The 142,357-nt window shown below is 49.8% G+C and overlaps 1 protein-coding gene and 2 long non-coding RNA genes across 18 annotated transcripts; 2 read left to right on the forward strand and 1 right to left on the reverse strand.

Annotated features, from left to right (window-relative positions):
* The first annotated feature begins 3,103 nt into the window (after positions 1-3,103).
* TBX5 (T-box transcription factor 5) lies at positions 3,104-105,762 on the forward strand. Of its 14 annotated transcripts, none has more exons than XM_023647107.2 (10): positions 41,467-41,930; positions 44,360-44,544; positions 46,217-46,311; positions 48,461-48,580; positions 49,371-49,518; positions 53,167-53,319; positions 60,728-60,819; positions 73,984-74,210; positions 94,068-94,142; positions 105,547-105,762. In XM_023647107.2, exons 1-9 carry the CDS (start codon positions 41,921-41,923, stop codon positions 94,094-94,096), a joined length of 1,059 nt encoding a protein of 352 aa, XP_023502875.1. In that variant the 5' UTR covers positions 41,467-41,920; the 3' UTR covers positions 94,097-94,142; positions 105,547-105,762. The 14 variants fall into 14 exon arrangements, with proteins under 14 accessions (XP_070131538.1, XP_070131543.1, XP_070131539.1 ...); XM_070275443.1 differs by lacking the exon at positions 105,547-105,762 and adding an exon at positions 94,702-95,006; XM_070275440.1 differs by lacking the exons at positions 94,068-94,142; positions 105,547-105,762 and adding exons at positions 42,515-42,654; positions 83,234-85,309 and having other exon boundaries at positions 41,743-41,930.
* LOC102148750 (uncharacterized) lies at positions 35,423-39,670 on the reverse strand. 3 transcript variants are annotated; one of them, XR_011441367.1, is made up of 6 exons: positions 39,562-39,670; positions 39,214-39,364; positions 38,846-39,115; positions 38,489-38,603; positions 37,525-37,658; positions 35,423-36,285 (listed from the first exon to the last, which is right to left on the reverse strand). It is a non-coding gene; the product is annotated as an uncharacterized lncRNA (long non-coding RNA). The 3 variants fall into 3 exon arrangements; XR_011441366.1 differs by lacking the exons at positions 38,846-39,115; positions 39,562-39,670 and having other exon boundaries at positions 39,214-39,352; XR_290715.4 differs by lacking the exons at positions 38,489-38,603; positions 38,846-39,115; positions 39,214-39,364; positions 39,562-39,670 and having other exon boundaries at positions 37,525-38,104.
* A 7,557-nt stretch (positions 105,763-113,319) lies between the features above and the next one.
* LOC138925345 (uncharacterized) lies at positions 113,320-115,531 on the forward strand. Its single transcript, XR_011441368.1, has 2 exons — positions 113,320-113,446; positions 114,223-115,531. It is a non-coding gene; the product is annotated as an uncharacterized lncRNA (long non-coding RNA).
* The last annotated feature ends 26,826 nt before the right edge of the window (positions 115,532-142,357 follow it).

Genomic DNA, 142,357 nt, shown 5'->3' on the forward strand with positions numbered 1-142,357 from the left:
CCCCAGAGACCTGGCAGGCATTTCTTGTTATAATTCTCCCTCCCTGAATAAGAGAGCTCTGAGGAGAGAGGGAAAGGGGGGGTGAGAAAGAGGGATGGCTGTAGTGGGAAGAGAAAAGACAGATAGGTGGAGGAAGGAAGGAAGAAAGGAAGGAAAGAGGAAAGGAAGGAAGGAAGGACGGAAGATAGAAGAGAGGAAGGGGGGAGGGAAGGAAGGATCATACAGGGGCAGAAGAAGAGAATGGGAGAGGCAGGTGAGAAACGAAAGAGCCCAGAGAAAAGGGGGATCTTTATTCTCTGCTTGAGAGCTAGAAACTGTGGGACAGGAGGCACAGAGAGGCCAACAAAACCATCGGCCATTACTGTGCTAAACAAGGGACAAGATATTGTGGGTCCAGCAACTCTTCACCAAGGTGCTACCCTTTGCCTTGCGTTCTGGCCGCTGCAGCCCCTCCAAACAGATCGACAGGCACTGGTCCTTCCCTCCTGTCCCTTGGGGGACAGCCTAGAAGCCTTCAGTTAGAGCTTCACGGGTTTGTCAAGAAGGTGCTCCGTATTTATAAACCACGTGAAAGAAAACACAAAGACCATTTGGGAAAATAGCTTTGCATGAGTGATTGGAGCCACAATTGACAAAAATGAAGTGATGACTGTGTTGGGGGTGGGGCTGAGGAATGGAATGAACAGGAGGATTCCTTAAACTTGACTGCACCCTGGCAGGGAAGACCACATGGGAAGCCAGGACCAAAATAGGCCAGCCTCATCCCCCAGTTCCTGTTATGCAGCGGGTCTCATGGCGCCCAGCCCTCCACGAGGAAAGTCTGCCCTTCCACACAAAACAGAGAGCGCCTATGGCTCTGCCCCGTCTCTGAGAGACCATTTAAGGCTTTGAAAATCTCCTGCTCTGAAATGCAAGTCTAGTGACACCCCCGTGCCAAGAGCGGATGAGCATGTTTTGTCCCTGGGACATTTGCTATCTCTGATTGGAATGTCAGAGGTGTCTGAGCTTCCCATATCCTCCCTGTCTGTTCTCCCCCCCCTCCTTCTCTCTCCCCCCTCCCTTTCTGTCCCTAAGCAGCTAAAATGACCCTGAGCAAAACTTGACCCTGCACCATTCCCCAGGAAACTAGCCCCACCAAGGCCCTTGCTTTGATGGGTTGAAAGAAATCTCCTTTTTTGTAACTTGATTAGTAATTGAAAGCCCATACGTTAAAAATGCATCATCCAGTTAACCAAATAATAAAAATGCAAATTGTAGAGCAGTTTATATTGTGAGCTCCATCTGCAGTTTCAAAGGAGGCAGAATATAAAAAGATACACAAAACACAAACTCAGAAACGTCAGCAGTGGGGAGAGAGGGGGAGGAGAAGCCAGAGGAATATTGGTCAGGAGTCATTGCACATTTTCTCCTCCTGCTGGATAATTTTTTATCATGTGCATTTATTATTTTTAAAAAATCTATTATCATTTAAAGCTTGGTGGATCTGGTTCAAATCTTGCTTTACCACCCACTAGCTGTGGGGGTGTGGGTATATGATGTTAGCAGTCCTTGGCTGTAAAATGCGGTAATTGTCTTGTCTGCCTCGTAAGGTTGTTGCAGAGAACGGATGAGTCAGAGCATGCAAAACTCAGCATGGGACCTGGCACGTGTGCTGGGTAAATCTTGGCCCCATCACCATCATCATCATCATCATCATCCTTAGTGTTAGTGTCTGTGGCTGTTACTCTGCCCCCAAAGAACCCGGCTGATTGTTTGTTTGTTTCCTGAAAGCCAGGAAATCCTTACAATCTGACCCACCGGCTGCTCTCTGAAGTTGGGCTGCCCGCCCCACCGGGACAGAATGAGCCATGTGTTACGTTCCTGAAGCATATACATCTTCCGCCGCAGATCATTAGGCTCACGTTTGTCACATTTATTTTGAGGAAACTGGTAGGGAGAGGGTGGGTGAGGTTAATTGCTCTGTGGATCCTGGGCTGCCCTGTTCTCCAGATGGGGGAGGTTCAGGCAAGCCTGGAATGACCTCAGAGGTGTGGCCAAGGCCCAGCGCCTAGGCTTGGCCGGACAGAGAAACAGGACTCTCGGCCTGGAGAGGGGTGGCCTAAGTTTTCCCTCCCGGGACACTGGGCTAGCAGGGAAATGGGAATGGTGTGGTTACAATTTTCACCAAAGCTTGGGAAAGACTTCATCCTATCCAGGCGGGACCCCTCTGAGCCCCAGTCCCAGGGAGTGTCAAGGGCACTCTGTTTGAAATTCTTCTCCAGCAGGAATCATTTCATAGGGCGAGGAAGAAATGGTATGGGGCCTTTGGGGGTCTGACTGACTGTCCTTTAGTTGGCAGATGGATCCCCAAGACAAACTAGTGAGGGCATCTTTTCCCTCCATTGTCAAGGTTGAGACTTCCCACAATCCTTTATCACAGACCTACTGTGTGCCTGGGTGAGGCAGACAGGGGGCCACTGGGGGCTGACCTTCCTCTAGCTGAGGGACTCTGGGACATCGCTTCACCTTTTCAGGCTTCGATTTACTTATCTGTAAAATGGGGAAAATAATAGTTCCCCCTTGTAGACTTTTTCAAAAGGTTAAAACACATAAGTGCTCAATAAATGGTAGCTACTAAATGATTATTATTGTTTTTCAGACGACACAAGAGCCAAGATTAGCTTTCTCCTGAGAATCTTTTCCTACCTCATAAGCCCTCCACTCTCCGAAGTAGAAAACAAATGAGTCCATTAAACGGTATGCCTCAGCCCTTCCAGAAAATAATCAGGAACACAACAGCAGTCTTAGCTAAACTGGTAGAAAATTAACTCCTGGTGGATAGGAGGGGGAGGCCATATGTCGACTCAATGCTGATTTTCTGACCACCAAAAATATTCCTTTTTACGGATCTGCTGGTGCTCTATAGATTAGCAACTTTGGCCCGGCACTCATCGCCCCCACCCGGGCAAAGATCCCCAGGCCCGGAGAAGGTGTGACTTCAGACATAATGGTAAGGATGGGGTGGGGGGTGGAGGATGGAGGCGGAATGCAGGCCTGTGTGTGAGGTGATTGTAACCAGAAACACCTCGGCAGGCATCTCGCTGCTGTCCTGAGCGGCGCTGGCAGGCAGCCGGGCCCGGAGCCGGGAGCCGGCCCGAGGTGCCCTGGCTCGCCGCTGAGCGCCCCTCCTGGGCCCGGCCGGCCCGATAGCTTATCGGACCCACTCCGGGGGCGCCCCGTGCTACAACCGGAAACGCGGCTGGAGGCCAGTGGATGCTTCATGGAGCGGTTTGAGCCACGGTGCGCGCGCGCCAGCGCTTAGGCTCCCTGCGCAGGCCTTCATCCAAGCACCCGCGACCAGGTAAGGCATCAGGTGGGTGGGGAGCGATCCACATGCCTCCACCTTCAGGGGAGTGTTCGCGGTGCGTCAGTAAAAGGCTGGTATTTCGTGGGCACCCGAGGGGTTGGGCGGGAATGTGGAGAAAAAGCAGGGTCGCCAGGTGTCCGTGCAACCTCGAAGCACCCCGGCTTCAGGGCGAGGATAACAGGAGGGCAGGGAAAGAAGAGGAGGTGCGGGGGACGCAGGCTGGGCACCCCAAGTTGTCGGTAAGGGTGTGCCTACGAGGTGCGCCTGACCTCCGATGCGCGTTGTCACTTTCCCACAGTTGGGCCTGAGACTCCTGGGCTCAGGCAATATCGTGAATGTGCGCTCTGTTCTGCGACGCCGGCCTGCATGCTGGGGCACCTGCCCGTTGGACTGAGACGTCCAAGAGTAAGAAGCTGGTTGTGGTACATTAGGAAATGACGGCGATTTGGAGTCTGAAGCCCTGAGTCTGAGTGTAGGCTCTCCGCTTTTTACTGTGCTCTCTTGGACGGATAGCTTAACCTCTCTGGGCCCAGCCTCCTTATCTTGGAGGGCGTAATCCTAATAGTAATTGAGTTGCTGGGGTTTAGGAAGACGATGATTTGAAAGTTCGTTTTAAAATAGAAAAAGCCTTGTTTTTGGTAGTCTATTATTGTTAGAAAATTTTGGCACTCTCCAGGGAGAGTCAGCCAGCGGCCCAGCCGACGGGGATGTGTGATGCCCCGGAAGCAGGCCGCGTGGGATCAAACAGGTTGAACCACCGAGCGCTTCTGCTCTGAGCAGGTGACTCAGACTCAGGGAAAGACTTTTGGGGGGACGAGCGGTAGGAGTCAGTGACCCGCAGACAAGGGTCGCAGATATCAGCCAAGTGCGCCTCCGAGGCCTTTAACTCCAGCACCCCAAACGAGCCGCTCGGGACTGGGCCCCTGGGAGATCGCGGCCAGATCCTGGCCCCCAGCGCGACCTCTCTAGGGCGCGCCCGGGCGCAGCGCGCGCCCTCGCCCGGGTCCAGCCGCGCGTCCCCGGCGCGTTTCCAGTTCACTCGGGACAGCCGGGGACCCGCGGGCAGACGCGCAGACAGACAGACGCCGCGGTGCCGGGCGGTCTCCGGCTGCGGCCCGGGGTCTGCGAATCAAAGGAGGGGCGTATTCCTCTCACCCTCTCACCCTGCTCAGCTCGGGAGCACTGAGCGGGGTCGGACCAGTCAGCTCACGTGGCCGGAGCCCGGAGGCTTCCTGAGCCGGCCGTTTCCTAAGGCACTGGTCAGCCTTCACGCTCCATCTCTTCGCTTTAAGCAGGGGACCTTCACCTGTCCAGGGAACTCCGCAAATTGCATGCAAAATCGCCTATTTAAGTGCTTTCCCCCCCTTTTTTGGTGAGGAGAAGGTCTTTCGTCTTATAAGCTTCTCGCAGGGTCCACATTCGCCCAAAGGTTAAGAACCACCCTTCCCTACCAGGACCTCAGGACCTTATTCTTGGTGCAAGGTGGAACATTCTAGATTTTGTGTTCTTCTCCTACATGTGCGGTCGAGGCAGTTGGCTGTGAAAGAGAGCACACCAGTGCTCATACACACACACACACACACACACACACCTCAAATATGTCCCTTCCAAGAACTTACAGGGAAACTGAGGCCCAGAGAGGAGTGGCCACTGCCTCAAGGTCAGCCAGCCAGTTAGAGGCGAAAGCAGAGCTCAGGCCCCTTGGCTCTGAGTCTAGTGTCCCTGAGAATCCTAGGAGCATCGTGAGTCCCAAATTCAGCCCAAATCGACCTCCAGAATGCCCTAGAATGAGGTGGTGGCTTCTGGTCACTGTTACTCTTTGATGACACAGGCTGAACTGCTCTGAAGAACAAAAACTTGGGGAGAGTGTGCAGCTGCCAGCATCATGGGGAGCTGAAAGGCCCCAGTTTAGCTTTTTCCTTAATTAGTGGATTTTTAACCTTTTGGATGACAAGGCATCCATGGAGAAGCTGATGAAAACTATGAATTTTCTCCAGAAAAATACACCAGTGTTTACCATTTTGAAAGAGCAGCCAGTGCTCTGCAGACGTGTGACGGCCATCCAGGTCCTCATCTAAGAACCTTCATGTTGACCTGAAGATCAGAGCACTAGGGCTGGGGAGAGGCGCGTTTAGGGGACCTCGTCTGGGCACCGTGTCTCTGAAGAAGCTTGTCCACAGGAGTGCGTGGACTCCTCATTGACACACGTGCGCACACACACAATCCATCAGCAGACCCACACAGGTACACCTTGCAACTACTGGCTTGGTCCGGAAGACCCCCAGTTGCCGTCCACAGCCGAGCTGAGCTGCGGGTCGCCAGGAGAAAAGTTCAGGTCGCCAGCCCACTCTCAGCTGAAGTGGTCTTTAACACCCCGGCCCCTTCAGCCTCATTGTTTATCCATCTGAACGACTCCCCTTCCCCAGCCCGCTCCCACCCCCACCCCCACTTTTCCGAGGTCGACTATAAAAATAAACCATTTTTCCTTGTTAATAAATCTCCGCCCGGCGCCCTCTTTTAAAGAACTCAAAAAAAAAAAAAAATTACTGTGCTCAGCGCGAGCAGAGAGATTAATCTCGAAGCAGGATTTATGTGGCGCGGGCATCCTCAAACAATTGGAGTCATAAAGTGAAATGAGATTCGGAGGCGGGTGGGGAGGGGGAGGGCCTCAGGAACCACAAACACGTTTGTGTAGCTAAACAATGTGGAAACTCTTAAAGACCCTTTCCTACAGACATCTTGCAGCAACGGCGCTTCCCTGTCAGCCCGCGGGAAAGGGAGAGAGATATATTAACTGAAGACACAATCTAAAATTACTTAGGGGTTTTAAACATGCGGGCAATGGGGGCGGGGGTGCTGATAAACTGTTGTCCATATTTCCTTCTCTCGGGGTATTATTTCCAAGATGCTTCACCTCCTTCACAATGCCCCTTCACTCCCCGCCCCTTCTTTTCTCTCTCCATTCATTACGTTGACTAGCGTGCAGCGGTCGAAGCCTGGCGGGACTGGAGACCATCCGGCAGAGTCCGGATTTGCACCAAGACGCCGGGCGCAATTGCGCCTGTGCGTAAAGACGCGGGTGGGACGCGCCGCGCGAAGGTGCGGGAGCTTAGATCGGTCACGCCCGCCTCCAGGGCGACCTCTCTCAGGACCCTTTGTGTCGTAACCTAACCTGCGGACCCTCTAGGTTCTTAAGGGTTTTAGGAATTCCAAGCAGTATTTCTATGCGCGGCCTTGGGCAGGATCGCAAGTAAACCTTTTTCTTCCTGCCCCAAGTGTAAGGGCGCATGAACACAGATGGCCAAGCAGTTATGTGTCCCCAGCCGCGATCTCTAAGTTTAGAGCTATAGTTACAGCCTCCTTCAAGTGTTCGGGCTTGGTTTGTCTGGACTGCTTGGCTCCAGATACACAGCGAGGGGAGAAGCAGTGTAGAATTGTGTAAGCCTGGAGAAATGGGGAGCCGAGGCTTCTGAACGCATGGTACGCTGGAGCGACGCCGGCATCCAGAGCTTAGGACTCACGATCATCAAATTCCCGACTTAATTTGCCTGTTTGAGCTCCGGGTTGCGTTTCTGTAAAATGGAGTACAAGAGTACCTACCCCTAATAGTTGTTGAGGGGTTAAATGAAAGTCAGGCTGCATGGAAAGCGTAGGTGGTCAATGAATGTCGGATGCTTGCGTGGTCATCACTTATGACTGAAGGGGGAGAGCTTGGCAGGGGCCAGAGACTGCCCTGTTATTCTTCGGAGGGACAAGGGCCAGAGCGACATTCAATGTCCCAGAGGAGATGATGGTAAAAGTTAAGATTGAAAGCCAGATTTCTGGATTCATTCACTGATTCAATAAACATTCCATTAGTTTCAGGCTCCCTCTGGGCCTTGGGAACCCAGCTGTGACCAGGATGGTCCTCTGCCCCTCGCAGCCCGCCGATCTCGGGGAGAGACCGATGTTGAAACCAACACGCCTCATTCGGTGCCAAACTCTTGCCTGCACGCTTCCTTAATGCCTTTCTGGTCACAGCTGGGGCACTGCAGACAGAGGCCTGCCCCCAGGGGGCACACAAAGTGGAGGGCACACACACAAAAAAAACCGGGCAAAGGCTGGAGACGTTCTCCGCCAGCGAGGACGCCACGGTGGCCACCGCTCAGCGCCAGCCTGTGACCAGCAGCTCAGCTTCGCCCGGCCCGCCGGCTGCCGCTGTCGCCCTCGCGGGGCAGGCGTCCAGCAAAACATTTCTAAACCCGTCTGGACCCGATTCCGGAGTGTGAGGCAATCCCTCCGGCCCACGCTACCCCGAGGACCCTTTATTGAGGCGCGTTTCTGCCGGGCAGCGCTCGTCAGCGCCACTTATGTCATCTTTTCTGGGTGCAGCCCGGGCAAATTTGCTCTGCGCGCCCAGCGACCGTCCCCTCTGAGTGGCCCCCACTTAGGTCCCGCCGAGCCAGGTATTTGCTCCAGGGAGCTTGGCCGCCGAGAAAAGTGGCCACCACGATGTTGTTCTCAGCGCCTCGTGAGTATGGCTGAAGCGGAAATTCTAACCCAAACCGCTCATTTTGAATTGAAACAAAACGAAAAACTCAACTTTTTACATGCCTCGAAATCGCCGCCCGGTTACAAACTCCCCCATCCTGTCTCCTGAATTACCCAGGCGATATTGCCAATTATCCAGATGTTATACTGAATTATCTAGAATTTCCTGGGTTTGCCAGGCGGTCAAAATTGGCTTTCATGGGGACGACTGTCCAGATTGTATGAGCAAGAGTGAAATGTTCCATCCTCCAGCTATGACTCCGAAGGGTACACCATGTCCTGAATTTGCCAGATACTTCTGGAGACTTTTCCTTTGCCAAATATCGCGATGCCCCCGAGGCTGGGATGGAGGGAGGGAGAAATGGGTGTGGTGATGAGGATGGTGGGGAGGATGGTCAAATCGGCCTCAAAACTTTGTGGGTTTCAAGGCGCTTTCACCGCCTAGCGAAGGGGCTCAAAGTCGGCAGCGGGTTTCCCAAAAAGAGATGCCCCCCCCCCATAGCTCCCCAGCAGACACACAGAAGCGGAAAATTAATTTGCTCCTTCTAGTCATCCCGACCCTAGATCTCCAAATTTTTCTCAAATATCCAGATAATTAAGTATATATAGGAAAGGGGAAACTAAAGCCGTTTCCAGATAATTTTCTAATTTTCTTTCATCTCCATTCTCTCAAGGAAGGTGTAGATACACGTTTTATCTTGAAATGAAAAAACCAACCAAACAAAACCCTGTCTCTGTTTGTTTTGAACAGCTCACTCCCTGCGTGTGCCCCTCAGCCCCAGCCGAGGGAACTGGGTGGCGGGAGAATCTGGCCAGCGTTTGGGGCGATTTTGTCCATTTTCTCAGCTTCGGAAACGTCCTGTCAGATCTCACCCGGAGCGGATATCATTTTCCCGGGGAGGCGCCAATTTCTGACCCTTCCACTTCCTGGAGGGCCCCTCCAGGGGAGGGGGTTTCTCTGGCATTTTGTGCATCTGACAAAGCTGGAAGGTAGAGGCCGGGTCTACACAGGCAAAGCCCAGTGCATTCATCCTCGAAGTTTCCCTGTTGGGTATTTGGGCGTTTGAAAAGGAAAAGTGTGGCTGGCTGGGGGCGCGGGTGGAAGAATCCAGGCAGGCTGGGTCTTGGTTCCTTTCCTTGCCCTTCATCTCACAGGTGTAGATCTCACTTCAGAAGCTGGAAAGTCTGAAAGCCAAGACAGAGAAGTCCCTTCCCCGGGAGCTCCTTGGGGATTGGGGTTGGTTATGGTCCTCCAGTGGTTGGGGACATTTTTGAGGGCCCGGTGGCCCCTTGATTTTACAGCTAGAGAGAGGGGATGGAACCGGGTCCTGCGGTTGTGTCCGAGTGTGCACACACAGAGCAGGGAAGGTGAAGATATTTGCAAGAGCCATCCTCGACTCTGCTGTCCCCAGGAAGCCTGTGGATCCAAATAAGTCACCAGCGAGAGCCTGGCCCACAACCCTGGTTCCAAAGGCTTTAATCCAGGTTCATGGATCTCCTTGGAGAGGAGATCCAGAGTTTTTATTGCATCCCAAGGGTGTTCCTAACCCCCAAAGGTTAAGAATATGCTCACTAGGACCTGCTCCCCACTAGCGGTCCCCACCTACCTTCGGACTCCGGTTAAACCAAGAAATCTCAGGGTGGGGTCAGGAATGTAGTTATCAAAATTAAGGGTCCTGGAGTCCGAATGCCTGAACTGAACCTCTCTCCTCACTTGCTGAGTGATGTTGGGCAAGCTATTTAACCTCTCTGAACCTTGTTTTCATCTGTGAACCACGATGATAGCAATACTCCCCTCACAGCGTTGTTAGGAGAAGCAAGCCAAAGGAGGGAAGAGGAAGAGACCAAGATCAGGGCTGCTCGGTGGAGCTGAAGGCTTGTCGGCACCGAGATGGAAGCCAGAGGGTTGCAGAGTGCAGGCTGGCAGCGGCTCATCGCAGCCAGATGGTGCGAACATTATGAAAGAAATATATAGTTGGGCTAGTCCAGAAACAGCAGCCTGTGGCGTAGAATATCTTCTACCCGAGCTGTGTGGGTGGATTTCTGCATCTCATCCCCACACCAGCTCCCAGGCTGTGAGTTCCAGTCCAAGCCCTGCGCCTTTCCAGCTGAGTAGCTTTGGGCAAGTGCCTTCCCCTCTCTGTGCCTTTTGTGCGCAGTGGGAGAAACGAGTCCCGCCTCCAGGGTCGTTGGGCGGCTCAAATAAGCGAGTAGGTGCGTAGCACATGGTAGGGAGATTGAGAGATACAATATCACGGCACATCGTAACAAACACATAAGTACAGCCTAACACAATATACACATCCTAATGGAAAGTAAACGCGGCATAATATCCGATATTACGACGTGTTATATTGTATTATAATTCTGGGCACACGTGTGCGCACTGGGAGGGACTGACTGCCTTAGCCAGGACATGCTTCGCCTTTGCAGTGCCCGTGGGGGACACATGGGCTTGCCAGCCCACGATTTCCCCAGCGATTGCCGACTGGGGTTTCGCAGCGCGCGCGTGAACGCTTGGCAAAACGCAAGAACTTTCGATTTCTCGTCGTGGCGCTGCTCCCGGCCGGTTGCACCGGGCTGGAGAAGTTTTTAGGAGGCTCCCGGACGCTGGGAAACCTTGGCAGGGTCGGGCTGCTCTGTGGCGACAGCCTGTAGCCCACCCGAACCAGGAGGCCTTGCGCCGGAGAAAATGCGCGACGGAGCGCGGGGCAGTGCTGTGCAGACGGACGCCGTTGCCCGGTCCTCGCTGAGCAGGAAGTTTGCGGGGCGGCAAAGAGAGGACCCCAAAATGTCTACCTGCTCTTTCTGCTCTCTGCTTTCCCTTCGGCGCGGGTCGCAGGCAGAGCCCGCATGGAGATAGCGCGGTTGGAAGCAAGGCAAGTTTCCTTTACGCGCTGCTTCTCAGGAGTTATCCAGCCCCGAAGACGTGCCCTCTGATCAACCATAGAGAGAAGGTTTTTTTTGTTGTTGTTGGAGCCCTTTCTTTGGCCCTGTAAAGACATCACACATCCGCAGGATTGTTTGCAGCGGTGGAACCATTAGTCGAACATCAAATCGCTTATAGGCGGAACAATTTGCCCAAAGAATTATACGCATATATAGGTACTTGCGCGCCCCAAATCGTAGGCACGTGGGGACGGCATTATTTGCACATCGATAATCCTTTGCATATGCTGTTTGCGCTTTCCAAGCCAAGGCCCATTTACGCATAATTAACTGTAGACAGAATCATCTTTGCACTCACACAGTTATTTGCACACGTGTTAGCGCGTAGACACTTCATTGTATACATGCAAATGAGGGCACACTCGCGGCCATTGCACTTCTGCACAGCCCTTGGCGCACACCCACACGCGCGGACTTCAGGGTGTTAAGAAGAGCATGAGGTCGAGGTCTGTTATCTGTTCGGAAAAGTCCCAGAGTTTAGAGAAAACTCTCCCGAGGCCGAGAGTTTGTTGTCTTTGTTGTTCTTTTTTGGGACAGAGGTCGGAAGCCAGACAATGTTCCCTCTCGGAAAGAGAGCGGGGGACAAAGGCCAGCCAACGGGTCACGAGTTTTGAATGGAGGTCGGGAAGGAAGGGTTCTGGGGTTGGGGAGCTCTCGGCGGCTTCCCTGCTCCCTCGGAGAGCCAGGTGGGGCTGCGAGGGCCCCTGGCCTGCGCTCAGAGGGCCCGCGGAGCTGTGTTTATTTTCTCGTTATTCTTGGCCGCCTTCCACGCGATTATTTGTAGCCGGACAGGGAACTTCAGGGAGAGCTGGGGCCTTGGGAGGTGGGGTGGGGGTCCCTTTGCCAGGCCCCATGAGTTTTATGGCATCGGAGCTCGGAGGGCGAAATTACAGGCGGAATCAAAATGTGTAAATTATAGGTTTGTGTTGTAAAGAGGCCTAAGCGCGCGGCCGCTGGAGAAAGGCAGGCTGTGGTTCCAAGCCGCCTCCGAGCCGGCGCCGCGCGCCCAGGCGCTCTGGGCGTTTGCGGGCTCCATCCCCAGGGGCGGGCAGCCTGGGCGCCGGGGCGCTAGGAGACAGGGTTGCGACAGGCCTGAGACTCCGTCCCAAACCGGGTGGCCGCACGACCAGGAGAGAAGGGGAACCAGGCCGAGGGCCCGGCCTCCTGGCGCAGGAGGCCCTTGACAACCTCGCCGCTAGGACCTCTCGGGTTGGGGTCGCTGTCTTTGCCCTCCAGCCCCCGCCGCGGTGGCCTTTTAGCTCCAGATTGCTAATTAGGTTTAATCGAAAATACCTTTATTTGCGCAGCCGTGAGCGCAAGCTCTTTTAAGAGGTTAGATGTCTGTGCTACCACAAAAGTGGGCCGCGGGAGCAGTCGGAAAGAATTTCGGAAACGGTACGGTTCAGAGCCCTCTTGACTTCATTTCTCCTCATTTAGCTTTTCCTGGGTCCCTTCTGCTTTCTTTTCTCCTCCGTGTCTTCTCTTCTGTTTTTTTCCTTTTCCATTTTTTTCCCTTACTTTCGCTTCCTTTCTCTTCTTCTCTCCTCTCCTCCTCCTCTCCCTCCCACCATCTTTCCTTCTTTCTCTCTCTTTCTTTTTTTCTTTCTTCTCCCTTCCCTCCTTGATCCCCTCTTTCCCATTATATGCTCATTTTTTTCCTTTCTTTTCTTTTTCTCCTTAGATTTGCAGTATTTCAAAACCCCCCTTCTTTCTGGGGTCTTTCCCCTCAGTGACACAATTTTGCGCTTCCCCTTTTTTTCCTCCTGCCCTCCTCTTTTTGTATTTTTTTCTTTCCTTCTTTTTTCATTTCTATTTCAGTTCTCCACTTCTTGGCGTCAAATGTGCTACAGTTGAACTTAAAGTTCCTTGATTATGGAAAACCCAACTAAAGCAGGTCACGTTGGCCTGGAGAGCATCAGAATGGGGAGCAGAACACGTTAAGAACAGCATTCAGAAGTCCTGCGTTCGGTCAGCCCCAGCCTCTCCAGGACTGGATGTGTTGGGAGGAGAGGAGGCTGGAAGATGAATAAGAACTCAAATGTTCCGTAGTCAACAGGACGGTCCATTTGGATGGGGTGAAATATCCAGTTACGAGCAGTGCGCCCTGCGTGTTATCATCTGCGTGCGCATACCAGGGTCTGCGCGTGTCTGCTGTGCGTGTCTGCTGGCCTTCTGAGTCCCATCTTTGTCTGTTCCGAGGGCCCAGGAAAACCTTGCCAAGAGTTAGCAAGAATTTCAAGAAGACAAACAAACCCCCCAAAGGTTAAAATACTTCCGAGACCAGCTAGGACCCTTCCTGGATGACAGATTTCTATTTTTTTCCTCGTCTGAGCCCAGGTCTCTCCCTTCTCCACAGCTGTTCGTCCATTGTTCTATTTATTAGGTAAATATAAACCCCATAAATACGCCTGAATGAAAAGCTTCATGTTCTATAATACGCTGATCAGAGCCACCAACATTCATCTTCCAACCATTTCACTTCTCTGGTTTGACAAAGAGGGTAGGAAGTCCACACTCTTGCCACTTTTCCTAAGTGATGAGAATATTAACATCTGACCAGTCTGCCCCCGTAAGTCGCCCCCACCCCATCTACCTTTCCAAAGCTTCCTTATTAATAACAGGTCATTTCCTCCCAGGCCTTCAACTCAGCCTGCAATTCCAACCAGACAGGGAGGAAATGCTGACATCTCTGAGCCAGTGCAATGCCAGGGTGATCCTAGCCTCCTGTAGGGACAGGCTCCCTGGGGACCCATCCTGGGGACTTGTGCTTCTAGAGATGGGGAGAAACAGGCACTCCTGTGTGGAGATCAAGGAGGCGACTTCAGAAAAGAAATACTGGTAGCAGCGTCGCAGTTCATTTTCCTGAGTACATGCTCTCTATGTCTGGCTTTCTGGAATGACCCAAGCAGCTGGCTGATGAGCTCTGTGTTTTATGCCATTGATGGCTTAGCTCTCTTAAAGCTTTGAACCTGGGTTGGTAAAGGTGAAAATATTTGATTTGCACACAGCGCTGGCGAGTGTGGGAAACAGGCACTCTGAAACATGGGTGGGGAGAGGGTAAGTGGGGACCACCAGTAAGGGGGGCAATTTAGTCTATCCATCAAAAATATCCGAGCATGCCCCTTTGACTCAGCCGTTTTCCTCTGGGACGTTCATCCTGCAGATTTAATCATATATATGCAAACTGTCATATCTATAAGGATATTCAATGTACCACTGCTGTGATTAGCAAACGATGGAAAATGACATTGATAGACATTAATGAGGATCGGATTACACTAATTATATATTAAAAGGAGCAGTGAAATAGTATGCAGGTGTGTAGAAAAGTTTTTTTTTTTCTCTTTCTGTTTGGACAGATAAGAAAAGATCTCTGGGGTATGAGTACAAAATGATAAATTAAATGCAAAGGGCAGGATGTTTTGTATACCATGCTGCTGTTTCTGAGAGGAAATGCAATCGTGTGTATCTGTGTATGTTAATGTGTAGACTCTGTGGAAGTGTATAGAAGACACTGTCGCTTTGTCATAGTTACTTACAGAGGCTAACTGGATGGTTGAAGGAAGGAAATTTACTTTCGCTGTATACTCTTTTTTACTCTTTTAGTTGTTCTGCCTTTTACATGTCTTACTTATGCCAAAAGCAAGTTTTAAATGAGTTGAAAAGATAACAGAGAAGGGAGGTTGTCCCTGTGGTTCTTTTCTCAGCAGCTCCCATGTGCCCTCTCCTCTCCTCCTCTCTCTTTCCGGATACTAGTCACCATCTGATGAACTCTCGCCATGTGCAGAGGTTGTGCCACCCACTTTGTGACATCTCATGTCAGCCACACATCAGTTCTGCCAGAGAGGCGTCCTTAGCCCCATTTTACAGGTGTGTAAACTGAGGCTCTTGGAGGCCAATCTCCTGCCCCAGGTCACGTGCTTAGTTGGATGCTTTCAAACCCGGATAGTCTGCTTCCCCTAAACTGAATAACTGCAATCTAACTGACTCCTACTTCAGCCGTATCTTCCTCTGCAACTTTTTTTCTTTTTCCAACTCCTCCAGCCCCTCTCCCATCCTTTAATTTCCACTCCATCCCCCGCCACTCGCAACTGAATAAATGAAAATAAAATGTTTGAAAGAGAAGAGCTAAGTCCACACCAAAGCAGGTCAACTGGTTCTAATGAAATTCCAAAGAGAATTTGCAAGAATCCACGGTAGCAGAGGGCATTGAGCGGTGACCTGAAGATGGAGACAGAAGTAAGTCAGGCACGTCCCTCAGCTGTTCACAGAAACCCACCCATGGACTCGGTGCCTCAGGAGGATTTGGTCCCAAGTCCTGTCCTTTTCTCCAGCTCCTGCAGCACTTCCCATAAATCCCGGCATGTCTTCATTCCCAGAGCCAGCTCTAAGCCCTGAGAGGTAATGGAGTGTGAGAATACGGCTTTGGAAAATTTCTCGGCTAAGATCCGGATGTGGGGCTAAGATTCCTGTGGGGAACCCTTGAACAGAGGAGCTGGGGCCGTTACCAAATTTCCTCTTATCTGAGGATTTGGCTTCTGCATGTGATGCCTTTAAACTTCAAATGCATTCCTTCACTGCCAGAGCAATGCCCCAGGAAGATACCAGCAATCCTATTTTTTGGCACATGGGACTAGCTCATGGCCAATTCAGCAGATAGCTCTTGAGCGCCTCGGATGTCTAAGGCACTAAGATGCTAAGATGCTTGTTAGTTTCATATATACTTACATATTATAAAATTAAATTCAAACTCTACTTAAAAAGTGATATAGTGACTATATGTCTCCATCTGGGCCCCTCTCCACTGTCCTCCAGTTTCCTTCTTCCCAGACAGTTCCGGCTGTGGCCACTTTCTTGTACACTTTCTGGATATAATCCATGCACGGTTAATTTCTTCTTATTTGAATGGTAACCTTTTAGACTCAACATATAGCCATGACCTGGCGGTGAGCACCCGGGGGCCTGGATCCACATACTTGGCCATGAATTTTTAGCTCTGTGACCTTGAGCAAGTTCCTCAATTTCTCTGCCTTCGTTTTCTCACCTGGAAAATGGGATTGATACTGGCACCTGCCTTAAAGGTTTCCTATGAGGATCAAATGTGACAAAACACGTAGAACATCTAAGATTGTGCCTGGCGTAAAGAAAGCATGCAATGGACATTAGCTTTTAATATTCGCTATTAATATTAGAATGAGTAATAAATAATTGTGCTTTCTCCACTCTGTGGGCTGCCCCATTCTCCTTCACTGGGTTCCTTCCTGATGTTGGTCATGGTATTTTAGGCCATTGCTGGAAAAATAACTGAGGAATTAAGTGTCTACCATCAGAGAATGTATCTTGCAAGTTTCAATATCCAAAGAAGGGGGAAGATGCTACAGTTTTTCAATCCTGGCTTCTTCCAAATAGAGATGGGAGTGATGTTGTACAAAGAAGAGCTGGCATTTCTGTTACTACTCTGTGTGTGTGTGTGTGTGTGTGTGTGTGTGTGTGATATCAGCAGGTGAAGCAAATGCTTGAACCCAGAATCTGGTCACTAGGAATGTGGGTAGACCTGAATAAGGAAGGAAATTTCTGTTAAACTTGAAAATGTTTGTGGTCATATTAAAAAGTGGGGTGACATTGACAAATTTAAGGCTGCTGAACAAACTATAAATTATGTGTTGACTTGTGAAATGAATTCTGCTGGATAAAAATTCATTCCCTTTTGTGAGCGTGTTAAACACTGTTTACTTAAATTGAATCCTATCTTTGCATAAAATCCCGGTGTGGCCATTGGAAGAAGGTACTTCCTCTGCGTTCTTCTGAGAGAGTTTGCAGGTGGGCAGCAGTGGGCTTTCTCAGCCGGGTCTGTGGTTTAGGGCATGGTTGAAGCTCTGTTTACCTTGTGGAGACAACAGCGAAGGCTGGGTTCTCCCCTGGAGATGTGTTTTGAAAATGACTTCATAGCTCTTTGCAAAGTTATTGCATAGTTGGACAGTAAATGATGCTTTTCTTTTTTGGTGATTAGCAAGTAAAATACATCCCTCTTTCCTGCCAGGAAAGAAGCCAAAACACAGGAGGATAGGGAGCGAGATCGCAAACATGCTGGTGTGTGCTTCTCATAGCAACATAAACAAAAACTTTTTGGGCTATCTCTTTACTTTTGGAAACTGGAATTTTTTTTTAAATGCAGAAAAGTACATGGACTCGTATATTTAATATCTGTGTACTTACACCCAGAAAGAAAACATCTATTAACACGTGGGCATATCTGCTTCAAATATTTTTTTTAATAACACAAGTGAAATATAGAGTCAAAGTACTTTTCCCTTTTCTGATCTCATCCCATATCTCTTCCTCTCCTTTTAGGTAACCACTGTCATAATTTTGCTAAATATCTGCAGCCCACATTTTTATACTTTTATAAAAGATGCGCTTCTCCAAAAGTGATACAAAAATTTCGTTTGTGCTTTTAAAATTTGCAGAAATCTCATACTACATATACAGTTCTATGATTTGCTTTTATTACTCAGTGTTATATTTCTGAGTTTAATTTGTGCTGATAAATAGATACACTATATAATTGCAAATATTATGTAAGTGTATTTCACTCATTTTAATTGGTGCATAGCAATCAAATGTAGCAACATATTTATTAAATGTAGCAACATATTTATTTATGAAATGTAGCTACATATGAAGTATTTAATTGCTCCGCAGCAATTAAATATATCAATGATTATATAATAGTCATTGGAGCTAACATAAGCCTAGCACTTTCCATGTGCCAAGCCCTGTTTTAAGCAGTTTATGTGATGAATTCACTTAATCCTCACACCTATGAGATGGCTGCTGTTGTTACCTCGTTATCCAGATACGAAGACTGAAGCATATGGAATTAAGCAACTAGCTCAAGGTCACTTTCTCTGCTGGTGGATGTTGAAATTGTTTCCCCTTTTTTCACCATCATAAACAATGATACAGTGAACATCTTTGTATCTGCTTCTTCATTTATGCCAGTTACTAGTCTGTGTGCACTAGTTGCTGTCAGGTTTCCACCCAGAAGAGCTGCTGGGACCTCCAGCAAGCACACTGCTGACTTTACTATTTTCAGTGTCACATTGGCATGCGTGATCTTGGGCACCCTTCACTTGGCTGGGCCTCAGTGTCTTCCTTTGTAAGATGGGGAAGTAAGAGCAGGTCGTCCAGGTTGAGGTGGAGACTAAAGGAGCTATACCAGATGAACGCTCAATAGCCAGGAACTGTTACAGTCAGGAACGAGAATGTTCCTGTTGCCTTACATTGTGGCAATGCCGGCCAGACCAAGGATACACATTCCAAAGTTGAAAAATGATCTTTAGGACTGAACTTAATAATTCTTCCTATTGTTGTTGTTTTATAGGCTTGAAAATAAGCAACAGGAACTTTTGTTAAATTTTTATATCAAACCACAGCAAAAAACCCAGCATGGGCAAAATGAAACAGAGACTTGAAATACAGAACTGGGCCATTCTGGGCCAGTTGATGACTGCTGTGTGACCCTAGGCAGATCACTTGACCTTTCTGGGTGTCTAATTCCCCAGGTCTCCAGGAAAAATAATTATACTTTCTCGCTTTGAAACATAAGGCTGCTATGAAGAAACATAGATGGTCAGATGAGGGTGGGTGGGGTGGACTGGGTGAATCTTTTTTGAATTATTAAAAATAAGAGATCTGAAATGTATGTAAAGATATTATTTTCTGTACCTTAGATTTAGCTGGACATCCAGAAACCATTTTTCTGTTGCCTACATAGCTAAAACATTTCAGAAAATCTTATCTTAGCTTTTGAAACTGGTCTTCCTTGGGAGATAAAGGGAATACCTTATATATTAGTGTGTTATGGAATTTTTATTGTTGCTTATTGCTGTGCCAGCTTCCGGTTCATGAAAATATTAAGCCTTTGCTTTCCTACATAAACTGATTTGGGTAGTGGAAAGATGGGAGGGAGATACACAGATCAGCTCAGTCAGACAGTTGTTTTGCAAACAATTGGTTACTTGATGGAGTTCAATTACTTGTTTTCAAAACATCTTGCCTGGCCAAATTCAGTATCTTTCCTTTGTCTATCTATCTGCCACCGCTGCCAAGATGTTAAAACCCCAACTAGCTATGTTTAAAATTTCTTCAATCAGTCATCAGCTAAATTCAGCTTCTTTTTATGTCAAAAATAGCTCACTGGTAGCTCGAGTAAAGCCAATTGGCTTCTCTTCAAACTGGTATGTCTGAGGCTTGTGGCCACAGGAAGCGTTCCGGTCCTGTTCGTTGCTGAGACCCCAGTGATGTCAGCTGGAGTTGGGCCATTTTCATTTGTTAAAAAATCCCCAGAAGCCATGGTGAAGAACTGATGAAAGATGCTGGCTGCTGCTCGTTGGAGGGAAACAATGCAACATATCCTTGGGGGAAGGGAGAAAATCAGAAGGAAACTTGACCAGTTGTCCAAACCCACTTTTTCAGCCAAGTCCTAATGGTATAATGGCTGGCTCAGTTTTCCAAAGGATGATGGTATGGGAACAAAGGGCTAGAAAGAGAGGGAGAGAGAGAGGGTGGGTGGAGAGATCGAAAGCAAAGAGAATGATGAAATAGATGTTTTTATTTGCATAAATCAGCTAGGAGAAGAATAGGGAATGGACATTACTCAAAGACAAAAGAGAGTTTGTATCCTCCAGTTAGCAAAGGGTTAGCACGTTATCATTTGTATGTCGCGGTGGGGGTAGTTGTATCATGTTAGGCAGAAGAACAAGTTTGTTATCCTGGTTAGTTCAGGATTAAATATGGCTTAAGGAGGTGTAGATGGGTGTCCAGCTGACAAGGAGTGGGCCGTGCTGGCTCCGTGATGTGTTTGCATGAATTTGTACGTTAAGGAAGTCATTGCTTCTCCAAATTCAGTCATTGTCGAACTCACTTCATCATTTTTTGCCCTATCCAAGGACTGTCTATTCTACTTTCTTTTTATTCTCTTTTCTAAACCTAAATATCCACTTTGGGCTCATCCTAAGCTATAATGAGTTTGGTGGGGTTAGACTTATTTTTTTAATAATACACATTAAAATGAATATATAAATACAGTTTTTGGCAAAGTTCACACAGTTACACCTAAAATCATCTTGAGAATGGCCAGAGTATGGGACACTTTAGGGTGACAGTTAAGAACATAGGGTCTGGTGTCAGTCAGACCTGGCTTCAGTCTCATTGCTGACATCCAGCAGCTGCGTAACCTTGTTCAAGTTACTTAGCTACTTGGGGCCTCCATTTCCCCATCAGTAAAATGGGGATGATGGTGCCATCTTTACAAGGGTATTGTAAGAATTAAGTAAGATCGGGCATGTTTGCACAGAGCCTGGCACAGAATACGTTCTGCAACAAGTAAGTCAAAGCGAGTTTTGGGCTGAATTGTGTCCTCCCAAAATTCAGATGTTGAATTTCTAACTCCTGGTACCTCTGAATGTGACTGTATTTGAAGATAAGGCTTTTAGAGAGGTCATTAAGGTAAAATGAGGACACAGAGGTGGGTCCTAATCCTTTGTGACTGGTGTCCTCATAAAAGGGGGGATTATGACACAGACAAAAACAGGCGGAGCGAAGACCATGGGAAGACAGAGGGAGAAAGTGGCCATCCCCAAGCCACAGAGAGGGGCCTCTGAAGAAACCAGCCTTGCTGACCTTGATCGTGGACTTCCAGCCTCCAGAACCGTGAGAAAATAAATTTCGGTTGTTTAAGCCACGCTCTGTGGTGCTTTGTTCTGGCGGCCCCAGCAGACTCATATAAAGCAGATAGAGCCTCTATCGCTGGGAGCTCGGGTTTACAGTCCTGGTGATTAGCCACGTACAAACAGGGACTCAGGCTCTGTTTATCCAGGATGATGACACAAACCACAAAAAAATAATAGTGGAAACTGAATCGAAGCAGGGCCTTCTTGGCAAATTCACAGAAATGTTGTCATCCAAGAACATGATTATCACACAAGAAGGGTGACTAAATCCTTACGGACTCTAACCCATTGTAATTTTTAGGTAAAGATTCTCGGATTCTGTGAAATGCAGTCATTTTTAATCAGGCTGAAATGTTCTAAAGAGTTTCTGACCCAAATCCATCTTCTAAGACGCCGTCAACGTTGCCAGATGAATCTGATGGTCTCTCAGGCCTGAGAGAATCATGTTCATCTCAGAATCTATTTTTAGCTACTCTCTCGACAAATGTCATTAGCCCCCCCATCTTGCTACCATATGCACTTCCAACCACCAACGAGGCTATTTCTAGTTTCCCAAAAATGTTTCTTCATTATTATTACATACCAGTCTCTATACATTCATTCTCCACAAGCTGTGAACGCAGTTGGCAAGGTCAAGTATGCAATGTCACACACTGTTCCTCACGTAAGTGGGTGGTTTGATGGTTTGATCCCTGTGGAAATGGTGGTTAATGAAGGCTCATGAAGCAGGATGAGCTTGGACTGGCCCCTCCAGGCCAGAATGAGATGCAAATTTGGATAGGTGGGAAAAAGAGGAGGGGCTATTTCAAACAAGTAGGAGAGGTTGAGAAAATTCAAGTGGCATTGTATTATAATAGTTAATTTATGTCTGTCTCCATATGAGATCATGGTGAGACCCTTAAAAGTAGCGACTGGGTCTTAATCATCTTTGCAAACCTGTTCCCTAGCATAGTGTCTGCAACGTAGTGGTCATATAACGTAATATAATATAAGTATCATCATCAGGACCCCTGCAATTCTCAACTTAGTTCACTCAGTTGAGAGAAACACATCTCAAAGTGGCTTAAGCAAAAAACCAATTTAATAGGGAAGGATTTCGTTGGCTTATTAAATTGAGAAGTCTAAGAGCAAGTTGGCTTCAGGCATATTTGGATCAAGGATCTCAATGATTCCTATTCATCTGTTAGATCTGTTTCCCTCTCTGTTGGATTCATCATTAGATAAGATCTTTCCAGGTAGTGGTCACTGGATGCTCTGGGCTTATAGCCAACCAACTCTCTCTCTATATATAAATAGATAGATACACACTCACATATACACACACATTCATATACATATACACACACATATACATGTATATGTGTACACACACGTACACACAAATAATTTTTAATGAAACATCTGAGTAAGTTAGAAACATTATTCCTCTTTACTCTAAACACAACAGCGAGTATTTACTAAAAACAAGGATGTTCTCTTATGTAATCACAGCACAATTACCAAAATTGTATCAGGTAATACAATATTAATTCAACACTATCACCAAATCCACATTTCATCTCATCAATTGCCCTGGTAACAATCTTTATAGTTACCCCGCCGCCTCTGCCTCCACCAACTTAAAATCCAACCCAGGATCATGCATACGTTTAGTCGACACGCTGTTCTCCTTTAACCTGGAGGAATTTCTTAGCTTTCCTTTGTCTTTCTTGACCATGACATTTCTGAAGAGTATGGACCAGTTGTTGTGGAAAATGTCCCTCTTTCTGGGTTTGTCTGATGTTTCCACGTGCATCTTTTAGAGCGTAATGTTGAATCCTTTGGAAGGGGCTGGCTTTTTCACTAGACATCTGCTGTAGCATCGCTCCAAGCCTTTGGCTTCTGTGAACCCTGTGGAAGCGGGCTCTGGAGGAAGCCCATCCAAGCTTCCTGTGTTAGTGGCTCACAGTTTCTTGACGCTCATTGGCCAAGATTTTATTGGTGTTGTGCTTTCAGAGACCATGTGACTCTTTGGAGCTCCCTTAAGCCCACAGACCATTTTAGGTCAGCTTCAGCTAGGTGTGTTTCGGTAAATCCACTTACAGATTCGGGTCCCTCTTAAGATTTATTCAGGAAGGCAGCCTTCCCATAAAAACATAAAGTCTTCGACTTCCTTTACTTAACCATTTACACTCAAACCATTACCATTGCTCCGTATTCCAACTTGTCTGAATTTGCCTCACACCCTCGAATCCATTCCGATAATTGATGCTTTACTCACAGGCTGCACTTAACGCCGATTATGGGGGAGTTCTGAAGTGATTGTTTATTAAATCAAATCACTTTTATTCTCTGAGACTCAAGTGTTCTCATCCATAAACAGGAGAAAATAACAGTACCTATTCACAGGTTGTTGCGAGGATTAAATTTGAGTTAAAGTCAGCCACATGTTTAGTAAAATGCCTGCGACGGTGTCGGCGCTCAAATCCTTTTCTGTGTCTTGAGCGGTGTATTTGTACGTGCATATGTGTTTCTGTCTACCTCTCCGTATGGGTAGAGCCCACCCTTTTCTTTGCAAATAAAGACCCGCGTGTCCTTTCCAGAACAGCATTTGACAGAAAGCTGGGGATGAGGTAGTTAATATTGAGTTTTGCGAGCCCCTTCATTCGTGGTTGAGCAGCATGACGTGCAAATATGAGCTTGTTGAGGGCAGAGATGTTTGTTGATTTGGGTCACAGCTGTAACTTCGGCACCAAGAGTAGTTCTGGGCGTATGGTAGACACTCAGCCAATATCTATTTAAATCACAAGCCCCCGTATGATAGCCCTGGACACTCACTTGAGAACAAGATGGGGTTAGAGCACTAGCTGAATTCCAGGAATGGCTCAGATCTACGTCAGTTAACTCTCTGGTCCAGGGAAACAGGCGGAAGAGATGCTCTTAACCACAGACCAGTGGGGCCTTAACTCAGTGCTGATAGTGGAGCTGGAGGGGGATGTTAAGGGAACAGCAGTGAAGGAAGGCTGGTAAATTCAGCCCCTGGGTTCCTTGCTCTGATTTGCCACTTTTGATTGGAATTATAGTCAATTTCCAGCTATCCGATTCTCCGCTGTGCCAGCACTCCACAGCCTCCCGCTGACCCTTGCAATGGGCCTTCATGATGGTGTTCACAGTCTCGTCTCTTCAGATAAAGTCACTGAAGCTGAGCAACACCCTATTCAAGACCGGCTTTCTTGTCCCAATAAAGGCCCCAGCCCTTTGTTGTGGGATAAGGGAAGGAAGTTTTCTCAGTTCTACACATGGACCGCAGAAAGGAAGGCGGTAATTTCCTACATCTGGAGGCCCTCTGTCAGTTGTGTGTTAAGTGTTATACATGAATATCTTACTTAATCCTCTCAGCAATCCTCGAGGGGAGGTACTGGCATGTCAATCTTGCAGAAGAGGAAACTGAGGCTCAGAGACGTTGAATAACTCGCCCATGGGCACCCAAGTCTGCCCGTCTGTGCTCTGAACCATGACACACTAATGCCCCACACAGAGGATCCAGCTACTGGGCTCCATTGAAAATGTGCTTTGGCCTCCAGACTCGCTTTCCCACCCTACACGCCCCCTCCAACAAGCCCTCGGCAGGAGATATTGGGTTGTTTCCACATCACACTAGAGCCTGCAAAGTGCTTGCCCATCCTTTTTCCTCCATGTCAATGAAATGAGATGACAGACCGTGCGTGGGCTGGGAGGTATTGCAACATTGGAGTCTAAAGAAATGTCCACTGAATTCCTGAGTGGCCACATGAATGCACCGTTCTGGGCATCTGTCTAGGGTTACTGAGATATGGAAGTTGGGCTGTAGCTGGTGTGAGTGACCACAGCTCGACTCTGGCCGCTCAGCTCCAAGCAGATGCTAATGACTCTCAGGCAGAATGTGGACACAGAGAGGAAGGGCCCTATTTCAGATTTCCCAAGCCTTAAGCAAGCCACCCTGACTTTAGGGCCACCCTGTGCACTGCCTTCATCATCCAGCAGGAGAGAAACTACAAGTTGGCTTTGAGCGAGACCATCTCCCATTATTGCTTAATAACCTCCTGGGGGTCTCTTGGTATGTTGCACGCCCCTATTGTCTGCTTTCTTTTTAGGGGTGTGGAAGGGGAAATAAGGCTTTGATATAAATAGAGACTGATATTCCTGGGGAAAGAGGGTGTTGTCCTCGTCATCCGTGCAGGCTGTGCAAACATCTTCTTCCACTGAAATGTAAGCTGTTCCAGGTAAATCACTGAGGTCTCCTAGGGGATGGATCAGCACACATTCACCCATTGACTCTTCATAGAAACTGAGGCAGGGCTACTTTATGAGCCATGAGGGTGGAGGAGGGGTGAGTGGTGGAAAAACCGGGCTGGGACAGCCTACAGCTGCGTTTGCAGAAAACAACGCCTAGATGTCTCCAGGTGTTTGAACCAACACCCTTGCTTTTGGAGTTTGAGATGCTGAAAGCATTTTACGATCCAGCTTCGTTCGCTGCCACTTTACAGACACTTCCTTGGGAAGGTGGCATGAGCTGATGTCTCATCTGGAAGTTTCCTCTTTCCAAAGAAACGTGTCTGGCCTTTCCCTGGAGACTTGAGTCAAGTGATGGGCAGCAGAAATTTTGGGTGATGTGTCTTGCTTGGGTGACAAGTCTCAGCTCTGAGGATATACACCCTAGTGTATGTGTACTTAATCTGTTCTTCAAAATTGGGATTCAAATAAGTATCCAGGGAAAAAAATAGGAGAAATCACTGAGTTATTGAGCACTTGATAGGCTGCAAGAAGCTACCTGACACATATTACTGTCATTTAACTATCTCCCTACTACGATGAGGTGAGTCCTGACATTATCTTGATTTTATTTTACTTTTTTAAGGGTTTTTTTTTTTTTTTGGTGAAGAAGATTGGCCCTGAGCTAACATCTATGGCCAATCTTCCTCTTTTTTATTTTTATTTTTCTCCCCAAAGCCCTAATAGATAGTTGTATATCCTAGTTTAAGTCCTTCCAGTTCTTCTATGTGGGATGCTGCCACAGCACGGCCTGATGAGCAGTGTGTAAGTCTGCACTCAGGATCTGAACCAGTGAACCCCAGGTGCTGAAACAGAGCATGCGAACTTAACCACTACACCACCGAGCCGGTGCCTTGATTTTAGATGTGAGGAAACTGAGGCTCAGAGAATCTGTTAACCTACCAGTGCCACGTGGTCTGTCATTGTCAGCGCTAGGACTTGAGCCCAGATCTATGGACTCCAAAGCACAGCACATTGTTCATCAGCAACATACCAGGCACCTTTGTTTCTGCTGCGTGACTTCATTGAATTCTTTTTTCTTTTTTCACTGAGGAAGATTGTCCCTGAGCTAACATCTGTGCCAGTCTTCCTCTGTTTTGTACGTGGGTCACTGCCACTGCATGGCTGCTGATGAGTGGTGTAGGTCTGACGAGTGGTGTAGGTCTGTCCCGGGATCCAAACCCAGGCCGCTGAGGCAAAGCACAATGAAATTAACCACCAGCCCCCCGGGTGGGCTCAGCTATGTTTAATGCTTAACACCTTTCCTCTCTCATCAAGCCCATGTGACAGCTGAGAAAGCAGAAGCTCAGTGAGAATAATTCACTCATCCAGGGGCACGTTGGGAGAGACGGATCCAGATTCAGATCATCGGCTCCCTTGGTGTTTTTCTTCCTTTTGCAAAATGCCTGCCATGTCGGCGTTGCCCTCGTGCTGTCCCTCTGGCCAATGGCTGTGGATTTTAGTTACTCAGATGCTGGAAATGTGCCCACAGGTCTGGACAGGCTCTGTGGGTGAGCACAGATGGCACAACCCCCTTGTTATGGGTTGAATTATGTCCCCCCATCCCAATTCATACATTGAAGTCCTAATTCGCGGGAGGTCAGGATGTGACATTATTTGGAGACAGGTCTTTACAGTGGTAATATAGTTAAAAGGAGGCCATTAGGATGGGCCCCAATCCAATTTGACTGGTGTCCTTATGAAAAAGGGGAAACGTGGTGTACACGCAGGGAGAACACCATATGGAGACGGAGGCAGAGATCACGGTGATGTGCCCACAAGGCAAGGGACGCCCAAGACTGCCAGCAAACCACTAGGAGCTAGGAGAGGAGCATGGGACAGGTTCTCCGTCCTCAGAAGGAACCAACTCCGCTGACGCCTTGGCTTCAGGCTATCCTCCAGAACTTTGAGATATAACTTTCTGTTATTTGAACCACTCAGTCCGTGGTACTTGGCTACTGCAGCCCCAGGAAACTAACACCGCCCTGGAGCCGAGGGAGGCACTGACCATGGCCCTGAGAATGAACTTCGCCCAAACTCAACTGAGGCTCCTGGTAGGCGGTAACTTCTGCAGTGGCCACATCTGGGCCTCTGGTGACCGGGCAGAGTTTAGGCTGGCTCATTTCAAACCTCCTCTCATACAGCAAGCCCAAGGACACACCTGATTAGGGTCAGGATTCTCTTAGCTTGGAAAGACTGGCTTGAATTTTCACTATCACATCTGGGAGTATACGCCATCCAGTATATTTACCAGCATCGACGTGCACATGGAAAGTATCCCAAAGACGCTTATCTGGACCTGCTCATTTTTAGTTACGGGTTAAATATCAGGTACAGATCCAGGCCAATGGTTGCACCAAATTAACCACAAGAGCTAACATTTATGGATCGCCTGCCTTGTGCTTTTCATTTACTGTCTCATTCAAATCTTCACAAGAATTCTATGAGGGGACACAATTATTATCCTCTTTGTACACGTGAGAAAACTGAGTCCTGGGGATGTCAGGCTGTTTGCCCATTTGGGCAGACTCTTCCCTGCTGGGACAAGACAATGACCAGCAACACTCGACTTTCCATCCTTAAAACTCTAAGTCCAGTAGAAAGAGGCCTTCCCTTCCCAATATTTCCAGCAAAAGTCCCACAGTGACCTCTGATTGGATAGAATTTGGACACGTGTCTCCTGTTGAACCAATCATCGTGGCTAGAGGATGGAATATGCTAATTGGCCATCTGTTGGGTAACAAGGATGAAGGAGTCACTCCTCAGGGAAAATCAGAGTGCTGTAACCAGAGGAGGAAGTGACTCTGTCGTCTGTGGCATGACAACCTGTGCTATGGAAAACCTGCCATCGTTTTGCTCAGAAGGAGCTCACTCATCCTGCCACAGTAAACCCAGGACTATATATTTTCAATGAACCTGGAAATTGCTTCTGTGTCGACCTGGCCTTCCGGGAACTCTCCTTCACTCCTTGTCTGCTCCAGTTTCCATGGTTTGAAGCCAGAAGCACCAATCTATTTCTAATCCTTTAAATAACCAACCCATGAAATTAAAGCTAGGGCCTGAAATTTTGCAACTGGAACCTTAGAACTCCTTTTCTGGACAAAAACTGGGAATATGGGGTAGTCAGGGCTGGATTCAGCTCCAGGTTCTGTATCAGTTATCTCTTGCCACAAGAATGCTGTATGACAAATAACCACCCAGGCCAGTGGCTCACAATAATAAAACTTATTTACTAAACTTTAATAAAGTAGCTGGATGGGTCTGCCAACTGGGGCTTCCTCAGGTGTTTGTGGTCAGCTGTGGGCCAGCAGGAGTCAACTCTGTGGCTTTACTGCCTTGGCTGGGCTTTCTTACTTATCTAGGGCCTTGGCTGGGACAACGGGGCTGACAGCTCTGTGTCCCATCCTCCAGCAGGCTGGCCTGGCTACCTATGGAGAAGGCAGAGGGAGAAGAGTGCACAAGATGCACAAGATGTCAAGGGTGTTACTGTCCTAATGGCCAAGGCAAGTCACAGAAGCCAAGTCCAGAGTCAGTGTAGGAAGAGGCTGCCCAAGGCTGTGCATATAAGGAGGTGTCCAAAATTGCATCATTAAATGCATTCCATCTTCCACAGGCCCCAAATCTTTTCTGTCAGTTTCCCGATGAAGTGGAAATCAGGAAGTGAGAATTGTACCACAACTAGTGGAAAAAGAGTATCTTCTCACTCCTAGTCCTGACGGTGGCCTCATTGACCCCTGATGCCAGGACTACGAAGCCAGAGGTCCCAGTCTCCATTCCTTCTTTCAGCCACTCACTCCACGAGCATTTCTTGATGGTCTAGGAGCTGGGAGACAACAATGACACAGTTTCCATCCCAGAAGGGCTGTCTCCCATGGGAACCAGACTGGAAGTCAATGGTTACATTGTAGCCTCTTAAGTGCCCAGCAGAGATATGGGGGTAGCTGCTGCAGCCCCACAATAATGAAATGACAAAAGAATAGCCACTGTCCCTCTGCGAACCCCGGAGCTGGAGCCAGGGGTCTCTGGGCCCTCCAGACCAAGCCAGGCGCTTCTCCTGCCTCCCTCTTCTGTCCTCGCCCTGCAAGCCATTCCCCAGAAAACTTGGTCAGAGGAGGCCCAGAAATAAGAAGGATAAATGTAAATATAAATATAGCACCAGAAAGTTCTTCTTCATGAGCCGGAGAGAGAGAAAGGGAGAGACTAGTCTGGAAAAATTGGTTTGAGGAAAGCCCAGCAAATGCTCCTTTGAAGCTGACTTTTCTCCCAGCTTCCTTAGTCTCCCTCCCGGCCACTAGGACCCCAGTTCTGTGCCCCGCCTCTGGGAGCTTCCACCCAGGAAAGACAGGGGGTCAGAGGGTGGGTGACAAGCCAGCAAGATCAGCTAGAAACAGCTCTTTCTTTTCTGCCAGTGACCGGTCCACACCCAGGGTACATAAATCCTTTCTTTTATTTCTATTATTATTACAGCTTAGGGTCTGGTGCAGGCCATAAACGGATTTAAGAGGCTGCTAGAGCGCAGAATTTAATATAGTTGGCATCATTAAATAGTGGCAGAGCTAACCCACTTGGGAACGTCCGGCCCCTCCCTCTCCAGCCCCTCTTCCCGCCTCCTGCCCCCTCGCTCCCCAGCCCCCAAGTGGTCCCGGCAAAGGTTTCCTGCGGGGCAGCCCTGGCTGAGGGGGAGGGGGGGAGGGAAGTGGAACATAGGCAAGAAGGCCGGGGAGGGTGTCTGCAGCCCGGTAGAGAGGGCATTGGGCAAATGACCAATTAGGGACACTTGGGGAGATGGGACAGAGCATTCTAGATAAGCAGGCTTTTTATCAGCTTATAAAAATACCACTTTCACTTATCTGCTGGCTCCTTCTCCTGGCTCCTGGGAACAGATAGAAGGGTAGACAGAGGGAAGGCCTGCAGGACAGGAGGGATGGGCCAGGGTGGGGGACACTCGGGGCACGGAGACAGGAAGCAGCTCAGGGCTTCGAGGCTCAGGAAGCCAAAGAGATGCTGCAGGGTTTTCTCCCTCCAAACTTATCAATCTTCAGACGTCTGTTCTTATTTTATTGCATGGAGCGGGCAGAGTGCCACAGTCCTGTGTGCTTCATCAATTCCTGATCTATCTTTTGTCTCTGTCTCTACATCCTCGGCTCTGAGTCCATCTGTTGTAATACCTTCATTTGTTTTAGTCAACAAATATTTATCTAGCATTGACTATATGAAAGGGACAGACACCGTGTTGAATAGGAGAGCCATGATCTGTGTTCTCAGCAGCTTGGAGTCTGAGATGGAGACGGATAAGAAACAGGCACATGACAAAAATGATAGGAGGTGGTGGCCATGAGGAGAGCTGGGAGCAGAGGGAATGGCATGTGCAAAGGCCCTGAGGTGGGAACAAAGGTTGGTGCAAATGAGGAATGGAGAAGGAGGTGGATGGAATGTGGAGGCAGAAAGTGGGGCAAGGAAATGTGGTGAGAGGGGCAGGCAGGGCCAGCTTGGCAGAGCCTTAAAGATATGGGAAGGAGATGGGATTTTACCCTAAGACTTTGGGATGCCTTCTGGAGGCTGTGAGCAGGGACGGGACAGGATCTGATGCCTCATTTTTGCTTAGCCGCCAGTAGCTCAGGCATCCTTGGGGGCTGCACTGGGCCAGTGGGTGGAAGGATGGTGCTGGCACCTTCACAGTTGAGAGGGGTTCCAGCAATGTGGGATGGGGGTCCCAATCCCAACTCTCCCCAAACTCCTGGGGAACTTGGGCAATTCCCCTCCCTACCTCTGTGCCTCTGGACCTGTTTCCCATAGGTAAAATTAAAGAGTGGGACTAGTTATTGCTAAGGGCCCACTGGAGTCCCCCGCTCTGGGATGGGTCTGTGTCAAAGCCCCCGGGCCTCTGTGAGGGTTGAGAGGGGGCAAGGGAAGAAGTGGGCTGGGGGTGGAGGGTGGAGCTGAAGACAGGCTTGACCCTTTCCTGCCGCAAAGCTCCACGTGTCCTTCCTCCTCCTGAACTGGTAATTCGCAGCCTGGGTGGGGCTCTCGAATCCGGGGTTCTCTCCGGAGGAACCTCACCATGCTGGCGGTGAATGATTCCTGATGCGCTCACCCAATTTCTTCTGCCAGGCTGGGCAGGGGCAGCCCGCCTGAGTGCACCGTGTGCAGGGCTGCAGGGGAGGAGATGCGAGGGTCCAGGGTGGGCCACGGATGCAGTGACTGAATGCAAATCATGAATGAACAGATGGGAGTGCGGCCGTGCGTGGGAGCGAGTGTGTGCATGCATGCACACGCGGGCTCTGTGTGTGACTCAAGGTGAAGGACCGTAACTGTGTGTGTGGCTTTCTGTGCGTGACTGCTTGTGACTGACTGTATGTGTGACGGAGTTAATGTCCACGTATGTGCAGGTGTGAGCCTGTGGAGGTTGTGTGTGACCATGATTGTGAGTCTGACTCAGTGTGTGCATGTGAGTATGCGACAATGAGTATGAGAGCATGTGGATGTGACTGGAGGTGTGCATTTGTGGGTCTTGCCTGTGTGAGCTTGTGTGAGATTGAGTATGGGAGTGTGTCTGTGCATTTGCATGTGCAATGGAGTAGGTGTGTACGTGAATGTATGACGATGAGTCTGGCAAGTGCTGTGACCCACAAAATCGCTGCCCGGAGATATGTGGTGGGGGACTCTGCCTGACATGAGCGTGTGAGTGACAGATCGCTGCACCTGTACTTGCAGTGGGTGGCTGTGCATGGCTGTGCGTGCTATAAGTGACTTGTCAGTGGCTGGGTCTGGGGCATCATGTGGCTTGAGCCCTTGAGGACAGAGGGCCACGATGCAGCGTTGGGGAGAGGCCAGGACACAGGGCTCAGGCAAGCCAGTTTCCTCCCCGCACCACGGGGCAGAAACGGCCAGGCCAGAAGCTTGCTGCTTTCAGCGAGGGGCTGGTGGGGGGCTGGGCTCAACAGCCCAGGTAAGCGCTGTGCCTAGCCCCCCACCAGCCCCAGAAGGATTTGCTATCACCTGGGCATCTCCAGGGCTGCAGGGAACAGATCCACCCCAGAGGGAACACACCATGGACTTGAGGGACAATGACAAAGGTCGCCTGTGGTGGGGACTTGAGGGCAGCCAGCCTGCAGCACCTGATCCCCTGGAACCAGCTTCCAAGAAGTAAACGTGGTTAGGATTCGGAGTCAACTCCCTGTCCACCCGGGACTGGGGAGGGTGCCGGGAGTGTGTATATGATTGGGGGGGGGGGTGTGCTATGGACCAGTGGGTGGGGTGTGCTTGTGTATTAACTACCCCACCTCCTTAACTCCGCCTGCAGAGGAAGCCACCATGTTCCCCCCACTGTCAAGCTGTGTACCCAGCACCTTGCTTGCACCTCACATCTCCAGCCTGCCGAGGGTGCGAGGGGCTCGCCCTGTGCACTGGGGGGCAGGAAGGGGGTTTCATTTATGACTCTTTCCCCTCCACTCCCAGGCACCTTTCCCCCAGTTCCCAGGAAGTGACTGTGGAATCTGTTTCTAAATATAGACTCTGGTGGCCCGGGCCGCCTGCAGACAGTCCCTGTGGCCTCCTGGCTGAAGGGCAGAACTGCAACTGCCTTCCAGGAGGCCCAGGCCCCAAGGCTTCTGCTTGGAGCTGTTGGTAAAAATAATAACCATAAAAGAGGCCATTAAAAAAGGAGGGTAGCTGGGGCTGGCCCCGTGGCCGAGTGGTTAAGTTCGCGCGCTCCGCTGCAGGCGGCCCAGTGTTTCGTTAGTTCGAATCCTGGGCGCGGACATGGCACTGCTCATCAGACCACGCTGAGGCAGCGTCCCACATGCCACAACTAGAAGAACCCACAGCGAAGAATACACAACTATGTACTGGGGGGCTTTGGGGAGAAAACGGAAAAAATAAAATCTTTAAAAAAAAAAAAAAAAAAAAAAAAAAAAAAAGGAGGGTAGCTGAACGCTGGGTTATGAGCCCACGACACCAGTGATCACGTGATGATGTTTGGGTGGTGGCTGCCCTGCAGGCTACACACACACACACAGGGCATTCTACAATACACAGACCCACGCAAGCTGCACCACACACACTCAGGGCCCACACACCGCAGACCCACCTAAGGAGGCACCCAGAAAAATTACACGCATAGTTTTAAACGCCCTCTCTCAAGGAAGGACACACAACGAAGCACACGCACAAATCGACACAACTGCAGAGGGACACACAAAGTCCCTCTTCGAATGACAGTCATCCAGAGAGACTCAAGGATGATGTCATCCTCAGCCACACAGAAGGAGACGCACAGCCCACCTCTCCAGGCGGGTGGGAGAAGCTGAACTTGGCTACAAGATGGAGATTGGGAAACAGGTGGGGGAACGCAGCGGGTCAAGGCCCTTGCCTGTGCTCAGATCCAGGTGTTCTGGAGCCAGGCACTCACTCCCGGGTCCTGGGAGCTCACCAAGAAGCATCAGGAGCTGGGAAATCAGGCCCTTGGGGGAAGCTGTTGTCGGGGAGGAGCTGGCCCTTCAGAGGTCTGGGAGAAAGCCCAAAACAACCGAGCCTGGGGTCCATCTGCCAGCGTCCTGGGGGGTGGCGTGGGAGGTGCCCGGGGATCCTGGAGTTGTGGCAGCCTCAGAGAGAGCGCATTTTGCATGCAGGTGGGAAGACTCAGTCCCTGGAAGGCTGGGGGGCTGGCAGGTCCCCGAGGAAGCGGGAAAGTTGGAGAGTGGGGACTCCTTCGCCTCCCTTTGGGGAGCTCCTCTCAGGGTTTGGATCTCAGAGTCCCCCACCTTCTAAAGAAGTCCTTCCCTTCCTAACTTGGCCTTCTGGCAGCCAGCGCTGCGCCAGGAGCCGGTGTGGGAGAGGTGTGCGCCAGGGAAAACAGGGGCAGGGAAAAGGGTCTAGAAACAAGAAGGCAAGGGGGGCAGTGCTGGGGGGCCCCGCAGGATGGGCGCCAGGTGCAGATCTCTCTGGATGGCGGGTCTGGAGCCCCTAGGAGGTCTGGGACCTTCCTGAGACCCGCCACTGGGAGCTTGAGGCAGCGGGCCCCGGAAGCGCACTCCGTCTTGAGTGGCGCATAGGCAGGAGAAGGGCCGCGCTTGGCACGCTCTCTGCTCTGCGCCGTGAGAACGGTGTGTCGGAGGAGCACTGGGAACGCACAGCCTCGGTGGCCGCTCCGATTGCTGCGTCCGCCTCTGCCTCCACCTCTGCAGGGCGCCCTGGGCAGGCCGAGCCCACAGCGGCCGCCCATTTCCTGGCGTGGTTCCATGGCCTCTGGGGAAGGGGCTCAGGTTCCCTTTCAGGCTCTATCTGAAGGCCCAAAGCCTAGGGAATGGCAAGGAATGGGGTGTATTTCCGCAGAGTCTGTGTGACTGGGGGCAATTCCTCACCCTCTCTGAGCCTAATTATTGGCTTCAAAAAAAATGGAGCCAGGCACATCTTCTCTCCCCCTTCTACCCCACCCACCCGCTTCCCTCCCTCCAGGGGACAGTGTGTACTGGCTTGAGGCTGTGATGAATAGGGCCAGGGTTTGGGAACAGAACACGGAGGTTTGGAGGGGAGAAGGTCAGCATCTGCCATCCTCCCTCCCATCCTAAGTGCTCAGGAATCTGGGGCTATATGCCCACAGGCCTTTGTCTGGGTCCTTCTGCTTCCCTAGGGGGAGAAGGAAGAAGGGATGCAGGACAGAGACGGCTCTATGTGAGTCTTCACTGAAGGAGCATCTGCCTTCACTTTCAGACCAATGTGCTTTTCGAGTCTTAAAAAGGGTCCTTTGCACTCAATCTGATAGACCCTTCCCACTTGCTTTCCCTTCCCTGGCTCTGTAGAGAAGCCCTGCCTGGTAAAAGAGGAGCTCCTGGCTTCTGGATTCAGACGGCCTGGGTTCAAGTCCCACCAGGGTGCCACGGTGGCCAGAGCCCCAGGAGCCACCTTCTCGTAAAGCTATTTAGAGCTAAATGAGCGAGTGAAACCATTTTACAGCAGCTCCTGGCCTGCTGTAAATGTTAGTTATTATTGCACCTCAAACGCTAGCAGATTTTTGGGCCTCAAATATCCATATTTCTCTCTTTGTGGCTGTATGGACATAAGTAGGACTCCGCTGAAAATATTAATGCAAAATGCTGGGGAGGGAGGAAGACAGGGGCTCCGTGTGCTGCGGGAGCTTCTGCTGCTGTCTGGGAGTCAGCCTGGAAAGGAGTGGGTGGGGGCACCACGAGCCAGCCCAGAGCTTGTGGGCACATTAGATGCCCCACTGAAAGCAGTGGAGGAGCAGCTAAGTTTTATCTTTCCTGACCAGCCCAGAGATGGATGGGGGCTTTGGCAGAGATTGAAACAAGGCGGGAGGACCCTGGGGGGAGGAGTCCTCCCCATCCCATGGCCAAAGGCCTCTGCCAGCACCACCCTGGACCTCCGCTCTCCATGGCCCCTCGATGGCTGCCAAGCCTGGAAGCCGGAGCTGGTCGAAGCCCGGGTTCTTTCCCAGAGCTTGCTGCCTCCAAAATGGAAACGGAAAAATCAGTCTGCATTGCCCACTGTCCACCCCCCAAAAAAGAGGGGCATTCCTCCCCCCAATGCAGGTTCAAAGAAGAAAGCAACGAAACCCCCAAATATTATTTTAATGTTATTTATATTACATCCACAATGGAAAATGTTTTCTCTAAAAGGAAACGTATAATGTATTCTTTCCCTCATAAAGACCTTGCAGACCTTAATGCCACTATTTCTAGTTCCCGACTTCTCTCCTTCCATTTAGAAGTTATTCCAGGCAAGCGAAGGGGTCGCTTGGTTGGATGCGGGGAGCGTCGGGTGCGGATGAGACGGGCAGCAGATGTGGAGAGATTCCGAGACTCCTAGAGTCCCAGGTTCCCGGTGGAGATGCTCGAGGTGCGGGCTTCGATGAAACCATCCTGCCCGCCGCCCGCGCGCGCGTCTCCGAGGTCATCGCTCTGAACTCCAAGTGGGGGCTTTTGCTCAGGACACGACCCTAGCCAGCAGAGATTCTACTAAATCTCGATTTTTCTCCTCCGTTTAAAAAAAAAGGGGGGGTAGTTTTTCAATCCCTTTCGTGTTGAATCTACCTAAGTGGCTCCGGAAAGCCAAGAGCGACGGGCGGAAGCGCCCTGCAGGACACAGAGCTCGCAGAGCAAGTGCGCGATTGTCCTCGGGGCGCCCCATTGTTGAGAGCGTTCGACGGGACTCCGGGGTTGCCATGGAGACCAGGAAACCGAAGGGCCCTTGCGGAAACAATCGCCAGGAACTTCTCCACCGGGGACCTCGGTCCGTTGCACCCCAGGGCGAGCCTCTGTCAGTTTCAGCCCAGTGTTTTCCGGGAGGGATTGTGATGGGGGGCAAGGCATCTGTGGTCCCCGCTTCCGGACCCTTCTATCGAGGCCGCGTCCCCAAAGGCCAGAAACCCAGCAGCAGGAGGCCAGAGGAGACCCGCTGTGGTGCTCACGGCCCGGGCTGAAAGGGAAGAAAAATTAGAGGTCTCGACCAAAGAATCCCGACGGTGACGGATCCTTCCAGTTTGGGGTTTGGCGGCCCTCGTCACCGCTTCCCTTCACCTCCTCAAGGTCATTACTAGAGTTTTCACTTGCAGCTCCAGGAGGGGTGGCCGCCCCCCTTCCTTACATGCGCAGAGCTCCTCCCGAAGCTCCTGTGGCCTCCTCCCAGGCAGGTTTCTCCCAGAAAGAGGAACAAGGGATGTGGGGTTTAGCTGGGCAGATTAAGTGGACTATTCCAGGGTCAGTAGACTAGCTTTTCAGATTCTCTTGACCTGGGTAGGCCCAAGTCTGGAAGACTGGTCAGACCCCAGGAATTCCCAAAATCACTGGCCTGGCTCATTTTGGCCACAGGGTGAATGTTACCTGAATCATTGGGTGGCTGGGAGGTATGAGCTGAGCTTTCTCAAAGTGGGTAACTATTCTCACAATTGCTATCTCCTTTGTTTTCTTTGCCGCTAAGAGTTCAGACTCGGTGGTATAGACAGAGAGGAACCATTGCCCCTTCCCCCTTAAATAAAGCGCCTTATGAAACATCAGATCGAATTCTCTCCAGTGGGGATGCCTGGCTCTGTGAGGCCCGGGCTGGCTGGAAAGAGGCCCGCGGGCAGCCAGGACTGGAGCTGCAGTTTCTTCTCTGGTTTTGACTCCGGCCCTTTGAGCAAGCTTAACACGTGTGGATTTAATTTCCCTTTCTTTCTTGCTTTCTTTTCTTCCCCCACCTCCTTGTGAGGGAACAAGAAAAATAGTCTGCCGTGTCGACAGCGCAACACCCTTCCCTTTGCCAAAGAAAATCAGTCTTTCCCAAGAGCCCCAGAGCGCAGGGGCTCCCAGTTTCCATCGCACCCTCCAGTTGAGGGAGGGGTACCCAGACAGGCCCCCTCCCCCCGCCCATATCCCAGACCTGGAGGTATTAGCTTGAGTCTCTATGTTAACGGATCAGAGCCCTGGAATTCAGTATATTTTCCCCCCACATCTTTTGGGGCTGGGGGACACGCTGATCAGGCAGACACAGTGACTGTACCTGGCCGCCTTTCTACAGACTCTGGGCTGCAGTTACAGGTAGAGTTCTCGTGCTCAGCGCAGCCCACAGGATCGGAGGAGGCTCCGGGTGCTCCCAGCTCAAGACCCCCACCCTTGTTGTCCGCTGGGGACTCCCCAAATTGGAGGCAGCAAGAAAGCCTCCTTTGCGTCTTCTTACCGCCTTCTCTGTTCCAGTGGAGCCCGCAAATCTCCAGCACTGATGTCTCAGCTGGGCTTCTAGAAGGATGTTTCCACTTCTATTTCTCATCTCATTACCCCAACCAAGGGGGAAAAAAAATCTCATCTGCTGAACTTGGGGGAGAGAGGAGGCATATTTCCAAAGCACAGAAAGCAGCATCAACATGAATAATAATAAGTAAAATAAGGAGTAATAATTATTGGTGGACATATTGGGGAATATTGAATATCAAAATAATGACAACAGTTAGTATTCTTCTCAAATCCTTCTGGTCAGAAGGGAGGGGCGGTGGCTAGGAACTAGGAACCCAATAAAACATTGGGAAGGGAGATACTGCAGTCCTGGAAAAAATATAACAGAGCCGGATTTAACTAGGCAGGAGGGAAAGTGACCCCCTGAGAACTTCCCAGCCTCAGGCTGACCCTTGCTTTCGCAAAATGACTTGGCCAAAGTTTAGTTTTGTTACCATCTCTATTGTTATGATGGTTATTAATTTTCCCGGTCCCATCCGAACTTCTGCGTACTTTTCGCCTTCAGCAGAGACCCGAGTCAGGCGGGGACACATGGGAAAAAAATGGAAAGGGAGTGGATTCTTGCGCGAGTTCTCTTTTGAGAGGAAAGAAACATGGTGGTTTTGAAGGCGACTTTCTTAAAAACAGAAGGAAAGAATGAAGAAAAAACATCGACAGCGGTCGGCCCTCGCTTTTGTTTGGGTTTTGATTTTCAGATGGGAACCTCTGCTCTCCGATGCATGGCGGCATTAAAATCAGGGCAGGGATTTGGCAAAATGAGGAAAATACATGTCGGGAGAAAATGGAGCTGGAAGCTGGTCGGGGAAAGCATTAAACCTCCGAAAGAAGGAAAGGAGGTCGCGTGCTGCCGCCTCTGCCTCGAGTTGAGTTGACTGCCCAATGGTTGGGGGAAAGAACGGAGATTCTCAAACCTAGGTCGTTGTTTTCTTCTATCCGCAGCGCGCCCTCCGGAGCGGCTGGGAAAGTGGGTCCGGGAAGCTGAGTTTGCGGAATCCTTTGTGAGCCAGACCAGGGGGGTTGCGGGGCCTGTGCAGGGATGCGAGAAAAGGGAGCCAAATGGAAAGGAACTCGCCCCGCTCGGAGTTTCGCCTTCCCCTTCCAGCCCCAGCGGAGCCCAGGCCTCCGGTTCTGGCCCACCTTGGCCCAGAGGTCAAATAAGAACTCCTCTCAAGGCTTTAGGCGAAGGATTTCGCGTTCGGCTCTTGGCATCTGGGAGCAAACGCTGCACCCAACGGGCCTCACATTGGGGAAAAGATAATTATTAATACCTTGGGAAACGAAAGCCAAGCTTGGGGACGCCCCTGTGGCCTGGCCGAGAGGAGGGACGCGGGTTCTGCTTGCTCGAAGCTGCAGAGTCTGCGGCCCGGGGGACCCTGGCGTCCGCGTCCGGCGCTGGAAACCACTGCCCGCTCTCCCCGCGAGCCTGACCTCAGCTCCTGGGGCCGCTCGGTCGGCTGCGTTCCTGCACTTTTCGCTGCCGCTTCAGCCCCAGACGGACCGGGCCTGGAGCCAGGCCATGCTGCGGAAAGCCCTGGGGGCTGGGGGCGCGTGAAACCCGGCATCGAACCCTGAAGCTGGGGGCGAGTCTGGATTCCGACGTCTGGCTCCCTCGGGGACGCCTTGGCGGGGAACTTACCCTTCCAGAAGGCCCGGCGCTCGCTCGCTCCGTGCTAGGCGGGCCTGGCTCTTCTCTCGGCGCCGCCGGGGGCGTCTACGCAGTACGTTTCGCTACTGAACCTAGCGCATTTCCAGCTGCACGCGGAAGCTCGCGCGCGCAAGCCCCGGGGCTGCTTAGCAATCATGCCCATTGACGAGACCAAAAAACAATAACCCTTATTACAAAACAAAACAGAGCACCTCGTCCCTCTGCAGGCCCCAGCGCTTTAATTTTTCTCCGCAGAAATCGCTCCTCTCCACCCACCCCACCACCCACTCGCACCCCGCCCCCGCCGGGCCACGCGGGGGACCAGTTGCATCCCCGGACCTAGCTTGCGAATGGACTTTTTCTCAGCAAGAAAGATTGCGGACGACTCTCTTCGTCCTAACGTGCTAACGTCGGTCTCTTTTCCCCTCCGTGATAACCCAGTAATTACTTCTACGCAGGTCTGGAAGCGGCCCCGAGTTATCGCGTCCCAAACGTAACCAGCTAGGGAGGTGCCTCGATATTCATTTGCCGAGAGCTCCTCCTTGAAAAGAATTTTTTTTTTTTAAATAATAAGACTGTCTTGCCTGCTGTAAGAGACCTCGTTCCACCCGAAACAACTTGCTTTCTTTCCAATCGTAGGCTGAGGTGGGCTCCCACCTCCTTCGCTGAGTCGCTCCCCCCCCCCCCCCCAGTCGATCTTGGCTCTATTTGTGTCCGATGTTTGCCACCCCATTCCCCAGAGGGCCCTGGGTTTGTTTATTTCTTTATTTATTCCCGTGGCTGAGGCGTCTGGGACCTGTGGCTGCGCAGACCCCGAAGTCATAGGCGAAGACGGAGAGAAATTAACCTCCCGCCGCTGCCCCCAGTCGAGCGTGACAGCGCGCGGGCCGGTTGCGTGACTCGTGACGTCTCCAAGTCCTATAGGTGCAGTGGCTGGTGAGATAGTCGGTATCGCCGGGTTGCCTCTTTATTTTATTGGGGTATGCCTGGTAATAAACAGTAATATTTAATTTGTCGAAGACCACAAACCAACTTCGAGCTGGGAGGTACATACTACTCTTGACTGACGCTGGAAGAAGGCTTGGCCTAAACGGGGTCGCTTTTGGGGGTCCTTTCCAAACTCCTCACCTGAACCCCCCTCCCCAGTGAGGCGCCACTCGTGGCTTCTGCGCTGGAAAGAAGAGGTGGGATTTTCGGAGGTGAGTGTCGCCCTGGAGAGGTATTGGGAGGGGGGCATAGGTTTCTCTTAGCCCTTTGCCTGCCCACAGCCCCCTGGCTTCCTGCCCCAGCCCTGCTGAATCCCCCCTCGCAGCCTGGCTCCTTTTCACCATCTAAATAAGAATGGACTCTCTCGCATTTTGCCTACCAGTGTCACCTGGCCAGAACAGATTCCCCTTCAAGCTTTCAAAATCCTAATTTCACTCAGTGGCCAGCGCTCCACAACCTACACGAATCTGGCTGGGCAATTACTTGGGAGAGTCCGGATTTTTCTCTCTCGGGAGGGGCGTGCAGATTATTTATGGGAATTTATTTTATCCGCAAATCTCTGAGAATTTAGAGGGATTGGAAAAGTCTTTCCGGATTTCCCCTCCTTTTGCCAGAGATTCGGAGAGTCAGCCTCATCCTGAAGCCATGTTTGTTTTCCATCTTTGGCCGAGGTCGCCTGCTTAGCAAGCCCAAAGTCCTCTGAGCTGACATTTTGGAAGGGTGAGGGTGTTTTCACAAATAAATAAACTGCCTTGGCGAAAGGCTGCTTGCAAACAAACCTGGAAGGTGAAGTGAGAACCGTAGCAAATGCTCTGGTCCATTTTCTCCCCGTTTGTCCCACTTTTAGGGTTGGACAATCCACTTTGAAATTTTGCAAGGGTGTGTCAGGCCTGCCCTGGGGTTTTAGTCCGAGGAGCCACAGAGGGTTACACTGGGGTGGCTGCTGATTTTCAGAGCCTTTCTCCTGCCTCCATCCCTCTCCCCAGAGCTTGGCCTGCAGGCCCAAGTCTCTAATCAGAGCCCCAGAAAAGAAGTGGGTGAAGGGGGTACGGGAGACAAGGGTGGGAAACAGAAAGGGAGCCCTCACATTTATTCTAAGCACCAATATTTGGTGCTCCAATCTGGGTCTGCTCAGCCTGACCTACTGACTGTGTTTACGCTTCTATTGACCTCTTCAACTCGACCCTCAAAATAATACATTTCAGAGGGGGGAGGGCAGGGAGAGGAGAGTGGAGATGAAAACCCCAGCCAGCCCCCAATGACTGTTTGATTATTTTAATAAAACTGGGCACTGCCTTGTGTACACCTCCAGCCAGGGAGGTCTGGTGGCTCTGGGTGGGGGGGCAACGGCGATTTCTTGGCATCTTTGATCTCGGCCCCCATCCCAACGCACCTTCACCCTGCCTTCACCCCGGAGTCACTGAGAGTCGGGGTGATGAGTGGGGAGGGGGAGAGATGTCAGGGCGGCTAGCGGCGGCCGGCTGGGCCAGGCGGGGTCAGGCAGCTCTCGTCCTGAGGTCAGCGTTGGAGAGAATGCGGACGAGGCTGCAGAGGAGGCGCGCGGCGGGTGTGTGCACGCGTCCTGCGATCAGACTCCGTCCTCTGCGCAGCCCGCGTCACCGAGATTACTTCCCGGGCAGAAGCCGACCGGGTTTGCGATGATTTGTGCAGGATTTTTTGCAGCCACCGAGCCGCGCTTAGAGAAGCAGAGATGGATGGAGGTTGGGAAGGGAGTGGAGAGGAGGGGGTGATCTCCAGGTCTGGATTTGAGAGTCGTGTTGTGATTTGAGTGTTCGGGAAATCTCATGGAAAAAGTGGTTGGGGGAGGGAGTGGGAAGGGAGAGGGAGGGAGGAGGGAGGGAGAGAGAGGCAGAGGCAGACAGCGTGCAGTGGGATCTAGTTGGATAGGCAATTTCAGTACTTTGTAAGCATCAAGGCAGCCCAACGTCACTGAGCTCAGCTTGTATTTCTGAGAGAGAGAGAGGGCAGGAGAAAGAGAGAGAGAGTCTTACCTCCGATTCCGGGACTTTAACCCTGAAAGCCGCGCTCAGAAAGGACTTGGACCATTCCCACGGCTGCCTCTGGTCTCTCAACTTTCCCTCCCTGGGGGTGCAAGGAGGGAGCAGGGCACTGAGATTATACTATTGAGGGTGCCCCCCCGAGGCTACTCTCTTGCGTTCTTTGGAGCCCTTCTGGCGCCTGACAACTTGGAAGTCTGTAGGGAGGGCGAGAGCAAGGCGGAGGAGGTGTGTGTTGGAGGTGGGCAGTCGCTGCCGAGCCTGCAGCGGTGGGCGCTCCTTTGTAGGCAGCAGTAGCCGCTAGTCTGGGCAAGCAGTCCCCCCGCGTAAACCCCGGAGCCACGATGCCCGCGCCCCCGCCTCGCCGCCGGCTTCCTTACTAGGAGCAAGAAGGGATGCGGTGAATGCACCGGCGTCACCGAGCGAGGTAACCGTCTCCGCAGCTGGCACGGGAGGCTCCGGAGGGAGCCTGCCGGCCGCGTCGGCTCCGGGAGACGCGAATGGCGGGACTCCAGCCTTGGCCTTGGATTCTGCAGAGCCCGGCTGGCAGAGAGATTTTGCGCGGCCCGGAGCTCCCGGGCGCGTGGATCCAGCCGGGGAGGCGGCCGCGGCTCGGGGAGCGGCGTTGAGGTTTGCAGGACGCGCGGCCTGGTTCTGTCAAACCGCATCTTGTTCGCCCCTGCCAGCCCGGAGCTCCCCGGGACCCTGGCGAGGGCGCGGGGTGGGATTGTCCCCGCGGCCGGCGGTGAATGGGAGCACACGTGGGGGACGCCGGCCCTGCTTTCTTTTGTTGTGAGCAGGCTGCGGGGCTCCCGTCCCCGCTACCCCAAAACCCCAAGGGCGTGGTGAGGCAAGCTGCTGGGGAGTCGGGCCTCAGAAGCTGTCCTTCTCCTTGGCCTCATTCCTGCGTCTCCGGGATGCAGCCTTTTGCTTAATTAAGCGGCTGCTAAGATCCTGGGGGCCGTCCTTGCACCCCCTTCCCAGTCTTCCCGGGTTTGGAGGGAGGAAGTCCCTACTTGGGATCATAGAGAGACTGGAAGGAGATCAGAGAGGGGGGAGGCTCGTCCGGGTTTGAACCGTTCTGCAGCTGTTATTTTGTGCGTTCCAACCTCGTACGCCTGCAAACCCGGGCCATTTTCCGCGTTGCGTCGGACCTAGGCGGCCGAGGCAACGCCGGAAGCCCAGGATTTATCTGGGACCCATTTTGTTCTCGCCAAGCCCGAGCTTGGGCCTGCAGTTCCCGGGAGCCAGGCCCGGCCGAAGCTCAGAGAAGCTTCCTTCGGCCTGGCTGCTCCACACAATGCCCGACCCGGGCTAGAGAGCCAGGAAAGCGAGGAGAATGCGCACCCCCGGCCGGCGACACCTCGCTGGCCACCGGCGCCCACAGCGCGCCTCCCTCCGCGCCTCCCTGCGAACTGCTGCGCTGCCGCTTTGCTTTCCTGCCGGGCGGTCTGTTTGGCTCCTTTTTATTTTTAACGTTGCTTAAGGTTGGGGTAAAGGGGAGGACTCTTAATGTTAAAGGACTTTTAATTTTAAGACCTGTAACTGATCAAAGATGGACGTGAATTCTCTTTCGGACCGGTCTCTCGATCTGCAAATCTTTTCCGCCTGTGTTTTTGCTTTTGCAAGAGGCGGGTTATTTCAGGCATTTTGCCTGCTGCAGAAAAATATTCCCCTTGCGAGTTTAAATCAAAAGAGCTCTGATGGCCTCCTGTAATTTTGACGAAGAAAAAAAAATTCTCCAAAGGACACTAGGTTTTTGTTTTGTTTTTGGTTCGTACCCAATGGCTTCCAAAAATACCCAGGCCTTATCTTTATTGGCTCTTCCAGAAGTCCAGACAAATTTGACGGGCAGCTCGCTTATCGCGGGGAGCCTGCGCAGGGGAGATGCGGAGCTCGCCCGTTCGGGATCTGACCGGGGTCTTTCGCAAGAGCCTGTGCGTGGTCATAAAGTAATAGTAATGATGATAATAACAGGACTTTCTGCAGCCTCCTTCAGCTGGGAACGGAGGTGCCGGTAGCTGGCCGCTGGGGGCCCAACTGCTCTTTTCTGTCAGTAGAGCTGCAATTCCAACCTTCTCTCTTCTCTCTCTGCCCCCCTCTCTCTCTCTCTCTCTGCTTCCCGTCCTCAGAGCAGGACCCCGCGCGGGCACAGGGCCACCGGCACACCATGGCCGACGCAGACGAGGGCTTTGGCCTGGCGCACACACCCCTGGAACCTGACGCAAAGGACCTACCCTGCGACTCAAAACCCGAGAGCGCGCTGGGTGCCCCCAGCAAGTCCCCGTCGTCCCCGCAGGCCGCCTTCACCCAGCAGGTAAGACCTCGCGCCTGGGGACCTTCTGTGGCCACCAAAGCCGGTCTTGCGGGGGAGGAGGGAGGCGGGGAGTCCATTGCTCCCAGTTGGCCCCTTTCCTTCTCATCCCCACTCCATTTCACCTTTCTCTGCCCTGCCGCCCTCAATACCAGTATATTCCAATCCACTTTATTGTGACGATTATCTTTATGGCCAGAGGACTTTTGAAATACATTTAAGTTGCTAGAGAAGCCCTAATTTTCCGGCTATTTGGGGCCGGCTAACAATGGCCCAGATCACTCCTTTCCTGCTGCGCTAGGTGTGGACTCGGCCCTGAGCGCCTCATTAAGGGCCGGGTCAGCGGCCGCTTCAGGCCCGCTTGAGCGATGGCTTGACCCCTCTTTAGATCTTCCTTAGCCTTCGCCTCCGCCCGCCTCCTCCGCGCCGCCGCCGAGACCCACGCGCCACACCATTTGTCTTGGGCCGGGGCCTGGCGGGCTGGCGCGCCCTGGCCGGCGGCGGGGAGCGCACAGGGCTGTGGCGGGGAGCGCACAGGGCTGTGCCGGGAGGGCGCACGGAGCCGCGGGCTCGCCTGGCTGGAAGCTGGGCCGGGACAGAGGGCGAAGCCTGGCCTCGCGCCCTGCCCCCTACACCCTGGCTCTCTGGGCCCTCAAGACTGCCCTTGTAGACTTAGGTGCTTTTGAATAGGGTGTCAGATGGCTTGACGCGGGGTGACTTGAGCAAAAGAGAGACATCTACATAGCTAAAACTCTTCTTTGCGATTTCGCTGCCCGTCCTGGCTGTTTCATCGCCTTTTTCTTTGCCCTTCACGTGTCAGGAAAACGTGTGTATATTTGTAGAGAAGCAGAGAGCAGTGGGCACGCAGTTTTGGAAACTTAGATTTTTTTTCTTTTAGAGGAAAGCAAATCCACTTATTAGACGGTTATGGATTATTGCAAAGAGAAGACTTTGTATATAATTTTTTTTGCATCGGTTTTGTAAAATAACTTTTAGTCAAAAGTGGAAATGTTAAATGGCTTCAGCTGTGCCCATAATCAAAACAGCTTGAAGTGAACGAAACTGCATGTGAGGGGAGCCTAGAAAGCTTATTAATATAGACATTTGAGAATTAATTTTCGTTTTGGACTGTGGGAGCCTCTTAGAGTATACAGGCATTTAAAATTTTAAATTTCACCTCTGTCGATGTTTGCACCGCCATGGTGACATTAAACAGACGTATATACAGGATTTGCCCGTCTGTATGTTTGCGTGTGGACATCTGGGTGTCGACGTAAGACTATCCTGAGTGGGTTTTTCGAGATTATTATTTTTTTCTTTAGCTGAATTTTGGCTAATGCAGACTGAGAGTGGTCCAATTTTTTGCTCTGCCCCATCCTTCCCACAGACTTTCTGGAGCATCCTGATAGTTGGGGATTTTTCTCTAGCCTTGCGTTGGTGGCATTAGGAGGAGACAGCACTGCGCTGTGGGGATCAAACTTCTCCTGGATGGAGCCTACATAGGAATTCCAGAGCCCAGGGCGCTCTGCAGTGGGCTGGGGCCAGCTTCCAGCCTCTGAGCACACAGGCTCGGGAGGGAAAGAGGAGAAGTGTCTGTGCTTGGGAGGAGTTTGGGGAAGGAAGGCCCACTGCCCGTGCTGGGCTAGTCTGTGTGACTTTTCTCTCCTTCCTGTAGGGCATGGAAGGCATCAAAGTGTTTCTCCATGAAAGAGAACTGTGGCTGAAATTCCACGAAGTGGGCACGGAAATGATCATAACCAAAGCTGGAAGGTGAGCTGGTCACCTCTGAGAGGGGCCTAGGGAAACTGTGGGAAAAAGTGGCTTGGGAGACAAGAGAGAAGGAGAAGGGGAGAAAGGTGAGGAGACAGAGAAGGGAGAGCAGAGCAGAGAAGAGAGAGAATGAATGCATTTTGTTTGAGCCGATTCTGGTTCAGAAGGCACAGAGAACTCCTCCAGGGATCTCCATCAGGGTCGGGGAAATACTTGCAAGATTCAAGTCTGGAAAAAGGGCATTTCTTCCAACTGAGCCTTTTGCCCACCTGGTATCAAGAAGAATCAAGAACTTGAGATTGTGCTACTGGGATAGACTAGTAATGAGAGAAAGAGGGTTGAAGAGGGAGAGCCAGCGGGAAAAGAGAGGTGCAGAGAGGACACGGGGATGCCACCGGTCTCAGACTTGATTCCTCGCCCCTAGCCTCCTTCTCACCCTGCCTGACCTTGGAGTGCTTCCAGAGTCCCACCCGATTGCCAAACGCTGACTCGCTGAATGTATTCGCTACTTCCTTCATTGTTTATAGAAAGCAGGCGAAGCCTTTGAAACTGAATGGGGGCTCGGCCAGGCTTTGTATACAGACACCGATAAACACGGCAGTTTCGCCAAGACACTCACCCCGCAGTTCCTCTTAAAAGCTCGCAGAGTTTTAGCTGGAAATGCTAGACTTCTGGGGGAAGGGGTGGGAGGGTCGCGCCACTCCGTATCTCAGTGTGTCTGTGTGCGCGCGCGCACCCAGGCCTGGGGACGTCCTCCCCACATCCCTACCGGTGCCGGACTGGCCGGGAAGGTCAGAAAGCCCCACTGAGCCCAGAGGAGGCGAGGGAAGCCGGAGTGGCCGGTAGGCCCAAGCCACTGAGTGTGTGAAGGGGGAGGGTGGAGCCTCCTGGGCAGACGCCCCCGGTTCTCCAGCCGAAGCCTCCCGCAATAAACTGACAACAGTGACATTTATTATTATTTGAAATTAAACAATGTCTGCTCCCCCGCTCGGCCTGAGTGAACTAGGAGGCGCGTTCTGTTTATAGCAAAGAACTAAGGTCTTCTTCCCATTCTGCCGAGGAAGGAAAGACGCGGCCGGCCGGGGCCTCCTTTCCCCACCAGCCGGAGCCCAGAGGATTTAACTATAAAAGGCCTGCGAAGCCTCCGCGCCTCCGCCTCCGGGGGCGCGCGCGCGCGGCCGGTCAGATAAACACCGCGAGGCCTGGGTTCCAAGACTGGAAGGAAGAGGCCTCCACTCACCCCTGCCCGTCATCCCCGAGCGAGCCAGGATCCAGCAACTTGTCCTGTCGCCCAGGCCAGCCTTGAGAACGCTCCCTTCCCGGGGCGCGCGCCTCCCAAGGCGGGAAGGGCACTTGGAGCGGAGAGGGAGCGGGCACGGCGCACGCAGCTCCGCGGCACCGGCGTTCCAACGCCCCGATCCTCTCTCAGGCCCCGCTCTTTCTGAAACCAAATCCGCATGGGTTTTGAATTTCTTTGCCTAGGGCCAAAGAGTTTACACTCTTCAAGGAAGCGTGCCAGGCGCCTTAGAGAAGCGGTGGGACACTTAGGAATACATTCCTGCCGGAGACTCATGTCAGAGGTCACCAACCGAGTTGTATTCTGGGGGCGGAGGACTGAAGCCAGGACCGGAGGTGTGTGGGCACCCACGGCAGGTGCGTCCCTAGGGCGCACACACCTTGGTGTCCACCTGACACGGCCCCGCTGCGCAGGTGGGCCAAAGCACCTGGCTGGGCGGAAGAGGAGGCCACCTTTTGACTTAGTAAGCTTCCTCCTGCCTCCAAATAAAAAAGTAGGTGTCTGGCTCTGAAAAGAGCGCTTAGCAGGAGTTGACATGGGTGTCCCTCTCAGGCCTTCTTCAAAACTAGTTCTCTAGAAGTCCTCTCCTCCTGGTTTCTGTTTTCCTCCTAGATGTGTGGAGTCACCAGCCTCCTTTCTCATCTCTTTGCCTTTCTTCCCTCCATAACTTTAAGGGCAACCCGGGGATGGATCTTGGCAAGAGCAGAGTGGTGGGCTACTTTTCTCTTACATGTTTCTCAAGGGTTCACTTTCGTTAAAATTTGTGGATGCGCCCTTCAGAATATTGGCATTAATTCTCTCCGCCTCTTCCTCTCTCCCTCTCTCTTCCTCTTTCCTCCCGGTGTCTCTTAGGCGGATGTTTCCCAGTTACAAAGTAAAGGTGACTGGCCTTAATCCCAAAACGAAGTACATCCTCCTCATGGACATTGTTCCTGCTGATGACCACAGATACAAGTTCGCTGATAATAAATGGTAGGTACTGGAAGGGCAAGTGAGGGGGACAGGGAGGCAAGTGGAAACCAAAGTCCCCTCCCCCTGCTGACCCGCTAAACGTTTTTTGAGCTCCTACTGTGCGCTAGGGGCTTTCACTGTCTCTTGCACGGCATCCTCCTGACCACCCTGAGAGGGAGAAAGAGCAGCCCATTAGCCCCCATTTTATAGCGAGAAAACCGAGGCTCAGAAAAAGTAAAGAGTCTATATCTATTGCCGGACCCGTGGGTTGTGGATTTTTAAAAAGAGTATTGTTACCAAGCGCTGGAGGTATTTCTGGGGGCATAAAACCATTTATGGTTATTTTTTATGAGTTACCTGCTTTGAACATGCCTTTTTATGAAATTGCAAAATCGGCCCGTGGTATTTGAGTTAAACAGGCAAGAGAGAGAGGCCCATTCCTTGGGAAGATTGCTCCCGTGGCTGCCAAGAGCTCAGAGGCTCGAAGAGGTAGCGCCCTTTGAGAGACTTGAAGGAGTTTTCTGGGGTTTTTTTTGCACGTTCAGGCTTCTAGAACCTGCCAGTTGTTTGTGGGCAGGGAGAGGCTCTCAAGGCTCGGGGAGGAATGAGGTGGAAGAAGAAAGAGCCGGCGGAGGCTCGCCTGGAAACCGGCCCCAGGCTTCTGGGCACCTGGAATTGCAGATGCCCAAGTGAGACCTGAGAGTCAGGCCATTTCTAGATCATTCTCGTATTCAGCAGCCCTCATGCGGCCAACAACTGGCGGGCACCATGCGCACTAACTCTGGGCGGGTCTTGCCTCTCCTCCGTGTAGGTCTGTGACGGGCAAAGCGGAGCCCGCCATGCCGGGCCGCCTCTACGTGCACCCAGACTCACCCGCCACCGGGGCGCATTGGATGCGGCAGCTCGTTTCCTTCCAGAAACTCAAGCTCACCAACAACCACCTGGACCCGTTTGGGCATGTGAGTACCTTGTGCAGCCCGCCCGTGGTCCTCGGTCCACACCTCCTCTCTCTTACTTGCCCTCTCTCTTCTCCCTTCTGCTCGCGTGGTTTCTCTTCTTGGCTCCTCGAGCCCACGCATCTCCTTTCTTGGCTCAAAATTCCCTCCCCTGGTCTGTTTCTCTTTCTACCTCTTGATCCGGCCTTCCTTTCTCTTCTCTTTTCTCCCCCTTCTCATCTCTCTTTCGTTTTCTCTTATTTCTCTCCCTTTCTAATTCAGTTTTCTATTTCCTCTTCTTCCTCTCTGTCGCCACCTCTCTCCCACTCACATGGGTGCCTCTCTGTAGTCTTCCCTGTGGTCCACCATCCACACACTCTGGGTCTGTCTTTCTGGGGTGGCTGGAGATCGGGCCCCATTCTCCTGGCCAGGGACTCACCCTGCATCCCTGCCACCAGCACACAACCCTCTGCCTTTGCTGGGATGGGGCGGCTAAAGCCGCTAGTTCTGGGCCTGGGCACCCGGCCGGTGAACCGGGTCTGAGCCTCAGCCCCGTCTGTGATTAGGGGTGGGGGCTGTGTTTCAGTCCTGCAGAAAACATGGTCCCTCTAGCCTCGGGGCTACTCAGCCCAGACTGCACAGAGGCTGGACCACGTGGGAGCCATATATACCTTCCCTACCCGCTTCCAAATCCTGCCTTGTTATTGGGATGTTGTAGCTGAAAGGGAGACCCCCCAAGCCAACTGCCCCTCCCTTACAGATGGGGAAACCAACACCCCCAGAGGCAAATTCTGTACCCCTTCCCCCTGTCAGCTCGATACTCTCAGGTTTATGTTTTTCCCAACTTCCAACTTTCCCCTCCCAGCACGATGCCCAGAGCAGGCAAATGTAGACCAGGGTCGTAAACCTGGAGAGGGGGTCCTGGTGAACCCCCAAAACTGCACGCAGGATATTGAGCGTGTGCAGCCCTCCACCCTCCACTAGAATGTGTAGCTTTTAGCAGATTCTCCAGAGGGCATCACTCTCTCTTCCTCAAAGGAAAACAAATGAAGAACAAAACACTGATTTTTGAAAAAATGTTCCTAAATCTCTTCGTTGGAAGTAATTAATCAACAGGACAGAACACAGTCTCTGAATTCAGTGTTTAGAATCCTGCGTGATGATTCCACCGGACAAGTGGGCTCACTGGTCTTCGGGCATTTGACCCTCCAGCCTAGAGAGGAGGTTGGAGTACCCCCACACCGCCTTTGGACATGTGTCCAGGGGAGGGGCGGGGCTTGCCCAAGGTCATACAGCTTGTATTGGGAAGAGGGATTTGAGACTAGGTCTCTCGAATTCGAAAGTGGTCCCCATCCTGCCGTATTGTCTCTTGAGAGAGAATCGACAAACACATAGTCCCCAATTTGGGGACAGGAGGGGACCAGGCGGGAATGGATTTGAGCTGGAGGAAGGACAGTTGTGAAGGCCCAAATGAGAAATCCGCTCCTGTGGGGCCTTAGGGCTGAAGCACTGAACCCACAAGGTCTGTGGTGGGAAGGGGACCACGGGGCCCCCACTGATGCGCTTCATGCTGCTGTCTACCTGTGGTTGGTATGAGATGGAACTGCTGGCCAGCAGGGAAGAGAGAAGGACGGCCCGTTCCCTTCCTGCGCTTTTGGCAGGGAGGAGAAGCTGCAGAAGGGCCTTTCTAGGCGAGATCCGGGGCCTCCTTTCCCTTTAAACCTGGGTGTTCTGCCTACAGCCTCCGGTTTGCTGGTGCACCCCAGCACTGAAGTGACCTCGGGCTTGCCTGAGCACTGGCTGGCCGGCGAAGGGTGGTGTGTACCTGCCGGTACTGAACTGATGCTGTAGGTTAAGCGCTGGGGAGAGATGGGACCACTTTGTAAAGGTCCCGAGTGCATCTCCTGGCTGGCTGGCACCCTTTTGGAGGCTGGGACCCTTTGGTGGGGGCCTCCGTGGAACCTAGGTGCCGGGAAGCAGGACTGTGCCCCGGCCCCATTTCGGCTCCTAGCTTTCCCTCTGCGGCTCTGGGTGTGCTCTTGGGGTCGCTCCAGGGTGCACGCCTGGGGAAGGCGCACAGCCCCGCCACCAAATTCCGGGCACCCCTGCGGGTCTCAAGTCCTTCCGAAGCCGCGGAAGAGGGAGCGGAGCCCTGCGCTGCTCCAGACTCGCCGGCCGCCATGCATTCCCGCCCCAAACTCCGGACTTGGAGTCCAGAGCCGCCCTAATGAAATTAGGAACCATTAGATCGCCCTCGCGCTGATGTCTCCACACTGTCCCCGGCCGTCAAAGCAATTTGGCTAAGCCGGGACGATGGCCGCGCCGGCTGGGGGCTGCGGCGGCCCGCGGGGCCCTGCTGCGTCTCTCTGTCGCCACGCCGCCCCGGCCGGCGTCGCTATCGGCCAGGGAGGCGGCCGGCCACGGCGGCCGGAGATTAGAGCCGCGCGGCCGGGGTCGGGGAGCCGCGGGGCCCCGAGCTTCTCGCCCCTCCCCCCGGCCGGGCCGCGCTCCCCTCCCCCTCCTCCAGGCCGGTCTCTCGGGTTGGCCCAAGAACCCTGCCCCAGGGTCATCAATGCAAATAATCAAAACCACCGAGACAACCACCGCCGCTCCGGTTTGCGGTCCTGGGGAAAAAGCAGGCCAGATTTTCAGCCCATTAAACGCGGCGATTCGCCCATTCGGTGGGTCTCTATCAGGACGTTTTGGTAAATATTAGCTGGAGCGGCCTCCCGGGAGCGTCGAAACCCAGGCGTCGTCAGAACGACAAACCCAATTTTATTAGTAAGGATGCTCATCTTCTAGGAAGGGCCGGCGGCCCTGGAGGCCCGCCTCGTAATATTGACTGTGGTGGTTGGAAACACAGTACAGCGACAGCCGTTAAGACCCCACTTGTCCTGGGACCACCCCAAACGTGGAGAAGATAGGAAGGAGAAAGAGAATATTTCCAGAAAAGCAAATGCAGCAGTTCTGTCTGGGGCCAAGTCTGGAGATAATTCCAGTTGTGGAGCCTGAAATGTTGATGAAATTGGAGGAAGGGAAGCTCGAGAGGAGCCGGGCCCTGGTAGGATGGGGGAGTGGGGGTGCTTCCTCCCCATCTCACCATCCTTAGAGTCCCCCCATTTTCCTTTATTCATTGACTCAGCTTTGCACATTCTCCAAACAAAGGTCCAAGCCCACGAGTTTTATTCCAGTTCTGCAAACTCTCGGTCTCTTCCTTTGCATCTTTTAGAGTTTGTTATTTTGGGGATGGGGGAATATTTGTATATTTGTTTGTTTGTTTGTTTGTTTCTTCCCCTCTTTCATTCGAAAACTGTCGCCCAGGCTTCCTGGGGGCGCCAGTTCCTTGCTCCAGACTTGCTTTGCTCTCTTTGGGGACGGGAAGTTTCCTACGCAGAGAGTTAATTTATTAAGCAAACTTTATTAAGAATTCTGATTTACTGCCGTGTGTGCTTTGGGTGATTCTTGGAATATTACCCTGGCTTTTTCTGTTGCAAATTGTCATGTTTGAAATGTTTCTTTTTAATGAAATCACTGGTCCTCTTTCAAAAAAATTGGACTATTTTTCGAGAGGCTATATAAAGAGGCTAATTTGGGGGGTGGGGTGTGGGGTTTTATCTGGAAACAAAGGGGTTTTGATTTTTCTTACAATCTCATTTTCTTTATTATTTTTAGATTATTCTAAATTCCATGCACAAATACCAGCCCAGATTACACATCGTGAAAGCAGACGAAAATAATGGATTTGGCTCAAAAAATACTGCGTTCTGTACCCACGTCTTTCCTGAGACAGCGTTTATCGCGGTGACTTCCTACCAGAACCACAAGGTAAGCTGGATGCCCAGGAGCTGGTGCCGGGGCCACCAGCTCGTTTGCATGAGTCTGCAGGGGTCTCCTCCGAAACCTTACCTTACTGGCAGCTTCATTCCTCCACGAAGCAGGCACCAACTTCTGCCCCAGGGGGCTGGGAGCAGGGGCAGATCTGCGGGCTCCGGATTGCAGCTGTTTGTACTAAATTCAGGGGCCTGGCACAACTGTCTGACACACACAGGTACACCCGTCAGAAACGAGCTTGGCAAACCACACATGACCACATGCGCAAGTGCAATGAGAAAGCATCCCACTGCATTCATGAAATGATGCCTGGGAAGAAGATCACTTTATTGCACGGCTCCTTGCTCTTGGCGGGAGACCCGCTGCCACCCTTCCTGGGGTCACCTTTTCTGTGGGGGTCAGACTCCTTCTCCCTTCCTCTGCCCCTTGGATGCATTTCAACGTAAATTCGGGCAGGTGGCAGAGTCGCCCGAAACCTTGGGTGATTGTTTCAGCAATTAATGACCCCAGGCCACATACTAAAGCAAAGCGTGTGTTGTTAAAACAGAAACAAAAACCGAGCAACCTGTGCCACCGGCAGCCTAGAGCACCCCTCCCAGGTCTTGGATAAGATCCTGCAAGACCACAGCTTGGTGAGGGAAAGCGTGCATGTGGCCGTGTGTCGTCGTTCAGGAGATCACAGCCGCAGCGAGCGCCAAGTAGAAGAGGAATGGTGCAGGTCACTTGCATCGACATTAGGCCCCCCGCTGTTCAACATCCAGGCTCTGATTTGGGCATTTCAAAGCTTGGCGGTGATACTGGAACAGAGCTCCCATAACCCCGAGTTTGGGCAGTATTGTCTATTTTTCCTCAGGAGAAAAGGCTTGTTTTGATCTGTCATCATTCTCTTTGGTTCTTTAGAAACTTGAGTGCACGTGGATTCATTTTATTGGGGGGCGTGAGGTGCAGGATTTAATGAGTCCTAAGCCTTGTTATGAAAATATCTGGAGTCTGGAAAGGCAAGATATAGGGGCTGGGGAGGGGCCATTGCCACTGTGGGGTTGTAGACTGTTAGGAAAATTAAGCAGTGCTTTGGGGTTAGAAGGCTGTGTAGGGGAAAGTAGGGGGGATCCATATGGGATCAGTGGGGGTGGGTCACGTGGACGACTGACAGAGATGGACGTGGGGATGGTGACGCCCCTCCCCCTCCCCAGCCCCCATCCCCACCTGCAAGATAAGGGTGTGGGGGGAGTATAGGGGCTGTGGGGCCAGGCAGGAGAGGCCTGGTGGGGGGGGGGTGAGAGATGGGTTTAGCACCCTAAAGCCTCTAGTCGCCCCGTGAAGGTCATTCCTGTCCAGACTGGGTGTCAGATAATCCACCCCGTGAAGCCAGGGCTGTGAGTAATCTCCAAATTCAGATTGTCAGTGACCAGGCCAAGCTGTGATGGATGGCCCCTTGTAGGCCACAAGGCCTATCTGGGAACCCACGTCTTGCGAGATCGTCCCTCTAGGAGAAAATTCACTCCTCGCAGAATGCCATTGCTTTCTAAAGGGGCAGAAGGATTTTTCTGAGTTCCCCCCACTCGTTGAACCAATAAGAGAAGAAACATTAAAGTCAAATGCCCTGAAAGTTGCAAAACTATTTCAGGCTAATTTGAGTCTGGCTGCTAGAAACCTGTTTGCTCTATGGCTGCTGTAAACCTGTGTTTATCTTTGTGGTGACAGTCACAGGGAAAAAAAAATTGGAAAAAATAGCAGCAAGGATGCCCGGTTCCCCATATATATATGCCTGGCAGCTTCCAGACCCGGAAGAGGGTCCAGAACTATGTTGGATCTTTTTCTTTTTCTTTTTGCCATGAAAGCCCAGGTTCATCCCGAAAGGGCAAGAAGTGGTAGACACGTGAAGGTGACCTGCTGAAGAAGGATGCGGGTGCTCCGTCCTTTGGGGAGAATTCCTAAGCTCCATGTAGTTATGATCTTAGGGTTCATCAGGGGTGGGCAGGTCTGGGGGAGCACACATTCTCTCTCTCTTGCTTTATTAAGGCATAATTGTCAGACCATAAACTGCAATATTTGAAGGATACGATTTGATAAGTTTGACTTTTGTATATACCCACGAAACTGTCACCACAACCACACGTGAAAGTACCCAACACCCCCCAGATTTCTTAAATTTTTTAAAAGATGTCTTCCCCGATGAATATAGTTAGCGATCTATGTGCACAAAGGGGTGTCTGCCCAGTGGGATGTGTACACGTGCGTTTGGAGCACAGTCTAGGAGATTGTGTGTCTGAATGCCCGTGTGTCTAAAAATGTGCATCTCCAAATACGCATTTGGATCTGTGCGTATCTGGTGACCACGCCAAGGGTTCATACCCAGGAATTGCGTTTTTCTTTATTGGTTCATCCAGGGACTCCAGCTGAGTCGTACGTAAAGGTCTTTTTAGCCAACCTGCCACCCAGAAGAGGGATTTCCTAGGAGACGAGTTTTGGTCCCTCTCTCCCATGTTAGGTTTTCTCCCTGTTTTAGTTGTACACTCGCAGAGGCACCTCTTTTCTTTGTGAGGAGTGAATCCCAAGCAGGACACCCTTCCAGGGAAGTCTAGGGCCCCTGCAGATGGTGCCCCTCGTGGATATACAATGTGTGATTTACCTAGGCGCACGAGGCTGGTGTGATTTGTGGACTCTGTCTTGTGACTTTATTGTCCCACCTAGAGCAGATGTTGAGACTCCTGACTTCACGGGTCAAAGCCACCTGGGCTCTTAGCCACCGTCACGTAGGGTGATGCAGAGAGTCTGGAGGCAGACTGCCCGGGTTCAACTCCATTTGACTCAGGCAAGTGGCTTCACTCAGTTTTTCCCATCTGCAAAATGGGGTGCTAAGAGAATGAGCTGTTGTTATCATGATGAGGATTAAATGAGATCATCCTCGGCCAGCGTGCAGTGCAGAGCCCGGCACAGGGGATGTGCAGAGTGTTACCTGATTCCATTGATTGGCTACTTGACTGATATTAACTGAGCATCTGCATCCAAAACGCAGGCTCTGGAAAACTCTTGGCCTGCCCTGACTGTTTCAGAATCTGAAAGACTGAGATTTTAAATAGGTTCTTATTACTGTGGTTGAAAAACAATGACAAATGTTAGTCTTTGTGGTTTGGTTAATTCATTTGCTGATCATGGCATCAATTCAAGGACTATTTGCCCAGCCTATGCTTTGGGTAAATGGGCAGGGAAAGAAAAGCAAATGCCTGTATTAAATTGCCAGGTCCATTTGGGAAAATACAAGCTACCAATTTTTGGTTAAAAGGGCTCAGTGCCTCCAGAATGATCTTTCTCCCCTGGGCTGCAGGTACCAGGTGGAGGCAGGGCTGCGGTGGAGTTCACTTCTTACGCTGCGCTCACACACCCGTATACCACGGGGCTCCTAATGACACGACATATTTCCTCAGCCCAGATGTGATCCCAAGCTGGATTTGAGAGTTATTTCCCCAGATGGTTGACAGCTTGGAAAAGATATTTAAAAACTTGAATCTTCCCCAGCGACGTTCGCTCTGTGAAACACGTTTTTGTAAGGTTTTCACTGCGCTTGTCAGCAGCTCCCAGAGCAATCCTAGAAATACTTAGGTGTTAAAAAAAAAAGGTCGTGTGGGCATTTCATTTCCCTGCTCTTGCAACAATGGCTGTGTATGCAAGCATGTCTATCCTCCGATATTAACTTACTTTGCCATTAAAAGGCATTTTCCTCCTGCTTAAATCATTGTGTAAGGAGCCTGTATTTATGAGGTACGAGCTTTCTGGTTGGGACCAGGAAATGAACCCCTAATAGAGAGACATAATTAAGATTTTTGGCCCTCGTGAGGGTTTTTTTTTTTTTCAAAAGCAAGAATTCACAACAATTATTCTCATTAATTTTTACAACCTCTGTCTCCCTGGTTGGAGCTGGCATTTATATTTGTTTTTCCCCCTCTCTCCCCCGGATATCCGGTTTTATGCGGATTTTGGGGGGAGTACGTTTGTATGACAAATGGAAGTCAGTTTCAGCAGAGTCTTTTGGTAGAACTCAGACCTACAAGTGTATAAGTTAGTGTGTCTGGGAATGAGCTGGCTGACACGCAGCGTATTAGCCAAAGAATGTCAGAGACAGGGTTATAGTATGTGAGGAGCTATATAGGAACCAAGACGGACGGTTTCACCTGCAGCTGAGTATGTAAGTTACCGTTTCTTGAGGGTAATTCTTATGTCCTATAGGCATCTGTGCTCGCTCGACAGAGCCAGACATAGGTAAGCTCAACATACTTCAGTGTATATGTAGCAAATTGTGCTTATCCTGTGCAATCGTATTTTTGGATGCTGCGGAGGTAAGGAAAGAATTAGGTAGTAATAGACCTGTTTGAGGTGCAAGATATGGATTTGAGCAAAAGATTTTTGCTGATAAAATGCCAAAATCCACCCTTTTCTTTTTTCTTGGATAATTTTTTTGTCCTGAGCTCTTGGTGGAGCAATGACATCAGGGACTAGGCATTAATTCAGCTCTGATGCCACATCCACACCCTCATTGTCATCCATTCTTTCGGGAGCTGGCTTCAGTCACTGAGGCTGGGGGTGGGGGACTGGAGGGGGCGGTGCAGGGAGTCAGGCAAGGATTCCCTCCACCCTTTTTTAAATGATCTAATTTTTACCTAACTTTGTGAGAGTCTTTGCTTTAAAAAAAATGATTTATGGTCCATTGCATTGCATTTTATTGTGATAAAACCTGGGTAGGGGGGCCGGCCCGGTGGCGCAGCCATTAAGTGCGCACGTTCTGCTTCGGTGGCCCGGGGTTCACTGTTTCGGATCCCAGGTGTGGACATGGCACCGCTTGACAAGCCATGCTGTGGTAGGCATCCTACATATAAAGGAGAGGAAGATGGGCACGGGTGTTAGCTCAGGGCCAGTCTTCCTCAGCAAAAAGAGGAGGATTGGCAGCAGATGTTAGCTCAGGGCTAATCTTCCTCAAAAAAAAAACCAAAAAAAACAAAAAAACCTGGGTGGGAGAGAAAGCCCGATTAAGGGATGGGGTTTTGGACTCAAAATAGAACTGAATTCAGGCGTGCCCACTTTAAAGACTGTTTTCCAAAGGAATTTTATGGACTTTTCTACTCATTCTGAAGAGTCGCATCAGAATCAGAAAGTTGCAGGAATGGGTTCAGTTAAAAAAGTGAGGGACGAGGAAATGTGTATACACCTTAATAGCCACACATATTTAAAAACTTTTAAAATGGATTTTATTTTTTGAGAGCAGTTTTAGGTTCACAGCAAAGTTGACTGGAAAGGGCAGAGTCCCCGTATGCCCCCTGCCCCCTCCCACACAGCCTCCCCCGTTACCAACATCCCTCGCCAGAGTGGTACCTTGTTATAATCGATGAACCTACATTGACACATCGTTATCACCCCGAGTCCATAGTTTGCATTCGGGTTCACTCTTGGTGTTTGATTCTCTGAGTTTGGACAAATGTATAATGAGAGACATATATTTGTCATCATAGCGTCATACAGACAGTTTCACTGCCCTAAAAATCCTCTGTGTTCTGTCAATTCATCCCTCCCCCCCAGCAACCACTGATCTTGTCCTGTCTCCATAGTGTTGCCTTTTCCAAAATTTCATATGGTCAGAATCATATAACATATTTAAAAATGTTAATTTCACATATGTTTTTACGGTGAACATGCACACATTTACATATACCTGGTAATTTTATATTCCTTATAGAGTTTTGGAGTCAGAAGGAAAACTTATAAGGCCATCTCTTCCAGAACACAGAACATACCAGAGTGCCTGCCCCCCGATGGACAAAGTATGGGTGCATTCATTAATTCCTCCTAGTTTCTCAAAGAAACTACTAATTTCTCAAAGCATGTGACTCTACTACTGGGGGTTGATCAGATGGTTTTTGTGGGTCCTTGAATATGACGGAATCACGGAGAGAAAATTGTTCTTGTGTCGATGATCTTTCTGTTCATCCATCAGGGGGAAAGTCCTAGTTCGGTACCAGTTTGTGTTACATATTTCTCTCGAAGTGTCTAGTTTCCTCTTGCAACAGAGAGAAGGCAGGCCTTGGGTTCAGAGCATTCTGTGGGTACCATTAGAGGGAATCTGACGTAACAATGTTTTTTTTGTATTGAAAGCAAGTGATTCTAGTTTGACATATAGAGAAGTGATATAATGATACAATGCTTTTTATAAAATAAACTTAAATAAAAAGTGGTTTGACTTAAATAAAAATACTAAGCAGACCAGTGTACAGGTGCTGTGCAGATGTGATAATGATGGCAAAGGTGACCCTCGAATGACTGAATTTTGGTGACTGCTGCCCTGGTGTCTATAACATGGTTTGCTATATAAAAATTCACTTCGCCCACAGCTTTTAGGAAATGCTTCTAGCAACTCCTTCTGGAAGCAGTCTTCCACCTGATTCTGCTGCTGTATACTCACGCAAATAGACTATGCGTTGATGGTTTACACGAAAGTTCTGGGCCTCGAAGCAAAGACCCTGTTCTGTTATTGAGTTTTGTACATGGCAACAAAAATTTCCAAGATGAGGGCTCTCTCTTCCTTACGTAGAAAATTAAAGAGGTTTGGAGGGACCGGTCCCATGGCCGAGTCTACTCACTCCTCTTCGGTGGCCTGGGTTCACGGGTTCGGATCTTGGGCGCAAACCTACTCCTCTCACCAGCCATGCTGTGGCGGCGTCCCACGTGCAAAATGGAGTAAGACCGGTGCAGATGTTAGCTCAGGGCTAATCTTCCTCAAGCAAAAAAAGAGGGAGAATGGCAACAGATGTTAACAAATCTTCCTCAGCCAAGAAAAAGAGGTTTGGAGTTGTTCGATGGCTATCGTAGATGTTATAATTCTGTATGTTAGTGTTTATTTACTTAGATATCATTTTCCACCTGAGCTAGCAAGCTCTGTCTGTGAAACTAGGAAATGAACATGAAATGAAGCAGAGTAGGATTTTGAAAGCAATCATCAAGTCCTTCCAGATGAAGATTGCCACGCTGCAGGATGTATGGCACCTTGTCATCCTGCACAGCTTTCCAAAGGGGAGAGGAGGACGAAGTGTTGAGGCCTAGATTGTGTTTGAAATGCAATATGCTAAGATTAAAAAAAAAAAAAAAACCCAGCCTGAGTGACACAGAGTGTGACTCCAATTAATGGGCAAACCAAAACCAGGTTTTTTCCCCTTTTAAAAGCAGTCTGATCTAGGACATTTTTCAAAGCCTTTTCTCAAATAAAGTGGTGGGCCCTGTTGACATTACTGGCTTAATTTGCTTCTTTTGGTTGCCAGAAGCTGTGTTTCCATGACACTTATCGTCAGCTCCTGTCCCGAGGTCGTCTTGTAGCAATCAAGAGAAACCCAACTCTCTCTCTCCCTCCTTCCTTCAGATCACCCAGTTAAAGATTGAGAATAATCCCTTTGCCAAAGGATTCCGGGGCAGCGATGACATGGAGCTGCACAGGATGTCAAGAATGCAAAGGTAAGAAAGTGGATTCCTCGGCTCCTTCCTCGCCACGTACCCACCAAAAACCCAGGTGAGCCAGCAGCAACCTTGCGCCTCCCTCCACCAGCCCTCCTGCCCGCGGAAGACGAGGCACAGGGAATGGGACCCTGTTAACCATCGAGAGAAAGGAGGATGAGCCTCCTTCAGTCCTCCCTTCTGATAACTCTCACATGTGGTTGACTCCATCAGGCAATCTGGAAAGTGTGTCTTCTGCAGGAAGAAAATCCAAGGGAATTTGGCATTCCCCATCCGCCTAGGGAACAAAAGTTACAACTTTCTCCTCTTTCTTTGCTGTCTCTCTCCCTCTCTCTCTTTCTTCCCATAAGTCACAGCTGATGAATGATTTTCTTTTTGGCAACAGCTCTTGGTAAATGAAAGGGAAGTTAAATGACTTGATTTCCTGGGGGTGAAGCACAGACTGACTTGACACCATGTGGTGGTCCCGGGCACCGGAGGATTGGAAGCTGGTGATAAAAATTGCTCGGTATTTTTACATTTCCTGTGGTCACAGTCGTTGATATGATGAATAGAAGGGGCTGTAGCAAATGTACATAGTGGGAATTTGGTCTGATCTGAAAGGATTGTGCAAGCATTGCCAATTTTGTCAAACGTTCTCTCTACCTCTTGATATGCTTCCAAAATAACTTACCATATGGCAAGAGAATGAGAAATACATCTTGATCTCTTTGACCAAGAGGTCCCCCCCCCCCTTTTTGGCGGGTTTAGTGTTTCAAAATAAAATGAGGTCATTAAGGAAGCTTTTCCTTATCCTTTCTGGAAGACACGAAAAGGGAGAGTCAGACAGATGGAGAGACACACTCCTTCAAAGGAAGACAGGAGACCTAAGAAAGAGAAAAAAGGTGTAGCTTTGTGGTTTTAACATTGGCTTTAGAAATAACACGTCATGGAACTTGTTTTTAGATAGCAGGCTTACCAGATCTAATTTTGCATGCTTTTAAAAACAAATATGCCATTCTCTTCAGTTGTGCACCATGTACACCACATTCGTATGCATTCCTGCATCCACGATTGGTTTCCATCGTGATCGTGGCTTAGTAAGATGCTTTTTGTTCTTATATTATTATTTTAAAAAATACTTGGCTTTAAGCATTTACAGTTTGAAATTGAAGGTAGATTTAGTCTTTGGTCAGTGGAAAAGTTGACAACAAATAGCACATAAAGCTGAGGGGTCACTATTTGTGGACCTAGGCTCAGAGAGCCAAGTTTTTATTTGTACAGTTTTCAAACTCGCATCCCATTCTGGTGGTTCCGTGTCATTAAGTCAACTTAGCCACTGCGGACTAACAGTCTCATCTCGGTCCTCCTGCAGGTGAGGGTCTGTGCAGGTGGGGACCGGATGGAAAGCACCCTGGTCTAGCCTGCAGCCGAAGGGTTTCTTCCATCCCCTGCCCCTTCTTCGCTCTTTCCCACAAGGTCAAGAGTGGATGGGATAACAGATTTAGGATGCTGAGAATCACCTCCTCAAACTTAACTCATCGCCAGGCCCTGCTGCTCCTGCCTTCTTGACAGATCTTGGAGTTTACACCCTTTCTCCTTGCATGCTGCCTATCCCAGCCGCCAGCATCCTCACCTGCCACCACCTTCTGACTTATTTAGACCTGACTTCAGTCCTATTCTCCTCCAGGACAGTCTTCAGGCAGCCCCCAAAGACATCTTTGTAAAACCCAAATTCAGACAAGGTTACCCCACAGTCTGGAACACTCCGGGGCCTCCTGTGGCCCTCAATATAAGGTCCAGGCTCCTTCCCATGGTTGACCACGCCCTTCCCATCCAGCCTGGCCGCTCCCCCCAGCTTCGCCCCTCACCGGTGCCCCCTGTTTCAATCCTGCTGAAGGAGATGCTCCAAATTTGGATTCTTTCCATGACCGTTGGACCTTTGAAGAAGATGTGTGGTCTGCCGCTCCTCACCTCCTTCCCTTGGCCATCTGCTGCCCATCACTGAGGCTTTTTTGTAGCTATTCCTTCCTCCAAGAAGCTGCCCCGGCCACAGACTGCGTGGTTGGGGTATGCCTGTTCCCAGAGTCCCCCACTGCTTTCCTCTGTCAGGCCAGGGCCCTGCAGTTTTGAAGCTGATTGGACAGATGACAGACATGAGGGAGAGACAGGTGGGGAAGTGCAGGTGTTTGAGAGCTCAAATGTCGCTGATCCCGTGGAGCCTCCTAAAGCTCTCAGCAGCGCAGCTGGTTAGACATTTAGGCAGATGACCCTCCTTTGGTCTGAATTGGCTGTCCTAACCATCCCCTGGTTATTGCACATTGGCTGACGGTTTGACTAGGGGTCCCTCCTGGGTGGAAACTTGCAGCTGGAAGGCAGGAAAGGTTGGCTGGTAATCAGTAGGCACTCTGTAATTGATCCTTTGGATCAAAACTCTCAGCCTACAAGTCACCTGTCTTTGTGGCCACATTAGGAGAAGCATCGGGGAGCCAGAGGGCTGAACTAACCGCTGACCAGGTTGGGAGTGTGGACAGGGCCGTCTGCTCAGCTCTCTGGAGGTGACCCCTGGGAGAGAGAGGGAGTGAAGCAGAGTGGCTCCAACAGAAGGCTTTGGGCTCAGACAAACCCAGGTTCAATCCTTGCTCTGCGTTTATCCCCATATGGCCTCAGGCAACGGATTTAACCTCCCGAAGCCTCACTATCCTCATCTGTACAATGGACATAAATGGAGCTTCCTCTTGCTGGGCTTCCTGTAAGAATTGCAGGAGAAAATGCCCGTGGAGTGCTTGGTTCCTAGTCCCTACTCAATAAACTGTATCTTATTTGCGGGAAAACTCCTCCTTACTCCCAGTGTTCCCCTCGCTCGGAATTTATTCTGGGCCGCGGTCCCAACTCCCAGGTTGCAGTAGGTAGTGACAAGTGGGGAAGATGGCTCTCTGAAGTTGACGTGATAACAGCCAGGCTGGGACGACAGGCTCACTGTTAATCTTGTAATCATGTTTCCTGTCCCCCACACACCCGGTGACAGCTGGCTCAGAGAGAAAAGCAGGAGGGATGAAATTTCCTCTAATTCCAACAATTGGAAGAAGGGAGAGGGGTGGGGTGGTGGGGGCTGAGCATTAGCTTTCAGTTATCCCACATAAATAACTTTTGGATTAGCTTGGCAAATGTCTGGGCACTCACCCCACTATCTCTCTTCACCCAACTCTCCGTGTTTGGCAAATGCAGATGGTGCCATAGTTATTTTCCAACATTCATTTATGGTTTCTCGTTACAGAAGCAATAGCTACTTATTGTAAATATGGAAGAGCTATGCAAAAGCACAAAGAGGAACGTAAAATCATTTGAAAATCCTGTCTCTAGCAGACCGATTAAAATACGTGCCAAGGTTATGTTGAAAGGTTAATCTGTGGCTTAAAAAAGCATCTTATCCTAAGAAGCAATATTTCCCAAATTGCAATGTCCCTACCCTGGTGACAAATGAGATGACTTTAGAGGAGGCAGGACACACAGGCACATCAGACTGATTTCGTAGACATTATTGCTTAGAATGAGATTAAGTTTGAAGGAAGGAAGGGAGGGAAGGAGGGAGGAAAGAGAGTTAAGGCTTATTATTTAAGGAAAAATCTTTACTAAATAGCAGGAGAGCTGGTATCAAGATTTGGCGAATGTTGTCAAGGTGATATGCAAATGAGAGAAATTTGGGAAATATACCTAAATGCCCATCCTAAAAAGAAAGGTGTGGGAATGTCGCTGCTGTTTGAAATGATGTAGGTCCTGATTTTTCATAGAAAATTACTTCCTTTGAACTTTACTTAAACTTTAAGATGTGTTCAGACAAGGTCTGAACTTCCTAGGAGTCAAAGGTGCCAGAGCCAGCGAGGATGGAGGCGTCAGGGAGATGGAGGGTGGGGGGACGCCTTTGTAAAGAGCATGGGAGCTGGACCTTGTAGGAAGAAGGAGTTTGAATCTGTTGCGAAGAAGGGTTTTCTGGGTTGGATCAGGGAAGAGAAGAGGTCAGGGGTCCAGAACTCTTGTGGTCTAGACTCGGAGTCATTTTCTGAAGATCTTGAAAGCCAGCTGGCGTGGCCCCGTGACAGGGTGACACTGTGAAGAGAGCTACTGCTCCTAGAAGCTTAGGATTCTAGAGATAGAAAGGACCCCAGGAGACAGCATCTGGTCCATCCCTCCTCCTTTTGCAGAAGGGGATACTGAGGCCCGGAGACTCATTTATTTATTCAGTCTTTGATCTGTTGGTCTGTTATTCAGCTCACATACATTTCTTAAGCGGTTGCTCCATGCCAGGCGGTGGGGATGCAAAGTTGAGTCAACACACAGAGCAGCAGGGCCCGCTGTGCATAAGCAGGCTGTGGAGTTGGGGTCCAGGCTGCCACACTGAGTGGCTCTGGGGCCCCCCTACTCCTCTGAGCCTCTTTGTCCTCATCTGTAAAATGGGAGATAATTATAGACCCTCCCTCCAGGGCTGTTGCATGGGTGAGAGGAGGTAACGTGTGTGTCCTGATTACTATTGCTATGTAAGAAATTATTCCCGAACCTCACTGGGACTGGCTAGGAAGCCCTGGGCTCCAGGCTGTGCCATCTGTTCTCTGTGCGTGTGACTCTAAATCCAGCCCAGCCAGAGCTCCGGAGGCCACTTTCCCTCCAGCGCATGCACGGCCCACTGAAGGGCTGAGGAAGTCCGGACAACCTCAGTCTTGCCAGGAAGAGCTCTGAGGCCATCAGAGTCCTCCAAATTTCATCCAGTGCAATCTGCTAGCTCTCAGTCATGCTCCGTCAATACTCCTTATAATAGGACCAGGCACTGTTCATCATCACTGTGTGCAAGGTGCAGCAAGAAGTGCCAGGGAGATACTTCTGTTTGGTCCGTGATTTTGTGGGCCGGGACTTTGGGGGGGGGGACTCATCTGGGCAGCTCTTGCTGGCAGCCAGGTGTTGGCTGGGGCTGCAGGTAGTGAAGGCACGACAGGGCTGATGCCCAGGGTGCTTACTCCCATGACCCGCAGCTGATGCTGGCTTTCGGCTGGGACCTCAGCTGTGCTGTCCACTAGGGCACGTGCATGCGGCTGTCCAGCACGGTGGACTCAGGGGAGCCGGATTCCTTGCATGGCTGGCTGCCCCTAGGAGAACGAGGCGGAAGCCCCGTCGGCTTGGCCCACCACGCCTTGGAAGCATGTAGGGTCTCTCCTGCTGCATTCTGTTGGCTGAATGAGACTCACGAAGGTGGGCCCAGATTCAAGGAGGGGCAGGGAACCCTCCTCCAGATAGAAGGAGAGCCAAAGACTGTGCCCACATGTGTTAACACTGTGCCAGCATGCCTGGAAGCTCTTGGCACAGTGTCTAGCCTGGAGTGATGCTGGGTTGATGTTAGATATTAAGACAGGGTCCATGCTCTCTTGAAGCTGGAGGCCAGGTTGGCCTGCCCAGGGTCACACAGCTAGTCAAGGTGCAGAGGCCTGGCATGGAGCTTAGTTTCTTCAGGGTGGAGAGAATCCTGCTCCCACCCCCCCCAGGCTGCCAAATGTCTTCTTGTAACAACAGACAAACCCTGGAAGTGGAACAGACAGCCGCAAAACGCTTCCCCCAACACTTCTTGCTTTACGTTGCACAGAGTGGACATGAGCAACACCTGGTTGTCCCCGAACACACAGCATTTGTGGAGGCTGGTGGGCTGCGACCATGTCACACTTGGGGCACTGTGGCGGCTTCCGAGCTCTTTGTGGAAGGACTGAGGTTGCCTCCGCTTCCTCAGTCTTGGACTAGGCTGCCAGGGCATTGTGGGGATGCAGCTCCAGAGCTGGGGTTGCCCGAGGCTCTGCTTTGGCTGGCCTGGATTTTGAGCCCCCTGACCAGGAGCAGACGGGAAAACTTAGAGCCCAGCACGTGCAGCTGGACCCAATAGGTTCATTTTGTCAGTTTCAGTCCGGGGATGTCTTCATACCCGCAGGGGAGCGGACCCTTCTCACCTGCCTCTGTGGTTCTTAGGCTCACCTCCTCCATCCTCTGCCTCTAATCCGGGTCTGAGACCCCTTATGAAAATCCAATTAAAGGAAGGACTCTCTGAAAAACTCACAAGATATAAATAGAAAAAAAATTCCAACAATTTCAAGGAATTCACGGGGTCTGAGACCCCTAAAAAGGTTAAAATCCTTCCATGGGAGCCTTCCTCCTTCTCCAGCCCTTCTTTCCTGTTTTGAAATGAATGTTTAGCTCCTAACCTCAAATGGTCATTTTTCAAACGGAAGGCCTAGTGCTCTCGTAGTCTCACGCTTGTGGTTAAAGTAATCGGAATGCCCCGTTAATGAGGAGTGATTTCCAAGGCAACGTTCTGGAGATGGCATTAACTCCCCACTTCTGGCTGCACTTTTGGCTAGCCGCATGGCTTCCCCCAGGGAGGTGTGAATTTACGTAAAACAAGAGAGGGGTTGTGTTTGGTAAGCGGAGCCAGGATAAGTTGTGAAATTGAAGTTGGTCCCAAGGGGTGCCATGTTGGCTCTCCGTTGTCCATTGAGGATATGGATGCTCCGATAGTTCCCATCCCCCTAATTCATCTGCGACACTGTCCCCGCCCCTGTCCTCCCCAACCCCTGCCCCAGCATACCTGCTCTTCAGGGACACTTAGTGGGCACATCACTCACTCATCCATGTTAGCACAGCATTTCTCAAACTTTTGAAAGACGTCACAGTTACTTGGAGGTGGGAGGGCTTGTTAAAAAAATCAGATTTCTGGGTTTCACTCTCAGAGGTTCTGAATCAGTGGCTCTGGGGAGGGGTTAGAACTGCCCGTTAACGAGCTCGCTGATGGAGAGGCCCCTGGTATCACCTGGGTAGTCCCTTGGCCCTACAGAATGAGCAAGGACATGCAGGTGAAGGCAATGCAGGTGACTTTATTTTTCGGAAATAGAGACCACATGCTGGAGTGTTCCGTAAAAAGGAACCCTTTTCACAGTGCTCAACTTTGGCTGAGCAGTGGAGGTAACTGGAGTGCTCGCCAGTGTTTTATTATGAAAAAATGTAAGACATACAGAAAACGTGGAAGAATTGCACGGTGGGCACCCGTATACCCACTGCTGAGGTTCTGTAATTAATATTTTGCTGTATATTTGCTCTATCATCCATCCATCCATCCACCAATCCATGCATCCATGTATCCATCCATCCATCCATCCACCTTAGCATCCATCCATCCATCTACCCGTCCATCTTATATATTTTTTGACACATTTCAAACTAAGTTGCAGACATGAGTATGTTTCACCCCTGTATACTCCAGCATGTGTGTCATTCAATAGGATTCAATTTCTGTTCACCATTCTTTATCTTAAGTAAAATTTACATACAATGAAATGCACAAAACTCGAGTGCACCGTTCCCTTTTCGACAAATACACGTACCTGTGAAACCCAAACCCCCCTATCATAATATAGGACATTCCCTCACCTCAGAAAGCTCCCTTAGGCCCCTGCCAGGTTCGTTCCTGCCTCCGCCTCCCCCCTGAAGCAATCTATGTTCTGATTTTTTTTTTTTTTTTTTTTACCAAGGGTCAGTTTTCTCTGTGATAGAATTTAGTATAAATGGAGTCATACAGTGTGTACTCTTTTGCATAAGGCTGCTTTCTCCTACAGAGCTTTTAAAACTCCCAGTGTCCAGGCTGCACTGCAGACTGTCATTAGACTCCCTATGGGGTGGGCCCAGGAGTCAGTATTTTTAAAAAACTTCCCAGATGACTGTGGTATGCAGCCAGATTTGAAACCCACAGCCCCAGAGAGATTTCTCCATCTCTGCCCACCCTCATCCTGAGCTACCCCATCCCAATAGTTAATATTCTCCTGTTAGAAATTTGTTTTCCTAGAGACTCATTCCCCTGTGTTTTGTTTGTTTGTTTTTGAGGGGGAGAGGCAGGCTTTTGTATTAATAAACAGAATATTTAGCATTCCTGCAGAAATGGTTGCTTTTGGGTGACTTTGCCAAGGTCATCATTTAACTGAAGGTCACTAGGAGGTCTTTGGCTTACTTCTGCATGACCAAGGGGCCCCCACGTGATTCCACGCAGAACAGAGGAGACTTCAAGACAATCCCCTTGGGTACAGAAAACAGTTTGCAGAAGGTCAGTTAGTCCCGGGCCCTCTGGCCTTCCGGCTTCCAGAAGGACCAAGGCCCAGCCTCAGAATGCTTCTTCCACCTTCTCACCTTATCTCCAAAATCATTAAAAAAATTAAAAAACTACTGAAGCCAGCCTGGTGGCACAGCAGTTAAGTTTGCGCATTCTGCTTTGGTGGCCTGGGGTTTGCCGGTTCGGATCCTGGGCACAGACCTATGCACCACTTATCAAGCGATGCTCAGCAGGCGTCCCACATATAAAGTAGAGGAAGGTGGGCACAGATGTTAGCTCAGGGCCCATCTTCACCAGCAAAAAAAGAGGACAATAGGTGGCAGATGTTAGCTCAGGGCTAATCTTCCTCAAAAAAAACTGCTACAAGTAAGACGTGGTTAAACTTTTAAAAATTGTTCATTTTATGAGTCTGGATTAAAAGCTTGAGCCCTTCAATTTGGTCCCAGATTCCTGGCAACACTGTTTGATGTGCTGTTACCCTGAGCCCATCAAAAGTTTAGTTTGCATTGACTTTTTCTATCTGTGGCTTCACATCCGGCTTTTGCTTTGGGGCTCACAACAGCCCTGTGACAGGGATCTGATTATTCCCATTCTGCAAATGGAGAAACTGAGGCAAAGAGAGATGTCATGAATCGTCCATACAGCTGGTCCAGGACTTTCCCCGTAATTCCAGAGTGTTGCTCAAAACGTTTTTGTGAGTCACAGTTCCCGTTTGAGTAGCTGATGCGAGTAGGGACCTCTCCCTGGAGAAGTGGACAAGTTCTAAATAGCTGATATTTGGGGTGTGGGGGCGGGGCGGTTCATAGACCCTTCAAAGTACGTGCAAGGTCGGAACTTCTGCTCCGGAATATAATAATGTGTGATTTGTAAGCTGGTGTGTATCGAGCAGTGTGTCCCAAATATATACTAAAGCTTTCCATGCAGCATATCATTTTATAACCCCAAGAGGTGGTAAGTCCTACTATTCCCATTTTACAGACAGGAGACTGAGGCTCGGAGAAAGGAGGAACCTAGGGAGCATCACAGGGGCCAAGTTGGTGGCCGGGTACTGAAGCGAGGCACAGCTACACAGCCTGACTTCAGACCCTGGACTTGAATTGACCCCCCTGCCCCAACCGATATTAGATCTGTCCAGAGATTTAACAGGGGAGCGCCAAGGTTGCAAACTGCGGTGGCCATAAGTGGTGGGTGCTCAAGGCCAGAGAGGGAGCTGTGTTGGCGTTTCTTGGTGCCCCTCATATCCTACAGCCCCTGTTGAATCAACCGTGGGACGTTTATGTGCCTTCTCTGTGTCCCCGTGTTCTCCCCAGCGAGATGGAATGGCCAGCATTCACCATGCCCTCCTCCAGCTTGCTGGTGTGGTGTGAGCTGAGTCGTAAAACGATTGCCAAGCGCTTGTAGCCATGGAAGGAGGGAGCAATTATGATTCGCACCGAGCTAGATGCCGCCTGGGGTGAGCTGACCCCGGTCCCTCGTGTGCGCCCGCATGTTCGATCAGAATAACTTCACCAAGCATATTAGAAAGTTAATAAATTGCGAAAGCTCTCGTGGGATTGTGGGGCCCTCTTGAAAAATTTTAATCACAGATTTAAGGGCTAGCCAGAGCAGGAATTTGCTCCCCGAGAACAGGGATTTTTCAGTCCACAGCCTTGCCCCCTGTGCACTACTTTCGTTGTTTGAGAAAGGCTGCCCGAAATTGAGTAAGCATTGCAAGGGGAAGACAACAACAAAAACACCCCAGCCCATCGGCTCCCTGCCACCTGCTCCCGTGAAAAGGCCATTCAGTCGGCTGCAGGGGAAGACGTTCTCGGGGGGGCGGCGTTCGTTAGCCGCTGGTCGGCTGCAGATGCCGTTTCCCCGTGGATTTCAATATTCCCTTGTAATGTTTTACAACCCAGACCTTGCCACAATGGCATCATTCATTGCACTCGCTCACGTGGAACAGAATGTGAGAGGGGGGTGAGCCAGGGAGAAGCTGGTCTGCGGGCTCCGACACCCAGGCTGAGCTGAGGGACTCAGGACCTCCGGTGGGCTCCGGCGAGCCCAGACTGAGCAGAGCTGTCCGCAGGATGTGGTACAGCTGTGATACATCAGAGAGCAGTTGGATCTGACATTTAGTAAACCGAAGGTTCCTCAAACAGTAGGATTGACAGATTGACCGGTAGATCTTGATATTGGCAGGGTGTAGCCAAGATTCAACTCTCTTATCACGAAGATGCTTTCTATAAAAGGATGGTTGTGTTGCTTAAGGGTTTTGGAATAGCACTGACTGACCTGGGGTAAAGCTCAGCTTTATCTCTTCTTAGCTATGTGATCTAGGGCTGGTTGCTTAACCTCTCTGAGCCTCAATTTCTTCAGCTCTAAATTAAATCTAATCCTCCTGATGAAATGGGGTCAAATGAGGGAAAGCATATAAGTCAACCAGTGCAGTGGCCGGAATGCTAGGAGGCACATAAGGAACAACTCGGATGATGAGGAGAAAGATGAGGATGAGGATGGTAAGGATGGTGACGACGATAATGATGAAAAGCAGTCCTGTGTTGCTGCCCCTCTTCCAGACATACAAGGGCTTTTCAACATTCACTTTAATTCTCTTGTGCTCTGGACTCTTCAATGATGCTCTCAAGCTGTAGAGAAAATTAGTTTATCTTCTCATCACAAGGACCGGACAGACTTTTGTCATATTGCTGCTGTGTTCCTTTGATGGGCCCCTTCGTGAGCCCAGTGAAAATGACCCCGGTGTTGTTTGATCGTGACATTTTCTTCTCTTTGCCTCTGTAATCTCATACCGATGGAGAGGTCACTTCATCCTCCCATGCCCCTAGTTCGACGCCTGTCACATGGGCTTGGGGAGGCTGTATTTCAGGCACCAAGAGACGTGCATAATTGACGGTGAGGATGATGTTTCAGGCTCCTTGGAGAGAAACAAGCTGTGAGGGCCAAGTGCTTTTGGGGGGTACTATGGCTTTCCCACTTCTGTGGATGTTAGTAATCAGAAGCAGGATTTGGCCTTTCCACAGAGTAAGTTTGCAATTTGGCAGTGCTGGAACAGAGAATTCCATGGAGCCCATTGATACATTCTCTTGTAAATGCCCTCAGCCAACATTTTTTGGGAGTTATTTTCTTTAATTAAAAAGAAATAAGCATCCCCATTAAGAATATAAACCTAAAAGAGATCTCTCTTTCCTCTTGGAGCTCTGACAGCCCAGTACTTGAAATAAACAGGCCCAAATAGAATTGCCAGCGAGATTTGACAACTTTTATAATGTGTTATTATTATTATTATTTTTCTTCTTCTTTTTTTTTTTCCATGCCGTAGCTGGAGCTACAAAGCGAGAGCTATAAAGCTAATTCCATTCCTTTCAGCCTCCTGGCCCCAGGAGGAGGTTCTGAGCAGTGTGGCTACTCACAATGGCTCCAGTTGTGGTTCTGAGATGGCACATGCCACAGGGAAGCTTGGCTAGGAGACCCCTGGGTGTCGTGAGGGTGTCCACAGCCTCATGGAAACTTGGCAGACACACCGCATCCCCTGCCTGGCTACTCTGATGTGCTTTCACATGACAGACAAAGGCTGGGCTCCAGGGTGGAGATCGTTACACCCATGAGGGGTAGGAGAAGTGGGAGAGAAGTCTTGGGTCCCAAACTCCTGCTCCCCCAAAAGCATATCATGTTTTAGATATTGAAAGAAGTAACTAAGAGACTGTCAAGAAGTAATAGGGGGCTGTTGGGTTAGGATTCTGGTTGCGTCTCTTTCTAGCTCTGTGACCATGGGCAAGTTGCTTAATCTCCCTGGGCCTTAGTTTCCTAATCTGTAAAATGGGGACAAGAACAGTACCTCCTTCATATGGTCATGGAGAGGATGACATGGGCTAAGGCAGCATCCTTCAAAATGCTCTTTGAAGTGAGGTGGAGTGCTCTTTGTATGTGCGATGATTTCAGGCATGCTCTTTGATTTTAACAGGTAAGTATTTATTTAACTGACGTGCATTAGAGGAGCTATAATTAGCACCAAAAGCCCATAATTTCACAGATATTATTGCTCAGATTGAAGCTAAACTTATTTGGATAAAAACCTAGGTTAAAAAACACAAGAAGTGAGAGAATAGTTGATTCTGGATCATGGCAAAAATCACAACTGATTAAGTTTCAGATTTCCTGATACATGTTTCTTCTAGGGCAGGGATTCTTAGCTTATTTAGGGCCATGGGCCTCTCTGGCAGTCTGTCAAAGCCTGTGGGTCCGTCCTCAAAATCATATGATTAAATGCATAGAATAAAATGCATAGATTGCAAAGGAAACCAAGTATATTAATGATGACAGTGATGATGATGGTTACCATTTGTTGAGCACTCACCCATGTGCCAGGTACTGTGCAGTCTTTCACATGCAGTAACTCATTTCTTCTCTCAACAACCCTTTCAGCTGGGGATTTTTATTGTCTCTGTTTTACGGATGGGAAAACCAAGACATGGAGAAGTCAGATATTATGTCGGTGGTGACAAGTACTGAAGTTCAAAAGGAAATTCTAAGGCACAAGCAGCAAACTCTCCAGCTTAGGGTTACCTAGGATCAAACCTGACTATCCTAGGTGGTCAAATACCTTTCTTTACTAACATTGAACAAAGACCTCAGCCCCATTTTAAAGATGGAAACCCAGATATTAAGTCTAAATGTCTGCTTAGCTCTTCCAACTTTTGAATAAGGGAATTCAAAGACATATGGAATAGGTTGGAATGTTTCAAAATGCCATGTGTGTTTATGGATCATTAAGAGGGGTCCTTAATTGGAGGAGCTCATTTGCCTTTCTGCATACATAGAGAACTATTCATAAACCTGCATGCCTAATGTATAAGGCATGAAAAGTTAGTGCCCAAATATATACGTCCATGGCAAATGATGCACTTGAGTATAATTGGATCACTTGGCTCATCAAAGACCCCTTTGTTTCTTATTCTGTGACTTTTTTGATGGATTCTTTGACCCCATGGTTCAGCTCGTGGGGACATCTGTTTCAGGGCACTGATCGATGTTATTTCCCGTCTTCTCTCTTTCAGTAAAGAATATCCCGTGGTTCCCAGGAGCACAGTGCGACAAAAAGTGGCCTCCAACCACAGCCCTTTCAGCAATGAGCCTCGAGCTCTCTCCACCTCATCCAACTTGGGGTCCCAGTACCAGTGTGAGAATGGTGTGTCTGGCCCCTCCCAGGACCTTCTGCCCCCACCCAACCCGTACCCACTGCCCCAGGAGCACAGCCAAATTTACCATTGCACCAAGAGGAAAGGTGAGTGTGGCAACCCCTGCCCAGCCTGCCTCTTTCTCTACTTCTTCCTTTCCTTGAAAACAAAAGTACACATAACTACATGTATTTATTTAAAAAATGTAAGCAATACAAAAATATGTAGAGATTGTAAGAAATTCAAAACATACCGGTAAAACTAACAGCTCCCCTGATATATCTGCCCCCAGTTCTAGCCTCTTTCTTGGGGAAAACTTATTTGAAATATCCAGACATATTTTATTCATTGACACATGCACGCACTCACAAATAAAAATAGTTTTGTTTTTACTTTTAGCAGGTGGTATCATACGGTATGTCTTTTGCAACTTGCATTTTTCTTTAACTTTAGAATATGTTGTAGATATCTTTTCATGAACCTTCAGCTGCCTCATTCTTTTTAGCTGCTGGAGAGGAAGTATTGCCTTAAAAGGATGAAGTGGAGTGTTTTTTTGCCACTGCCCCTAGTAGACAGAGAGCTTGCCTCCAGCGTTCCTGGTTGTATTAGAAGCCTCCTCTTAATGGGATGGGCTTTGGTTCATGTGCTAGAATTTCCTCCCAGGTGCATTCCGAGCTCTTCTTTCCTTTCCAGATCAAAACCACCAATGATTTTCTTTCTTTCGCATTCCCTCTTTCAATCTACTAGGCTAGTGTCTGAGGCAGTCCCTAGTTTCTGTTGCCAAATGAGAAATGGGTGACATTTTCCTAAGACCAAAGAGGCTACATTCAAAAAGGAGATTTCTGGTGGCACAGTCTGTGAGCCAGAATCGGAGTGGTTGACGTGAGCGGTGTGGTTGAGTTCAGTTTCCCAGGACAGTCGCTTGGCGTGAGCTGCACGCAGGCTGGGATTGTGCGGGCAGGGCCCAGGGAACACAGGCTCCAGTCTCCAGTCTGCCACCAGCTTCTTGTGTGACCTCAGGCAGGTGTCCTAGCCTCTCTGTGCCTCAGTTTCCCACTTTGTAAATGGTGCTAAGTTCCCTAGAGCACCTGAGACTTGGTAAGCACCCAGGAAGTGGTGGCTGTGATTGCCTAAGTGGCAGGTATCAATCCAGAAAGTCAGTCCCAGGAGGAAGCAAAGAGAAGGCTGCTCATCTAGGTGAAGGCTTGAGGACACGGATACAGGGGGAGGGGACCGTGTAGCCACATGCTTACGCCCGTGGTCTTCAGAATCAGACAATTGGGATGAAGCCAATCTTTGCCGTTTGCAAATTTCTATGATTAGGAGCAAGTTACTTAACCTCTCTAAGCCTCATTTGCTTAATCTGTAGATTTGGGCTCACGATTGCACCTGTCTCATGGGCTGGATGCAGAGATGTCCTGAAATCGTGCTTGTCGTGTGTGTAGCACAGGGCTGACTCAATAAACAGTCCCTATTTTGCTCCTGCAGGCCCAAATCTCAGTCTTTAGGGTGACCTGTTACATCTCACAGCTTCAGTAGCCAACACGATGGCTTTGGACGTTCAGTGCCCAGTGTCCGGAGCTTCTCAAACAAAAGAAACCCCACGAATAAGAACCTCTGGAAACTGCTGCCTTGGCGGCTTTCTCTGGAACTGGGGTTATGTGAGGAAAGTAACAGTTTGACTATTTGACATTTACCAATCTCGGGTTTTGAAAGAGGGAAGAGCCTGTCATTGGTCCAGGCCTGGGGCTTGGGAGCTGCCTGGGTGAAGCTGAGGTTTCCAGACTTACCTGAAGTCCATCCAAACTCTTTGGATCTCGAAGGCTTGAAAAATATCCCCCGACAGGCCCCCGGGCCTGACTCCCAGCACGTCCGCTGCCAGATGGGCTGGAGACCAGATGCCTGCAAACATGTCTGCCTTTTCAGCCATGAGCAGAGAGTTAAGCCTGTCCTGGGGAGCACAGGTCCCTGCACAGAGATCCTGTTTTATATTATATTTCAGGGCGCCCTGCCTAGGTTCCAGACCAGAGCTTTGTCAGTAACATGATTAAGTAGGTGCCATTGTTAACCTACTTTACAAATAGGGAAACTGAGACTCAGACAGATAAAATCACATGCTGTTGGTGCTTGAAGGTGGAATTTGAACCCAAGCCTGGTCTGCAGTTCTGCCCGGACCCTGAACTGCCTGCCTCTCCTGCCTCTGTTACTGTTGCTCATTGCTACAGTCTGAAAATTTCACCTTCCTCTAGAGATCGGCTCTTGAGACTGGTCAAACGTGCTGATTAAGAGCTCACCAGGTTTGAATTAGGGAGCTCTGTTGATTAAATTGATGCCAGACCGAAAGAAGGGGAGGAAGAAGCTAAAAAGAACCAGGGTGCTTAGTTAGGCTCAGTGTTTACAGCAGCGTCCTTGTAAATGCGTTCCTGGAGGATGCAGCGGAAGAGTTTGAATGCAAGGCTGATGAACCTCCGTAGATCATGCGAGCGCTTGACTTTCATGGGGCAATTTGTGGGATCCTGAAGGGAATTCCAGATCCATTAGAGAAGGCCCCTGGGAGCAGGGGAAGCTGGAATCAGTGGCTGGTCCATTGCCGTACATCACAGCAGCTGGCACTCCAGCAGTGCGGCCGTGGGCAAGTTGCTTCAGCTTTCTGGGCCTCAACTACCTTTTCTGCAAAATGGGGGCACAACAGCGCCCACCCTGCAGGGTTGTTAGGAGATAAAATGAGATGCTCCATGTAAAGCCCCTAAAACACGTCTGCGACGTACAAACGCTCCATGAACCTGAGCTAGGTACCACCCTGCCCTTAGGAAGCCCACACTGTTGCAACAGGTCAGACAATGTATGACTCATGATAAAACTGTTTAATTAAAGTGGTGATCGAGTGCTCTAAAGGAGATGTGCAAAACGCTGATGAATATGAAACCGGGGCCGGGGCTGGGGGGAGGATCAGGGAAGAGTGGGAGCTGAGAGCAGGAATTGGATGGAAGAGGGGAGCTGACTGGCTGTCCAGTCACAGAGAAGAGGATGTGTCCAGCCCCTCAGAAGAGCGGGAGCCCACCCCCACTGGGGAGTCAACAAAAAGCCAGTGTGGCTGGGGCACAGAGCGAGGAGACAGTGGTGGGAGTTGAGGCTACAGAGAGAGGCAGGGACCCGTGTGACACTAGCCCTCGTAACCATTTTGAGGACCTCAGATTTTATCCTAACGGATGGGCCACCATCGGAGGGGTTTAAACCTGTGAGTGACATGATTAAGGTTTTGTTTTGAAGCCGTCACTTTCTGTGACAGGAGGGGATCAGAATTGATGCCGGAGCTCTGCGGAGAGGCTGTTGCACACTCCGAGGTGTGAAATGACGGTGGCTCAGCCCAGGGTGTGGGGAGAAGAGCTGGAGATGTGGGCGGAATCAGGACTTAGTGACTAGTTGGAGATAACAAGGTGAAGAATTACCCGTTTTTCACGGATGCGGAAACTGAGGCTCAGAGAGATCAAGTCAGTCGCCTAGTGTCACAGAGCTAGTGACTGGCCCCGCCCCAAATTCACACCGTGGTCTGTGCACTCGGGGTGCACGGGCTGTGCACCCTGCAAGACTCCTTTCACCTTTCCAGAAACCTCTGCCCTTCTCACCTCCGTCCACCCCCAAAAGGGAGCTCCCGGGGACAGCGAACATTCCAGCCCAGCTCTGTCTGTCCTGCGTGCCTGGAGACGACAAAAAGCAATTCATCATCAGCCTCCATTGTAAAGTGATAAGGAATCAGCCGAGGTTTCCTTCCAGTTTGGGATTCCCGTTAAGTGATAACTCCATGGGTGGCTTCCCACCCCCGGCTCCTGCCTGCCCCACTATCTGACTTCCCCTCATTGTCTGTCTCCTTTCCAACAAGCCCAGGAGGCAGGCCCAGAGAAATGTCAAAGGGCCAGGCAGGCCAGAGGGTCCTTGTGTTTGGACCCAGCTGTCTCCAAACTATCTCTCCCGATGGATGGAGCCCAAAGAGCTGGGAAGGTCTTTTATCAATGCCACTCAATCAAATCCAGGACCCCAGGGCCTGGGAGAGCACTTGTCTATCTTTCTTTCCCTCTCCCACCCTGACAACCCCCTCCTCCACCCCCCACCACTAGAAACCAAAGGCAACCCAAATAAAGATTTTAGCAAAGCCATTTACTGCATCGAATGCTCAAAGGGAGGTCAGAGGCGGGAGGGGAAGGGGAGTTGGGAGAGTAAAGAGTTTTGCAGGGTGCATTTTCTCAGTGCTGCATGATGTTTAGACTGATTTCACATTGCTTCCTTCCCTGGATCCTCACAACAGTATTTGAGCCAGAGGAGATGCCTACCGTCCCCATTTTGCAGGGGAAAACAGAAGACTGAGGGGTTGAGTTAGATTCCCAAGATTGTGTGGCTGTTGAGTGGCAGATCTGGGATGCGTTCATCAAATACACGTTTGATTGATTGAGCACTTACTCTGTACTGGGCTTTGTGCTGGGTGTGTGGGATAAAGGGAGGACAAGATGGCAGACGTCCCTGCTCTCCCAAAACTTGTGTTCTCACTGGGGGAGACCGATAATAAGCAAGTAAATAAATTTAATGATTTCAGACAGTGGCTGAGTGAGAGTTGAATTGCAGCCTTCTGATTCCCATTTGAGGGTCTTCCTACAATACTGTTCCAGTCCTTCCCACTTTAAGCTAAGAGCTAACAGCATAGGGACACACACACACACGCAATCCATCCATCCACTCATCCAACCATCTACCCATCCATCCATCCATTGAACCACCCATCCACCCACACGTCCATCCATCCTTCGACCCATCCACCCACCCACCCATCCATCCATCCATCCATCCATTCACCCACCCATCCATTCACCCACCCATCCATCCATCCATCCATCCACCCATCCGTCCATCCATCCATCTATCCATCCATCCATCCATCCATTTATCTATCCGTAAAGGTCAAGGTTACCACCTTTTCATATTCTCTGAAAACAAGGGGTTTTACGAAAGCTGAAAGGCTGGGGCAGTCTATCAGAAAGAGCACTGTTTTGTGAGTCAAAGGCCTGAATTATAGATGCACCTCTGACTTGCTGAAGGTCCCTTAGCTAAGGAGTAGCTGCTCACCACTCTGCCTCCAGGGTCTCTGTCTATGAAGACTTGACAAAGGCCTTTCATCTGAATGAACTCAATCAGCAAGGGAAATGACCCACTTGGGAATGGTGACAATATTTTTTCAATGGGATTAGTGATTTGAAAGCAGCTCTGCAAGTTTCCCAGCTCTGGAATCTACCCAAATACCTTCAAGTATTGGACAACTTTCACAGAGCCATATGTCCAGTCTTCTAAGAGGGAAAAGAGGAAACTCAAATTACTTGGACTGATAAGATTTGAACACTCACTTTATGTGCAAGGAAGATAGACAGGAACTAGACTGCACTTAATTATTATCTCAGTTTCTACAAGAAGTTTAGGTATTATCGCCATATACAGTCAAGAACTGAGATTGGAATGGTCCAGTGGTATGCCCAAGGTCACATAGCCAGGCACAGTCAGAGACATAACTCTGTGTCCTGAAATCTGGATTCATCATTAAAGCCACTTTATCCAGAATAAAAAGCAACTAGAAAAACGCCAGGGACCAGGGTTTTTCACAGTGCTATGTGGTGATTGGTGGTCGGAATCGTGAGGAGCTTTACTATTATCCAAGAAACTCACTTGGGTTCAGGACGGTTGGAATACAGTTGACCACTCTTAATGCACAACCTTCTGAAACTGAGCTGTGGACTCATCAAAGACTGGACACCTGACCACAGCCTCTCCCCCAGCCGTGGAAGGTAAACTCGACTTGGCTGGGAAATAGGTCTTTGCTGTTGGTCAGTTATCGAGCTCCCAATAAGAAGAAAGAAACCAAGCCATAACCAAAATAAACACAGAGATTACATCTCAAGCGTTTATCAAGACCCAACTGAAATTTGGATCCACACTTTGGAATTTCTTTATAATGTGATGAAGTCTGAGAAGAATTTGAGAATGCTTAAGACCTGCTTTCATGAATAAGCCAGCACCGAGCTTTTCTTAGGACTCTGCATCAGATCTTTGGGGTATTAAAGACTGGAATGTGTAATTTTACGATTTTCCAAAATGTGCCCCAGCCTTTTTTCATATTATTCTTCCTTCTTTACTTGTAACAAATCTGGAAGGGGATCAGAAACTCGGGAATGGTTAGTTTGCCTTGTTTTTTTCTCTTGCCAAGGGTACCCTGCAGCTGTGTTTTCTGTTATTGAAAAAGGGAACACCCTGGTTAAATGGAAAACCCAAAGGTTATGATTGTAGCAACAATGGAAACATTCAGATTTATGGATCCAGGGGATGGAAGGAAGCACGGAGGGAAGGAATAAAGGAAAGAGGTGGTGAGGACGGTGTCTTCAAGACAGCAAAATATGCCCAGTTGAAAGGTGATAAACGTGGCTGCTTGTTCATCTGGGTGTCTTCAAGCATCTGGATGGTTGGGATGATGTAGATAGAATACCTGGAAGGCTGGCTGCACTTTTCGCTTTTTTGAGGACAAATGTTTGGGCATCTTCTGGGTCCCAGATGTGTCCCAGAAAAAAGAGTCTAGTTAAAAATAAACTTTCTTGCTATTAGGTGGGTGCAACCCTAGTGTAGATACGTTTTGTTTGGGGAGATTTTTGACTTGCCTATGGGTGTCACTCGGAGAATGATGCAAATGGAAGCGTTTGGTGGAACCCAAACCTAAGCTACCTTCCCCGGACTGAGGAGCTGTTTTATAATCCAGTACAAAGCCAAAGCCACCATGACTGACTTGATGCTTTATATCCGAGGACCACCTCCTGACTTGATGCTTTATATCCAAGGACCACCTCCTGACTTGATGCTTTATATCCGAGGACCACCTCCTGACTTGATGCTTTATATCCGAGGACCACCTCCTGACTTGATGCTTTATATCCGAGGACCACCTCCTGACTTGATGCTTTATATCCGAGGACCACGTCCTGACTTGATGCTTTATATCTGAGGACCACTTCCTAATCACAGTGTGTCAGCCTCCCTCGCTCACTGCTCAGGGTGGGATGGAGAGGGGCCGAGGATGCACACCGAGCAGGACCATGACTACCTGTTGACCACTCTATCTCCAGCACCCGGTGCAGTACCTGGCACCTGGTGGGGGCTCAGTAAATATCTGTTGGATGATTGAATGAGTGGCATCGGCAGGTAGAAATCTAGAGAGCAGGAAGCAAGGTGTGGTAGACAAGGTAAGTCAGACCTGGCTTAGATCCCAGCCTTTGCTCCTTCCCAGCTGTGTGACCTTGGGCAGGTCGCTTCTCTGAGCTTCAGCTTCTGCCTCTGTGAGACAGGGATGAGAGCAGCCACCTTGAGGAATTACTATGAGGTTAGAGGAAGGCCACTTAGTAGGTGCTCAATAAATAATAGCTATTCCTTCCTCCGTTTATTTAGTCCCACGTCCTGCCCTCACACCACGGACCATCACAGTGAGTTGCAGGCACATCCAGTGTCCTGTGTTTCATTTTCCTTCACACTCCCCAAAGACAGACTTATTTCTTGACATTCATTGATTAGAAAGAGATTGGCGGGTGAGAAGAGAAAGCCTGCAGTTTTGGGGGGTAAAATTCCAGCTCAGGAATGAATCTGTTTTGAGGTTTATACTTTGGGAGAAATTCCCAGGTATTGCTTCCCCCGGAGGAAACACCTGGAGATGTGTTATTATAGATCCGGTTTGGCGCGAGACTGACTGGTGGTGTTACCCTTCAAACAAGAGCTGCCTTCGATGATGGCGCTCAAGTGACGTACATGCTCGATTTTATTTCATTCTTAGCTGCCCAGGCAAGTAAGTATTACAACTCGGATTCAGAGATGATGAAAATGAGGCTCCTAGAGGGCAGAGGCTGATGTCACACAGATATTAAGTATGAGAGCTAGAGTCAGACCCAGACACGTCTAGGCTTCTTACCCTGGGGTCTGGATTGTAGGGAGCCCTTGGGCCCCTTGAAGTTGTGTGCAAAACTCTGAAGGCACATGCGATTCTCAAAACTTTGTGTGTCAGTGTATTTTTCTAGGAGACAGCCCAGTACTTTTGTTAGTTCCCAAAGGGGTCAGTGACACCAAAGTCGTTCAGGAAAACCCTCCTTCAGAGACAGGTCTATCTCCACTGCCCTACACTGGGGAATAGCTAGTGCCTGGAGAAGGGAAGTGACTTGCTGAGCAAGGAAACAGGGACACGTTAAAGTGTACCGACTCAACAGATGTTAACTGGATGCTTGCTTACACAAGGCGTCAGTAAAGGATCTGGTGATTCCTTCAGGCTCCCATCCATTTGTCCATTTGTCTATCCATCCTTCCATCCATTACACAAATATTTTTGCGTGTCTTCTCCATGTAGCATGGTATGGAAGAGCAGGCTTTGAAGTTACATTTCTTGGATTCTAATCCTAGAGCCACTGTTTACCAGCCATGTAAGACCTTGGGTGAGTTTCTTAACCTCTCTGTGTCTCCTTTGTCTCATCTGTAAAATGGGGATAATAATAGAATCCACCTCCCAGGGTTGTTGTGACGATGAAATGGGTGACTTTATGGAGGGGTCTTAGAACAGTGCCGGGCAGAGTAAACACTATATGAGTTGTTTTTACTGTTATGGTTGATACTCTTGTTATTAGTTTTCTTACTAGGAATGCGCCAGGTTCTGGGAATGTAACGATGGGTCACACAGACGATATTCAACCTTCATGGAATTTACATGCCAGGGAACAAGGAAGATGATGATAACTATGATTCATTGAGTGTTTCCCTGTACCGAGCTCTGCATGAAGTGCTTAATCTATATTTTCCCTTCTCATTCTCAACACCTCCCTTCGTAGACAGTGCTGTCGTGACCCTTTCCATTTTATGAAGAAACTGAGCTCAGAAAGGTCAAACTGCTTAGGACTCCATAGCCCAAGGTCTAACCATTACAGTCCACCCCCTTTTACCAGAATGGAGGGTGGAGCTAGCAGACTCGCAGACTTGATTCTTCAGTCCTTTGGTCAAATGGCTGTCTGTGCCTCTAGCTGTGGGGTGGCCGGTCCTGGCCTCATTGGTCTCTCTCCTCCTGTCTTAGCAGATGAAGAATGTTCCACCACAGACCATCCCTATAAGAAGCCCTACATGGAGACGTCGCCCAGTGAAGAGGACCCCTTCTACCGCTCCAGCTACCCCCAGCAACAGGGCCTGAGTGCCTCCTACAGGACAGAGTCAGCCCAGCGACAGGCCTGCATGTACGCCAGCTCCGCCCCGCCCAGTGAGCCGGTGCCCAGCCTGGAAGACATCAGCTGCAACACGTGGCCGAGCATGCCCTCCTATGGCAGCTGCACAGTCACCACCGTGCAGCCCATGGACAGGCTACCCTACCAACACTTCTCTGCTCACTTCACCTCGGGGCCCCTGGTCCCCCGGCTGGCCGGCATGGCCAACCATGGCTCCCCGCAGCTTGGAGAAGGAATGTTCCAGCACCAGACCTCAGTGGCCCACCAGCCTGTGGTCAGGCAGTGTGGACCTCAGACTGGCCTCCAGTCCCCAGGCAGCCTTCAGCCCTCTGAGTTCCTTTACTCTCACGGCGTGCCGAGAACTCTGTCCCCGCATCAGTACCACTCTGTGCACGGAGTCGGCATGGTGCCAGAGTGGAGTGACAATAGCTAAATTAAGGCCTGCTTCCGAACGGACATTCGCTCGAGAGAGAGAGGAGCGCGAGGGAGAGAGACGGTAGCCGAGAGAACCCCGTGGACAAGATCCTTCGTGTCACCCCGTGTTCACGTCTGCTCTAGAGACCCCCTGGACACTGATCTGATCAGTCGCTTGAAACCACAGTTCAAAAAATGTGACTTTGTTGTTCTGTCTCAAAACTTAAAAAACAAACAAAAAAAGATGAATCCCATGACCGCCACGCCCATCAGCCGGCCACGTTCACACCACCTCCGCAAGTCCTCCCGATTCCTCCTTTTGGTCTCCGGAGAATCTTGCCTCATCGAGTGTTTCATCCTGAAGCGTAGTTGGAGCCTTTGCCTGTCTTGGTGTTAATGTTGACATTGTTATATAATAAATAATAATATATTTTTTCTTTCAATTTTCTTAATGGGACCCAGTCCCTTCTTTTGGGGGAGGTCTGAGGCAAGTATGTTTCAAATTATGTACTTGTGGGGTTCCCCTCGAATATGCCACCCCTCAAATCTAAATTCGCCACCCTCCCCTTGACTAAGAAATTACCTACCTCTGCCGTGCGATTTCTCCGAACAGGTCTCCTGGGTCCCAGCTTTTCTCCAATTTTCTCCCACCTTCCCCACCATCGCGGAGCCCGGTTTTGCGATCTGTTTAGCAGCACAGTCAGGATGACGTTGGGCTCCATCTGGGGTCCTATCTTCCTCAGTCCTCCTGTCTTTCCAGCCGTCTGTCGCTAAAACGTGGCCTATAGCTTCCCGACCGGAAGGCTCGCTTTGAAAAACTTAAAAAGCCCGGGTTTCCATGCGGGCAGAACTGTGATAAGGAGCAAGCTCTGTGCTGACAAGAGTTGTGACAAAGCCAAAATAAATATTCGTCCCGATAGAAAAACGCCAGCCCCCAGCTTCCAAACCTCCAGTCTGGATGCAAAGAAACAGCCACCATTCCTAGGGAAGAGGCAAGACGTGCTCGCCCATCAGGTCTCTCCAAAGAAACTGCCCCGACACCAAATGCCGACGCCAAACTGTGGTTATTGAAAACAGAAAACAGTATAAAAAAGTGTGTAAGTAAAACGTTATTGCAGGGTTCTTCAGATGTAATATTTTACTGGTACTATTTATTTATAAATAGGAGTTCTAATTAAGTAATAACATGAAATGAAATCCAGCATGGGAGCTGGCCAAGAGCTTTTTAATTTTATTGATACTCAAAACCAAGTTTGCGTTTTTTTTTTTTTCTCTTGAATGTGCTTTGCTTTCTTGATTAAAAAAAAATTTTTTTTAACTGACCCTAATAAAGAGAACAGGGTAATATGTGAAGCTGAGTGTGTCCAAGTACGTGAGAGTGTGTGAGTATGTTTATGTGAGTGTCCTTATGCGATTATGTCTTTTTATGTTGCTAAGGGGGGGAGGGCAAGAATTAAGTACTCGCTCCGTATATTGTGTGCCAATTAATGCCTAATAAATACCATGTGCTTAAAAAAGTACAAGGGACTTGAACCCCATTTTTTTTTCCTGTTCTTTCTGCTGACTAAGTAGAGGGGAAATCGGGCAGAGGAAATAGGAAAGAGTTGTCTTTCATGTGGATTCTTCGCCCCATCTGCTTTCTCCTGCTGGTCTCATGGATATTTGGAACCTGTTGTATTTGAGTGTGGTGGAGCTAATATATTTATCCACTGGCTGATATTCCTGGAATGGATTCATTTGTTTTAATTGAATTCGTATCAGCATTGGAAAAGAAAAATCGTCAGGAATCCCAACTGATCAGAAAATGATATTGGTCAGGCCATGTGGACCACCCAATCGTTGGTTTTCTGCAGGATCTCTTTCTTCGAATTGCTTGCTGGCATCAAGTGTTTTAGAGGTCGCTTGGCGAGCAACTTTATGGACCCTCAATGGAGATTTACTTAAAACCCACACATTTAGAATTTGTGTGTTTGTCCTGTATAACTCCTACGGGGCAGAATAGAGCAGCAAATTGGTGAGTAAGTTAGTACTGCATTTTTTTTCTTTTTTCTAAAGGGAGCATTTGATTTATCCATTGCTTTCTCTCTCTTTCTCTCTTTTTTTTTTTTGTTGAGGAAGATTAACCCTGAGCTAACATCTGCTGCCAATCCTCCTCTTTTTGCTGAGGAAGACTGGCCCTGAGCTAACATCCATGCCCATCTTCCTCTACTTTATATGTGGGACGCCTACCACAGCATGGCTTGCCAAGCGGTGCCATATCCACACTGGGGATCCTAATCTGGCGAACCCCTGGGCTGCCGAAGCAGAACGTGTGAACTTATCCACTGCGCCACCGGGCCGCCCCCCCTGTATTTTTTTCTATTTTTATCATTTCAATGCCCACACTTTTCCAATTATCCAGAGCCATCGAATATGTCACATCTCCTTGAAGCAGGGCCAATGGCTTGTTGATCACAAATTATTCATTTGATCAGGTCCCCCTGGAAACTTTCCTAAGCAAAGAACTTCCAAGAAGTGTGAATTAATTATAAAGAAATGACAATTCAGCTTCTTTGAAGAATGATGGAGAAACTGGGTCAATGGCCTTCCTGTCCCCACAGAGAAGGAATTAGTAAAGTTTCGCTGCATAAGTTCTAACTCTAAATAGATATTTATTCTCCTGAGATCACAAAAAAGAAGGTTGCCTTTAAAAAAATTACCTTCCAAACTAATTTACCAGCTATACAAGATAGTCAGTCAGTCTTATTTTTTCACCGGAATACCAAATTCACACCCCGCCCCGGCACGCAAACAGTTGCCATCATTGGAAAATTGTTAAAAACTTGTTCACAGCAAGTTTCATAAATCAGGAAAGGACACTCTCCTCCCATAACAGAGGCAGGTTAACCTCTTTGGGTTCCAAACAATGGTTATAAAGGATCTTTTCACTGAATTGGTAGGTTTAAGGATGTAATAGCCCAATGTTCATGTAGTTTTATAATTGTTTAGATGTCAACAAATTATTATATTCCTACCATATATTTAGTGGCTGCTTGCCCTGTACTGGACGTGTCATAAATATTGAGGACACAGTGGCGAACAAGGCAATAAAGTTGTGTCCTCTTGGAGCTTATGGTTTAGTGAGAGAAACAGCCCTGGGGTAATCATCTCCGTAATCAGTGGATTGCTAAGTCAGGAAGAACCATAAAGGCAGAGTGCATGATGTTATAAGGGGCTAAGACAGGGAGTCCTAACCTGATCTGGAGGAGGTGACTTTTGAGCTGAGCCCTGAATGATGAGTAGGAATTAACCAGGTGAAAAGTTGGGAGGAAAAGCATTTCAGACAGAGGGAACAGCTTATGCAAAGGTCCTGAGGCAGAAATGGTGATGGAGGAATAAGATGTAGATTCCTCCCTGGGTAGTAATCGCTTAGTCTGCATTCATTCATTTATTCAACAAGCATGTGTTAAGGTCCCACCCTGTGCGGTTGACACCCTTGCTTGCTGAGAACCTACTAATTGTGTTAGGCTCTTTTCCAGTTAGTTCCCACAGCTGCAGAGGACACACTGGACTTGTGAGCTGGTCGGCTTCTTTGTACCTGGGAGAGGAGAGTTAGAGCATCCTTCTGCTTCCTGGTCCAAAACTGAGCGCTCGAGTATGGGACTCAAAGTTATGGGGCAGAAGATCAGCAGAACTTTCAGAGACCCAGATCATTAATATTCTTGAGCTCAGAGAGGTTGGGAACACTCCCAACATCACACAGCTGGTATGTGGCAGAGTTCAGCACGGAACCTAAGTTTGTCCCAGGCTTAGCTTCCTCGTTCACTAAAGGGAGATAGTGTACTGCTTCCGAGGACTGTGCTGAGGTTCAAAGGAGACGGTATCTGTGGCAACACCCAGGAACGGACCTACCACAGTAGATGCTCAATTAATGCTTGAAAAGAAAAACCTTAATCCATGAAATGCAAGTTCCATATAATTTTCATTCATGGACTTAGGAAGTGTCTACTTTAAATATAATGATACCTAGGGCTAGTGAGAAAATAGGAAATCTCATAATCTGCTGGCTGGGATGAAAATAGGTAAATGTCTTTGGAGGAGTGTTTGGCAGAATAGATCAGAAGCCTTAACAATGTGCTAATCCTTTAATCTGATCATTCTGCTTTGAGGAATTGGTCCTAAGGTAAGAATCAGGGATGTGTGTAAATAGTTATTTTCTAGGTAGTTCATCACTATTTTTTTAATCATATAAAGCTGGAGGCATCCTTAGTATCCGATAGGACGGGGCTACTCGAGTGAATTAGCGTGTGCCCATACAGTGGAATGCCATGTGGCCATCAAATACACATTTGTGAGGAGGATTTGAAGAAGATATTTAAGACTCGTGTGTGCAAGAAGCCGGTCCCTAGCAGCACACACAACAGCTTCTCCATCTTGTGAAAGACACCTGCCTGCCTTCACGCTTAGACAATAAAGCCAGTTAGGGTGTAAACACAATAATAACAGTGGTGGGACTGTGAGAGTTTAAATTTTCTTTGTGTTTTTGGGTATTTCTCCTTTTCTTGTGATGAAGATGAATTATCTTTGTAATTAGGAATAGAATTAGTAAAATAAAATCTAGTTTATTTTTCGGGCGTTGATCAAACCGAGTTTGTGAGGAAGGTGGGCACCCATGTCTGCTCTGAGGCTGAAGGGGTGGAGATCCGGTGAGGAGTGCCATTGACCTGGTCAGTGATGGAGCTGGGTACCAGTACCAGCCAGGCCACTGCTGATCACGGAATGTTCCATCGCAGAAACAGAGAGACGGCTGATGCTTCTTGGGCTCCACTTTCTGGGGTGGTTGTTGCTGGCTGCTCCTCCTGGTGGGAACTGTTATCCTCTTGTCAGCAAATACAACACACACACATACATACCCACATACCATATACCAACACACACATATATCAACACACACGTGCATACAATATACACATATACAAACACAGACATACACACATACAAACACAAACATAATACACACAGATGTACACATATATACAAACACACACACATACAGTATACAATATACAAACAGACACAGACTTACACATATACATATACACACATACACAAACACACATACATACAATATGCACATATACAAACACACAGACATACAAACAGAACACACACAGACATACACATATATAAAAACACACACACATACAGTATACACATATACAAACACACACAGACACAGGCCTACACATATATATATACACATACACACATACATACAATATGCACATATATAAACACACAGACGTACACATATATGCAAACACACACACAGTATACACATATGCAACATACACAGACCTACACACATACACATATACAAACACACAGACACTATGCACACATATATAACACACATACAATATGCACATATACAAACACACAGACACACATAAAAACACATATACATACAATATACACACATACAAAAACACACAGGCACAGATATACACACACATACACACATATATATATAAACACATACCTACAATATACACATATCCAAAACACACAGACACAGATATGCACACACATATGCATGTGCATACACACACATACACATATACAAACAGGTACATAGAATATACACATATATGAACACACACACACACGTTGAATCAGGCAGTTGTAAGAATGTCCCCTTTGTTCTCTAACTGACCCGGCTTATAAAATTCACTTCTCCACTTACCGCCTCTGTGACCCGGGGTGATTCGAGCCAGCTTGCTAACCCTCCGTCTGATCATCCGTGAAATGAGGATAATGCCGGCCGCACTGACCCAGAGAGTGTTCCAGGGAGGCTGCAGGGGGACGATGAGCGTGCAGTGCCCAGCACAGGGCCTGGAACAGAGGACGTGCTCAGTGCGGTCAGCTAATGGATTAATCAGTGCTGTTTATTATTATCATTATTCCTTCTCTTCCTCCTCCTCCTCCTCTTGCTGGGAAATTCGCCCCGTGATCTTCCGTTATTTTATAATAGACTTGAGCCGTCATCAGCGCCATCAACATCATCAGCTTCAGCAATAATTAAAACACGGCTGCCCCACACAGGCACCGTCCCAGAGATGACTTAAATAGCCAGCTTTGTAAGGGACCATCAACTCTGGATCGTCTGTGGCAACAGAGAGAACAGAAGGTTCTCCATCCCCAAAGGCTGACTGGTCCGCACCGTTCCTTTTCTGACCTCAGAATGCATTCTTACACCCCTTAAAAAGCAGTCAAGCATGTAAATCCTTCCGATACACTGATTGAAAGATGCTTGGTCAGAACTGTGAGTGTCACAGGTGGGACAGCCAGGAGTGCCGGCTGAGGGCTATTCCTGGCAGGGATTTAATCCGTGACTGACATCCCGCCTCCCGTAGATAGTATAGCAGAAATAGCAAGAACAGCTTTCCTGTATTGACCATACACTCCGTGTCAGTCCCTATACCAAGCAGCATACTTACGTGGTCCCGTGACTGGGAGGTAGGGACCTTCTGACCCCTATTTTATAGAAAGAAGCACCTAAGCAGAGAGTTTAGGTGACATGTCCAAGGTCACTCCGATTATGGGTGGCTTGGCCGACATTGCATGGTGTCAGACCCCCGTATGTGACAGACGGACCCATGCCATCCCTGCCCTTTCCATGGGCCCAGGAGAAGGAGGGGGGTTGGGCAGCTGAGTGTGCCAGGGCAGCCTTCTTTGCCTTCGGGGGACAGGTATCCTTGGAGCCTTCAATCACCAGAAAAATAAAACAGGTTTGTGACTTTGCGTCTGAGGACTGACTCCCTCAGAAGTCAGGGCCGGTGGCTCCCTGGGCTCGGATGCCCTGCGAACCCTCCAGCGTGTGAGCGAGTTATCCACGTGGCCAAGCCTCAGTTTCCACCTCTGCAACATGAGGGTGAGAAGATCAGCCTCGTGGGCCTGGCGTAGAGATCAAATGGGAGAGGTTCCAGAATGTGCCCAGCGGGCCAGCTGCCGTCCTCGGCACATTTGATAAACAGAGGCTTCAAACAGACCTCACCTCAACCACAGCCTCCCTCAGGAGGCTTCACCGGCCCCAAGACAAGCTAGGATGCCCTTTTTCTTTCCCTAACATTCATCACAGTTGACTTTTCTTCCTTCGTGAACTGCCGGTCTCCTCTCCCGGGGTCAGGAGAGCTCCGGGAGGCCAGGAACGTTCCAGTCTTGCCTGCTTGTATTTTCATTTAGAAGGTGTTTGCTAATTATGTCCTGAGTGAATTGATAAATCTCTCAACAGATGTCCTCATTGGAGGACAGGACTCTGTGGCCAAGTCAGGGACTCGGTGGAAGATGACTCTTGTGCCTGGTCTCACGTCCTCTTTGCCCACCTCACATTTCAGATGTGGTTAGGGGGACAGTTCAGAGCATGCTGACAGCATGCCACCTCAAGCAGCCACCCATGTGGCCGCAATAAGGGCTGCATAACAAGCAACTACAAAAGCTCAGAGGCGTACGTCAATAAACATTTGCTTTTGCTCCAGAGCCCACGAGTCAACCGAGTGGTTCCATTGGATCAACCAAGGGGTGCTGTCGATCGGGGCTGAGTTCAGCTGGTCTTGGCTGTGCTCATGCGCCTGTGATCAGCCGAGGGGTCAGCTGGGGGTAGGCTGGTCTAGGATTCCCTTGGATGTGATGCCTTGCTTCTGCTCCATGTGACTTCTCATCCTTCATGGGCCCATACGTGACACGTCCATTCAAAGCCAGGGCGTGTCTGGTGTGTACACAAGTCATATGCAAGCCTTGCCTTGAGGAGCTCTATGAGCCGGGGTTCAACCAGAGAAGCAGAGCCAGTAGGAGAATGTGGATATATACGAAAAGATTTATTGCAAGAATCGGCTTATTTGACTGGGAGGGCTGGTGGGCCAGTCTGAAATGCACAGGGCGGGCCATTAGGAAGGACAGCGTATTAGTCTGCCATACGCTGCCATAACAAAATGCTGCACACCGCGGGGCTTAAACAACGGACATTTATTTTCTCACAGTTCTGAGGCTGGAAGTCCAAGATCAAGTTGCTGCCAGGGTTGGTTTCTGGCGAGGCCTCTTTTCCTGGCTTGTAGCCGGCCACCCCTTCGCTCTGTGCTCACATGGCCTTTCCTCTGAGCACTTGGAGGGGCAGAGAAAGGGAGGGAGGAAAGGAGAGAGCTCTGATTTGTGTCCGTCTTCTTATAAGGGTGGCAGTCCTCCTGGATCAGGGCCCCGCCCTCATGACCTCATTTAACCTTAGTTATCTCCTTAAAGGCCCCGTCTCCTAATGTAGTCGCATTGGGGGTTACAGCTTCAACACAGGAACTGGGCAGGGGCACAACTCAGTCCCTACGGGGCAGTCTGGAGCTCCCAGGCATGGCTGAAACTGCCGTCCACAGGCAGAATTTCTTCCTTCCCTTCAGGAAGCTCTGCTTTTAAGACCTTTCGACTCATTGAACCAGGCCCACCCAGATTATCTGGAATAGTCTCCCTTACTTAAAGTCAACTGATTGTGGATTTTCATCACATCTATAAAGAACCTCTAAGCAACACCTAGGTTAGTGTTGGATGGGATCACTGGAGATGTAGCCTGGCCAAGTTGACACGGCAGACAGATTCTCGCCGTGGCTGTCTCCTTTCACGAGCAGTCAGCCAGCTGGGTTCCCCCGGCGTCACATCTCATTGTTCCAAATGGCGTCACCAGGCTATCCCAGCTGCCAGGGAGCCTGGGCAAGTGAGACACCTGGAAAGGTGATCTGGATGATCTTGACTCACTTAGACCGGTCAAGGGTCATCTGCAGGGCTGGAGTGAGGACCAGCATCCTAAGGTAACGGTCTGTGCCCGCTCCCCCAATGCAGTCCAGGCTCTGTTTGCAGAGGGAGAATGGGGCAAGGGGAGGACCGTGCTTGTTTGCTTGTTGAGTAGACGATCAGGGTACCAGCTGCTAAGCCCTTGCACACGCCACACGAACCCGCACACCTCAGCTCCTCCACTTTGCAGGTGATTCTCAGCTCCCTTGGGATCTGGACTCTGAGCCTCCCAAAGTTAACAGATGCTCAGGGGATGTCACGTGCCAAAGCTCCACTCACTGCCCCTTGTGCTTTGTATGACAGCCCCAGGCCACCAAGAGAGGAGCCCCATTTTTATCCCTGAGGTCTAGGGCCCTGGAAATGATGGATAGTACTACCTCATGGGCTTTTGAGAAGAAGAGACTGAGGGCTGGTATCTCCAGAGTGGAGGCGGGGACCAGCTCAAGGCCCTGGGGCTGTTTAGTGGCAGAGATGGGGCAAACACGGGGACGAGATTGGATTTGTTCTGGGTTCCGTGCCTGGCGGGTGTCTGGTCTTTTGTGAGTTCCTTGCTTCCATTCCTCTTTCTTTTGGAGATGGCACCCCAGTTTGGGAGGGGAGTTATCTCTCCCTCATTGTGTGTGGTCTCTGTGGGCGTGGCAGATGCTGTCAGTGCCCAGCCCTACCTCCTGGGCCCATCCTCCAGGTCACCTGCAGCTTTGGTGGATGGTTCCCACATCCATCAAGGACTTCCTGCGTCCGGCATCTGAGTCTCTCTGCTGGAAGGCTTTCTCTGGCCTCAGGTACACACTCATCCAGAGAATTAACAACGAGGGACGGGAGTTGGTTTGTAAATAGCCCAGCTTCCTGTCCCCTCGGTGGGACAATTTTTAGTATGTTTTACACTGTGCCTTACAGGATCTCCAGCAGCATTCTCAATACCACACCCTTCATTGGCATCCTTCCCTTCCTCATTTCACTTCCCACTCCCTCACCCCAATAAGACGCGGCATCCGAATCCTTGTTTTAGGGTCTGCTTTGAGGGAAACCTAAACTAGGAGTGTAAGCTCTTCACCCAAGAGCCTTCCCCTCCTTTAGACAAGAGCGTGGGAGCACTTGACCCGAGGCACTTTCTCCTTCTCCCAGAGAGAGAATCTTGAGTGCAGAAATAAACAGACTGGAAATGCTCATGCTCATCCCGTCTAGTCCCTCATTAAACTCTTTTTTTGGTTCCTTCCACTTGGATCCCTAAGATTGTCCCTTTATTATAATGATGGTTCTCCAATCTTTCCTTCACCTCTTTGAGTTCCCTTTCAAAGCTGCAGCCCACACTTGTAAAGGTTGAGCATGGCACAACCCTCAGAGCCTGTCACTCACATTGATAGTCTGTCTGAATGGTGCCTCTTGGAGTTGTGCAGTGCACAGCCTGCCCATCCATTCATGGCAGCCCTGTACCATTGATACTGTCAATACATTCTTTTCTTTAAGGTTGTACCTTAGCTGATAAAAACCCTTGATGTGGAAATAACTTAGAGATCCGCTGTTCCGGCCCTCTGCCTTCAGGTAAGTGAACGTCTAAACTAGGGGCATGAGATAGTTGCAGCATGGTTGAATCCTGCTGAAAAATAATTCGGGCTTCTTCAGGTTCAAATTGGTCCCTAAAACAAGAGTTCAGAGGAGAAAAAAATCAGCTATCACAAGGGAAACTTGGGGTGAAGATTTGCCTTTGGTTTCTCAATATCGAGTGTATGGGGGAGGTGGGGAGCTTATTTTCCTGTTACCTTTGTACAGTTGAAATATCTTAACCAGCCAGAAGCCCAGCCATTGCCAGTGGCCTTTCCCAATTCTATTTGGTACCTGCCTCCTTTCCCTGGAGAAAAATACGGTTGAATGAGAAGAGGCGAGAGAGAAGGGGGGGGGGGAGAGAGAGAGAGAGAGAGAAAGGAACTGGAGAAAAGCTTTTACATTGCTCTAATTTCTGAAACATAAAAGCTATTCTTTTACGGTAAATCCATTTTTTCCCTGTGGCATTAAGGATAGAGAAATTCCTAGGAAAATAATTTGTCAAGTCCTGACTGATCAAAGATACCTATGAAAGGACCCCACTTTTTTTCCTCCCAAGGCAAAAAGCAGCCCCCAGCTAAGCTCAGAATGAATTGGCAATTCATTTACCGACTGTCAGATGAAGTAGCGCAATCCGCATCGCAGCTTTGCCTGGGACGGGACCAGAAGGAAGTAATTCTGTGCCCACCGAGTGTACAAGCTGGGGGTATGTTAGTGATTAAAGGATCCTGGCCTGGGGGAGGCAGAGAGATATGACTCAGATTCGCAAAAGCACCATAAATCTCCCTCTTTTATTCAAAATGTGTGTTTTATAGTCGTTTCCTGGCCAATTGCTGCCTTGAATAAATATATAACATATCTGGATTTAGCTTTCGGGCCCAATGCTGGGGTTTGTCTGAAGAGCCAAGTATTCTTGATATTTCCAAGAGCAAATACTGCAGCTCTCTTTTCTTCCTGACTCACCAGCCACATCCTGCGTAAAAAATAAAAGTAGAGTTCGGTGCTAATAGGCCCAAGAGAGAGAAAGTGAGAGCTGGGTGCTTGAGCTGGATTCTCGTCTTCTTCAAGCAGGCTCACCCCGGCTCCCCTCAACCAGGCATGCACCTAGGACGTTGTGACCTCTGAAGGTCATTGACTGCGTTCCATTGGGCCCTCTAGCTGGGATGTTTGGCCAACAATCTTGGCTGGGAGGATCAAGGGTTTCCAAAAAAAGTTTTTAGGAGATTTCCATCTGCTCTTGAAACACCAGGCTCCCCAACTTCCATCGTACTGCATCGAGGCTGCCCCTTCCAGAGGCGGAACGGGGAAAAGTCAAGCCCCAGCTTCAGTTGAGTTTGGAGTGCCAGCCCCAGAGCCCTTCCCTCGTCCTGTTTATTGAGGGTTGATTATATGCTAACATTTTATATGATGATCATGCATAAGCCCCAAACTTGGCTTTGAGGTTTTTGGAAGTCAATGCCAAAAAAAGAGACCTACTCAGTGGCAAGATTCCCAGTGTGGCCCTGTGGGGTGTGCAGCGCTATTCTTCAGCCCATTTTACAGGTTAGCAGCTGGAGGCTCAGAGGCGCTGTCACTCATGGTGGTCTCGTTGCTGGGATGGATGAACACTTTCCCTTTCTCCATCCACCGCGCCAGGCCCTCGCAGTGTGCCCATCCACAAGGCCCGATGACACCGTCCCCACCCTCAGATAGATCTCGATCCAGGGTGACGTAAAAGGCCTCGTGTCTGGATTCCTGAGAGTCAGCTCCGGGCCCGGCAGGAAGTGGGTGCTCAGAGACTTTCTGCCAAATTCCCCAATTCCCGCCAGGCTGGCTGACCTAAGTTGGAGAGAATGTTAATCTTGATATATATGCAGAGGTCAATGAATATGCTCTTATTTCTCAGAGAAAGTTGCACTGGAGAACGCCCGGTGGTCGGGGGGAAATGTGGAGGAACAGAGGGCTGAGTCCTGTATAGCCGTCCTGTTAGTGTCAAGTGGGAACCGGGTGTGGAGGGAGCTCAGAGGCCGAGGCCGAAGGCCGGTGGGCTGACTCCACCTGCGGCAGAACGGAATCAGCCTGCCGGGCATGGAACCCCCGCTCTGCCGCTTCTCCGCGATGCCAAATCTGGTGAAATTCTTCAACGTCCTGTGGGCTTCGGTTTCTCTACTTTGGAAAACGTTGGTAGGAGGATTGTTTGGGAATTAAACCCATGAAGACATCGGGCAGGACCTATTTGCACGGCGCCAAGCAGATAACAAACGCTCAGAAAACAGGGTTGATTACACATATTGTCTGTCTCCTGCCTATTTCCTTAAAGAATCTTTGGCTGCAAAAATGCGTGTAATCCACAGATGGCGGTTAATAAAACGATCAAGCCAAGAGTGATGAGCACCCGTCAGTGAGTCCCAGAGGTCTTGTGTGGCGGACTGTATTTTCCAGAAGTGGCCACGGCAATGTTTCTGTCCCACATTGTCTTCCAGAACTGGGGTGCTTCTCCCATCGAGAGGCGGAGTCTGATTCTCTCTTTGATTATGGGCTCGGCCTAGTAGCTTAGTTCTGGCAAATAGGACGTGGTGCGGGGTAATGCTCCCCAGGACTAAGGGATGAACCCAAAACAGGACAGGCTCAGGGTGGGGGACAGGTGGTGACCTCCTCAGTCTACAAACACCCCAAGGTCATAAAAGGTGACATCACTTCCTCCTGAGTTGGCCCTGCCTTGGGACACTCACTCTTGAACCCCAGCCGCCATGTTGGGAGGAAGCCCAAAAGGGTCGACAGTGGGAGCCCATGAGGAGAGGCGCAGGTGGAGAGGAGCTGATGCCCCAGCCTAGAGCCAGCATCCACCCCAGACACGTGAGTGAAGAGCCTCTGGATGGCTCCGCCCCCAGCTCTCGACGTGGTGGTACAGAGCCTGGCTGCCCGGGTCGGATCACTGACCCACAGAATCCGGGAGCATGCAAAGCGATGTTTGACATCACTAGGTTTCAGAATATTTTGCTTTTCGGCCTTTGGAACTGGAACAGGCTGTGTCGTTAACAGAAATATATCTGGCTCTGAGCTCCCTAGCTGCCAAAACAAGGGGAGAATTATAGTTAGTTACGAGAGCCCGAAGAATTCGTAAAAGACAAACACATCGAGATGTGCGCTAAAAACCAGGAGGGAGTTTTTCCCGGGGTTCTTGTAAAGATGATGTAGTGCTGTGTAATTTTTTGGTGATGTTCTTGAGGACCCCACCCTGTTAAGCCCGACAGTAAATGTATCAGGACCGTCTCTCCTGGGTTCTCTTGATGGGCTGCAAAACCCCAAGTCACCATCTGGCAAAATCAAGTGGTCCAGAGGCCACGATGATGAAATCTGGTTGCCAGGGTTTCTGCAGGTCTGGCTTAATCTAGGGGGATATTTTATAGAAATCAGTAAGGGGTTGGGGCCAGGTCTTTATGGCCAGCACCCAGAGCAGAGCCTGGCACTGAGGCGATGCTCCCAAAGTGTTTGATGAATGACTAAAGAACGAGAAGTTGTACATCAGTTCAGGGAATCCTTCATCGATCGCCCACAACAGGAGTTGCAAGAAATACCCTGTTTAAAGAGGTAAGAAGTGAGCTCTGGAACTGAGAGAAATCCAGGTTCCAATTCCACCGACACCTCTGATGAGCTGTGTGACCCTAGGGGAGTTACTTGAGTTCTCTGGGTCTGGTTTCCTTGTGTCTGAGACAAGGAATAAGAGCACCCACTTCACAGCACAGGGAGGACCACGGCGGCTTTTTAAAGGCTCAGGGGCCGAGTGGAGGTCAATTTGAGCAGCAGCAAGAGGGCTTTTGCTTTTTTTCACTCTCTCTTTCCTGGGCTTCACACTCTCCCCCTAGCCACTTGAGAAAGACAAGTTTTGGTTTCAAGTGGTTCCCTGGGAACGGGGCCCCAGGTGGGGAGCTGGGGCGGGACCATCTCCCCAGCTCTCAGGGCTGAGCTAAAAACAGGCCGCCCAGAGTCGGTGGGGGGGGGGGGGTTGGGGCGGGGGTGACCTCGCTCTGCCTGCTGTGTCCCTGCTCTGCGGGGAAGCGGGCCAGCCAGGGTGCCGGTCCCAAATGCCTCGCTCGCTCCCCTCCCCCAGCATCCCCTGTCAGGCCTTCGCCTCTCAAGGAGGGAACTGTAAGTACTTTAGACAACAGGCCGATAGTGTCAAAGAGATGGATGGAACAGGCGCCTTATCTTGCTTAAAGAGACACGACCGGCTGGGCCTGTGGCTTCTCCCCCTGCTCTGCCGTCCCAGCCCGTGAGTTGAATTCTCTTTCAGACACACACACACATGTCCACGCAGACCCTAGGAATCTTCTTTCCGTTTCTCAAGACAACTTCCCTTGTCTTCCTCCCTTCTGTCTCCTCTTCTCATCACTTGTAAAACCCCGAGAGCAGCCAGGACACAGATTGAGGCCTTAAAGAGACTGAGAGTAGATTCTGGAAATTTGAGGAAGGGGCAGGATGAGGGAATTGTCCCCCGCCTCAACAGAATAACCTAAAAAAAGAGAAAGAAATAAAGAAAAAAGGGAAGAAATGGGTTCCTCTTCACCTTTGTTTGATCATCGCTTCTGCTCCAGACCTCTGGGCTCATCTTCTAGATTCTTGAATGGTCTTCCAAAGGCTGATAGCATTCCTGGGCTTTGGGGTTGCAGGAAGCAGCACAAACGTGGAGGGGCTGAAAGGTTCGAGCCCAAATTCTAAACCCAGACTCACGGGACAAAGGGATGGAAGGTTTACCAGCAGGATGGTCCCAGGAAATTAGAGATCACGAATTGGTGGGGGCACCTTGGGGCACCGTCGACTCCCAGAAAAAGTGCACCTCCCCGTAACCCAGCCACTGTCCTTTGAGGTCCTACTCCACAGCAGCTGTTCCCCGCCAGGGCCCGTTGCTCCCCAGGCAATATTTAGGACGCCTGGAGGCGTTTGGGGTTGGGGTGATGTGAGTGTGGTTCTCCTGGCATCGAGTGGGTAGGGGCCAGGGATGCTGCGCCACTCCCACAGTGCACAGGACAGCCCCCCGAACAAAGAAGGACCCAGCCCCAAATGTGGACAGTGCCGAGGCGGGGAGCCCTGTGCTCCAGAAATACCAGCACAGACGCACAACGAAGAATGTACGAAGTGGCGCCTGGCAGCCTTTTTCTCTTTTCGTTGCAAAGACTTGAAAGCAGCTTAAATACGCTTTAGTAAGCTACTGGTCCATCCTGGCTGCAAGTTAACATCACCAGGAATTATAACATCCTGAGACCTAGGACCTGCCCTCAGAATTCTCGCTCAATTTGTCTGGGGAGGGACCCGGGCATCCATATCTGATAAAGGAGCTCCCTCACACACACACGCTTTGTGTTTTAAGATGCAGCCCGAGCTGAATAAACTAGGTTCTCTCCAGCCGCTGGAATGCTATGCAGCGGTGAAAAAGAATGAGGCTGATCTGGATGCTCCTAGGTGGCAAGCCTCCCGGCCACGTCATTGACGAAAGGGACCAGGGGCAGAATTGGATGCTCAGGGTGGTGCTGTTCAGAAGAAAACAAAACGAATGAGCCCATCCCAGCAGAAAAGTCTATGGACCAATATATACACACTCGAAACAAGACTCCCAAGGCAGGAGGTACAGAGTGTGTCAAACAGAAAACGGGCTCTGCAAATATGCACACCCCCAGAATGCTGTCAGTGGTTACTTCTGGGGAGATGTTGGCGGGACCAGGATGGGAGTGGGGTCCATGCGGTCAAAATCCAGTGAGGACGAACCTGCCGGGGTGACCCGGCCTTTCTTGGCCGAGGCCTGGGTTTGTGTATTTCCCATCCAGAGGTGAAGACGTCCCACTCGCTCCCCTCCCACACCCCCAGCGATGGACAGCTCACCGGAGCAGAGGCCAACAGCCTCTCGTTTTGTTAGTAAGTGTCATGTCCAGGGAGCTTAAATTGCCAGGTTTCTCCCTCTGTCTCTCTCTTTCTTCCGAGAAGGCTCCTGTCAGTGATCAAAGCTGCTCTGCGTCTCTAGGCAGAGCCGAGGACAGCAGAGGGGCCAGGGAGGCCGTCCCGCCAGCGGGGCTGAAGGGTCCCACCTGGATCCGGGGAGGGAGCGTGGCAGGGTGGGGAGTCGAGGCGCATGGGCACAAGGGGCGGGGGACACTCCAGGGAGTCACCCCCACATTCACGCACTCAGTCATCCCTGTTTACTAGGCCTACTATGTGCCAGGTCCTGTGCACATGATGATGATAAAGAGATGGAAAGGGGGCCAGCCCCGTGGCCTAGCGGTTAAGTTCGGTGTGTTCCAGATTTGGTTCCAGGCGCGGACCTACTCCACTTGTCAGCAGCCATGCTGTGGCTGCGACCCACATACAGAACAGAGGAAGATGGGCATAGATGTTAGCTCAGGGCAAATCTTCCTCAGCAAAAAAAAAAAAGAAAAGAAAGAAAAAAGAAATGAAAAGGCATATGATTCTCTCTGTCCTCAGTGGGACAAACAGACATTCATTTCTCTATTCAGCAAGTATTTGTTGTGCATCAACTACGTGGCAACATTTACTAGGTACTACTGGGAATGGGGAGGTACGAATAATAACAATATGTATTGTTATTATTATTATTGGTATATTAAATACTTGTATAACACATATTGTGTCAGACACTGTCCTCAGCTTTTAATACACAACAACTCATTTGATCTTTAAAACGACCTTATGAAGAGTTTATTGTTATCCTGATACACAGGAAGAAATTGAGGCACAGAGAGGTTAAGGAACTTGCTCGGGGTCACACAGCTGGTCTGTGGCATAGCTGAGCTTTAAACCCATGCAGCTATCTCTAAAGCCTCAGCTTTTGATGACTCTGTTATATTTTTGATAAGGAACATAGACACCATCCCCTGCCCTCCTGGAGCTAAGAGGCAAGTGTTTGTGTGTTGGGAAGTGAGGGGAGTAGGGACAGACTTAGATGAACTCTCTGTAAATCTGGTTGATTTACCTCACAGTGTGGGGACTCCGAGAAGGCTGCCCTGAGGAAGTATTCTTTAAACTGCAATCTGAAAGATAAGTGGGAGTTAGCTAGCAAAAGTGGGGGCAGGTAGCGGCTCTCTAACAGCATGCGCAAAGGCCCTGAGGGGGACTGTGCTTAACCAATTTTTGGAACAGGAAGAAAAAGTCAATGTGGTTGGAGCACAAGGGACCCGGGGCCGGGGGTGGAGAAGCCCAGAGAGGTTGACAGGGCCCAGGGCCCAGGTCCCAGGGGGCCTTGGAGACTGTGGTAAGGAATTTGGCCTTTATTCCTCAGAACATGGAGCAGCACGGCAGGGGTTCCCGCTGCAGGGTAGCATTGTGATGAGCTCCCTGTGGCGCAGAGGGGAGGGTCACGGGGATTTCAGCGCAGTGAGTGCAAAGCGGGGACAGAAGGAGGGTCTCTCAGTCCGGCCAGGGAGAGCGAGAGGTCAGGATCTCCTCTCTCTTTGTGTCCATTCTCTCCCATTGACACCTTGATCCCCCACCTCCTGCATCCTCCACCCTTGGCCCAAGTACCTGCACCCACTCGGTGCTCGGGGGCTCTATTTTCTCTGTGCCCACGTGTGGCCTCAAACTCCTCCACGCACAGCTGCCATGTCTCTCTGAGTAAACTAGGGTGTGGATGACTGGATATCCACCTTTGAGGCCTCCCAGGCAGACGCTGTCAGGGCCTTCCCTTTTTCCTTACCCTGATGGAGGCAGCAGTATGCCCATGGAAGTCTCATTCTCTTTTTTGGTCAAGTGCTTGCTTCCCCAGCTTCCCTTCCAGCAGGAAGTGGCCACGTGATTCATTTCTGGCCAAAGAATCATGGAGGATCCCATTGAGGGGGGCTTCTAGGAAAAATTTTCCTTCTTTTTAAAAGGAAACACCTTTCTTTCGCCCTTTCCTCCGTGATTTGGACACTGGAGTGAAGTGTGATGTTTGGCACTCTGGCAGCTATCATATGACCATGAGACAACAAGGATGAAACTGGAAGCCAACATGTTAAATATGGTGAAGGGAAAGGATTGAAAAAATCTGTACCTTTGACAAAATTGTTGAGCAGCTACAGCAGCTCTGGAAATTTTTACCTTCAAATTTCCTGTTGGGTGACATTTTAATATACATATATTTTAATATTGTTGTGGTTTGTTTGTCTGTTCTTTGCAGCTGAACATATTCTGCTGGAAGAGTATGATAGGGAGGATGGGAAGCTCAGAGACCATCTCATTCAATTCTGCTCTTGGACAGAGGAGAAAACTAAGGCTCAGAGAGGGGAAGGGGCTAGTGCAAGGTCACACAGCAAATCACTGGTAGAGCTGAAGGCAGGAACTTCTGCCTCACTGGTCTAAATGGGAACCTAGGATGTCCCAGCCTGGCATTCTCGTTTATGATTCCACAGAAGGTCTCAGTGGATGACAGAAACATTCAGAAAATGTACATTCTTACTCCATTTCCCATTTACAGAGATGTCAGGTACATTAGGGAAAAAGTCAGAGACGTCTCAGGTTTCTTGTTGCCATGGACATAGGGGAAATAAAAAGTCCTTGAAACAACCATGCATATTAGCCTAGGCCTAAGAGCCAGGGTTTGAGAAACATCAGACCTGGGTATAAACACATCAGGCAGCAAGGAAGGAAGTGGTGTCATTCCTTCCCCCTTACATCCACCCTTCATCCATCCATCCACCCAACACTCACCCATCCACCCACCCATCCATCCATCATTCACCAGCCCATCCATCCATCCATCCATCTACCCACCCACCCACCCACCCATCCATCTATCCATCTATCCGTCTACCCACCCACCCACCCACCCATCCATCCACCCACCCATCCATCCATCCATCCACCCATCCACCCACCCATCCACCCACCCATCCATCCATCCAATCATTCATTCAAAAAACATTTACCAAATGTCACCTTGTGCCCGGCACTGTGCTAGACCCCAGAGGTAAAGGATGAGTGAGACGCTGCTCTGCTGTGATCACCATTTACTGAGTGCTGATTCCACAATAGGCTCATCTGTGTTGGTTTAGATCCTCTGAGAAGCAGGCACTAAAATGAGAACCTGATGGAACTGTCACGGAGTTTGCTGAGCAGACCATGGAGGAGGGCAGATGTGGGGGAGAGGGAGGAGGCTGGGAGAGCCGTCAGATCTGGTGCGGGTCTGTCCCTGTGAAGGAGACGGGGAAGGAAGGGGGTTTGGGAAGGCGGAGCCACAGACCGCAGTGCAGTTCTAAGGAAGTTTCAGCAAGGCCGACGGCAGGTCCTTGAGCCAAAGTCGTCCGTCAGAGGAATCCCATGTCTCCCAGACACACACCTGCCTCGGTATCCCTGTTGTGCCCAGTCCTTGCCTGGAAGCAGCCCAAGGGGAGTGTGGGCTTGGTGCAAACCTGGTGATGGATTTTCAGGTGCAGTGGCCGGGGCCCTTGGTCAGTTACACCCCCCGTAGTTGGGGGTCCGCGAGGCACATTTCATGGCTACCACAGCATCGTTTCATCCGGTTCTCCAAACCGCCTGTGAGGCAGCAACTTAAATTGACTCCATCAGAATGCACAGGGTTGTCCTGAAGAAAACTGATGTCCCAAGGCAGTCTCAGGGTGGAGCTGATTAATTCTGCGACTCCAATCCCGTCCAGGATCCGCCTCCTTCTGTCTTCTTATCCTGCTGTCCTGAGCCTGCTGATCAGCTCTTTGCATGACGTCCTGACGTCAGCCGTTCAGGTTCCTACAGTGAGATGGATCAATGTCCTCGGGCAGAGGAGGGGCTGCCCCTCCTGTGTCTGTTTCCTAGGAGCCCGGACACCCACCTTCTCAAATCTCGTTGATCAGAATCGGCTCAGGGGCCTCTTCCTGAAAGGATCATTGGCAAGAAGAATGGGATTTTCATAATAGGCTTAGTCTAACCAGGATGCAGCCCGGGGGCGGGGCCTGCCTCCTCGGAAGCCTGGAGTCACTTCGAGGAGGATCAAGTGAAGAAAATCAGGGTTTTGTCTCAAAGTGGAACAGGAACAAGCAGGTATCGGATAGGGGTGCAGCCTGGGTTCTCCGGGATCGACAGCTGTGGAAGGGAACGGAAGGAAGCAAGATGGTCAGAGGGAGGAGCTGGGCTGCGACACAGTCTTAAGGAAGGTTTTAGCCGACTCCATGAAGAACCTTGTATTAATTACAAACTTAGCGGCTTAAAGTAGCACACATTTAGGATCTCCCAGTCTGTGGGTCAGGAGTCAGGCAAAGCCTCACTTGGCCTCTGATTCAGGGTCTCTCGCGGTGCCATCTGGGGCTGGACAGGGCGGGGGTCTCACCTCAAGCCTCCACTGGGGAAGGCTCTCCCTTTAAGCCCACGTGGCTGCTGGTAGAATTCATTTTCTCACAGGTTGTAGGACTGACAGCCTCAGTTTCTCGTTGGCCGTTGGTAGGAACCTTTGGTTCTTTGCCTCATGGGCCTCCCCAACACGGCCACTTGCTTCATCAGAGCCAGCAAGGGAGAGAGTCTGCTGGCAAGACAGACATTACGACCTCATGTGATGTAATCACAGAAGTGACGTTGTGTCCCCTTTGCTGCGTTCTGGTGTCAGAAGCAAGTCACAGGTTCTGCCCACGCTCCTGGGGAGGGGACCATACAAGGACATGAGAATCAAGAAGCAGAGACAGTTGGGGGTCATCTTAGAGTCTGTCTACCACAAACCCTGAAGCTGGGATGGCCTTTCAGAGTTGTCCCTAGTTGGGTCAAGGGGGTCATCAGGGCTTTATGCCTCCCTGACCCCTCATGGGATGTGGGCTGTCCCAGGACAGGGTTGTGACCCTGGATGAGGTGGTTTTCTGCTGAGGAGGCAATTTCTGACAGCTGAGGGCTTTCCAGCGGGGAGTCAAGCCTTCAGTCCTGGGGATGGGGCATCTAGGAGCCACAGCCACCAAACGGTACACAGCCAACAGGATCTACTACAAATATATTCCTATTTACAGATGAGGAAGTGAAGGTTAAGCCTCGCCCAAGTCCACACAGTAGTAGGTAATTCAACCATATTCTAACCCAAATCTGCCTGACTCCAGGATCCACATGCTTACCCACTGCTTTATGCTTCCCAGATGGAATTTAAAGTCTAATTTGGGGGCACATTGATAGCCTGACTTGCAATAAGCTAGTGATAATCCCAATGATTGTTGACGCTCGTTGCCACCAGATTACCGCTCTTCACAGCCACTGTGGCATTTATGGGCAAAGGTGGGTTATAGAAGGTGGTACGTAAGTGAGTTGCAGTCCTATCTTGCAAGCTGATAGACTTCTCTGAATCTGGTTGTATTAATCAGCGTAGGCTGGTTAATGCCCCAGTAACCCATCCCCAAAACTCAGATGGTTAACGCTCTTTCTTCCATCACAGTCTAATATGGCTCGGGCAGCCACCTTTGGCTTTCTCCTCCAGGTGATGCTTCAGAGATCCAGGCTCCTTCCAGCTTAGACAAACAGCCTCCTAGGTCACCGAGGAAAGAGCAGAAGAAGACTATAGATGACGTGCAGGGCGTCTCGTGGCTGAACCCCTATGCAGTGGGTTGTTTCTATCCACCTCCCATTGGCCAGGACCTAGTCTCATGCCTTCAGCCTAACAAGGGATCCCGGGAAATAAAAGATTGAAATGGAATTTTGTGTACATGTAGCATTATCCTTGCCACACCCACCAATGTGTCCAAAAAGGGGGCAGATAATATGGAATGACAACTCTCTGAAACTAACTGATATCCACAACTGGGTTTGGAAGACTCGACATTCTCAGCTTCAAGCCCCAGCTTTCGGGTTTCGATCCCCTGTGTGGAATATTTGCTGGGGTGGAAGAATCAAACGGGTCGTATTTACCAAGCTTTTGGGCGTGGATAAAGACCGTCGTCTCAAGCCTCTTGAGTCCATTTGACCCTCTCCGGGGTTTTTCGAAGCTCTCTGCGGTCTGTGGATCCTGGGGGTCTCGAAGCTGAACCGAGAGACCCTGAGAGGGGAGAAAAGCTATCTGGCTTTAAACTGTTCCCAGACGAGGGGGCTTTTAGCGCCTAAGCCTCGAGGGGAGAGACACCCGCCTTGAGAGAGTGTCTGAGCCAACACCTGGAAGAGATTGATTGAGAGACAGTTCATATGGCTGCGTGATTTATGAGGAGGAGATATTGTAGCCAAGGTGCGCGGGGCGGGGAGGGGGTTGGCCAAGCACAGTGATGTTGGGTACTTACTGCCGGGTCAGGAAACACTTGATAAGGTTCCACAGCGGAGTTTGTCACCCGGGGGGAGGGGGAAGGGCCAGACAGACGGCGTTGGGCCAGCCGGCTCCAAATCCAGGTGGGGAGGGGGCTGTGGGATGTGGAGCACTTCTCCCATGGATGCTGGTTTCGGGGGGACCCGGGGCTCAGCCTCGATGCCTCACATCCATCACGTGGATGAATGGTCCCGCGTGAAATATCACATGTGTCAGGAGCCCTCCGCACTTGCTGGCATCGATCGCTCTGGCTTCAGTGCACGTCCATCCAGTGTCTACTTGGTGCCAAGTGCTTAATTCACACACGTGTCTGAAACCAGACGTCTCCAGGAGAGTGAGGGTTCCCTGGGTTTGCTGCTCCCTGCGCCTCGCTCTCTTCTTCTGAATTAATAGGAACACGCTCTTCCCGGAGCTTAGCTGGTCTCTGTGCCCTTTTGGACGGACAGGTGACTTCTTGTGAATTCCCTGTTAACTCTCTGTCCCTCAGATGCTCATTTGTAAACTGGGAATCCTCTTTGCTTGCCTCACTTGCAAGAATGCAAGCATAATAGGAGTTTAACGCTTAAGATCAAGAGTTTTAGAGCCAAACACACGTGGCCTGAAGTCCTGGCCCCACTCCCTGATAGCTGTGTCGCTTTGAGCTAGTTACCTAACCTCTCTGGGAAAGTCTCAGCTTCCTCACCTATGAAATACACGAAATACACTTATGAAATACATGAATACACCTATGAAATAGCTACCTCTTAATGTCATAAGGAATTAATAGGATGATATAGGAAAGGTGCATACCTTGGGGGCTGGTACACAGCATGAGCTCAACAAATGAAACATAAAATAATGACTAGTGATAATACGAATGTTAAGGATGGATAAAGGGGACGCACAAGAAAGTGTTTACACATAAGCAATTGTTACCATTGATTATATGCTCAGGGACGTGCCCAGCTCTGTCAAAGAGAGAACTTCTAGAATCCCCAGAAGCCTTAGCAAGGCTTCCCTTAGCTGGTTTCACTCACCTTGGCCAAACTCCTATTAACCAGTTGGAGAACTGGGCCCGAATAAGTTCCTAGTTAGTTTCCGATCAGTCATTTTCTGGAATGATCCAGGAAAGAATTCCAGGAGGTTGTGACATTAGAGCTGGGTTTGTAAGGATAATAGGACTTTGGCAGGCACCTTTGTAGGTTCCTGCTTATTGAAACTTTTCTGTCTGTTGATGGGTAGAATGCATATAAAATTTCTTGGCTGACAGCATCACTTCTGCCTTCAGGGAAGACTGACGGGCCTCCAGAAAGACCCAAGGGCTGGGAAGCGTGGGTGGTGGAAAGAAGGTGGAGTAACTGAAGTTGTGAGCTGGATTGGTTTTGCACAAACTCTCTGTAGTGGTTTTCTTGTGGTTTTTACTATCTCACATTCATTTCCTCTTTCTGGCAGAATTGCCCCGTTTTTCCTTTGGAGAATCACCTATTCTGTACTTCTGTTGTAGTTTAGGTGGAGTTGACCGGGCTCTCCAGCTCCCAGAATCTAGACATGTCCCAAGCTGGCCAGGCAGAGAATTCCATTCACTAGTCCCAGGGATTGGCTTAAGGATGGCCATGTGACTTCAAACCAGGCCAATGAGATCCAGCCTTGGTACTTTGGCTGATACTGTTGACGAAGAGAGCCTCTCTCTTTCTGCAGGTCTTGAAGTTGGGTGGATGTAAGCCTGAAGTTCCAGGAGGCCACCAAGGTTGGGCTGGGAGTAAAGCCAGGGAGGAGAACAGAGCTGATGGAAGGAGAGAGAGACACCAAGTTCTGATGACATCCACATGCTCTGGCTTTTTGGATACTTGAGTTACACTTCTTCTCTGTCGCTTAGGCCAGTTTGAATTAGATTTCTGTTGCTTGCAACCACAGCAGTCCTAAATAATATACCATTTATTCTGCACATATTGATTCATTCTGATTACATGCTAGGCACTGAGGAAACCACAGTTTTGCAGGTTGTGTTCACTGGGGGGCTGACTCTGAGAGGGAGATTAGGGCATAGGATGTTCATTGGCCCGTGGGACCACCAGCTCCTGCAAGAGAGGGAAGGAAGCAAGATTAGGCAGTGGGAGAAACTGAGCTGTGATGTAGTTAAAACAAGGCTTCGGCTAACCCCACAGCGAGTGCTGGAACTGGGATGGCCCTTCTGAGTTGTCTCGAGTGGGGAGAAGGATGCCAGCATAGACCAGCTGTCGGATGTGGCTGCCCCAAGGACGGTGTGTGACCTTGGGAGAAAGGGCTCCCTTCAGCCAAAGTCAATTCTGCAAGAGGCTGTCAGCTGAGCCATCAGCTGGCAACACTCCTGGCAGGTAAGAGAGCAATCCTTCAGTCCTGAGGGGGACGCAGGGCCCGGCACAGCATCACTCCCACACGGGCCCTGCAATTAGTTGTGTCTTTCTAGTTTTCTGTGCCCTGCACACTCAGCTTTGCTTATTCTGGAAATGTCTGCCACAGTGAGTAGGATGAAGCACATGAGAGGAAGGAAAGCAGGGTGGAGAGGAAAGAATAACAGAGGAGGTAGACAGCGCACGTGTCAGACGAGAACTTGGGAATCTTGGGTTTCCGGGGAAGACGGAGTCAAGTTCTCAGAAAGAAGAAGGCATCAGCTTGTTGCACGGAGGCCCCACCAGGGCAGGACTCCCTTCCTCTTGTTCTCTGAGCGATCCCCAGTCCCTAACACCGGAGCTGGCAAACACTGGGTGCTCAAGAAATGTGGGCAACCTTGACCGAGCCCTCTCCTACACGTGCTCACACTGAACCCTCGTAACGGACCTGCGAGCTAAGTAGATTTCCCAGTTCTCCCTTTGCAAATGATGAAAGAGAAGCTTAAAGAGCCAGGATGCAAACTCCTGTCTGTTTAATTCAAGGCTCCTGCTCACGCGTCTGGGTCCTGTGAGCGCTCGTCTTAGACCCTTCTGCAGGGAGAGGAGCATGCATTCAAGAATAAGGATTGGAGAACAGAAGCAGAAACGGAGCTTCAGGGTCTAAGTTTCAAAGTCTGCGTGTTTAGTTTGCAGACGGAAAGGGGATGAGGAGGGAAAAAGACAGGGAGAGGCCAAAGCATTCATTTTCTAGGTTTATTTATTCAGCAAACATTAAAAAATAATACATTTAAAATGAAAAGTTTTAATCATACATTTTAAACATTAAAACGTTTCATTATAATGTTTAAAACATTAAAATATCTAGTAATAATAATAATACATTTAAAACATTAAGGTGTTTCATAATACATTTAAAACATTTATATAACGTTTATACCCATTAAAACACTTAGTAATAATACACTTTGGACATTAAACACAGTGATAATCATGATTCTTATTATAATTACTGACCTTGGCCTAGACTCCACAGCTGTCTCATTTAATCCTCACATTGATTCTGTGAGCAAAATTGTATGATGAGCCTCGATTACTGATGAGGAAGCTGAGTTTTAGAAAGCAGAAGTAAATCGTCAAAAGTCACACACGAGGAAGTGGGGTTTAAACCCAGAAAGTCTGACGCCCCAGCCCTGCTCTGCTCACGAGGCCCCCGGGCCTGTGCTGGCCTTGGGGACAGAGGCCAGTTGAAACAATGCCTCTTCTTCCCAGGAGTCTGCTGACTGCCCAGGAGGGACAGAGAGAAGGGCCAGGGACGGGGTGAAGCAGCAGGGAGGGTCCCCGCAGCTCGCGTGACTGCCGGCCTGTCTGTCTCGCTTTGCCTCCAGCACCCCTCCTTCCCCTCAAACAGCCGCGTGGAAACGGGTCCTCATCGTCCATCTCTCCTTCGGTCACTTATTCGTTGGTCAAATTCATTCATTCGCCAAACCTTGTTCACAAGCCAAGCGTTGTCCTGGATTCTGGAAGCACAGAAGTGAACAAGACAGACAAGGACTCTGCCCACTTGTGACTTATATTCTAGTGAGGGGACACTGGCAATGAGCCATCAAACAACTAACAAAGGAGGTAATTTCTCAGACTGAAAAGGAAATAAACTGGGTTATGGAGCAGAGCGCATCTGGGTGGAGCCTTCTCTAGGTCGGGTGGGTCATGGAAGGCTTCTCGGAGGAGGAGACAACTGGGTTGAGATTGGATGCTTGAGAAGGGGACACCTCTGGGAGGTCCGGTGGAGCCTTCTGGCTGCGGCACAGCTCATTTGCCACGTCTTCTTTGTAGGAGGGAAAGCTGAAGGAACCAGGCTCCTAGCCTCTGGCTGAGCAGACCAGGGGTAGAGACTTTATTGACCAGCCCGAGGCCAAGGGAATTGGGTCTGCCCAGCAGGGGCCCTGGAGAGCTCTTGCCAGCTGGGCATCCGAGGTGTGTCGCTGGTTCTTCCAGAGGCCGGCCTGGAGCTTCCAGACGACCGTGAGGACGTGTCAGCTCTGGAGCCAAGGCTGGAGGCGGCCCGTGCCCACCGTCCGCTGGAGCTAAAAGAGAATTAACTCACCAGTCGCTCCCCCCTGGTCTTTTCAAACCAGGCCAGATCCCAAGAGGGCTACCGTAAGCTTTTCCTTGCCTGCAGATAATGAAGACAGCTGCTTTAAAACCAATTTGGCTTCTCTGTTTTTATAGAGGAATGAGCTTGCTCATAGCTCCGAGGAATTGGAGGGTCACGGAAAGGCGCAGATGCTGTGTTATTTAGTTCTTGGGAAAGGCTGACGATAACATGCTTTGAGTCCTGGTTACCGCCTGTTTGGGCTCTGGGGCTGGTAGTTACTAGGGTAATCTGATCTTATAATAAAAATAATGGAAGGAAGAGACAAACCCCATCCTGCCCAGCGGTGCGGGTCACGCTCTCTGGGTTTTTCTTAGTGGATTCTCCATCAACCTGGGGACGGCCTCTGGGTGGTAGTTTGCTGGGGTGATGAGGGCTTTGGGTCCCGTTGACCTGGGTTCAAATCCCGGCTCCACCCCTTCCTGCTATACAACCTTGATTAGGTTTATGCATCCTGCCTGGACCTCAGCTTCCTCATCTGAGAAATGGGAGTGATAATGTTGACCCGCATCTTATGAGGTCCTTGGGAGGATGAATGAAGCAAGCACAGTGCCTGGAACACAGCGACCCCTCGGTAACTAGTGCTACTCTTGTTCTTATTATTAATGGTAGTAATAGTCTTCTTAGGTGTGCTCACAATTAGTAACGTAGAGCATGCCCTATTCCAAGATGAGGAAACTGAGGCAGTGAGTGACAAGGAAATGTGCTTTAGTCAAACCTTCCATCTTCCATGTCAATAATGGGCTTTACAGGCCCAAAGAGTGGGATTTTAAGCCTTCCCCATAAATAAATGGGAAGAAAGCAATCTCTTGGCTCTGGAGACGACTTCCTAGCCTAGGATAAGCAAGTCGATATTTACGACACGGGCCCAATAGAGGGGGTATTGTTCTGCGTGGACTGAGAAGGCACATCTAAAAGGCGTCCACCGTTTTTTTTGCTGGGCTGTCTTTTTCATACAGAAAGATCTTATTGCCTCACCCAGGGGCCACCGGGATAATTCCAGGTGGTAGCACGGCTCTGGGAGAGCCCCAGGAGGCTATTCCAAGCAAGGAAGGATTTGGGAGGGAAGCAAGATAAATTACTTACTCCGGTCTGCAAGGAAAGCAGAGGCACACGTGAAAATGGAATTCAGGTGAGTGAGGGGCATCCGCCAAAGGGCCGTTGGGGGATGTAATTATAGAAGTTACAGCAAAAAGTTTGGCAATTATGGAACACCTACTGTGTGCAATGCTCTCAGCAGCACTTGCTTTTAATCTCCCATTTGATCCTTAAAACATCCTGGCAGGAAAGATACCAATTTCCTATGTTACAGACAAGCGAGTGAGGATTAGAGAAGTGAAGTCATTCTCTGCTGAACCCTGGAATCCAATTCAAGCCTGGCTGGCTGCTTTCGAAGCCCATGTTTTTCCCCTACTATCAAATGGCCAAGCCTGGATAATGGATATGGAGCACAGAGATCTAGCCCGAGGGGAGGGAGGCCTGGCCTTGTGGGGGCGAGCGGCCCGGGTTTGACTGATCCTCACGCATTGGCCTCCTGGCTAGCTGGAGAAATCCTGGCCTCTGCCATGGCCCTCCTTCCTTGCCAAGAGACCAGAGGCTGGAGCCTTGCTCGCCGCTCCCTCCTCCCACCACCCACACACCCACGGGTCACTTCCAAGGGTGGAGGGGCCTTTGAAGTGGGTGGTGACGCCGTGGAAGACGAGGGCGTCGGGGAACTGTGCAAGAGGTGAACACGGGGCCAGCAGATAAGCCACCTAAACAACCACGAAAGCCCTCCCAGCCGCAGGAGGAGGAATTTCTGACAGCGGGTTCTCGCCTGGGTTTTGCTTAGTCTAGTTTTTAGAGCTATGAAGGATGATGTTCTCAAACTCAGCTAAGCCAGAAACGGAAGGGCGCATGAGCTCAGCAGTGGTCCATGAGCTTCCCCCAGAACCAGAGTTCCGGGCTCTCTTGTCCCCGGGGCTGACTTGCCCACGGCTCCGTCTCTCTCTGTCTCCGTATTAAATAAATCAACCTGGGCCCACGGAGCCCTGGAGGGTGCATTGTTCTCTTCAGAGAATCCATAGCTGATAGCAGAGCCTCTGTGATCCATCCCTAAAAAAGGTAAAGATTTTGGGGGATAAACAAATGACAAAAATGCAAGCAGTTTTCAAGTAGGTCGAGAACGTCAACTATTTTCCTGCTAATGATATTCACCTGTTGTCTTAGGGTGAGATCCCCCCAGAAGTAGACCCTGAGACAAGGATCTGAGTGCCAGGAAGTTTTGTTTTGTTTTGCTTTTTGGAGGTGATCCCAGTAAGCACCAGGAAGGGTGTAGAGAAATTGGAAGGAAAGCAGCCTGTGCAGAATGTGTTACTGAGCAGGTTACTGCTGTGGGAAACAGGCTCTGTCCTGCTGGGGGTCTCTGAGAGACGATACAGAACATGCCTCAGAATCGCCCCACCGGAGGGACAAGAAACTGGGGTATATATCCTCCGTCTCCAGTTTGTCGTTGTCCGCAGGTGGCTTCTGGAGGTGCCCACTCCCCAGGTCTCAGGCGGAGAGTTACAAGTGCTCGCACAGGAAGCTGCCAGCGTGCAGTGGGAGGGTGAGTGCTCCGAGCATCTGGGGGAACTCCCCACGGTATCTACTACGTCCATAAATTCACATTTCCTTGTTTCATCACTGAGTGCGATTTCTGCTTATCGGAGACGCAGCTCTAAAGATGACAACCCTGCATTTTGTAGTAAATTAGGAACAGGGCTCATGTAATATTAATAATATCAGTATTTACATAAATGCTGCGGGCTTCTAGGTGAGCTTCTGGGCTGAAGCGTTATAAAACATTTCATTGCATTGAAAATAAATATGCATGAATGCAGCAGAAGAACCAAAGGAATCGTGAAATTAAGGAGCTGTGAAGTCAAACGAGATTTCTAAAGCTGCCCTAAAAATGAAGGACTCAGATTGTTCAAGTCCTAGGTCTGACATCTGGGACAGCGTGACTTCCAATAAGTCGCTTGACTTATCGAGCTTCAGTTTTTGTCTTTTTTTTTTTACCTGTCAAATACTTGTTTTGTCTTTTTTCTTTAAACCTGTCAAATGATAGGAATACCTATCACATAGAGCTGTCATGAGAATTAAATGAGCTACTGCATATAGACGATAGTTACAGATGGTATTATTTGCTTAGAATTCTTACTTCCTTTCCCACCCTTGCCCTAGTTTACTGTGTCAGGAATACTCTCCCTTGTCCCTTTGACTACGGGCTTGACCATGTGGCTTCCTTGGGCCAGTGGATGTGAGCACGTGTAACATATGCTTCATCTGAGGAAAGACTTGTGCTTATATAGTTTTGGTTTGCTCTTTTGTACTCCTGCCCAGAATGAAGAGGAGAACGTTCCAGAATTATAGACGTGTAGAGCAGAATTGAACTCAATCTGCAGTCTGAAGCTGAGGCACACCAGCTGCTCTAGACCAGGAAGTGAGCAAGAATATTATTAACGGAAGCCGTTGAGAGTTTTGTGGTTGTTCGTTATGCAGCATTATCACAATAATAGCTGACTATTACACATTGTAAAGCATTTGGCACAGGCTCTACACATTGTAGATACTCAGTAAGTAGCTATTACTATTACTGCTATCGTCCTTATTATGGCTGTTAGAAAAAAGAAATTGTTAGGCAAATCTGTTTGGGACACAGTTTGTGATACCCCCATGGAAGATTTAGAAATATCATTAGCATATTAAAGGCTTTGACAAGTCCCATAGTCACAAAAAAGGCAGACTTGGAATCTTTTTCTGTGATAAACACGCATTTACATTTTGCAGAACATTTTGGGAGATTTCGACAGGAAGGACTCACACTTAGGATGGGAAGTGTTCCGAGTCAGAAATTGGTTACTTCCTGTCGCTTGTCTGATGGGACAAAAGAAACACGTAACGCTGGATGCTGAAGGCTCGCAGCCCACTGCAAACAGCGGCCGCTCACACTTTCAGCACCCCGTTAGCCAGCGTGGGGGTCCCCTCCCTTCTCATTGCCGTCTTCAGGCTGCGCATCTGCCAGCCACGCCCGTTCCTGGCAGGGAGGAGGAACATCCTACCGTACTCAGAGCCGTCCTTTCGTGTGTGTCTCGTCATGGACTAAGCATTCCACACACACGACCTCATTTCATTCTCTCCACAGCTCCTCGAGGCGAGTACTTTTGTCAGCCCCACTTTACAGAGGAGGAAACTGAGATTTGCGGAAATTGAATGTGCTTGCCGAAGGCCACCAGCTGATAAGGAGGGCACCACCAGTCAAACAGCAATCTGTCTGAGACTGATGGGCTGTCAGCATTAGACTACACTGCCTGTTGACTTAGGGAAGAGACTGGAAGGTGACCTGTTCATTTTCCCTTCTCCCATCCCTGCCACACGAAGGGGAGCGGGCAACAGTAGAACTGAAGTTTCCAGGCAAGTTCAAAGATCAGGCATGAGGTTGGTCAGCAAAAGGACGGCAGCTATCATGGGAGGCAGAGAATCAGCAGTGTCAGAGATGGACAGTGTCTTGTCCAAGGTCACCTAGCCAAGTAGAGTCAAAGTGGAGACTAGAACCCGGGCCTTCTGACTCCCAATTCGGTACCTATTTGAGGGAGACCATTCTCCCTTTTCTCTTTAATAAAAGTCCCCTATGTTGTTGGGGGCAGCATTATGCCAAGTTAAAAAGAAATTATAGTTTCAAGCGCTCCTGGCAGATAGGGGTTGTAAATGAGATAGATGTAAGCAGAGGTTATTGGGTGGAGCTTCCAGAGAGCTCTTGGCCTTTTTGCTTTCCTTCCTCTTCCCAATATGATGGCTGGAGCTCCAGCAGCCACCTGTGATCATGAGGCAACTTTAATGATGAAAGCCAGTGCTAAGGATGGTAGAGCAGAAAGACACAAGCAACCTGACATACTAATGACATCATGGTGTCTCCTACGGGCCCTAGTTGCTTAATTCTAGAAGGTGCCATTTACTGTTTATGCTGTGAATGGTGGTCCCTGGAGTTTTGCAACATGATGAGATGTGAGGGATGGAGGACAGTGAAGTTGGGTCTTTGTTTCCTTGGCTTCTTCCCTGCCAGGTTGTCTAGGGCTGGCAGTGTCTTGACCAAAAGCCTCGGCTTTTATCAGGGCCCTCTCCTCTCTCTCTCTCTCTGGGTTCTGATGACATGCCCTCTTTTTGCTCCTTCAGGACTGCTGACAGTACCAGCTCCCCAATGTCACTAGTCCTTGGGTGCCTGCCATCCCTTGCTGGTTTCCTTAATCCTGCCCACGCCTTTATAAATAGCACCTTTATTAAACTCCCCCCATTACCCTGTTTGAGTGGGCCATCTGCTTCCTGTCAGGGAATGTCATTGGAACCCTGATGGAACCCAGTGAAGCAGCTCTCATGCCCATTCTACAGATGACGAAAGTAAGTTCCTCCAGGCCAAGTGACTCACCCAAGGCCACACGGCTCAGGGAGTGGTGGAGCTGGAATTTGAACCCAGCGTTGTCCAACTCTAATGCCGGTGTGAATGCTAAGCATGACGCTGTCTTGTCTCTGGCTTGAATATAAACATAACCACGACCGCAGTCATCACGGCTAGCTCTGCGTGCGTTAGGATATTCCCGGAAGAGGGTGTCCAATGTTCAAGTGTGGAGAGGAGACCAGGAGTATGTCCTAAGTGTGCATCAGAGACCTGGCATCCCTTTCACCCCTAACTGGGGATACTGACCCCCCGGCACGCTCACATTCAAACACAAACACACACGCACTCAGACGTGTTCACACACTCTCTCAGGTACACACACACAGTCACACACACTCACGCACACGTCTCCATGGCTGAGAGGCCGCAGGGGGCTCCTGGGGCATCCCTGGCAGAAGAAGGTGCCACTCGCAGGTGAGACCATTTCTGCTCAAGGCGGGTTTGACTTATTCCTTAAAAATAACCCCCCTGCCAGCTTTAGGCACCTTGGCTCTGCCAGTTTCCCCAAACTTCACGCCCTGATAGGTTCCAAAGAAAACGTCACCAGGGCCCAGGGACGCCAGAACACCTGTTTCGTCAACTGCAGGGCCGATGGAGACGTCCCCCACGTGTGTCACTGGAACTGTTGTGTCTGAGGCCTTAGCTGGTGTCTGCCCGGCCCCAGGTGTGCAGAGTGGAGGTGTGACAGGTCCTTTCTCTTTCCTCAAGCTTGACTGAGTGTCAGAGTGATGTGGCCGTTCCCATCACCGCTGCCAGGTGGGGCTAAGGAAGGGCTGAGCATCCGATGGGAAGACAGAGTGTGTGTTGCTTCCAAACTCGGGCTTGGGAATCAGATCCACCCAGGGTCAACTCCGGCACAAAAGCCGGTGAGCTGCCGCCTGGCACTTACCCTGCGAAAGCTTCAATTTCCTGCCTAATTCACGGGAATAGTAATGGCAGTTTCTTAGGGTTTCTATGAGAATTAATTGAAGTCATGCACATAAAAAGTTGAGCCACAGGGTAAGTTCTTAGGGAAAATGGGCAGTTTATTTCTAAAAGAAAATTGACAAGAGAAGAACTCAGAGTTGTGAGCACAGACCACATGCGACTTGAATCTCCCCCAGGGCTGGAGACAACAATGAGAAAGGGCGCAACCCTCGGTGCACAGCTGCTTTTGTGAATTCTGTGAATTTGCCTCTGAGAAGGACAATAGGTGTGTCCTTTAGGATGAGCCATAGCAGCTGTTTAACTGAAGGATACAGGGAAGCAGGTGAATGTTCAGACACCACAATTCAGGATCTCCTAGCACCCCTTTTGAGCAATGACCAGCTTGGGGACCAAAGCATATTCCCCCAGCTCAAATTTTCTCTGTTTGAATCCAAGTTAAGCTGGATGTTCTACCAGTGGTCAGATGAGGGAACCTAGGTAAGTTACTTTCCCTCTCTGCACCTAGTTTCTTCATTTGTAAAATGGGCGTAATACAATGTACCTCACAGAGTAAAGGGGCAAAATCCTGGCACAGGATAGGCACTCAGTGGTTAGTTCCCATTATAGAGGTGGATGTGGATTAGAGAAAAAACCAACGGTCAGCTTGGAGAAGGTGTTTCTACGTTATAAAGATTTCCTCCAAATGTCCCAAGAAGTATACTCATTGTGGACTTGGTCAGAGGTCTCCAAACTTTTATTTTTTGAGGAAGATTAGCCCTGAGCTAACATCTGCCACCAATCCTCCTCAGTTCTTTGCTGAGGAAGACTGGCCCTGAGCTAACATCCGTGCCCATCTTCCTCTACTTTATACATGGGACACCTACCACAGGATGGCGTGCCAACCGGTGCTAAGTCCGCACCCAGGATCCAAACCGGCGAACCCTGAGCCGCTGAAGCAGAACGTGCGAACTTAACCGCTGCGCCACCAGGCCGGCCCCAACCCAAACTTTTAAACTTACACATTGCTATCAGTCTAAAAAATTGAGGCTGAATCATATATATGCATATCATATACTATATATTCATATATATACACAAACGTATTCATGTAATTAGGTTAATATATTATAAATATTATAACTATATGCAAAAAATAGAACTGAGAGGGCTGAGTTATAAAATGAATATAAATGTAAGTTCTGATAATTTCCCCTAAATCCCAAAGGCTTGTTCTCTGCACCCCACTTTGTGAACCACTGTCTAGGTCCTTGCTGTTCCAAGTGCGGTTCCTGGACCAGCAGAGCAGCGTCACGTTACCTGGGGACTGGTTGGAAATGCAGAATCCTAGATCTCACCCCGGACTTGCCGAGTCAGAATCTCATTTCAACAGGACCCCGAGGAGATTGAGCGCACACTGAAGTTTGGGAACCACTGATCTCAGGAACAGGACCGAGAGAAACCTCTCGATTTGCAGTCTCCTTGTCTGTCTCCTTCCGTCTCCTCATCACCTGAGGTTGAGTGAGTTCCTCTCATTGTCTTCAATCCACCAGGCTATGGGGGAGTCGCTGGCCCCCCGTGGCTCTGCCCCCAGTTCTGTAAACCTGCCCTGGAACAGGCTCCCCCAGGCCAGGCTTGCAGAGTGTTTTTCATTTAGCCCGTATTTAACGGTGCCAGCCAATTTGGAGCCATCCCCAAAGACGGGGCTCCTGGTCTCCGTAGCTTGAAACGTGATTGCCGAGCCATTCCATAAATCTGCTTTGGAAAAGCCCAGCAAGGTTTTTGGAGGTAAAAAAGCTGGGAAAACCAATCCCTCGCTTTTCCTTGAAGTGGACTCAGATGGAAATAAAATCTTTCCACAAAGTGAGCTTTGGCCTCGCTTCCTCATTTCGGGTCCAAAAATGACTCTCAGAGAGCATGTTAGGGAGCGTGCTGGCTGGAACCGGGGCGAGCAGGCCCGCGGCGGAGAGGCGGAGGCCCCGTCACCAGGGAAGCATGCTAATGGGCTGGGCTGCGCAAACATTATTTTTTAATTCTGAGAGTAGAAGCAACTGTTAGAGAATTCATCAAACTCTAGACAGGAAAAGGGCTTCGTTCCTGCCGCCCTGGCGCTGCCCGGAGCTCTGAGCCGACTTGAGTTGCCTCCAGTTCTTTGGGACACAGCCAAAGCCAGGCCTCTGGTTACCAGCAGGCTGGGTGGACTTTATGGGAGTGGAATGGGGGGAGCGGTGGCCAGGCCAATGGCCCGGACCAAAGGCTGCAAAATGGGGTCTTTCTGGTGGAGGGCAGTACAATGGCAGAACGTGCCTGTTTCTTACTCCATCCCATTTTGTTCCTTTGGCTGCCATGTTGGAAGCCAAAAAGGGTGTTAAGGGAGACACATCATAGAGAGGGACCTCTTACTCTTTTTTGTGCCAATAATTTGCCTGTTTCTCTCAAATCTATTTCTAGCCCTTCCTCTGCTCTCTTTTGTATAACAGATGGCTGACTACTGTGAACTACAATTCCCAGTGTCCCTTGCTTCCACTTGGGGGGCCTTTAAAGGAGGGTTGGTGGACTGGACGATGATGGAATTTGCTAAGGTGTTCCCCCACCCTCCACACTCTCCCTGATTTGCAGGGCCCCTCTGGGCATGGTGGCGACTCCAGCAGCAGCTGTATTCCCAATGTGGTTCCAGCTTTCTCTGTGTCCCTCCATGGTGCCAACTCCCAGTGGGCAGCCCCAGCTCCTGGATTCTGGTAACGTCCCCTCCTCGCGGGGTCCCTCCTGCCCAGGGTGGTAGTGGCTTCCTGCTCTTGCTGATCTCTGAGTAATTTCCCATGTGCTGTTTGCCCTTCTAGCTCTTCCAACACCCTTGTAACTAGTCGCTTTTCTAGAAAGAAGAAAATCCTTCACATGAGCAACCCGGTTGGGTAGCTTTGTCTTCGACTAGAGACTGACCAGTAATGCCGAGACTCTGCAGCAGCAACTTGAATGACATCAAACGAATAAGTCTTCACAGAGCACGCCATCAGGCGATGACTCGGGCTAACCTAAAGCGCTTTTCAGAAGGACAATTTGTGACAAGGACACAGGTTGTTCCAGTGATTTGAAAGAAAACCCAAACAACAGACCCAGAACAAATACAGCTTTCAAGGTGAATTACCTCCAACGGTTTCATGCGTGTGTCACGGTGCTCATGATCCATTTCTTAGAAGAGAGAGGCTCCCGTGACCTTTGCTTGGGTCCCGTGGCCACTGGTTGACCAGAAAGCACAGGGCTCCCTAATTGATGGTCCCACCAGAACTGCAAACAAGTGGGAGACAAACTTGGATGAATGGGGAACAGTGGAATTTTGGGGGGACACAAACATTCAGTCTGTAGCGATTCCCTTATTTAATTAATTTAATAGTGAGGACATTCTATATGAAACTGCAAGCCCAGAGTGCTTGAACACAGTAGGTGCTTTTGGTGGACTGTGCTGATTTCGGTGTCTACCATCTTTTTCCATAGCAGCACTTCCGTTTTCCTTTGAATAATGTGTGTGGTCAGACTGCTGGTTTCCCTCCAGCATTTGTCCTCTCCCTCTTCCGTAAGAAACCAATAGTTACAGAGAATAGAGGGAAGAAATGAGCAGGGAAAGGAGATAGAGAATGACAAGGTGCAGTCAAGGGCAGTCTCTCTGAGAAGGTCAGTTTGAGCAAAGAACTGAATGAATTAAGTGAATGAGCCAGGCAGATATCTGAAGCAGAGCAAACAGCCAGAGCAAAGGCCCTGGGGTAGGAGCATGATTTGCATGCTGGAGGAACAGCAGAGGCCGGTATTCCTGAAATGGAGTGGGGAGCGTGAGAACGGTCAGAGCCGAGGCGGAGAGACCAGCATGAAGCAGTTTCTGCAGAAGCTGAGGGTCACAGTTAGGACGCTGTATTTTACTCTGAGTGAGTTAGGAGATGGTGGAGGTTTGGAGTATAAGAGAGGTGGGATCACACACATCTTAGATCAGATCAGTGACTGCTGTATGGAGAACAGCCTGTGGTGGGAGCAAGACGAGATCATTATTCTTTACAGTCTGTGATCCACATATCGGCCACAGAAGGAGTACATCTTAGAAGGTAAAAGAATGAATGGATATTGAAAGTTAAACAAGAAAAGATTTATTAAGAGGTCAAGACAAGATCGGAAGGGTCCCTACAAGCCCGTGTGTGATTCGTTGCCAAGCGCAGGGAACAGACAGGCTTACCTCGGGAAATCTGAGGTGGGAGCTAACGCTTCGTCCTGTGGAGAGAAGAAAAGGTGTTATGCAGGAGATGGGATTAGCGGAGGGCTTGAAGGATGAGGTGGACAAACTCCACTTGGTGCCACCGCAGGAATTCACGAGCAGAGGGAAAACCTGGGTCAGGCGGGTCTACCAGTTAGTTTCAGGCCAGGATTATTAATCCATCCAGCTGTCACGGGCGGGGAGTGATGGATGGCTCTTGACTCTATTAGCTCTGGCTGGGTGTCCATCTTCCTCTTAAGGCTCTGGATTCCAGCTTCTCTGGTTGAGTCTGGGCTTCTAAATGGAAGGTGAGTGGGTGAGGTAGGAGGATGGGCAATGATGAGTAGAACACACAAACCCCCTCCCCAGGGAGCTTACAGACAAGTGGGAGAGTGACATGTTAAACCAGTAAAGAGGGGAAATATGTCGTCACAAATATTGGGGACTGTTATGATGGAAAACATCAGAGTCGGGGACGGGAGGGGTGGCAGGCCTCCCCGGGGGAAGTGACATTTGGGTGGAGACCTGAAGGAGTCTCAGGTTGCGTGCAAAATCGCAGGGAAGCGCATTGGTGGCAGAGGGAACGGCAGAGGCTAAGAGTTCAGGGCAAGAAAAAGCTTCCCGGATTAATGCAAGAGAGCAGCTATGGTGGGAATAGCATGTGCGAAAGGAATGGTGCGTGATGAAGATCCTCCGGCTATTGTTTATTTTCCATTCGGCTGCAGGAAGAGCAGAGAAGGATGCACGGGCAGGAGCATGGATTTTCTGGGGAATTTTATTGCAAATAATTATTTCTTGTATCCAGTTTGAGTCGTGACGCTGGGGACTGTTTGCTCAACTGCTACCATGCAGGGGTTGACAGTCAGTGAGGAATCTTTTTCAGACGCAAAGGGGCTGTGCTACAGCCTATCCCGGGTTGCCAAAAAAAAACCCAATCCCAACTGCTTACCTGAGAGCGCCTGCTGCCTGGGCCGGCCCAGGCCCCCGCTGAGCTCGGGCACACGCCTTAAAGCAGTTTAGAAAATGATTTGTTTCAGGGACACAGCAGCTGTTCCAGCCGAGTCTTTTATTCCAAAGCCATTTTGTGTTCCAGAGGATTTTAATTCATGCGATTTAGATCCGTTTGCATCCGACTCATCAGAACAGACTTGTTTGGTTTCAAAATCCGCACAACATCATCTGATGCCCAAGAGACCTCACCGTCTCTGCAGCCTCACCAGCCGGTGGTGTTCCGCCAGTTCTGACCAGGATCCAGAATGAGTTTGGAGCCTGACACTCAGGAGCCTCATCAGTTGTTGGCAGCTGTATTCTTTGTTCTTTATTTTGTTTCCAGTCAGAGAAAAGGATGGGTCCCTGGACAGTATTTTAAGGAGATTCTTCTCAACCTCTCCATTCTTGGGGACAAAGAGGGTCACTCATTCATTCAACAGGCATTCCGTGAGGGCCTTCTGTGTTCCAGGCTCTGAGCTAGATTTGGGGAAACCGTATTCAGCATGGCTATGACTCGTGCCCTGCCTGACATGGAATTCCTAAACGGAATTTGCAGTCTCGGGAGAGAGACAGATATTAAAGCATAATGACACATAAAGTAATTTAATCGCAAATGCAATTTTTCAGCAACCAACAAATGTCTATTGAGCATCTATATGTGCGAGACAGAATTCAAGGCATTGTTCACGCCGTGAACAAAACAGACACAGCCCAAGTGGGGATATTCATAGGACCGAGGTTGAAAGGAGATAACGTACACAAAACCCTTAGCTCTGGGACTGTCATTATGTGTTTTCCTACCTTGTGCTAAATCTTCATGGGCTCTCCAGCGCTCAGAGGGTAATAATATTCCATCTCTTTGGGTTACAAAGAGCTGCGCTTTTCTTCTTTACCAAATCAGTCCAATCTTGGTTTCACCCCTTACCAGCTGTGCAACTGTAGATAAGTCACATGCACCTCTCTGACCCTCAGTCTCCTCTTCTGCAGAATAGGGATAATGGTATCTATCGCAAAACATTGTTGTGAGGATTGAAAGAACTGTGCCTAATGCAAGAGGAAACACTCCGTGAATGTTAGCTATTTTTATTAATAATAATAGTATTGTTTTAAAAATTATTGCTACTTATGGCAGAGAGTCTTAATTATTGGATTTCTCCATTTCTTGATAGTAATAGAATCTTTAGCTGACACCCGGCTACCCAGCTTGAAAAATACATCTCCCAGACTCCTTTGCAGTTAAGTGTGGCCATGTAACTAAGTCCTGGCTAATGGGGTGTGAGCAGAAGGGATTGGTGTAGTTTTCGCGCTGTGCCCTGAAAGGGGAGGGGTGTGCCCTAATTTGGCACCTACTGGGTACAAGGCACTGTTATGGGCTCTTTGGATCCAAAGGAGAAGAATAGATGGTCCCTGTTTTCAAGGGGTTCTCAACCCTTCACCCACTATTTCATTCAACAAATACTTTATGGTCCTACTATGCGCCAGGCACTGAGTCGGCTAGTGAACATACCCTGATCACCCAGCTTGCAAAAGGTGGCCTCAGGATTCACACTCAGCTTGGCCTGACTCCAGAACCCAGGCTCTTAGTTGCAAAATCTTATTCGTTCCTCCTTTGTGGATAACCAAGCCTCAACCCCATCTTTCTGAAAGAAGGAAGCAGGAATCCATGGATGTGCTGCGGAGCCCCTGGGCTGTTTCTATGTGGGCTCTCACTTACTAGCTGTATGCCTGTGGGTAAGTGACTCGCATGCCCTGCCCTCTCACCTGTTAGCGTATTGGTAAAACTTGATAGTTGGGGTGAAGAGACCTGTCCCAGATCACAGTGGCCCAATCATTGATGTTCCTCTGTAGGATAAGAGTGGGATGGATAAGGACACTTGTTGTGGTCAGATGGATCAGCTCTGCCGCTCATTGGCTGTGTGGCCTGGGGCGAGTTACTTTACCTCTCTGAGCTTCATCTGTAAAATGGGAACAATGATGATGACATCCATTTCAGTGAGTCGCTGGAAGGATTAAATGTGGCCATAGCAAGCGCCCAGAGCATGCTGGTGATTATCACTGTTGTGCGAGAGAGGCCGGTTCAAGGTTAACAAAACGGGTGGCCACTCCAAGGACCTCTCTCTGAAATAATAAGAAAGATGTAACTGAATTCCTCTCGGCAGGAATTGGTCACGGTAAGTGTCCTCTGAGTCCGCCCCTCCCTCCCTTTCCCTCCTGTGATTTGAGGATCTTTCCCCAGTGATTTTGGCCTGGGAGCCAGAAGCCCAGCGTGGCTTTGGAACTATAAGAGTTAAGCATCCGTCCAGCTCACAAACACAGAAAAACTCCACCAAGACACGGGGGAAGTATTTCCATCTCTGATAAGGAGGAAAAATGGAGCAACTCATTCCATATGGGCCGGCGAGAGGAGCAGGAAGGAGCAGGCGGGGTCCGCGGTGCGCACGGCCACACGGGGCTGCTGCATGACCCGCTGGCCCCGGACGGGCAGCCCGGCCACCGCCTTGGAGGGATCAGGAGAGAGCGGGAGAGAGGGAGGGGATCTGACTCCTGGACGAGGAGGGGGCCTTGCAGGAGCCCACCCAGTTTTTCTTATGGGTGGCAGCAAGCGTGTGTGTCAGCATCTGTGGCTTTGAAAGAAACTGCAGCTCTCACTAGAGTGGGATGTGGGAAGGGCAGTGTCTGTGGTTTTTCAGCTTTGAGTCGATCTGGTTAAGACCCGGATGGATTTTAGAGAAAAGTCACACAGGCCATCTTGGTGGGCTGTTTGACAAGAACAAAGAATGCTATTTTCCTTAAAATTGATGCCTGAAAAATAAATTCAGTACTGCTTGAGTTGAATCTGACTATCCGGCCGTTTGGCTGGAGCAGCCCACGGATCCGGGTTGCACTCTGTGATACTCTGTTCCTGTCCTCCGGGCTGTCACCCAGGCTGTGCCCTCTGCCTGGAGTGCCGTTTCTCCTCATTTTTGACCTGGAAAATTACTAACACTTACCTAACGCTGTTCCCTGGCCAGGCATATTCCAAGGGCTTTCTAAAATAGTAACTTCTTTCTAAAACATGGACTTCTCTAATCCTTGCAATAACGCTATAACGTTGGTACTATTATCATCTCTGTTATAGTAAACAGGAAGCCGAAAGAACCCACTCAGGCCACTCAGATGGAGGGAGACAGAGCTGGGATCTGAACCCAGACAGCACAGCTCCAAGTCCTGTGCACTTCCCCACTATACTGTGCGCCTCTCTGATCCTTATAGCCCCTTCAGACCTCCGCTGAGATTTTCCTGCTCAGAGATGCTGCTTCAGCCTGAAGAGCTGGGGGACTTGGTTTTCTTCTGATCCTTTAGCACTGCTGCATTGCCCCCATTAGGGTGTGAGAGAGTCCGAGGTGCCCCGTTCAGATTTCCCTGCAACAATAAGCTTGCTGTTCAGAGGTGAGCGGTGCACCAGCCCACACCCTGCGGCTGCAGCATCTTCAAGATCCACCTTGGCTTCCAGCTGAGGCCACATCCTTTAAGGCATCCCGGGGGGATGACTGAGCATGACCGAGGTACTGGGGCCTGGCCATTTTTGCCCAGCGTTCTCTGCTCTGGAGCGCCGTGGGTGTTGACTGACTGTCAGATTTGAGTCTTTGCTGGAAACACCCCCTCCAGACCCCCTGCCCTGGCCATTCTGCTCTTTTTTTTTCTTTTTCTCTAGCCTCATGAGACAAGGGCCTTGTCCACATGCCTGTGTGTTTCTAGTCCCAAACTCTGGGCCTGGTAGATGTACTACATTTGTGGTGGGGTGATATGTTGTTGAAATTTTGCTATTTACTGTTCTGTTTCAGGTTGTGCCCACTCCCCGATTTCACCACTCCCTACCCCCATTCAAGCAAGGTTCTTTGCACCCATTGCTTCAGGGAAAAGTGGAGGCAGCCCACGATGAAGGAGAATGGAGTCTCGCCCTGGCTTTTGAAGTTCAAGATTCTATACCCTTTATTGGGGAACGTAGGTCATAGACAGTAAATTTGGTATTTATTCTGAATAAGAGTGTCCATTCATCCCGAGATAGAAAAAGATGCCCAGGCTGGGAGGGAGGGGAAAAGAGAGAGAGGGTTTGAAGAGGGAAAGAGAGAAGAGGGCTGAGGGGAGAGAACCCAGCTTGAAGAGGTTGAATAGACACAAGAGGCTGGATCAGCCTCCTCCTGAGAGCGCATCGACCTGCCAGGTAGGATCTGAGCAGCATGAAATTGTCCAGTCTCCGCTCCAGTGAGTGCTGGGGACCACAGTGCTGTCCTTGCTGGTGTCCAGCTAGTACTTCCTTTCAACCACAGCCAGGATGTCACGTGTTGACCATCCCGTCTGCGGGGCCCTGAGACTTTGCTGGGTCCCAGCGTGACTTTCTCCCCTGAAGAACCTCTCCTTCCATTGTCCCAGACGCTCGTAAGATGGAGGGTGATGGAGGCTGAGGGCGGGGCCCTGAGCATCACCGAGATGGGTGGTCCCAAGGGCCAGAAAGCTTCCTACATGCTGTGCCTGGGTGCTGAACAGGGCCAGCCCCAGGTGGCCACTGAACTGAGGTGGTTGCAAAAGATCCCCCTGGTCTACGAGCTTCTAGACTTATTTAGGTTTTGGTCAAATGACACTCTTCAGAAAGGCCTTCCCTGACTTTGGATCAAAGTCCCAGTTACCCTTCAACTTACAAGTCTATTTCCTTCCATTGATCACCATCCATCAGAAATTGTCTTCCTTGTTTATTGACGTGTGTGGCATCTCCGTCCTGCCCAGAAGGTGAAGCCAGCAACTGTCGGACCAGGTGGGCTCGTTTGTGGCACCATGCCCAGTGCTTGGTCCATGGCAAGCCCCATCCTCATCCTGTAGGAGGCACTCAACACTCTGGAAGGAATAAACGAACTCCTCTTTGTCTGCAGGATAAAGTCCAAACGTGCAGTGTGTTACTGCAGACTCTGATTGGCAGATGGATGAATGGAGCCGTTTAGAAAGGGGTGAAGTCACAGGGTGGGGATGACCGCTGACATGTGGTTGGGATCAGACCAGTCATGGGAACAGGGAGAGGACCATCTCAGCCGGAACTAGGGGCTGTGGTGGTGACCTCAAGAGATGGAAATGGTCCAGGTGGACATCTCGCGCCTCAGCTAAGCAGTAGGTCCCTAGTCTGCCTATCACACTCCCACTACTGTGAGGTGGACCTTGGCTCAGTTTGAAGGGATAGCCTCCTTCCCGTGGACTTTCAGTTCAATGGGACAAAATTTCTGATCCCTGGGGCCGGCCCGGTGGTGCAGCGGTTAAGTGCGCACGTTCGGCTTCTCGGCAGCCCAGGGTTCACTGATTTGGATCAGGGTTCGCTGGTTCAGATCCCGGATGTGGACATGGCACCACTTGGCAAAAGCCATGCGTAGACGTCCCACGTATAAAATAAAGGAAGATGGGCATGGATGTTAGCTCAGGGCCAGCCTTCCTCAGCAAAAAGAGGAGGATTGGCAGTAGTCAGCTCAGGGCTAATCTCCCTCAAAAAAAAAAAAAAAAATTCTGATCCGTTAACTTGCTTTACAGTCTTTAAAAGCTCCTCTGCCGGAGCCACAAATCCTTCAAGGGCCATCCTGGATGGGGAACACCCTCGGCCTGCTTTCTGCACGGGCCCTTGGGGGGGCAATTAATCAGCTTTCTGGGTTCGCTCCCCCCTCGGAGCCAGAGATGGGAGCTGCCTGCCAGACTTAGTCAACAGGCCAACGGCTCTCTGGAGGGGTGGATCGTCCCCTGCCGAAAGGGGAGGGGGTTGTTTGGGGCTCCCTGAAGGGAATCTGTGTCCTCTATTGGGTTCCAGGACCCAGGGCAGTCTCCAGTCCCCGGGGGTTGATCAAGAGGAGAGAGGAGAGGCTGGGCTCCCCTGGCAGGCTGCGGAGAGACAAGCCGCGCTAGAACAGTAAAGGTGAGCATAATGAGCGAGTATCCACGAGGCCTGAACGAAAATATATTTGGAACTCTATATATTCCTGAAGTAATGCATGTTTTTAAAATAAAAAATGAAAGAGCACAGACAAGCCAAAAGAAACAAAAAATATATACGTATAATCCTTCTCCCCAGACATAACATCATTAACATGTTGTGGTTTCGCTTTCCAATCGTTTTATGCATAAATATATGTGCTTTTTATTAAAATGGAGTTACACAGTATAGACATTTGTATGCCTTGTCTTCCTTACTAAGCATGATGTCAGGACGTATTTCCTTAAAAATCAATGTAAGGCTACGTCATCATTTTTGATTGTTACATAACATTCCAATGTATGGATGGCCTGTGATTAAACAGTAATTTACCCAACTTCTCATTGTTGACATTTCCAGTTTTTTTGCACTCGTGAATAACAGCGCAGTGAATATCCTTTTGTGTCCCTCTTTTCATGCGTTTCTCTGCATTTCTATGTAATAAATTAATTTAAGTGGAATTGTGGGGTCAAGGGTATGCACATTTTAATTTTTTTTTTGATATATGTTGCCAAGAAGGCTTTCTAAAAAGGTGTATCAATGAAATCACACAAGAAGTATTTATGATAGGCTGGCTTGATAGAAATTACCTTCAAAGCAAGATAGGCTCAGAAAAAAGGCAATCAAACAATAAAGAAATAGAAGGCAAAAGATGTTGCTTTAATTTTCCTTCCTGGAGAAGATCATATTTTTACTGCCCTGATGTCAGATCCCAATTTCCCTTTCATCTCGATCCTGCCAGACTGACTCCACCCACTTCATAAGATTTGCTTCTGGACGATAAGCTCTGGGAGGGCAGAGGCTGTGTTTGCTTTGTTCTTTTTGCATGCTGGTGCTTATTTCAGGGCCTGGCACACCATGGATGTTTGCCGTATTAGTTATCAATTGTTGTGCAACAAATGATCCCCAAATTTGACAGTTTAAAGCAATAAACACTTATTATCTCAGCCATTATTTCTGTGGCTCAGAAATCCGGGAGTGGCTTAGCTGGGGTGGTTCTGGCTCAGGGTCTCTCACGCAGTAAGGATGTCGGCTGGGGCTGTGGTCTCATCGGAAGGCTTGACTGGGGCCAGAGGATCCACTTCCAAGACATTTCACTCCCATGGATGGCAAGTCATGCTTGCTGGGAGCTGGAGGCCTCAGTTCCTGGCCACATGGATTGTCCACAGGGCTGCTTGGGTGTCCTCACCGCATGGTGGCTGGCTTCCCCCAGAGAAGTGATCCAAAGGAGGGGGCAAGGCGGAGGCTGTAGCATCTTTTATGACGTAGGCTTAAAAGTCTCACTCTATTATCTCTACAATATTTTACTGGCTACCTAGGTCTGCCTTATTCAGTGTGGGAGGGTCCTACACAAGGGCATTAGATCCAGGTGGTGGGGATCATTGGGGACCCTCTTGGGGGCTGGCCACCACATTTGTTAAAATGAGCTGGATAAATGAGTGAGTGAATAGGTGACAGCTTCAGAAATAGAAGAGGCTAATGGTGTTCTCCATGCCTTCCAGACTCTTCTGTGTAGAGATGGGATAATTATCTGAACACTGTGTTTGGACTATGCTGTGTACTTTCTGTAGAAGCTGCTGGTCTAAACTATTCTTGCCTTGAATCAGGATGGGCAAGCAAAGGCTTAAAACTCCCAAAGACACCTGGGAAATTCCCATGGGGGTTGGGGGTCTTGTAGTCCAGACCACAGGCCCAGAGAAAAGCTGGTTCTTGCCGCTCTAAGGAATGCCAGGCCTCCATGTCAATCAAGGCAGGGTGGGTCATTTGGCCAAGGGAGGTCACTCTCATCATCGAAATACTCAGTAGTTTATGACCTCCATAAAGCCATTAGCCCCTGGAGAGGAGGGAACAGCGGTCACCAGCACCCTTTGCCTCTCTGGGGTCCATTAGCACCAGGGTTGTAAACTCAGTCTCAGGCCACGGGTGACTGGTTTTATTATCAATCAATTATTCATGCTTGTCAGCAGGTCTCAAGCATCCTACAAGCATAGAATCTGGCCAGATAACCGTGATGACTCTGGGCAATTCAGCTCTACACCGTAGGCCTCAGTTTCCCCATCTGTCATGTAAAGAGGACTAGATCAGAGGTTCCCACACTTCTTTCTCGCTGCCAAAGTCTATTTCCTTCATTTCACTTCTGTTGTGTTTATTTCATGTTTTGAAATTATTTCTCTACCAATCAGCATTCCTTAAAAACCTATTTCTCCTCCTCATTAATATATTAAAGACAATTATCTTTATGTAAAGAGGAATATATAACCAACAATCACAAATTCTGACCACCACAGGCAGGGCTGCAGGCTGGAGTATATAGGGCCCTGGGCAAATATTTTTGGAAGGCTCAGTCTATATAACCAACTTGAGTTATCCAAATCCGCATGCCAGGACCATTCTGGTGGCCTGATTCCATGAAAGAAATACCACGCAGGCCTGGAACTGGGGCCGGCCATGGGGCCCTGCGACCACCCCAGAGGTGCAAGTCCTGGAGCTCCTTAAGACAGCCTGTTGACCTCACGCATGGGTTAGAGGGTCAGAGAGGGACACAAAGGGGAGTAACGGGGACCAGGGCCCATGTGGGTCCCATGCAGACTCAGCCCTCTGCTCAGACAGCAGAGCCAACCCGGGCCGGCCCCAGGCATCAGAGGGGGACTTAGAAAATTTCAAGGAAGGTAGGCCAAAGCTGGGGCCAGGGTCACCGTCCCCTCTGGCTCAGATCTAAGGGCCATACTGACCATGGGATAATCAATGTTTCCATGATGAGTGGTAAACATTCTGGCTCAAAGTGAAATAAATGTATTTTTGTTCATCTGGTGAGTGAACAATTCTGTGCATCCGTTGGAAATATAGGACAAAAGCTGAGGCTCCATCTTGGTATCTTCTAAGATTGACGGGGGACCAAAGACTCCAGCCATCATACTCACTGCTCTTTATTGAGCAGCCCTTTTGCCCAAGGCTCTTTACACACACTCTTTCCTAACCTTGATGAGAATCCTGTAGGCAGTCCCTCTTCACAGATGCGTAAGCTGAGGTTCACAGCGCCTTTCATAACACCATCGTCAGGCCGAGAGCTGTAGGAGAAGTTGGTCTTCAAGAATTATCCTCTAACAATGGCATCCAACGTTTATCGAAGGTTTTCTGTGTACCAGGCATTACTTGAGCACCTCACATGTACCGCGTCCCTAATCCTCACAACAGAACTTTGAGATTGGAACTACCATCACTTCCATTCTACAGACGAGCAGACTGAGGCTCAGAGAGGTCACGTCACAGGCCAATGTCACAGAGCTTGTGTATGTTGGAGATGGAATTTGAAGGCAGGCTATCTGGTACCAACACTGAACTCTTAGACCCCAAGCTACACTGCCTTTCTCTGACCTCACTTTCTCAAGATTCTACCCCTAGAATGACGTGTTAAGCAGGTCTTCTGGGAGAGATGTGCTTGGGTGGCCAAGCGACTCAGCTTAGTCTTTGAAAGGAGAAAACTAGCCTTTGAACCCTTCAGAGGAATTCCCTCCACCTCTCTGAGCCTCAATTTCTCCCCCTGTGGGATGGGGGTAATTTCATCTCGCTGGCGGTTACTGTGGAGATGAAATGACACAGGGTGTGCAAGGTGCTAAGTTAATAGTGACTTGCTATCATTTCTGTTCTTAGCCCAAATGACCCAAGGAAGCGATGACTGACTTATGACAAAGGCAGCCTTCATTGCACCTGCAAGATGGATTTAAGCTCCCAGGTAAACAGATGGCGGGTGCAAGTTAATGTCAAAAGAAATACTGGTACCTCTTGGCAAGACTCGGTGTAGGCGGAAGTGGGGTATGTTGGAGACTAGAAGAATTTATGCATCTGTGTCTCAGGTTGAGTTCTCCGGAAGCAGACGCTGAGTTGCCTGCATCAGGGCAAACTGGCCAAACATTTAGACTTCCGTCTTGCTCGGTCACCACTGTAGGCTGCTCCTGCAAGGGCGTGACCTTGGGCGGCTTGCTGCAGCTGAGGAAGACCTGAAGGAACTGGCTGCTCGAGGCCATTGCTGACTGCGCTCCCTGCAGCTGGACTGCAAGTCCTTCCTTGAAGAGGGATCTGGAAGGTGCATCTCCGTGTCTACCAAGATGGCTGGGCCAGCGGGGCAAACGGCGTCAGGAGAGGAGCGACGAGGTCATTGGACTGAGTAGAGAAACCACATGTTGAGTCTACTTTCTGCCACCCCCTCTGACTCCCCCTGACCCAGGCTGGATATATTGCGTCTCGTTGTCCAAGTCCTGCCTGGCCATCGAGAATGCCCCACAGGAGCGCCCCATGTGGCTGCCGACGTTGGCTGCCCTCTCTGCAGAAACGCTTGTGCTGGTGGAATAGTCATGACGGAGCCTAACCGGAAACCCCAGCAGTTCTCTGTTAGCCTCTTCGTGGCCAAAAGGCTTAGAATGGAAGATTCTGAGGCTGCTTGCCCTTCAGGCCCCAACATCTGAGAACACGAGAGGCGGATCCATGGCCAAATAAGGCTTCCAAAGGGAGGCTGTTACTGGGGACCCCAAGAGTAGGAATGAGCACACCCAAGGATTTCAGGGAGCCGTGCGGGAACTTGGGCTGTGGGCCGATGGAGAAGTCAGCCTGAGGTTCTTCTACGCTCTGCCTTTCTGTTTCCTTAGGATGTCGAGGGATGTCAGTGTACTTTGGGGACTTGATGGATTTCTGGAACATCGTAAGAAGTCAAAACAGAGTCAAAACTGAGAGCAGTGGCAACTACGGGGACAATTGTTATATGAGTTGGAACTTGATGACTCAAAATAAAAGTATGAATAATAAGACTAATGTGCCCATGAGTAACATATGTGACAATTTATTTTTGCAATAAAATATTTCTATAATTAAACAGTTGCATAAATATAGAGCAATTAATTATTATTGTAACTGATATTTATTAAACACTGCTGGGTGCTTTTACATGATCTCATTTCATCTCCCCATAAGGGAGATATTACCGTCACCCCCATGGTACAGATGGGAAAATTCAGTCTCAGAGAAATTAACTCACTTGCCGAGTTCATGTCAATAACAAGCCGTGACCTCAGCTGGAGTGAGTAGCAGACTGACTCAGAGTAGCATAGCATGTCTTGGCTTTTAAGAGCCCAAACTCTACAGCCAGATCACCTGGGTTTGACTTCCAGCTCTACCACCTACAAGCTGTGCAACCCTGGATAAGTTACTTAGCCTCTCTGTTCCTCAGTTTCTCCTTTGTAAAATGGGGCTGGTAATAGATACATACCACAGAGAGGTGTTGGGAGGATTAAATGGGTTAGCACGTGTGATGTTCTTAGAACAGTACCTGGCACACAGCAGATATTTCATAAGCGTCAGCCTTTATTGTTATTTTGTACAGATGTATTCATACAACTGATCCCAAAGCTCCCACCCATTTGAATCCCCCCATGGTGATGAGACTTATGGTATCCCTTGACCACTGACCACAGGACAGAAGGGCCCGTATAAATGTCATAAATAGTGGCTCAAAAGCACAGCTCCTGTATCAGTTAACTTAGAGCTTTAACACTGCCATTTCCCGAGCTCATGATTCTGCAAGTCGCTGAGTTGAGGCAGGCTCAGCCAGGCGGTGTTCTGGTCTCTCTGGGATCACTCATGCGTCCGCTGCTGGCTGCAGGCTGACTCCCCGGTCTGGTTGACTCCTGGCTGGTCTAGGAGGGCTCCTCTTGGCTTCCTTATGCTCCGAGTAGACTCTCCTCCAGCCAGCTGGCCCGGGCTTGTTCCCAGGGTGGCAGGGCGGGCTCCAAGAGAAAGAGAAGACGCTGCAAGGCGTCATGAGGCCTTGGCTCAGAACAGGCATGGCGTTGCTTCCACCACATTCTATGGGCTAAAGCAAGTCACATGGTCAGCTTTCGCTCAAGGGCTGGGGAATAGGATCTGTGTTCTCATGGGAGGGGCTGAAAAGTCACATTGCAAAGGATGGGAAAAAGCATCCATGTTGGCAAAGAGTCCACCAGTCATTGTATAACCTGTGTTTGGGGTTGGTCCTTGTTTCAAATATTCTGCTCCACTGTCACCACACACCATCGACATGTTCTAGAAATACCAACCCTTTGGCATTCAACGTATCCACCAGTCTCTTGAACTCCACAGTGAAACAAAACTCTTTTTCTGTTTAGGCCCAAATTGGAGCTAGAAATGTGCAGCTATCAGTAGCATGTGTAACTTGCCACTTTGGGGTCAAAGACCTGGATTCAAATCCAGGCTCTGCTAGTTACTTGCTGTGTGATGGTGGGCAAGCCACTTCCCCTCTCTGAACTCAGTTTCCTTGTCTGTGAAATGGAACTCATAATGGTTTCTATGCCACACGGATGTTGTGGGGATTAAGGGAGACAACAGGTGGGAAGCACCTGGCGCAGGACCTGGCCCCTGGCTCCGTGCGTGCTCACTTCATTAGTTAATATTATTATTATTATTATTCCCCCACCTTTGACAACAGGAGCTATTTTTTCCTTTCCTGCCCTGCAAATTATAGAGGCAAAAAGTGAGAGTGATGCATCGTGACCTTAATCCCCATGAAGCGCTATGGAAGGCCGTTTCAAATCCCGTTTCCTCCTGCTGGGACGATAAACTAAGATCCTTCGCTTCTTGAAGCCAGAATGAAAAGACAAAACGAATATCAACTGAGGGCGGTGTTTAACCTCGTGGTGCCCCCAAGAGGGGAGACCAGCAAGAAGGATTCGAAAGCAGTTCGGAAATACGGAGTAGAGTGTCTACCACCCCTTCTCTGGCCACTTTTCTTCTTCCTCCCATGCGGATCTCCACTGTGAGAGACGCAGACCAGGTGGTCCTCGAGGACCACAAGCCACATTTTAGGGTTTGCTCAGGGTTGAAGAAAGGGTGATCTGGCCAGAGAAGCTGGTGCCTGGAGGCCCTGCAGCCCAGCTCTGTGGCTCTGGGAGGGGAGATATGTGGCAATCAACACCCCAGTTTGGGGTCATGCCCACCGGCTCTGGAGCAGGGCGTGCTAACGGGTCTGGACTGGGGCTTGGGCTCGGAGAGACCGGGTGAGGCCTTCCACCAGCCAGGACTCTCTGGCTCACCTTGGAAAGTGTGTCAGCTCTGAAGATGCTGCCCGCTCCTGACCTTCCCCAGTTTTGTCTTTGCTTCTCTTAAGCCTCTTAAGAGGCGCAAACCTCTCTTCTCAGACAGCACCCAGACCGGTCCCTTGGGGCTGGGGAACGGACGGAGAGCACAGCATTCTGAGCAGGAAGCGTAGGCTCTGCGGCTGGCTGGCTGTGGCTCTGAATCCCTCTGAACCCTGTCTGATCCCTTCCACTCTGATGGGTGGGTGGGTCCAGCCTTATTATTTCCTTTTGTCACATAGGAAAACAGATCCTGGTGAGGGAGCCGATAGTAACTGATGTTTGTTGAGCATTCCCTACGTGCCAGGCAACATGCTAAGTGTTTCAGACGCTTTGTCTCATTCAAGCCCGTTCATTCTTTCCATTTTACTAAAGAGTTCACTGAAAGCCCAGAAAAGTGAAGCCATATGCTCAAGGCCACACAGCTGGTAAACAGCACAACGAATGTGCTGTGCTATTCTTCATAATTGTGAGCATTCTTCCTAAACTGTATGCGCTAGAGGCTCAGATTAGATAATGAAAATGCTATTCTTCACTCTAATTACGTACCCACGTGGCTCAGACCAGCAGGGGCTCTGAACTTTCTTTCTTTTAAATAAACCGCTCCATTTATCTATTGCTGCATAAAAAACTACCCCCAAGCTTCATCAGGGAAAGCACCATTTTCCTATTCTCGTGATTTTGTCGGTCAGAAATTCGATCGTAACAGAAAAAGGACGGTCTGCTCACGCTCTGTAGAGACTGAGGCCTTCGCGGAGGTGGCTCCCCAAGTCGAAAGGGCGGGGACAGCTTGCCTGGAGCCGTGGGTCCGGGGCCTTGGTTCTGGCTCAGCTTGGCTTCTTGTTTCTTCTCCACGTGGCATCTATTGGGGCTGGAAAATTCAGGATGGCTTCTTCACGTCTGAGTCCAGGGCGGGATGTCTGGGCCAGTTGGGGCTGCCCACGCCTCTCTCTGTCTCCACATGACTAACCGGGTCTTCCTCGTAGCAGGGCAGTCTCGGGGCAGCCAGATGGCTTACATGGAAGTTCAGGTCTCCAGGAGCCCGTGTTCCAAGAGGACAGAAGCTACAAGGCTTCTTAGGACCTAGCCTCGGAAATCCCAGAGGGTCAGCCAGGGTCCCAAGTGTAGCAGCCACGGAGGTGCGCCTCTTGGAACTCCCTTCAAGAAGGAATTTGTCATTCGGCTGGGAGCAGTGTCTCCCATCGCAGCCTCCAATGGCAGTACCTGGAGGAGCTGCGTCCCGGCCACGGGGCCTCCAGCCGGTGACTCAGCTAGTGGGGGTCCCAGGGCTTGGCCATTTCTCCCCCGTGCTAGACTCCTCTGATGAGCGTCCTTTGCTCTGGAGCTCCGCATTGAGCTGCTCAAGACGTTGTGAGGTCCACATCGCAGTGCAAGGCTGTCCCTGTCCAGCCCTGCTTCCTTCCCCTTCAGCTTTCAGGGATGCTTGGTTATGCCCAAGACACCTCTTGGACTCCTAACGCCATCTCCCCATCTGCTTCTCAAGAGACACAAACTGACACGCTGGGGCAAGCCCAGATCTAAGGGGAGAGGAGTCAGGCCCCCCCGTTCAGTGGGAAGATGGGCAAAGAATCTAGTGTATCAGCTCTTTATCAGCGTGTAACAGATACACATACAAAGAGAAATCCACATGGCACCGTGTACAGCTGTGAACCATCGCAACGTCGACACACCCGTGTATTCACCACCAAGATGAGGAAATAAAACCCTGCCAGCTCCTCAGAGGCTCCCCAGAGTCCCGCTCCCAGCCCACCCACCCTCCCACCCACAGGCGACCACCATCCCGACTTCTAACACCAGCATTTAATTTGTCTGGTTTTTGTACTTGCTATAAGCGGAATCGTAGCGCGTATGCTGCTTTGAATCTGGCCTTTTCTACTTCACGTTATGTTTGAGATTCACCCATGTCGTCGAGTGTGGCAGTATTTATCAATTTTCATGGTATCCCATTATATGACTATATCACAACTTATTTATCCATTCTACTGATGAATAACTATACTTGTTTTTGATCATGCATCTTATCATTAAGATGTATCTTTCAGCATGCACTATAAATATTATACACACCCCTGTAGTAGTAAACTTTGTATAGGGCAAAACGTGTACAGAAATACATAGATATCTTAAAAGGTGAGCTAATCTAGAAGTTTTAGCATTTTTTTCTGTATTCCAGTGGATCATGCCTGCCTCACCCTCACTTTGTTGGCTGCTGGCTTGAGAGACAGGATTCTGATAACATATATACACTTGAATAAGAGGTCATGTGACATATTGGAAAGATGAGTGGCTTTGAAATCAGACAGATCTGGGTTTGTTGAATAGCTGTGTGACTCTAAATAGGCCGTGCTATTTCCTCATTTACAGGGCTGGGGGGGATGGTCTCTCTGCCTTGCATTCAGTCAGAAAATATTTAATGTGTACCTACTATGTGCCAGGCACAGTTCTAGGCACCAGGAAGACAGCAGAGACCTAGAAATCCCATAGCAGTGGGTGTAGCTGTATAATACTAATTCCGGGAGGTAGTGAAGAATTGGATGCAATGATCTACCTTGCTGCACAGGCCAAGGGGACCAGGTGTTTCGGAAATTCTTGGAAAAGCCCTGTGTTGGAAGCGGACATGTGGAGCCAGCTCACAGGCCGCCCTGTCTGACTTTCCCCCAGTGGTCCCTCCAGTGCAGCTTTCTCTCCACTCCTGGGCTCTCCCTCCCGCAGCCTCCCCTCCATCACGCAGTAGGAGGGGGGCGGTCTCTGCTGGCAGTGGGAGGAAGTCAGAGGAGATGGGGAGGCAGGGATGGAAGGGCAAAGGGCAGAGTGGTGGAGAGTTCAGAGACCCTGCGGTTCCATCAGCCACCCCCTCCGCACGCCCACCTCATATTGCACCCTTCTCCCTCCCTCTCCCCGAGTTATCTGGACGGGGTGTCTAATTGAAATTGAAGACCTGTTTAGCTGTGTGCCTACGCAGTCTGATCTCCAATGTGGGCTACCACAAAGTATGCACTGGTGCCGCGCGTTCCCAGGAATCTGACAAAGTGATGGATGTCCAGCGAAGCTATTTCTTAGAGGTCTGGAGCCAGGCTCTCGTTTAAGCCCTGGATTGAAGATTCATCCAACACACCAGCTTTGCTCACTCACCTAAGAAGGCTGAAGTGAGATGGGCGCCCAGACAGCCCTGAGGAACACCTAAGGCTTGCATGAACGCCTGGATCTGTGCTGTAAGGCTGCCTTGCAAATAAGGCCCGAGATTTTACCAGCCCACCAAAACTGTCGGAGGAATGAGGCATGCTTGTGACTGACGGCACACGAACAACTCCTCACCCACGTGCTCAGGGTAGGTTTCGATTAGGGGACTGCTGTCCCGAAAGAGAAGGGATTTTTTTAAAATCACAAATCCCTTGGAAAATATGGTAAAAGGGTAAGATCCTTTAACCAGGAAAAAAAAATGCACAATGAGTAAAACTTAGAACAGCACAGATAGTCTTCTAGACTCTTAAGTTTCTCGTTTAAGCCTCGTTAAACCTCAAGAAATAGATGCTATTATTATGCGTATTTACCCAAGCGTGCTCAGGTGCTAAGCTGGGGAGCTGGGACACGAGCCCATGAGTCTGAGGTCAGTGGCCATGTTCCTAACCACTACCCCACACTGCCAGGCAGGGACTCGGGTGGGAGGGACCTGTTTATCATTCATTATGGAACTAATGATAATGGTTACACTTGGTTTAAAAAAACTCACATTTGACACATTCAGGTGGATGGGTACTTGTTAGTTTTGCCTGCCTGATGTCCATTCCTTTGTGGACCACCTCCCTTACCCCACCCGCACTCCCCCCCCCACCGCCCCCCAGTTTCAGTTCCTGGTTGTTCAGATGGGGTTGGCTGCATCTGTCCACCAGGATGGGGGTGTGTGTGTCCTAGACCTGGCTAATGCGAGCCAGCATTCCCCTGGCCATGGAGATTGGCTTCAGTGGTGGGCACACAGTCCAAGCTGGATCAATCAGTGCTATGGACTTTTGATGGAGTTACCAGGAAAGAAAAAAGATCTCTTTTCTGCTAAGCTTGCTAAACGTAAATGTTAACATTTTGGAGCAATCAAAGGAATGAAACTAAAACAGAGAAAAACAGACGCTAGAGATAAGGAGAGTTAGAGTCTAAATGATCACTGTTCAGTGATCAGATGATCACCTTGATCCATCCATGCCTGATTTCCTCTTGTGTAGTTACATGAGACAATATTTTGGGGGAGGGGAGGGAGTGGATTTCTGTTATGTGCAACTGAAAGAGCCCTGTTAAATACACAGACATTGTGTCCTCTTTTTCCCTCTTTCCATCTCTAAACACAATCTCTCTCCATGATACAGATCACATGGCAGAGTATTGTGTTTAGGTGAAGACCATATAGCTTCACATTGTGCCCACTGGCTATGAATACTGGAGCCCCCTTGCCCCCTCACTTATATTCCAGACCTCGGGGGTGGGTGTTAAGTCTCAAATAGCTCCTACATGCTCAGCATGCACAGATTCTTAAACAGTGGTGCTCCATAATTGCTCACCAGTGTAATGGGATTATAAATAAGGCCTTTCCCATCTTGGAATTTGAGCCAAACTTCAGAGTTGAGAATAGTATGGCTGTTGAGTGCTCACACATTCTAAAGAAAGGGGCTGGACTCGATTTACAGGACTTGCAACAGAGGCCTAAAATGGGTTCTTCTCTCTTACAACAGAAGGTGATGATCAGGGAGGAAAAGCTGCAGTGTGAGGATTTCCTTAAAGAGGGTTGTTAGACTATTGTGCATTTCCCTTTTCCAGGGTTACCATCCTTCTCCCTTTACACAAATGGAGAATTCCAGTTACCTTTCAAACTCAGCTTAAATGCTGCCTCCTCTAGGAAGCCTTCCAAGGTTTCTATGGCTAGAGCTGTTGCTCCTATCCACTGGCCTTCTCTCAGAGCTCTTAATATTTACTCAGGTCATAGTGCTTGAAGATACACTCTGAGTGTAATAGTGTGACACGTGTCATCTCTCTGTTAGGTTAACAGTGCCAACCTGGCACACACCTGTCCTGTTCATCCCCAGGCACTTGAAGGAGGGGAATGGGGTGGACGGTATATGACTCTAACAACCTTCCAGCTAAAGGAAACGCTTTTTTTCTTCACACTTTCACGAGTTTGGATATGCGGAAATGGAGCTGGAGCGGAGTGTGGGAATAGAGCTGGGAAAAATGGAATCACTCTGTGAAATGGAGTGCAGAGAATTTGGAGCTCCAGGAGCAGGAGAGTAGAGGTGGGGTGGGGTAGGGGTGAGATGAAGAGGTGGAAGAGGAACAGAGAGAGTGAGGAGCTGGGGAAAGGGCATGAGGACAGGCTGCCACACACAGTGAAGGGCCAGTGAGCAAATCCCCCAGTGGGCGTGGTCAGAGACTTTGGACAACAGAGCTGTCTATTATTAATTTGAATTATTAAAAGTATTTTTGCAATGTAAGCCCCCTTGGGATCTTTTAGTCTTAAGTAAAAGCTTTGACACAACCAGAAATTTTATTTTTTTTATGTTTTATGTTTTTCTTTTTATTTTGCTTGATTTGAAATAAGGAAAAGAGCCAAATACATCTATGGGTGGATAGTATGAAAAAGAAACAACACAGTGGATGAACAGGAGGATTTAAACACTCTCTGACATTCAAGGTGAAAGATGACAGTACGATCCCAAGTCCCCTGGAAGCTGTAGCTGTCTTGGGCAGGGCTGTGAATTTCTATGGGGCACAGAATGGGGGCTTGGAGCCTGTCTTGCATAGAACTTACGGGACAAGGAGATACCAGGTGACACCGTTCACCACGTGCCTGGCACGGCGCTTCGCAAAGAGTGGCGGCTCCACCAGCAGCAGCAGCACTTGGGGACTTGGCAGAAATGCAAATTTTGGGGGCCCCCCAACCCCCAAACCTCCTGCGTCGGAAACTCTGAAGGTGGGGCCCCGCCATCTGCAATTACAGACCCTCCAGGGGACTCTGCTGTGCGCTAAATTCTGAATGGCGCGTTCAACCCTCAGTAGCTTTGTGCTGAACTAATGAATAAAAAGCTCACAGAAACACAGTATTCTGGTGGTAGCTTCTATTTTTATATTGTTTAAAAAGTTTTTAATTCTGGGCTGAATCATAATTCATCACCAGCCAGGCTTCTGGCCCAGAAGAGCTGTGCTTGAGTGCCTGTCTCTCTAAGAGCGTGAAACCAGACCACTCGCATCCCGGGGTCTGGGTTGAGCACGGCTTTGTTTGGGTCATGCAATGAAAGTGGATATTCTGAGGCCTCCCTGGGCCCATAATCCAATGGCTCATTGCCCACTGGACCCAAGAACTAATTTCTGTTCCTTGATGGGTAACGAGAGGATAGCAGTTGCTTTTCTTACACACGTCCAGGGACTTTAAAGACATCATCCACCCTGGCAGATTCTCCCAAAAAGGTAGAGTTCTTCGCCTGTCAAGCCAGGATATTAAATTAAGCAATTTTCATCAGATAACACATCTTCTGGTTCGTGTAAACGTCCCACAAATCGCTGAGCTCGTAACTCAGCCTGATTGAAAGCGAGCCGCTAATCCACTTCACTTTGTAGATGGGCCATGGGGTAGCTGGGAGCTTGTCTTTGCCCAAGAGCCCGCGACAGCCAAGCTGAGACGCCCCCCACCCACCCCCCTTCTCCCTCAGGCCAGGAGTATCACTTAGCGTCCTGTCCTCCCGGCCTCAGACCACGCGACCACAGGAGACCTGGTCCCTGGGTCTTAGAGG

The sequence above is a fragment of the Equus caballus genome, chromosome 8 (assembly GCF_041296265.1).
Source record: "Equus caballus isolate H_3958 breed thoroughbred chromosome 8, TB-T2T, whole genome shotgun sequence".
Taxonomy (NCBI): Eukaryota; Metazoa; Chordata; class Mammalia; order Perissodactyla; family Equidae; genus Equus; species Equus caballus.

Bases quoted from the DNA above. Each gene is read 5' to 3' on its own strand.
- TBX5 (XM_023647104.2), top strand. The intron at 53,320-60,727 runs GTAAGCTGGATG...TCCTTCCTTCAG, and splicing joins CTTCCTACCAGAACCACAAG to ATCACCCAGTTAAAGATTGA. The intron at 60,820-73,983 runs GTAAGAAAGTGG...TCTCTCTTTCAG, and splicing joins AGGATGTCAAGAATGCAAAG to TAAAGAATATCCCGTGGTTC.